Source organism: Musca autumnalis, unplaced genomic scaffold, assembly GCF_047663935.1.
Source record: "Musca autumnalis isolate F117 unplaced genomic scaffold, ASM4766393v1 scaffold_2, whole genome shotgun sequence".
NCBI lineage: Eukaryota > Metazoa > Arthropoda > Insecta > Diptera > Muscidae > Musca > Musca autumnalis.
In genome coordinates this window covers 246357210-246482588 of record NW_027411755.1, presented here as the reverse complement: position 1 = coordinate 246482588, position 125379 = coordinate 246357210, and the positions used below count along the sequence as shown (strand labels likewise).

Genomic DNA, 125379 nt, shown 5'->3' with positions numbered 1-125379 from the left:
TTAAGGACATTGGTATAGGTCTTACATAGCAGTACCACACTCGAGTTCTTTTGAAGCATTAGCTAACGTTTTTCCTGTTTAATAAGTAAAACGAAGGTTAGCGCAGTCTTCATACGTAGGGAATCATGGAGCAGCTTCGCCACTGTTGCGCCTTCGCAAGCGCCGATTTAATTTATGCTACATAAAGGTGGACCGAGGGAACGTTATGAGTTAATCGAAGATCTACAAGTTCTCTTTGATGATCTTTACGCAGCTTCAATAAAATCGGCGCACAACAGTGCCGAAGCTGCCCCATGTTATTATACACAGTTAACACTTATGTAAATGCCTTAAGAAGATTTTTCTCAATAGGGCGGAATTTGCCTTGTGTGCCCTCTTTATGATCTTCATATATGTTCATATAAAAACGCCGCTGTTAAAAGAAATCATCAAAATACAGCAATAATGTACTGTCGTTAAGATTTAACGACTACTTTTTTTTGGTTGTTAACTTAACAATAATTTTCGGTAATTAACGACAAAATTTACCGACAAAAATCGTTAAAACTGGTTACAGAATAGCACTTACCGAAAATTATCGTTAACTACCGACATTCGTCGTTAATTCTGTCGTTAAGGAGTTACAGAATCGCACTACTGTTTCGAGAAACATTTTTTACTTTGAAAATTTTTTTGATTTTTGTGTAAGGTGCAACAACGCTCAACGCGTTCTCGTATTCCAAATAGCAGAACATGTCATCGGTATCGAGCTATCAAGTCGGGCCCAACCCGAATTGAGTAGGATGCACCGTCCTGCGTCGAACGCTACACCTAATAAATATGGTCGGAATTAGGGTACCATTGATCGTATGTTCAGAGGGAGCTTCTGGAGAACAGTGTGGTAGATATAGCGTCAAATATTTGTTGTTGTAACAGTGTTTTTATTTTATGTTTGTTCGTTCATTTCCGTCTAATCTGGCTCTGAGCCTATACCCAGTTATAGGAATTTGGCGGCTTCGATGGGATTAACCACAGATCTACTGGAGTTAGTAGTGTAGCTTGGCAGAGCAGTTGAAAAGGTGCAGTCAGTCGTGCGGGCCAAAACTACTCTGGTTCGTCATGGGTGATGTTCTCACCCACATACCGACCTATCGCGTTATATGTGGCTAACAAGGTTTATTTATCTTCACCCCAAGTGCTGCCGGCAAGGGACTTGAGGACTTTGTTACTGCATCTCAGGTTTTAGCAGATAGCTTTGACATGTGTGGACGAAGTCAACATGCTGTCGAAAGCCACACCTAGAATCTTGGGGTATTTGGTGGTCGGAATGGCAAATTTTTGTATATTCCTCAGATGAAAGACCAAAGCAATATCTTGGTGCCGTTAAAAATCTCTATTAAATCCAAGTTTCTTAAAGGTGGGTGTTATGTTCTTACGGAGGTGGTCGATTGAATGAAAGACGATGTTTAAACATAACAATCAATTCATTTATTGAATAAAACTTTAAGTTGTTTTATGAGTTGAAATAAGGTATTAATTATGAAGAACAATGAAATATGACGAAATATGTACAGATGAGATGTCTATTAATTGGTGGTTGCAAAGTAACTAACTGACTGTGTACTGACAATGAGTAGAGAGAGATAATAACTTAAAACTACTGATGCATGCAACACTGCTATGATGCTGCCAGATTGTTGCATTTTATGTGGTAGTACTAGGGTTACCCTAATATCTCCCCTTTTATGTTTGAACCTGGGTTCTGGATATTACTTCAACTGGTTGTCTTCTGCGGATGATTCAGGTTGATATGCTGTAGAATCTGTATACGGCAATTTAATGTTGAATTCTCGAAGTAATATGTCCAAAGGTGATAATTTGTTTGATGAAGCAGAAGTATCGCCTATTTTTGTTTGAAGTTGATCTGCATGTACCTTGATGCGACTTCCGTGTTTGGTATTATACTGACTTTCCTTTTTCTGATTTCTGTCCATGACTGATGAACATAGACTTTTATGAACGTTGAATACGTTGTGAGTTTTTCTTCTTAAAGATGCTTTTGCGGATGCTCCTTCCTCTTCCTTTTTTTTTGAGTACTGATTTGACTTGTCTATTTGGGCTGGGATGAAAGTGAGCATTGAGTACTTGATAAACATTGTTCAATGACTTAGTCCCTGTGAACTTGATCTGATGACACCATTTTGCTATTGGAATATCCCATAGATTAAATTTCTCAATCCAATCTATGCCTAGGACATTTAATGATTCCAAATTTGAAATGTAACAATCCACAATTTTTGATTTTCCTGCAACTGACACTTCTATTGGAAAAAGTTTTGCAAAAAATGTGAGTTTATTGCCACCTGCATCTTCGGCGGTGTCTGTGGTTTCAAATGCATCCGGCTTTCCGATTCTTTTCCACGTTGATTTAGAAATTATGGTAATGTCTGATGCCGTGTCCAACTGTAGTTTCACTTGCTTTGAATTAATACTCACTGTAGCATATTTTCTTGCCTGCTTGATTTTGACTGGATCTGTTGTAGATACTGTTTTTGTGCTAAATTTTGTTTTGTTGTTGTTAAAATTCTGATGACTCACATTGTTCTGTTCTGAGTTTTGATCATGATTGGTTTTGCTTTGTTGATGTTTGTCGTTGTTGTGTTTTGATTTGCTCTGCATGTGCATGCTGTTGCAAAATCCTTCTTTGTGACCAATCTGTTGACACTTGGTACACTTGTGCTTGGAGTAGGGGCAATGTTTTGCATAATGCATATCTCCACAATACCAACATGCTGTTTTTGGTATCTTTTGTTTTTGTTGAGGTTTACCAATTTTGTTGCACTGTTTTTGGCTTCCCTCAATTAGTGCTGTGTCACTTTTCAAATCCAAAATGCTTTGTGTTTCATCAACTAGCTTTTCTAGGTTGACTACTTCCTTACTTTCATTGAGATGCCTTAATAAACGGATTCTGATGTCACTGTCTTGTGATGATTTAAGACCAAGTATGAAAATTAAACACTTGAACTGGTCTGTAGTTAAGTCATCCAGTTTAAAAAGTTCACACTGAAGATTGACACGACTGGCGTATTCTTTAAAATCTTCATTTTCCATCTTTGTGATTTGGAGACACTTATAACGTAGACTTACTTGTGTTTCTGTTCGGCCAAATAGCTTTGTAAGATGTTTGATTGTGTCTGCCAATGAAAGTTCTTGGGGTTGTTTTGGTAGAACAAAATTCTTGAAACGCTCATGAATGTGGTTGGACATTTTTCTCCACAAAAGTCCTACTTTGTCTGCATCGTCCAGTGCACTTGCTTCCCTTTCGAAGATGTGTTTGAAACGATTGTACCACGATTCAAATAATAAACCACTGTCAGGCTCATAGTGAAAATCCGTCATGGAATTAGCTAAAGATTCCATGAGGTGGGCTTTTGCCACTGATGATTCACCTGGAATTGATGATGAAACTGTGTTTGCACCTTGTTGTCCAGCAATGATTTGTGTGAGTTTATTTAGTAATTCCTGTTGTTGCGCAAATTGTTCCTGTTGCTTAGCTATTTGCTCTTGCTGCTGTGCAAGTAATTTTACAATATTCGCTTGTTCCGACATGTCTAGATTTTTCTAGTGTCTGTGTTTTCAGCCGTTACAATTTTGTTAGAGACGCTGCCGTCGTATGTCTGTATGTGTGCGCTGCAAAAATGATGAAATTTCCCACGTTGCTATGGTGTGTGTGTTGAGCTGAAAGAAAATTGTTGTATATGTGAGACTGCAAACTGTTGTGAGTGTGAGTGTTGATCGCTGAAGATTTCTTGAAAATTCTTGTTAGAATGTTCCTGATGAACTTGCGCCTGTGCGTTTTGATGTTTTCCTTGAAAATCTTCCTGCCACAACTTTTATTGTGTGCGATGTCTTGATGTTATTACGCAGCCTTGTTGAAAGTTCTGATGAAATTGTGAAATTCCTTTTGTTACTGAGTGCTGTTTTCAATTCACAATCCTCGTCGCCAAATTGTTAGCGAGAATGATACATCTTTGTTCCAAAATCCTCGTCGCCAAATTGTTATGTTCTTACGGAGGTGGTCGATTGAATGAAAGACGATGTTTAAACATAACAATCAATTCATTTATTGAATAAAACTTTAAGTTGTTTTATGAGTTGAAATAAGGTATTAATTATGAAGAACAATGAAATATGACGAAATATGTACAGATGAGATGTCTATTAATTGGTGGTTGCAAAGTAACTAACTGACTGTGTACTGACAATGAGTAGAGAGAGATAATAACTTAAAACTACTGATGCATGCAACACTGCTATGATGCTGCCAGATTGTTGCATTTTATGTGGTAGTACTAGGGTTACCCTAATAGTGGGCCAGAAATATGTCCACAAATGTGCCTGAAATACCCTTTATCTTGTTAATATTCGATTATCTTGGGGCCAATGACTGAAAGCTTTAAATTCGTTTCGGGACAAAATTGTGATATATAAACACTAGTGTTATGACTTTTTGAACTTTTTTTCTCAAAAATGAGTTCCTGTAGCAAGAATGAATAAACTTTTGCATATTAATGACTAAAATAAGGTTTATTCTGTCTAAGTATTAAAATAAAAATAAAATAAAGAAATATTAAGAAAAAAATTCTCAAACAATTTCCTGTTGCACGAATGAATGTAAAAAAGTCATAACCCTAATAAACACACAATGATGTAATAACGCCTATTCTCAGTAAAATATATTCTCCCAGTCGTCAAAACTGCATCTGCCAACATTTTCACTTCGTTATAAGTTATGTGTATATTATTTATTTAATTCGAATTGCACAATTTGAAAAAAATAGATGTACATTATTGTATAATTTAAACTAAAAAATTAAATAAAAAACATCTTAATGGAATAATGGAATGTTTTGCAAATGACAAGACCACAAGATGCACAAAAAATGTAAAACAAAAACTTCCAACTTTATATTAGACATTCTATGGTAATCTTTTCTTTAGAAGATTTTCCAATTTCCGTATACGACTACGATCGCCACCAGCTTGTGCAGAACCATCAGAGGGCTTCTCAGTACTACTGCCACCAGTAAAACTGCCCACACTGAAAATAAAAGCCCTTTTGGGTGTGGAAGTAGAACCCATGGCAGATGTTGATGAAGTTGGGTTGGTGGTGCTGGCGGATAAATTATTTTCTGTGGATGTGGCATCAGCTATTAAATTATCTGTTGTTGCTTCCTCACTTCCCGCATTTGTGACAACTGGCGGCATATCTGTGTTATTATTACCCTCCAACTCCGAGTTTTCATTGAGTCCTGCAAATGCCGCCGCTGATGCTGTACGTTTGAAGAGATCAATAAGTTGCAATTGATCTACCCGCTTCACAGCTTTCATATCTAAGATTTTTTGATATTCAGCAATTGTTATATCGGGTAATAACTTCAATACTTGTTGGGTAAAATGAGCTGGTGGTTGTACCGGTGTCATTACGACTTTTATAATCATTTCTGCACGAGTCATATCCTTGACCACAACTTTGGTATAGGATGTTGGTGCTTTGCGATTCACACTCGATCCAATGGATGGCAAATCCAATAGAGCCGTTTTTAAACTGTGTGTATCCAAGAGTAGCTGTTCACAACCCAAAACATTATTCGAGCCATCCGACAGAGTTAATTTACATTTGTACAGGACATTTATGAATTTTGGTATGAAAACATTGACAAACTTATGACAGAATTGGGTGAAATATTTACGCGATGTTGCCAAATTGTCACGTAGAATGGGAACAGTTTGTTTAAAGTTTGCACAGATGCTGGTTATAAAAGCACTTTGATCACCAACATTGTTTATGCTCTGCCACTGGACTTTGGCCATGGCCTGCAGCGAGGGTTCACAACCCGCTTCGAGATCTTGTACCAGCAATTGTATGCAATTGGATATTATGCTAGCGTTGAGAAATAAAATGGGATATTACAAGCAATGTTGATATATTTGTCTTATTCCATACATACCGATGAAAGACATCCCTTTCCTCAGACATATCCACCTTTCCGGAATATGCAGCTGCCACTTTTTCCTTAAGTTTTTCTTCTAGCTGCTGCACCGTTTCTAAACAATACTCAGCTGTGGTCAATACGCAGCAGATGCGTATTAAATCGTCACGTGAAAAACGTTGAGCATCACCTTCTTTTAGGAAATTATGTATCACTTGGCCAGCAGCAGTGGAGAGATTTTGCATATCTCTTGTAAGCAGAGACATACTTTTGCCTGTGTAATTTGTTGAGTTATTATTGGATTGATAGATTATTTGTTTTTAAATTAAGTGCATGCCAAACTTGTTAGAGATGGTTTGAATGGATAATATAAAAATGAACACAACACCAAAACAATGTTAAACAAAATTTAAAAGGGTACCAAAAACCAAAAAGCTTTTTTTTACAAAACGTTTATGTGTGAAGTAGCAAAGAAATATAAAACAGATGTTACGTTGGATAGTGCATAGAAATTTATTGAAGTCCCAAAAATAATTTTCTAATTGAAATACATTCCGTCTAAAACCATCATTGGCCTCATATAAATTAATAGGGAAATAAAGACATATGGCACATGTATTTTTTATCCGTCCACAATAATATTTCGTATTTAGGGTTTTTTGTATCAAATGGGAAAAATTGGAGAGTTTTAAATAATACGTGAATTGGCGGCAGAAGTGCGCCGTTTCTACAGAAGCAGCACCCTTTCTTTCAGAGAGGGTCTATAGAAGCACCCTTTCTTTCAGAGAGGGCCTATAGAAGTATCCTATCTTTCATAAAGGGTCTATAGAAGTACCACTTCTTTCATAAAGGGTCTATAGATGCACCCTTTCTTTAAGAAAGGGTCTATAGATGCACCCTTTCTTTCAGAGAGGGTCTATAGAAGCACCCTTTCTTTCATAAATGGTCTTTAGAAGCAAACCTTCCTTAAGAACGGGTCTTTAGAAGCAACCTTTCTTAAAGAAAGGATCTATAGAAGCAACCCTTCCTTAAGAAAGGGTCTTTAGAAGCAACCTTTCTTAAAGAAAGGATCTATAGAAGCACCCTTTCTTTCAGAGAGTGTCTATAGAAGTACCCTTTCTTTCATAAAGTGTCTATAGAAGCAACCTTTCTTTCAGAGAGGGTCTATAGAAGCACCGTTCCTTCCAGAAAGGGTCTATAGAAGAACCCTTTCTTTCAGAGAGGGTCTATAGAAACACCCTTTCTTTCATAAATGTCTATAGAAGCAAACTTTCTTTAAGAAAGGGTCTATAGAAGCACCCTTTCTTTCAGATAGGGTCTATAGAAGCGCCCTTCCTTTCAGAAAGGGTCTATAGAAGCAAGCTTTCTTTCAGAGAGGGGCTATAAAAGCTCCCTTTATTTCATAAAGCGCCTATAGAAGCAAGCTTTCATTAAGAAAGGGTCTATAGAAGTACCCTTTCTTTCACAAAGGGTCTATAGAAGCACCCTTTCCTTAAGAAAGGGTCTATAGAAACACCCTTTCTTTCAGAGAGGGTCTATAGAAACACCCTTTCTTTCAGAGAGGGTCTATAGAAGCACCCTTTCTTTCATAAAGGGTCTATAGAAGCGCCCTTTCTTTAAGAAAGGGTCTATAGAAGCGCCCTTTCTTTAAGAAAGGGTCTATAGAAGCGCCCTTTCTTTAAGAAAGGGTCTATAGAAGCGCCCTTTCTTTAAGAAAGGGTCTATAGAAGCGCCCTTTCTTTAAGAAAGGGTCTATAGAAGCGCCCTTTCTTTAAGAAAGGGTCTATAGAAGCGCCCTTTCTTTAAGAAAGAGTCTATAGAAGCGCCCTTTCTTTAAGAAAGAGTCTATAGCAGCACCCATTCTTTCAGAAAGGGTCTATAGAAGTACCCTTTCTTTAAGAAAGGGTCTATAGAAGTACCCTTTCTTTCTTAAAGAATCTATAGAAGCACCCTTTCTTTCAGAAAAGGACTATAGAAGCACCCTTTCTTTCAGAAAAGATCTATAGAAGCACCCCTTCTTTCAGAAAAGGTCTATAGAAGCACCCTTTCTTTCAGAAAAGGTCTATAGAAGCACCCTTTCTTTCAGAAAAGGTCTATAAAAGCACCCTTTCTTTCAGAAAAGGTCTATAGAAGCATCCTTTCTTTCAGAAAAGGTCTATAGAAGCATCCTTTCTTTCAGAAAAGGTCTATAGAAGCACCCTTTCTCTCAGAAAACGTCTATAGAAGCACCCTTTCTCTCAGAAAACGTCTATAGAAGCACCCTTTCTCTCAGAAAACGTCTATAGAAGCACCCTTTCTTTCAGAAAGGGTCTATAGAAGCACCCTTTCTTTAAGAAAGGGGCTATAGCAGCACCCTTTCTTTAAGAAAGGGTCTATAGAAGCACCCTTTCTTTCATAAAGGGTATATTGAAGCACCCTTTCTTTCAGAGAGGGTCTATAGAAGCACCCTTTCTTTCAGAAAGGTCTATAGAAACACTCTTTCTTTCAGAAAGGGTCTATAAAAGCACCCTTTCTTTCAAAAAGAGTCTATAGAAGCACCCCTTCTTTCAGAAAGGCTCTATAGAAGCATCCTTTCTTTCAGAAAAGGTCTATAGAAGCACCCCTTCTTTCAGAAAGGCTCTATAGAAGCATCCTTTCTTTCAGAAAAGGTCTATAGAAGCACCCTTTCTCTCAGAAAACGTCTATAGAAGCACCCTTTCTTTCAGAAAAGGTCTATAGTAGCACCCTTTATTTCAGAAAAGGTATATAGAAGCACCCTTTCTTTAAGAAAAGGTCTATAGAAGCACCCTTTCTTCTATAGACCTTTTCTGAAAGGGTCTATAGAAGCACCCTTTCTTTCATAAAGGGACTATAGAAGCACCCTTTCTTTCATAAAGGGACTATAGAAGCACCCTTTCTTTCATAAAGGGACTATAGAAGCACCCTTTCTTTCATAAAGGGACTATAGAAGCACCCTTTCTTTCATAAAGGGACTATGGAAGCACCCTTTCATTCTGAAATGGTCTATATGAGCACCCTTTCTTTCAGAAAGGTAATTTTATCTACACACCAAGTGCTGCCGGCTAGGGACTTGAGGACCTTGTGCCTACATATCCAGCTCATCGCACATAGCTTTGGTATGCTCGGACGACCTGAACATCCTGTCGAATGTAATCCTAGAATCTTGTTGTAGTTGGTGGTCGGAATTCAGCCCATCTACCATGACATTCAACTCAGTACTCCCCCCTGCCCTCCATGTGGTGAACAGAGTGGCCGTATATTTAGTGTAGGATATTTACATATTCTTTGTCTTTGTTTGCACCCCTTGAGTATAATTTCCCTGAATTCTTTTTGTCACATGAGGACGGTGGCAAGTTCCGTAAGGAGTCGTGAAGCAATCTGTGTTGGCTTTAATATAATTCTAGAATATGCCCTGGTCAGGGTCAACCAAATCATTTGGTTTTTCTACCATGACCAGGATTGGAATGTGGTTAGAATTTAATGCGATGGTATTTGCCAAGATTTGAATAGAAGCAGCGAGAGACAGACGATGGAAATGTCCGGAGAACTCGAAAATCTGGTTGTGACACTGGTGAAGGTAGCGTGGTCTAGGTTCTCATGATGGAAGCGAGGTCGCATTCATCTATATGGATCACAAAAAGAACACAGAAGACAGTATTACCTCTTCCCTTGCCCTATCGACTAATTGCAGACAATTTGGTTGGATAACATGGGCAAGACATTCAAAGTGCTCCAATATTCGCAAGCATCTTGTCTACACTTTTCAAGTTCAAATTCAAAATCCAGAAATAGCTCTTGTAAGGAGGTACCATGGATCCACTGTTAACACGTCCTTCTTGCACATAGACTGCATGAAGTAGAATTGCTAAAATTAAAAGTTTTAAATTCTACAATTTTTTGCTATTCGAAGTTTGGGAAATCATACTATTTTTTATTTTTAGCCTATGTAAGAATCAAAATTAACGTATATAAAATTAACACAATGATCCCCGATAAATGTCGACAAATTATATACAATTTAAAAATATATTTTTTTAAAATAGTAAATTAAAATTAAACATAGATTTTAATATAGTAAATTCAAATGCAAAGCAAAAACATAAACGTGCAAAAATAAGTGTAAAAACAATAACAAAAAATACGTAAAATATAAAGCCAAACAATAGTCATGAATGTAGATGCAATGCAAGCCGAAACACCCGAGAGAATAAACTTTATGTACTTACCAATAGACGTTGATGAGCTTAGCAATTTAGGTATGCTAAATTCCAATACTTTGCTGGCATATTCTCGTAAATATTTCTTAAATACCATGGCGAGATCATACATGGGTTGTTCATTGCTCAATTGATTACACTGGACCATGCACTTTTTATAGAACACAAAGAGATCTGCGGAGCTAAAAGAACAAAAAATAAAAATGAATACCTATGACTTAAAAGAAAAAAATGAACAAAATCCTACCTTGGATACACTGTAGTTTTCGCTTCGGCAATTTTCAATGGTTCCTTTACTTGTTCAACAAATTTCTCAATTAGCTCCGACAAATTTCTATCGATACTACGTATATAAATATCCAAATGAGCCTTGAAGCAACTACCAATTTGATCATGAAAAACAACCAAGTTGGGATTTATAACAACATCTCCAGAAGATGTTTCAGAATTTACCGCTGTTGCCAATTTCTCAGGATTGGCATTTGGACTTACACCTAAAGTGACACCAGTAAATCTTTTCGATAGCAGCTGCTCAAAAGCCTGAGTTTTATTTATGGCAAATAACAACAGTCTCACATCAATTTCATTTGTCCTCTTGGCCATAATTTGCGACAGCTGATCGCGAGTTAGGCGACAAAATTCCACTGTAATTCTTTCCGACACCTCCCAGTCTAGCGGAAATACTGCACCAAATTTATCTTCAAAATCCAAAAGATGTCTCTTCAGCCAAGCATAACGCTTGTCGATTTTATCCAACCAAGCAATGTCTTGATTTTCATGGAACAAGTGTAAATATTCCTCCAATTGTTGGGCGATAAACCATTTAAGTAACTCCTTCTTGACTTTGGGGTCCAATACAGAAACAACTTTACAGGCGTCGGCCAATTGATTTAAACTTAGCCTCGGTTGATTCCCACCTGATTTTGAGGTGGCAGAAAATGCCTCCTTGAAATCTTCTGTAATTTGTTGGGCCAATCTGACCTGTATGCGATCCACACTTTGTGAGAGATTCTTGATTTCCTCAATATCCGAATACTGTTGGAAATGTTGATTCACCTCTGTAATGGCCTGTAGAGGATTCAATATTTCTCCATATAAACGTTTTTCTATGAGCTTTTCCAAACTTTCAATGCCACCCACTAACATATGCAGGTGATTAAGGGTTGTTATGGCCGAGGTCAAATTACGTTTGGCACAATCCAATTGTTTGATATCACGCGTAATTTCCTTTACCATCTCCTCAGTCTTTTCAGCTCTTGTTTTGACATCAATAATGTGGTCATAAAGAGTAGAGATTACTTTTTGAGCTTCATACAAAGCCATCTGTCCATCTTGCCCAGTGTTTGTCTGACCCCTAACCACTGAACGAATATTATCGTCAATCAAGGAGACTTCGTATTGCATTCGCTGTATAGTATCATCAATGGTAGACAGTGACTGCTCATTCGGAAATAGTTGATTAATGTAATCGACACAATTGAAATCTGGTGCATCCATAATGTCATCAGATTTTAGAACTTTATCAATGACTTGTTTAACTTCTTTGGAAAAGTGTATTTTATTATCATTTTCCAATGAATCTTTGGAAACGGCATCTAAAGGTGCCTCGGTTGCACTCATTTTTCACGATTTCCCTGCAATATTTTGCGTAGAAAAGAAAATTTTACTAAGGATAAAATATCGACTTCTCGACTTCTGGTTGGAAAACTACAATTACAAACGTCACCTTGTTTTTGTTTTGCTTTGTTTGACATAAAGCGGAGAGCGTACGACGTAAATTGATAGTCGATGTCATGGCACAATTAACAGGTAGATGCATCAGCAAACAACTACAACAAAACAGAGTTCAGTACTGTGAAATGTCAAAAATGTTTTACAAAAATAAAGCGATTCACACATTTTTTTCAACAAAATTTTGTTAGGCAGTTATTAATAAACACATTATAACAAAAATCCGTCAAAAATTCACAGTTTTTCTTTTAAATTTTTGTTTTTTTAATTTTGTGTTTTCAATTACAACAACTTTTTTGACAGCTCACAGTACATCAGCTGGGCTGATGCGGGTACCTGTATGATTGTGCCATGGTCGATGTCGACAAAAAGGCTAAAACATTGTTTACACGAAATTCATTTGTCGATGGTCAGACTAGCAAGGTTTCATGAAACCAATTTCGCTAAAGTTTCTTTTCAAATTTCGTTAATGTCCACACACGTTAACGTGAAATTTAAGATCTTTGCGTGTCCTCTTTATTTTACCATTCGCGTTTGTTGTGTTTATCATACCAATAAAACAAAAAAAGACATAAATAAACCAAAAAACAACACAAAATAATTAACATTAATAATTAAATTAATATTAATAGTTACATTTTCACTATTTCATTAATTAAATGTTTTTATTAAATATATTTATGTTTGTTTTGTTGTTAACGTTTGCTTGAGAAAATAAAAATTAAAGAAAATTGAAGAAAAAATCTTGGAACGAAGAACAAGAAGAGGCAACACAACAAACACAGAAAACCATGTACATGGGTTTCACTACTTCATACCCCTCGTCAATAAACTTGACGTCGCCATATTGAAATCGTGCTAGTCTGACCATCGACTTTGACAGATTTTTAACGGAATTAAGATTTTAAATTGGTCAGCTCCTTTGCTTTTGAAAATAGTAAAACACGCAAAAGTAGTAAAAGTTGTAAAGTGCTCCCATATGAATTGTATGGTATCTGAAGTAAAGGAACGCTTTTCGAGTAAAAAGTGGTAAAACTTGAAGATTCTTCCACGTAAAGGAACGGAGCTTATATGGTCTAATAGTGCATTTAGGAAATCGAGTGGATTTTAACTGTCGGTTCCATTGCTTAAACGCCAAATAAAATCCAAAGCAAAGGAATTGAAAATTGAAATCCACTCGCTTTCGTAAATGTAAAGGTAGTATAAGTCTTTCCTAACTAGGCGTTTACACCAGACAGTTTGTATTCAAATACAACTCTGATTTACTAACACATGCATACATTTGTCGTTTGTCTCACAGCTGTCCATCAGTTTTTCACAGACAGCCGGGTTGACAAATTTTTGACATTTTTGTAAAAAAGAAGTGAGATGATAATTCAAATGTGCTGAAAACAAAAGAATATGTACAAAATATGTAATATGTGTATGAAAACAAAAATAAATCGGCGATTTTCATTCATAATTTTACAACTGTTTTTGCAGTTGTCTGGACGCCTACGTCACACAGGCAAGTTGTGGGATTTTGACAATCAATACATGAACTCAACTGTCCTGTCATTTGTAAACGCAGGGTAATAACCCGTTTGCACTTATACCCCGGTTACACTTAACCGGCTTAACCCAGTGGGATTGGGTTTCACATTTCAATCCATAGCGCAAACGTCAAATAAAGTGGTTTAACCCGGCAAAAAACTCTAATGTAACCGTACTTTTAACCGGATTTAATAAAACCAAACGTCAAATATTTGTGTGTCTTTAATTTTTCTGAGCCCATTCTACATTCCTTTATTGTACCGTGGAAATTAAATTCAGTGTTTTACTAAAATATCTTCGCTCCATGGTAGAACAATAAAAGGTAACAACAATACACAGCTGACTGAACTGACTTGTAACGTTAGTGTCAAATTCCATACGACATTTTATATATTTATATCTATTTCGATGTACATTAGGCAAATATATTTTTTAAGAAAAAATGTATTCATAAGAAAAAAACTATTTCCCATAAAGACTTCTTCATATCAATTAAATGTTACCTCCAAGTCCGGACGACGTTTCGCCACAAAAACGGTTACACTATTGAAGGTTAAACCCACTGGGTTTAATAGATCCAGTGGGTTAATCTTTGCTGGTTCAACTTAGCTTTTCGAGGATATAAACTGTCAGCTGATGTTTGTTTACGTATACATACAAAATAACTAACATGGTACAATAATTCTTAGGTAGGCCACAGCTAACAGCTGATTACAATTTTTTTTTGTTATGGCTTAATCTGTCAAAACCGTGTTGACATGCAGAGTTGATATTTATTATTGATCAACAATTTCAACTCTGTTTTGTTTTCATTTCAACATTTCGTTCTTCTTCTTCTTTGTATACTCATCCGTTATCATTCATCAAAACAATTTTGACGTTTTAAGCCATAGCGACAAGGTTGTATTTTTTTGGCGATTCTCATACCTGGCCTACCTATGAATTATTGTACCATGATAACTAATAAAGTCGTGTGTTACACTTTTACAATTTCTCGTATGATATATCGTCCCCTCTTTGATCATATTGGTATATTTTACACACAGGGATACATTTTTGTATCATGGTATCAATCCATGGTACAGGAATAAAGGTAGTTTCATGCTAACAACTGATTTAAATTTTTTTTCAGTTTTTTAATTTGAAGTACGTTCATTGCCAAATCGATTTTGATAGAATGCCTTAGTATATGTGTTTACATGTATACATATATACGTATTGTTACGGAATTAGGTTTAACTAATCTCCGTGTAGACGTTGTTTTATTCCCCGATACGATTTGCACCAAATAAAACAGGGTTCGTTTTAGATTACGTTTCTACAATGCTTTATTTACTTTATTACACTTATTCAGAACCGACTTTAATTACAAAGCACACAGCCAGTCTCTAGTTAGCACGCAGCTCTTCTTTAACCGATCTGTTCAGTTCAACGCTTAAAACACAACTACTCCCCCATTGCCATTTCCCCGGTAATTTATATCCCAAAGTCTCCCTGTTCGAGAAATATCTAGAGCATATGGCAACACCTCGAATCTGTGCAGCGCACACACAGACACACATTCGCACTAAGCGAACAACCATACTCACATGCATACATGGGGAAATACAATTGGACGACAAGCACAGTAATGACGTAACAACAACAAACAAGTGCAAAGAAATAAAGAGGTGACAAACTAAACAATAATTACATGACTATGGCAAAGCAAACAAAAGAACAATAACAAAAGGTAATGTAACGACTAGAATGATGAAGAGAGTTCTACATGGTAGTTGTTGTTGCTTAAATAAAGTAACTGCGTAATAAAAACTTTACGTTACAATTCAAATTTTTAAATTAACGGAAATTAAACTAAACTAACTTATACCCCGGTTACACTATTGAAGGTTAACCCACTGGGTTTAATAGATCCAGTGGGTTAATCTTTGCTGGTTACACTTAGCTTTTCGAGGATATAAACTGTCAGCTGATGTTTGTTTACGTATACATACAAAATAACTAATAAAGTCGTGTTTTACACTTTTACAATTTCTCGTATGAGATATCGTCCCCCTTTGCTAATATTGGTATATTTTACACACAGGGATACATTTTTGTATCATGATATCAAGCGTACTTTTTCTTAAAAAGTGTCTAATGTAAAAAAAAAAATAATTTTATGATTTTCAAATAACTTTAGATTTATTAACTCCATAAAATCTCATGCGACCAATCGTAAACGTGTAAAACACGACTAACTCTGTTGCAAAAACAGTTGCAACTTTTGGTACTTTTTGAGTAGAGTTGAATTTTTTTGCACAAATACCGAATACAACACTGTATTTTTGGTGGATTTGTGCCGGATTTAAAATAAACCCAGTCGTGAGAGGATTTAATTTTTGTATGGCAAATCTGGTCAGATTTGACCAGATTAAGCAATAAATCCTCATGAAGTGGGTTAACCCGGCAAAAAGCTGTAGTGTAATACGGCGTTTATATTATAGTTTTTTGCAGGGTTAACCTTCTTTATGAGGATTTGTTTGAAGTATATACAATGGAAATGACATTTGAAACCCAGACCCACTGGGTTAACCTTGTTATATATAAACGGCCTATAACCGTGCTATTAAACCTATCAGTTACATTCGTAACAGTATGTATGAATATGTCAGCTACATTTCATTTGAATTTCTTTTAAAATAAACGAACAATTATTAATTCCTTTTTCCAGTCGTCAAATACATATGTATATAAAAACGGTTGTGGTCTGTTCCCGCGACTGGTGGCGGTGTGGAGATTAATGCAGCTTTCAAAGAATTATAGAAGATATTCCTCATTGCTGATGCGCATGGTAAATTTTAGAATGATTCGTGCAAACGTTAAACATCTTTGAGTATCTTAGCAGAGTCATTTGGCGAACGGGACCACAAGAACTTTGTTGTGAACATCAAATCCCTATGACCTGTTTCAATTCTCACAAGAACTTCGGAGAACAAAGAAAGAGGACCAAGTGCAGAAGTGAACAAGGACTTTGAAGAAAAATTCAAGCTACGAATGTCAGAAAGAAGCATCACAGACAAAAGAACTAAATCCATAATAGATTACAAAGTGAAACAAAGTACAAATGAATTTTGTGTATTGTGAAGTTTTTATTAATGAAAAGAAATAAAAAACTGGAAAAAACAGATATTTAACAAAGTTGTAATGACAATTACATGTATCCCTTTTTCCAAAACGCATCAATTTGGTTTTTGGTCCATATGACAGCACTAATCAATGCAAAATGTTATGAAGATATTTAAAGTGTTGAATAGGAAAACGATTATTTGTTTCAATAGATCACCTGTTGAAGTTGCCAGTTATTAACGAACTTGTGACAGCCACCTCATACTGGCCTGGCTGTGTTTCTTTTTTTGGCCATAAACAATTCATCTTCTTATTGGTAACACACCCAGCTCATGCAGCATAATTCTATGACGGCCTGAGTACTGCATTTTCGACAAGAATCCAAATTACTTCTTTTTATTTTTTTGATATTTCACACAAATTGTTTTTTGTTTTCCTTGGCTGGCAGATAATAAAAATGTAAATAAACATCTAATTTGACATCTGTTCGATCACAGGATTGCCAACAAGAATTTTTTTGTTACCTGTGGTGAATATACGAACATGGAGGCAGATTACCAAATCGGACGATTTATTTGACGCACAACTATCGTACGGGAAAAGATGTAATATTTCAAAGATTATTCTTTTGCAAATTTATGATTAATTACATAAATTGTAAGCACAATAAATTAATATTAGTTATTATTTTTTATCTTCTTTAAAAATATACATACAATATTGATTGTCGATATCATTTTGTTCATAACGACAACTCTCGCGCCCCCTACACCTCATCGTTATGAACTACAGCACCAAATTTAAGTTCCACCAGGGCTGCAAGGAAAATGAAATTTCAACTCTGAAACTTCAACTCCATGAGGATTATAACCTTGGAAAATGTCACCTTGAAGTTTCGCCAATGAATTTATCCGATTCATTGTCAAAAAAGTTTCAAAGAGTTAAGGTGTCAAAAATACAATGTCACAAAAATTCAAATTAAACGTGTAACGAAAAAGTTAATCCTCTTTGTATGTGTGATAATAAATTTTGGTACTTAATGTGATTTTAATGTTAAATTCATATTTTTTTGTTAAATATCATTAGGAACCATACACACACACACATACGTACATACGTCGATTTTCGTATTAATTTTTTTTAAACACATCTTGTGTAAATTTTCTGCTCGGGTAAGCATAATTATTAAACCATTGGTTAAAGATATTGGCATATTGCTAAATATAACAATATCTTTTGTCATTAATACAGGATATTGTGTTAAAATACCCTTTTAAAACCACCAAAGGATTGCCTTGTTAACGCGCCAAATATATGAGTTCGCGACATCTACACAATATTCCGAGCAATTTTGGGGTTAGATAACCTCACCTCTCACATAAAAGCAACCCCACAAAAATTACACCACATGGTTTGGAAAAGTGATGGATTACAAATTATAGAAGTGAGTACACAAACCTATGAAGATAAGGTATGAAAAAATCAACAAATACGTGTAAATAAGCTGAATCCATAACAAAAAAGTAAAAAAAAGAGTAAAATATTTTAAATTAGAAACATAAATTACATTGAGACCCCCAAATATTCAAAGGTTCATGTCTTTTTTTTGTCTTTAAACGTTTACTTTACACGTGGTGTAAATCCACTATAACCCATAACCTTAAAAATGCTAAAGCATAACTTTAGGCTCTACAATTTATCTAGTCCTAAATGAATATTAGGGTTGAGCGACAAAAAAGATTTAAATTGAAAATTTGCACAAAAAATTAGAAAAATTGAATATAAATTATAACAAAATGCATATTTTCATACAGATGTCAAAATACACATGTATGAACATGACATAACCCTAAAAAGAAAAAAATTTGTCAAAAAAAGAAACAAACTAAATAATGAAAAATACCTAAAGAAAGAAAATTAGTTGTAAATGTAAATAAACTATTAAGATAAATTAAATGTAAAAAAAAAAAACTTATAAGCTAAACAGAAGTAAAAATTTAAAAGAAATTTAAAATTAAAAAAACACTTAAAATCGAATAAATATTTTATATCTAATATGCATGCATACAAATAGTAAAGAAATTATATATTTAACATTATTTTGTAAATTCACAAGAAAATTGATTATTGAAAATTTATTTATTTAGCTTAAAAAAAAAAAAAAAACATTATTTTATACGATTAATTGAAAAGTTAAATTGTTAAAAATGCTAAAATTTATAAATATAGAAAAATTGTCATGAATGATATATTTGAAAGTAAAAATGTGTTAATTTATTAAAACAATGGGCTGAAAAGTTATCAGATAGTTTTGCATGCTTTTATGGGGTATTTCCAAATATATAATGTTTGGCAAGGAAATACCAAAGGATGACTGTAATACGTCATAAGGGGTGGGTAGCCAATGAGGTGAAGATCTAACCTCACATGAGATAGAAATCTATCGAACATTGATTTGGAATTGGATGACCACAAGGTAATGTATTAGGGTACATCCGCCTGCAATTTAGTTTTTTTTTTTTTTGTCTTTTATTTCTGAAGTCTAAATTTCCGATAGAATATGAGAGTATATGGTACACTATTTTTAAATGGACAGTTCAGCGGAAAAAGAACCTCCCCATTCCGGCGAGCTAAGCCGCAGCTTAACCACCTCCGTACCATTTCCGCCCCACTGACTGTCACATTTATGGCGCCCAACATTCGAGCCTTTTTTAATTTGATTTGTTTTGCAATAGCCCACACTCTATTATCGTTTATGTACGACGAATCGGTATCCCGAAAGGAACTTCAAGTATCCATGTCGCGTTGTACAGGTACGCGGACATATTCCATCTTAGAGTTACCTTTTGAGCAAAATGCTTACTACGATTGGAAAGGAAGCATATTTTAATGGCTATATAGCTGAATAGATATTTGTTCCTAACCGATAGTAATATTCATTGAACTCAAAATGGTACAATACAGTAAAGATTTTTCCCCTAAAATGTACCCCTAAACATACCTACAAGGCCCACAATTAAAAATAACAACAACATTCAATTCCAATTAATGATATATTTTTATGTTTATTTAAATAATAAACAAATCTAAATATAAAAAAACAGTTTACTTTCTTTTGCTATTTAGTTTTCTAATAAAAAAATTAGAGCCTTAAAAATAATAAAAAGAATACAAAAAAATTGTTTATAGATTTCTACACATCATAAATAAAAAAGCAACTATCTGGTTAACACAATTCAGTCCAAATTACATATGAAAAGAAATATATACAAAAAAAAAAACATTAAAAAAAATAAATATACAAAAATAGAAAATATAACAAATTAAAACATATTATTTTTAATATTACAAAAATATATATTTATACTCAAAAAAAAAATATATAATAAATTATACTATAAAAGAAAATCAAATATACAAGAAAAATATATAAAATATTTAAATATTGTTATTAAAAATATATTATTAAAAATCATCTGAAAAACAGAATAGTCAATACATATATAAAAAAATATCCATAAAACTTATTAATATCAAAATAAAAAAATAACAATATTAAATATATTATATACTTTTTTTATCAATTAAAAATAATAATAATAAAAATAGTATTTATATATTTAATTAATTATTTAAGAAATTATAATATAAGAAAAAAATCATCTATAAATAATATATATAAAATATTTAAATATTGTTTTAAAAAAATATACATCAGTAAAAACTATTCGTCCATCTGAAAAGAAACAAAAAAGAAAGAAATTATTATTAATATATATGAGAATATACCAAAAACTTATGGATATGAAAAATAACAATATTAAATATATTATATATCAATTAATATAATTTATATTCAATATGAAACTTTAAAACTATATTCTCAATATAACCAATTTTAAAATCCTAAAACTCAAAATCTCATACCAATATAAAATTAAACAATTCGCTTTTTTCGTATAATTTGTCAAACCTACTTTTCCAATCGCACATAAAAATGTCTAGTAAGAATTCTAACACTGCGACTAGGTCTTCAAGCAGAATTGCAGGTAAAAATAACGCACCTGCAAGTGCCTCATATATTCCTCTTCCTAGCACTTCAAACGCTGCCCTAGCGAGCAATAACAATGCCTCAAGTAGCCTTTCGTTAGAAAACAATACCATACAAAATCAACCCATTAATCCAGTAGTAAATACATCTGCACAGAGTGCAAATAGAACTCTTATTCAATCTGGTATTCCTCCATTAATGTCACTGCCAACTGGCTTACATACAACTTCATCACCAGAATCAATTTCTTCCTTACCGAGACCTGAATACAATAGCATAACAGCAGAACAAGTTAGAAGGGAATTTGAAAGAATGAACCAACAAGATTCACTACTTCCAACAGGCTCAAATCAACCGGCTTCCGTCTTGCCAGTTCCTAACTCAGAACTCAATTTAAATGCTCCTATTAACAGTTCAAATGGACCGAGTTTAAGAGACTTTATTTCAGCATCAGTAAGGGTGGCACAATCTGACGCCATGAAAAATTTGGAAGACAGACTTGTCGCTATGATTCCACAAGCCGTTAGGGAAACTATTGATTCGATTAGAAACGATTCTTTAGATCATACTCAAGATCAGACACATGATTACCAAGAGCCAAGATCTAACGTACCAAATTCTAATCCTAATTACCAACAGCAACAACAACGAAACCAACAAAACATTCCATATCGGGGTCAACAACAATACTCCCAAAATATTAATCAAAATTTTGCAATGGGTTTCAAACCCATTACACCACTGCAGCTGCAGAAATGGGGACTAAGATATGACGGTTCATCAAAGTCGATAAGTGTAGAAGAGTTCGTCTTCAGAGCCGAATCTCTCCGACTTGATTATGGTTGTCCATGGGACATTTTTATAAAAGGTTTCCATCACATGTTGACAGGCAGAGCATATGATTGGATCTGGCAATTCCGCCAGAAGAATCCTCTCTGCGAATGGGCTGTTTTGAAGTACCATTTCATTAAAAAGTTCCGGAATTTCGAGAGTGATTTCGAAATTCAACGGAAAATTATAGATCGTCGACAATTACCCTCAGAATCTGCTGATATGTACATCTCAGAAATTGTCAAGCTTCAAAATCAGATGAGAACTCCCATCCCTGATTTCGAAATTGTGTCAATAATCAAGGACAATTTGAAGGATGGATTAGTCCAACTAATCTATGCAAAAAATATTGACTCCATTGATGATTTAATAGAGGAATGTAAGCGAGCTGAGGTAACGCTATCCAAAAGACAAGCATACCGACAACAGCACCAAAACAACTTCAGAAGAGTTCATGAAATTGATTTTGATCATGATGAAACCTTCAATGAAACACCTGAAGTCGAGGCCCTACATAACCCAAAAGGTTTTACAAAACCAATAACATGTTGGAACTGTAAAACAGTGGGCCATACATATATTGAATGTGATTTGGAACAGCGGAATATCTTCTGTTTCAAATGTGGGTTCGATGGCGTGACGTCACCGAAATGTCCCAAATGCGTGGGAAACCCACAAAAGAGCATGAGGCCGACTGGGACCTCATGTTCACAAAAAGACATATCCCAGAATACCAAATAAACACAGATGTACAAAACAACCAAACAACAACCGTTTTACATACAGTAAAACAACATTCACCGGCTATGACAAACAAATTAAAAACCATTATCCCATATGAAGAGAGATTAGTGGCTTATAATAAAAAGAGAGAGGAGATTTTTAGAGATTTTCAGCCTGTAATGACCAAAAAGATAATCAAGGCAAGAAAAGGTTATAGGAATAGGAAAGCCGAGAGGAAAGAAATTGCTTCAGCTTGTCTTGAGGTTGACAATGACATTAGACCGTATATGAAAGTGAAACTAAATGGTTTCGACTTCACCGGTCTAATGGACAGCGGCGCTTCTATCAGCTGTCTTGGTAACAATTGCCTGGAAAATGCTGAAAGAATAAATGCCCAAATCATGAATTTTAAATCCAACATAAAGACAGCTGATGGCAAACAGCAACAAATTATTGGCAAAATAAAGGTTAATGTACAATGTGGAACAAAACTTAAGGAAATGACCTTTTATCTTGTTCCATCTCTAAAACAAACCCTAATCTTGGGATACGACTTTTGGAAGTCCATAAATTTAAAAATTTCTTTTGAACCAGATATTGGTGAACTGACTAGTGAGGTAGTTAATGATGAAAGCGATAAAAAGACCCATGTATTATCTCATGAGCAAAGCGTTCTTTTGGAGAACGTAAAACTTGCCTTTCGTTGCTATACGAAATATGGATTAGGTAAGACACATTTAGAACAGCACAGCATTGACATCGGGAATTCAGCACCCAAAAAGATGAGGTATTATCCTGTCAGTCCTGCTGTACAGAAGTTAATGAATGAGGAACTGGACCGTATGATAGAACTAGATGTGATTGAAGTCGCGAAAAATTCTGATTGGAACAATAGGGTTACCTTAGTGGTAAAACCCAACAAAAACCGACTATGTTTAGATGCAAGGGAACTAAATAAAGTTACACGCAAAGATGCGTACCCTTTACCTAACATAGATGGACTTCTAGCTCGACTTGGTGACACATACTATATTTCAGCCATAGATCTAAAGGACGCATTTTGGCAAATTCCGCTGGAGGAATCAAGTCGCCCCTTGACGGCATTCACAGTCCAAGGTAGACCTCACTACCAATTTAAGGTTATGCCTTTTGGACTGTGCAATGCTGCTCAAAGGATGTGCAGACTAATGGACAAAGTGATTCCTCCAGTGTTGAAAGACCGTGTATTTGTGTACCTGGACGATCTCTTGGTTGTGTCACAGAACTTTGAAGTCCATATGGAGATGTTGAAGATCGTAGGTGACAAATTAACCGAAGCTGGCCTCACAATTAACATGGAAAAATCTAAATTCTGCTATAAAGAATTGAGATATTTAGGTTATATTGTAGGCGCAGGTAAATTGAAGCCCGATCCAAGCAAAATTGAGGCAATCATGAATATAAAACCGCCCAAATCACAAAAAGATGTGAGAAAGTTTCTGGGTACTGTTGGCTGGTATCGCCGCTTTATTCATGATTTCTCAACATTAACTGCCGCACTAACAGATACACTAAAGAAAACGCCCAAATTCAGTATGACACCACAAGCTATAGAGGCATTTGAAAAACTAAAGCATAGTCTTGTATCAAGTCCTGTACTTTCGAGTCCAGACTTCTCTAGACCTTTTTTCGTCCAATGCGATGCGTCGAACGTCGGAGTTGGCGCTGTTCTGTTTCAAAAAGATGACGATGACGGTGAACACCCAATCGAATATTTCTCAAAGAAACTGAACAGCGCTCAACGGAATTACTCGACGACAGAAAAAGAGTGTCTAGCCGTTTTGCTTGCCATTGAACGATTTAGACAATATATTGAAATGATGGATTTCACCGTGATTACGGATCATTCTAGTCTTCAATGGTTGATGAAGCAAAAGGATTTGAACGGCAGATTAGCACGGTGGAGCCTGAAGCTTCAAGGCTACAAATTTAATATAGAGCATCGAAAAGGAACTAAAAATATTGTCCCGGACATGTTGTCTCGTTTGGACATGGAAGAAGTTTCCATTGATAATGCCTCTTTTATAAATTTATATTCGGACGAATTCAAAGATCCAAAATACTTAACTCTAATTGAAACCGTCGAACAAAATCAAAATCGTTTGCCAGACTTGAAGGTTAAAGAAGGGATAGTTTATAAAAAAGTGAAGTTTAATCGTTCAGATGTAGAAAATGATGAAGAGTGTTGGAAAATCTGGCTTCCAGATACACTCACAAACGACATAATAAACAAAGTACACAACAATACCTGTCATAGTGGAATAATAAAAACTTTAAACAACATTAGACAATATTTTTATTGGCCATCAATGGTCAATGAAATCAAGTCATTTATAAACAACTGCAATATGTGCAAAGAGATAAAGCACCCAAAGCAGATTTTACGTCCACCTATGGGCAGCGAAGTTATAACCCAACGGCCATTTCAGAAGATCTACATAGACTTCCTTGGGCCATATCCCCGATCGAAGTCTGGTAAAACTCATATTTTTATTGTTTTGGACCATAAAACTAAATTCGTCATTTTGAAATCAATGACTAAGGCGACTGTTGCACAAGTCAATAAATTCCTTGTGAATGAAATATTTTATAAATTTGGTGTACCTGAGTGCATACACTCAGATAATGGCAAACAATTTACATCAGGATCTTTCAAAGAGTTGTTGTCATTATTTGGGATAAAACATATGCGTACTGCCATACATTCACCGCAGGCAAACGCGAGTGAACGCGTAAACCAAACGATTTTGAGTGGTATTCGCAGCTACCTGCAACAAGATCATTCCAAATGGGATGAAAATTTGCCAAAAATTGAGTGTGCCTTGAGGTCAACAATACATTCCTCAACAGGTACAACTCCTTATTTTGCTCTCACTGGTTATCACATGATAACACATGCTGACGTCTATAAAATCCTCCGTAAATTAAATGCCCTTGAAGATGGAGATTTAAATGTCCTACCTAAGTCTGACCAAATGCAAATTTTGCACAAAAAGATCGACAAAAGAATACATGAGGCTTATGAGAGAAATAAATCGACATACAACAAAAGGTGTAGAATTGTATCCTTCAAGCCTGGACAAGAAGTGTACAGAAAAAATTTTGTTCAGAGCGACTTCTCAAAAGGAATTAATGCTAAACTATGTAAACCTTGGCTGAAATGCCGTATTAGAAGAGCACTGGGAAATTGCCAATATGAAATCGAAAATTTAAAAGGAAATCTAATTGGCATCATTCATGCCCAACACCTCAAACAATGACACAAATTAATACTAAAAAACAATATACAATTTCTCACCATGTATAAAATATGCAGCTTTGTTGATGTCGATGATGAAATTGAATTTTGTCCTTTCTTAATTTGTACAAATCCACATTTATCTGCTTTCGTTGTTTATCAACAGTGTCACGTAACCTGAAACAGTAACAAAAAATGATCATTAATAAAATTATCAAAGACCAAAATTTACCTGTAAAGAAACAAAAAACAGATTAGTATCATAATGGCACAAAATTTACTCACAACTTACCTCTTTTATTACTGCAGATTTCATTTTTACAAATGTGTACTGAAATGTCATACTTGTATTCCACACATATTCGAAAGTGCAGGTAATTAAACAGCCAAAATACATCACGGCCATCTCACAATCATACGAAACAACAACAACATTTATGGCCAACAGCTCCTGGGTATTACATCCTCATATTTGCGTCCTAACGAAATGGTAATTACGGCCCAGATATGCCTGAAAAGAAAAACAATATTTTTATTAGAATACGTTCTTTAAAATGTTGTAGAAATGGAAATATACTTTCCTGTTTACAAGCAATAGCAATAACACAGTATATTCTGATCGTTTTATAGTCCAAATGTGTATGTGTTTTGTATCCATTATGCTAAAACACCACTATGTTACATATTCACATAGGATATTTCCATACACACATTGTCTTGAAATGTAGTAATCTTAATAGAACCATCGGTGTTCTTTTCCAATATTTGCATTCAATGATGTATATACATACATTTCAATTCAGCTAATTTATATGTTGGAGTTATGGACGATGTACAATTATTCCTTTAACACATTTGCTCTAACAGCACACAACAAAAAAATTAACACCCACATTCAGCAATTAACCTGTAAAAGAAATAAAAATGGTTAGAATTTGCCATAAAAAAAATAAGTAGATTGGAAGAATACTTTCCGATTAGGAATTCCAAGTACAATGTTGCAATTCCTCTATTGTAAACAAACGCTGATTGTTGGCGGAGATAATGATCACATTATAAATTGTTCCCTTGTTTGTTTACATTGCCTGTATGTGTTCAACCTCTTCTGCAAATCTTCTTGTATACACACTAAAGCAACAGGTAACAATGTGCAACAGATTGGAAAACACTTTTGCTGCAAATTCACATTATCCACATTGTCATATTTAACACCCATTTGTGGCTGTAGTAAGGAAACCATGACCAGCAAATAACTTGGTACCTACAAACAAATAGAAGACAAATATTAGTATAATAACAGAAGGGAATAATGTTAATACTTACACACAAATAATAATCTGATTCCCAAATCTTTTTGTTCCTCAGGATACACAAAAAGAATTGGCTTTGTGACAGCCACCTCATACTGGCCTGGCTGTGTTTCTTTTTTTGGCCATAAACAATTCATCTTCTTATTGGTAACACACCCAGCTCATGCAGCATAATTCTATGACGGCCTGAGTACTGCATTTTCGACAAGAATCCAAATTACTTCTTTTTATTTTTTTGATATTTCACACAAATTGTTTTTTGTTTTGTTTTCCTTGGCTGGCAGATAATAAAAATGTAAATAAACATCTAATTTGACATCTGTTCGATCACAGGATTGCCAACAAGAATTTTTTTGTTACCTGTGGTGAATATACGAACATGGAGGCAGATTACCAAATCGGACGATTTATTTGACGCACAACTATCGTACGGGAAAAGATGTAATATTTCAAAGATTATTCTTTTGCAAATTTATGATTAATTACATAAATTGTAAGCACAATAAATTAATATTAGTTATTATTTTTTATCTTCTTTAAAAATATACATACAATATTGATTGTCGATATCATTTTGTTCATAACGACAACTCTCGCGCCCCCTACACCTCATCGTTATGAACTACAGCACCAAATTTAAGTTCCACCAGGGCTGCAAGGAAAATGAAATTTCAACTCTGAAACTTCAACTCCATGAGGATTATAACCTTGGAAAATGTCACCTTGAAGTTTCGCCAATGAATTTATCCGATTCATTGTCAAAAAAGTTTCAAAGAGTTAAGGTGTCAAAAATACAATGTCACAAAAATTCAAATTAAACGTGTAACGAAAAAGTTAATCCTCTTTGTATGTGTGATAATAAATTTTGGTACTTAATGTGATTTTAATGTTAAATTCATATTTTTTTGTTAAATATCATTAGGAACCATACACACACACATACGTACATACGTCGATTTTCGTATTAATTTTTTTTAAACACATCTTGTGTAAATTTTCTGCTCGGGTAAGCATAATTATTAAACCATTGGTTAAAGATATTGGCATATTGCTAAATATAACAATATCTTTTGTCATTAATACAGGATATTGTGTTAAAATACCCTTTTAAAACCACCAAAGGATTGCCTTGTTAACGCGCCAAATATATGAGTTCGCGACATCTACACAATATTCCGAGCAATTTTGGGGTTAGATAACCTCACCTCTCACATAAAAGCAACCCCACAAAAATTACACCACATGGTTTGGAAAAGTGATGGATTACAAATTATAGAAGTGAGTACACAAACCTATGAAGATAAGGTATGAAAAAATCAACAAATACGTGTAAATAAGCTGAATCCATAACAAAAAAGTAAAAAAAAGAGTAAAATATTTTAAATTAGAAACATAAATTACATTGAGACCCCCAAATATTCAAAGGTTCATGTCTTTTTTTTGTCTTTAAACGTTTACTTTACACGTGGTGTAAATCCACTATAACCCATAACCTTAAAAATGCTAAAGCATAACTTTAGGCTCTACAATTTATCTAGTCCTAAATGAATATTAGGGTTGAGCGACAAAAAAGATTTAAATTGAAAATTTGCACAAAAAAATTAGAAAAATTGAATATAAATTATAACAAAATGCATATTTTCATACAGATGTCAAAATACACATGTATGAACATGACATAACCCTAAAAAGAAAAAAATTTGTCAAAAAAAGAAACAAACTAAATAATGAAAAATACCTAAAGAAAGAAAATTAGTTGTAAATGTAAATAAACTATTAAGATAAATTAAATGTAAAAAAAAAAACTTATAAGCTAAACAGAAGTAAAAATTTAAAAGAAATTTAAAATTAAAAAAACACTTAAAATCGAATAAATATTTTATATCTAATATGCATGCATACAAATAGTAAAGAAATTATATATTTAACATTATTTTGTAAATTCACAAGAAAATTGATTATTGAAAATTTATTTATTTAGCTTAAAAAAAAAAAAACATTATTTTATACGATTAATTGAAAAGTTAAATTGTTAAAAATGCTAAAATTTATAAATATAGAAAAATTGTCATGAATGATATATTTGAAAGTAAAAATGTGTTAATTTATTAAAACAATGGGCTGAAAAGTTATCAGATAGTTTTGCATGCTTTTATGGGGTATTTCCAAATATATAATGTTTGGCAAGGAAATACCAAAGGATGACTGTAATACGTCATAAGGGGTGGGTAGCCAATGAGGTGAAGATCTAACCTCACATGAGATAGAAATCTATCGAACATTGATTTGGAATTGGATGACCACAAGGTAATGTATTAGGGTACATCCGCCTGCAATTTAGTTTTTTTTTTTTGTCTTTTATTTCTGAAGTCTAAATTTCCGATAGAATATGAGAGTATATGGTACACTATTTTTAAATGGACAGTTCAGCGGAAAAAGAACCTCCCCATTCCGGCGAGCTAAGCCGCAGCTTAACCACCTCCGTACCATTTCCGCCCCACTGACTGTCACAAACTGAAGATTATAACTCTTCCTCGGGACGTATAATAAACTTCCACTCGACACAACCACAAAATATGAAGATTAATACTGCAAAAAGTCTCCTCAATAAAATTCTGTTTTTAAGCGAAGAAGAATTTAAGCATAAAAATATAACCAAATTCAAACAGATTTTGACCAAAAATTGTTATCCCCCAACTCTAATACACCAAATAGTAAACTCCACAGTAACCAAAAATAATGTCATGAAAAATAATGAAAAGAAAAACGACTTCTTTCTGAGCGTACAATATTTACCAAAATTGACAGACGCCAAATATATGAAGAAGATCATAAACGACACAACAACACTAGCATTCAAATCAAATGTAACTCTGCAAACACTGTTTAAACGAGAAAGATCGAAGGTAGATAAATTACAACAAAACAACGTGGTATACGAGATAACATGTAAAGGCAATGACGAAGAACAATGTGGGAAAGTGTATGTGGGGACAACAAAACGAAAGCTAAGTGTTAGGATAAATGAACATCAGTCAGACATAACAAAAGGAATGGAAAAAACAGCACTCTCTCAGCATGCAAAAGAAAAACGACACACACCTGATCTGATCAATGTAAAAATATTAGACCGAGAGACGTTACACACTGGAGAGCTTACGGATTCAACAAAGAATTGACAAATCAATAAATACAAAGGAGGACAAAGACAACACGAAACTCCAGTATTCCATTGCAATTCAATAGCAACAGTTCTGTGATATTAGCCTTAGTTTTGACTTTAATTATTTATTTATTTTATTTATTATTATATTAATTTATGTGTGTGCAGTCCCGTTTTTAATATACAAAATAAATATAAATGATATGATTTAAATAATGTAAGTGAAAACTAGTGCAATATTTACAGAATTTAAAAAATATGTTAAATGAATGTTTACTTTTCTAATTTTGTTACTAGAATTCCTTCAATAAAAACCACACTCTTGAAAAAGTTGGAAAAAAGCCAACGAAACGTCGGGTGGAAAATGAAATAAAATCCTAGTTTTTATTTTCATTTAATCAAAACTGACCAAAAAAGCCCATCAACAAAAACCAAACATAAACAAAAAGAAATTGGTCAACAAAATAAAAATTATAACTCTCGTTGTTTCTTTGTTGAAATGGTTGTTGCAGTAGTTACATTTATGGAGTCCGTGGTCAAAGAATTGTTTGCGTCAGACATACCAAAACATTCTGTGCATTTGAGGAACTTTGGACCGGTGAAGCTTAGACTTTTTACGGCTGCGAAATACCAACATCGAAGATATTGCTCCTACTGCCGATATTTCTTATTCCAAATCAAAAATTAAATTTATCTCTGATCCAACCAGGTTTTGAAATACGGGCCGTGTTGCTGGGTCGTTTGAAGCTTCTCTTATTGTGGTTGATCACTGCTCCACAACATAAATAGAATATTCGAATATTTCATATTTTTTCACAAACACAAATTAATAACAAACTTATTTTGTTTTTATTATTAAGTGTCATGACGTATTATTGTTGTTCTGTATTTGACACGCTCCCGTACAGACATACAGGGTTGTATTTACCTAAATTTGACAGATGCGACTACCTTTTATTATTCTACCATGGTATCAATCGTACTTTTTGTTAAAAAAGTGTCTAATGAAAAAAAATAAATAATTTTATGATTTCCAAATAACTTTAGATTTATTAACTCCATAAAACCTCATGCGACCAATCGTAAACGTGTAAAACACGACAAACTCTGTTGCAAAAACATTTGCAACTTTTGGTACTTTTTGTGTAGAGTTGGATTTTTTTTGCACGAATACCGAATACAACATTGTATTTTTGGTGGATTTGTATGGCAAATCTGGTCAGATTTGAGCAGATTAAACAAATAAATCCTCATGAAGTGGGTTAACCCGGCAAAAAGCTGTAGTGTAACCATGCTATTATAGAGCTGTAGTGTAACCATGCTATTTAAAAAACATAAAGTCCTAATAAATACGTTTCTTTGATTTCAATAACAAAAGTTGGGGACAGTTTCTCCTTTTTCAATAAATTTCCAGTGACCCCAAACATTTTTGCAAGAATTCTACTTTCTGCGAGAAATTATGCATTTTGAAGAATGATATGGAAGCATTCATGTTGAAAATGTGACGAATTTTCATTCATGTTTTCCCAAATATTCAATGAAATATGAAAAATATTTTTTTATAAATTCCAATAATTTATAGACTTTTCTTTTTTTACATCTACCGGTGACAGTAACGTTACAAACAAAAACAAATTGCTTTGTCCCAATTTACATTAGGCGAGTTTACTTGCGGCAATTGTCAGTTTGATGGAGAGAGAGGTGAGGCATATGGTAACCCTTTGCCGCTCAGCCCCCTCTCTCACCTACAAACTGACAATTGCCGCAAGTAAACTCGCCTAATGTAAATTGGGACTTTGTGATTGTTGTTGAGTTGTATTTGTTGTAGTATTTACTTTACCTTATATTTTTTCTACCATGTCTTCGCTCTTTTTTCATTCATTCTGGTGGGAACATTGTGTTAGTGTTCTCATATGACGTTCGTTGTACGTTACACGCGTCGTACGGACAGGTGATACGTCAAGTCAACCGATTGACAGTTGTTTGCAAATTTTGGCGCCCACTGTTTGTTTACTTTTTTTATACTGCAGATCAGTTTGATTGGAGTCATTGTTTCAAGATGGATCCTTGTGTTATAGAGTTTATTGGTGAAAAATCTATAATTGGTGTTATACCGAATTTCTCTTTTGACCCACTGCATCTTATATCCGGCAGTGTGGGACCATTTCGCGCTGGTATGCCAGTTCATGTTCCTCTGTGGTTGGGAATACATTTAAGGAAACAACAAAAATGTCGTATAGTACCACCAGAATGGATGGATATGGACCTGTTAGAGGAGATTAAAGAAGAGGAAAAGAGATCCAAGTAAGGTTAATGGCAATTACATTGATTTTCCGTGTTAAATATGTCAACGTTTTGTCGTTCCTAGATTCTTTACCAAAATGCCCAGTGAACATTATATGATAGAGGCCCAATTGATAATGAGCACAGCTCCCGATGATGTACCCAGATGTGAGGAGATACGTACGATAATTAAAGATATTTTCGACATACGTGAATCCAAATTGCGTACATCCATTGATGCTTTCATTCGTGGTGAGGGTACCTATGCTAAATTGGATAATCTAACATTGCTAGAAATGCATAGTGTACGTCCAATCTTACCTCATTCTTTGGACCACATTGCCCGTTATCAACGTACGGCAGTGGCTACACAAAGAGATACTTCAATGCTGGGCCTCAATTCGAGTACAATGAACTCCAGCTCATTTTTAACCCAATAGGCATTAATTGGAAATGTTATTTTAGTGAGTATTGTAAGATTATGATTTTAATTAATGTAATTTAATCTAGCAGAGTTTTTTTGAAAAAGGTTACTCTTGTTAAGCTATTATATGGAAATGTAACTTATAAGTGATCGAATAATAAGGCAATTAATATTACCGTAAATATAAGGTTTTATGAGTTGTGAACGTTTACATTTTTAATGTTGAAGCTAGAAATATGCTCTAGTACTCCTTTTATTTTATCATTAATGTACTTAGGCAGAAAATTAATTCAAGATAGTTATAGTCTTGTGTTTAGGCACCCCATAGGTTAGTAGAACTTATGACCTGATGGTTGTGGAAATTTACCAACAATCTGCCTTATTTACACATGGGGGGCTATTCTGAATGGAAACTCCCCGTGTTTTGCCTCTCTGCTGTTTCAACATAAAGGAAAGACTGAGAAATCTCACGGGGAGTTTTTGTTCATAATAACCCATATGAAGAAAGTTCTAGGATACATGACGCATCGTTCGTGAGACTTCTTGGTATACATAAAGATCCAAAAACAACTTTAAACATTTTCTTGTACATATTACAATATTTATGTACGGGCATTTATTTTTACAAACAATAATACAAAAATAAGTGTAAATTGTTAGATATCCATACCATGGTGTATGTATGTGTGTCATGGTGAAAACAGCAGCTAAACATGTTACAAACATCATCTAAATGCTAAATACTAATTGGCTAAAGTATGTGTATAAATTAATGTTAGTTGTATAAATCTTGTTTTTCCCAAAATTGCAAATATTCACGTAAATTGCACTTAATTTCCATTACTGTTATACTTAAATTACTACTATGAGAGACTGCATATATTTATAAATACATATTAAATAGTTTCTGAACGAGGATCTAATTTATGAATAGCCTGCATTAGTGTTGGATTGTTGTTAATACTAATACCCTTGCGGGACATGTCATTTAAACGATCTGTGATGGGCTTTTGGTCACGACCTTTTTGCCACCTAAAAATACATTTCTTAATAGATTATTTGAAAATTATAAGGAAAACGTTACTCAAACTTACCACAAATGTGCACATGTATGTAACAGTGGTATATACAAGGGCAATAGATCTATATCACAAAGGGTCTCATAACGATTTAAGGCCAATGCTGCCCATTTCTCTGCCGATGGATGTGGTACTGGGGAACTAGTACAAGCTGCCACTAAACGACACAATACCAAAAGTACTGGCTTAGAGCGGTCCATAAATATCTTACTCAGCAACATAAAGGTATTTTCCAAAAGTGATATACATGCATCATTACGTTCATCTAATAATTGACATGCTTTTGTTAATTCGATATTTTGTAAAAAATTCAAAAATGTAGAACTTGAACGTAGTGTAGTATTTTGGGCAATATGCGTTAAAAGGTCTTCGAAAGCTTGACCCCTTTCGGCGATTAAGGAGGCAGAAAAATTCCCCATTAACACTTTATTTGGAAAATCGATGTTTGCCATTTCTTGTGGAAACTCGCGTTTCAAATTTTGATACATATCACGAAAGTCGGTATAACGTCTATCAATTGTGGCCGGATGTGGATCCATGGCTGCCCTTGTATCTTGCCTCACTGTTAGTTGGTAGATAACATAACGCTTCACTTTCAAATCTTCACCATCCGGTGGCATAATTCGTGCAGAGAGAATTTCAAATTGTAATGATGTAGTATTCGGAGGAATTGTGTATTGAATAAAATGTGGTTGTCGCTCCCAGAGGTCTAAAAGAAAAAAAAAAACATTGTTTTATTTAGAAATCATGTATCAGAAAATTTTCTTGTTTACCTTTTTGTGGCGTTTTTGCTTCGGCATCTTGTATTGTCAGTGTACCAACTTCTATACTGTCGGGGCTTTCCAAGTCCTCTGGATTATCGGGTACATCTATAGATGAAACCATGGTTCTGCGGGCCATTGCTGCTCGCACTGCAAATGGAAAATTTGTGGTGAAGGGAAAGTATAAAAAAAATAGTATCAAATAAAAACTCAAAAATCCTAAACCATGCTCCCGAGGAATTCACTTTAATTCGTGTGGATGCTAGGCTTTTTACAGCACTTCCTTTGCTTTTATGTCCATAGCCCTTTGTCTTGTCCCTTCGGGGATGTTGTGGGAACATAAGTGTGTAGCCTTTTGGGCTAACAAACGGCTATACAAACTTTGATATGAAAATGTGCTTCATCGAAATAAAGGTTTTGGATCCCAAGTATTTTTAAAAACTTTGGATTCGATGTAACCCTGTCCGTTTGTCTATCAGGCTGCCTAGTGCCCACGATATCTCAATAATCAAACAACCGATTTGCTCTCTCGTAATACTTTGTCCAATCTTGGATTAAGTTCAAAGATGTGTCATTTGGGTTCAATCCTTCGGGCACCTTCCCAACATAAATTTAAAATTTTCCTATAAAATTATAAATTATGTCTATTTTTTTTCTTCCAGGCTATATCAGGTTCCTATATAGACTATATCGACCCACTTCCTTAGGTATGTTCCACACAAAATCAAGTTCAAAGAGGGACTATATCGGACAACGCCTTAAGTGTATGTATTTTGAGGGCTGTTCAGAGATAGTTTTGAAATTTTTTAAATGGTCATTGTGGTCCTAAAAGCTCTAAAAATTCTATGTTGACCATCTAAAATGGCAATGGAAACGATAATTATCGACGGCATGGGTGAATGACTGTGGAAGTTGCAAAAATTTGTCTGCGTTCCAAAAAGGTCCTAACATATTGGACAAGACCTTCAGGTACCTGCCCACAAAAGTTCAAAGCTTTAGCGTAGTTTAAGTCCTCTTTGAGCTTTGTTTAAAGATGTTTATCGAAGTTAATCGACCTTGTAATTCTAATTACAATGATATAATAATTTGTTTCGTGGCCAAGTCTATGTTTTCTAACACAATGCTCCAGAAGGTTTTAAAAGAATCTTACTGCGTCCAACTAAAAATGTTGGAGGGGATGATAACAACCAAATGAGAATTCACAAAAATGCCTCCATTTCCATTCTTTCAGGCACCTCCTCTTCAAAAGTTCAAGATTTTTACGTTTTATTCCAATTTAAGATCACTTTTCGGAAAGACAATACTTCCTGAGTTAGAGTCCCAGAAATTTTTTTGGCCACTCATTCATAGATTCTGTAATTTTATTCTCCACACTTTTCTTTATAATGAAATGTCAAGACCCATATCTCGGGAAATATGGACTTCCCCCGGGAAAGATATAGTTGTGGTCAGGGTCCCAAGGACTACCTATGGTGGAAATTTCAGACGATCCGAGAGGTGCCCCTAAACGAGACTTAAGCCCAAAGGCTCAAGTAAATGAAAGTCCTTGGGACATAAATAGAATACTCTACCAGCTGGCGGAAAAATCTGAAATGTTTACCACAGGAAGATCTTTACGTCCTGATTACAAAAATGTAAAGTTTGTTGGGGGGAAGTCCATACTTCCCGAGATATGGGCCCCTGAAATTCCGAAAATTCCCTTGTTAAAGTAAGAAAAAAATTTAAATTAAAAAAAATGTTGTTTTCGTGCCCTAAATTGGCTCTTTTCCATATGAGAAAGTCTTAAATCCCCGGCCGAAGGCCGGCTACTTAGAAAAAACTACTTAGAAAAAAATTTCAGATTTTTCCGTCAGCTGGTAGAGTATTCAATTTGTTCCGTCCTTGGACCAAACCCAGTGAACGAATCGGAAATCTGTTGTTATTGTTTGCATTTTAACGGCACCAGATTAATAATTTGTATATACATTAAGGACCACATTATTAATCAATATGTAATATGATGTCATCTACAAAAGATGAAATCCATTTTTAGCAATGACACATTTGTAGCAGTGCTTGAAAATCCAATTTGTTTGGAGGAATTTCACTTAGATTTCTCTTAACTTTTCTAAATTAATACTTATTCAATACATTTTTTTAGGCTTTGTATCCCTTTCTTGTGGAGTCATACAATTTTGAAGTCTGCAAACCATATTGTAACAATACACCTTTCTCCATTTAAAAAACCACCTTAAATTACCTTTAATTAACAACAAATTCCAATAAACAAAGAAATTAACACAGAACACCAACAAATCCCACACCCACTACGCACTTTAATTGGAATACATTGGATTAGTGACTAATATCAAAACACAACAATAAAGATGCAATGTAAGGCAATCGTAGTATGTAATTTACACTTAATTTCAATAACAACCTTCTTTTTGTTTTGAATTTGCTTTGTTTAAATAAAAGTAACTTTTTTTGTAAAGTGGGTCATACGAATAAAAAAGTATCTACGACTTACTAATGGTGTAGATGAGCGATCAACTTAATAAATACAACAATTCTTACTAATACTTTAATGCAAGCAATTCAATTGCACAAATCTAAATCGAGAGAGATTAGCCCCAAGTCAGCTGTTTTTACATTAAACAAATACCTATACACACACCACCCCATCAGCTGACACAGGCGTATGGCGTTAAAATATACGACGGCAAATGTATTACGTTTAGGGTTCCTGACAGGTTGCTTTAGACTGCACGATATGTTCTCTTTATACTGGTACGATCTGAAAGGAAACTTCTTTTGATGGTAATCAATTTAAACAGCAAAATTTGCCATTTAATAAATTATGCATATACCTAAAGTTAATAGCTCTGTTCCTTAACGTTCAAGAATCTTCAAGTTTTACCACTTTTTACTCGAAAAGCGTTCCTTTACTTCAGACGCAATACAATTCATATGGGAGCAGTTTTCTACTTTTACTACTTTTGCCGGTTTTGCCATTTTCAAAAGTAAAGGAACAGACCAAATGTATATATTTGCTTTCTCGACAAAATGTTAGACTATGTTTACATTTACGAAATCCACTCGATTTCATCTGTCAATTCCTTTGTGTATACGTCAAATGAAAACTCGTCCGAAATCGATTGGATTTCATTTGACGTTTGAGCAATGGAATTGACAGTTGAAATCGAGTGGATTTCGTAAATGTAAACATAGTATTACAGAGAATATATCATTTGAAACGTACACAGACACGGCTACTGTGTATGGCCTTGTACACACGCTGCGACTTTTGATGCATGCATCACCATTTTTTTAGCGGTGTTGCAAAAAATAGTAGTGATGGAGGGAATGAAAATGTACGAAATGTATGAAATGTAAAATTTCATGACTAATCATTTAATTTATTAATACCATTTAGAATGTTAAAATTATTTAATGTACATCATGGATTTAAAAGAATGTAATAAAAATTAATGGACTAAACTTCCTCCTTTATTTGATAAGTATGTTGTTAGTTTTTATTGACTTCATAGTTGGAACTGAATTGCTTGTGTTCGAAATGTGTTTTTAAAACATCAAAATGCGAATTGCAGATAAGAGAATTTAATTGTTTGAATCGATTGGATTAATACTGACGCCGTTCGTTGCTCAATTTGTAGCCCAACATTTCGTAAAAATATTTCAATAATTATAGTTGTGTGAACGCCCATATTGTCGGAGTTTTATTACCTGTGTGTCGTAGAAAATTGAAAATACATTTTTACCTAACAATGTTTTTTTCCAAAAATTTTGTTATTTACATTTGTCGAGAAATATTAACAAATATTTTTACCTGTTTCAATAATTTTGGTTTAACAATTTATACCTATATGCATTCAACAATCATAACATGTATGTAAAATCGTACATGTTTGTTACAAAAATTACACTTCTTACAATATTACGAAAAAATGCAACCCTACAAGTACGAAAATGGTGATGCATGCATCAAAAGTCGCAGCGTGTGTACAAGGCCTATTTTGGAGCTTACGCTTTGTTCGTAAAAATTAACTACGTTATGCGTCATACGCCAAATATAATTAGATTTAACAGCTGTTCGAACAACTTGTTTACATTTTTGCAATGCTAAAGATAATAAAAACATTGCAATTTGATGAAAATTAAGTGACTGGAAGATTTTTTTATTCAAAATATACCCACAATAGCAATATAAATACATACAAAATATGGATGCTGCGGAATTGTTAACCCAAAATGTTGATAAAACACAGGCAAGTATTTCGAACAACACACATTAACCACATTATTCAATAATGAATGTTAATCCAATCCCTTACAATAGCTACCACCTTTACATCAGAAACGTATATTAGCGTTTGTCAATCATTTTTTGATTAGTTCCTGTAGCTTTCTCAATGAATTCTCTTTGCAATGTGAAACCCGATTCATTGAACTTGAAAGAAAATTACAAAAAGTTGAGGCAGCATTGACCATTCTGGAGGCAAAGGTATGAATAAAATAGGCTTAAGTTAGCTTTAAGGCCTGATCGCGGGTCACCTTAAAATATGTGTTGGAAAGTATGGACTTCCGCAACACAAAATGTATATCGTTGTAGATATATCAGCCCATAAACCTAAATTGTTCTCCGACCACTATATTCTAAAAAGCTTATTTTTCATCTTACAGTTAGCCTCAATTCCCGATGTAGAGAATAAAGAAAATCCAACAGTTACATCCAATGAGAAGACTGCAACAACAAATGAACAAAACAACGATGATAGTAAGAAGACTGAATCTATAAAGGATATAGCAGAAGAATTACCACAACAGCAGCAACCAACTGAAACAACAATTCCTCAAGGCATTCCAGCAACGGAACATAGCCTGTATAAAAAATACTTTAAAATGATACAGGTCGGTGTACCGTTGCCAGCTGTACAATTAAAAATGCAATCGGAAGGTCTGGATCCAAATATTCTTAGGTAATGTGAGCTACATATCTATTTTGTTATTTTGAATAACATTAAATTCATTTTGGAATTTGTTTTTAGTAATCCCCAAACACTACTACCCTTGGAAGCTACAAATGAAAGTTGATATTGTAAGGAGAGAACGCATAAAAATTATCCAAATACTTTTACTGTGATTATAAAAAGAACGTTTATATGAAAGAACGAAGCATGATCAATTTAAAGCCATGATGGTATGGTATTTTTTCTTTTTTGTAATTAAGAAATGATTTTAAAAAATATTTGTTTGTTTTATGAAAATAAGAAAACAAAGCTCTATATAAAATATTTTGCAAAAGCTCGGATTTTAATAACTGAATTTTTTACTATCTACACTAGCAGATAGACCCAATCAACAATATATAATTCCTCCTATATTGCAAGAATACTACTTGGGGAAGGTTTTTTTTTTTTTTTTTTTTTTTTTTTTTTTGAGGACTCGGCCGTTATCAAGAGAAATTAAAGTATAAAATTATAGTTTTAAAAAAGACTGCTAGTGTTGTATGAACAACTTAGAAAATATATTGGAAAATTTCAGAATCTGCAGCATAAAAACAACAGTAGGCCTATTCTGTAACTTCTCTATCGATTGAAAAGTTGTTAAAATTTCTTTTGTTTTTGTAACAACTACAAAACAAACAAATGAAATTGTTGTAAAATAAACAATGAGTAAAGTTGTTAAAAAGTTACTGAATAGAAGGACAGGTACTTATTCTGTAACTTTTTAACAACTTCCTCCCATTTCTTGCTGTTCCCATGTCGTTGAGAATCTGGAAAGCGTGGGAATGGGAATGTTCAGAATAGGGCTGTATATCGCTGTAAACAGGTCCTTCGGAAAAAAATCAAACTATCCTCGAACATCTCTTCAAATGTCCTTAAGCTAAAATTTGTGTTGTCCAATATAGACTTTCATGGAACTCGATGTACGTTTGGAAGAAATTATTCAATTCGCAAGTTATCGTGTTCATAGTTGTTGTAAAATATGTTCGATTGTGTATTACTTCAGTTCACTGTTTCTGGATCCTCTGTATCCAGACTCAAAAATCCTGCAACTTGGACTTACGCCCATTAAGAATCAGGTGAGTGGTGTTAGCTGGACATGTGTTGGGTATCGTAACATCAATTCGGGTCCAATATGAATTAAAACGACTACATCATCGTCCGGATGTGAGATTGGCTAACACCACTCCTGTTTGCCTTGGTAGCTGGCGTTCTTCTGCTGCTATGGATGGGGGGTGGTCTCCAAGTATGACATTCCGTACTGCGCGACTGCATCATTGTGAATGCTATATAAACCTGCCTAGTCTGGAGGTTTTCATTTGTACCTTTGGACTCTCTCCTTACTTGTCTGGTTCCGTGAAATCGTGTTCAGGACAATAACTCCAACCTGTGGTACAAAATTTCAAAGAAATCGTAAGTAAGGTCGCACATAACCCCTATTTAACATCTAAATTTTCTTATAAATTACAACAATTTCAGAATTAGAAGTTCCCACTTATGCCAAAGATTTGAATTTTTTATGGGAGGTACCGAAGTGGTCTTAGGTTGGACGAATTATTATATATCCGTTAGTAAGCATCGTAGCCTATGTTGGACATCAAAAATCTTTACAATGGTATCTATAATGCCTTGGGCATTATCCTTATCTCGAGAAGGAAGAGCTTCTAAAGGTATATATGACAAAAAGATCTGTTTGATCTGGATTAATACGGGTCCAGAATTTTCAAAGACATTCAGGGTATCTTCCCATTGTAAAGGATTTGTTGGAGATGGTAGTATCGATGTGCTTACCGTAAGGCGAATATCTGTTCGATTGGTTTCCGGTCAATCCGGTAAGAAAGAACCCGCTGCCGTGGGATTTTAGATTTGTCGTATGCGATAAGTTGGAGACTCATCCCTTTGCATTTCGCTTATTACTACATTGATCCAAATCATGAGAAGTTGTATGCATTTCGCACCATCTTTTGTAGTATCTTCGAAATCCACAGTCGATGGGCATTCAGCGTTATCTTCTCGGATGTTATAATATCCTCGAAAATACTTGGTCGAATAGAATCTATTTTTTAATAACTTCGGAACATTCCTAGTTTGACTATAATCGTCCGATCGATTTGAAATTTTCAACATATATAGATCTCGATGCCCTAATTATTTAAATATAAAATTTTGCCGGTAGTCATAACCGGTTATCCGATTATTTGAACGGATATTACGGGTAAGAAACCGGATATATAACCGGGTATTCTGGGCCGTTATGGGTATAAAAAGAAAGCTTAGGAAAACACCTATCCAGAAATGTAATAATTCCAGCTGTATATAAACCGGTTACAATTCTGGAGCAAATTTTGGGAACGCGTGCAAAAGTTTCTTTAAAAATGGAAGCATTCTTAAGAAGCCGGCCTTCGTCCGGGAATTTAAAACTTTCTCCTATGGACAGGTGCAAATTTCGGCTACGCGGACGAAAGTTTCTTTAAAATTGTAAGTTTTCTTAAGTAGCAGGCCTTCGGCCGTGGATTTGAAGACTAAGTTAATTTTTTTCTCAAAGTTTGTTCTGCTTTCCAATTCTATAACTTCTTCTTTCACATAAATCCATAACAACATTATTTGAAGATCTCTCTAAGGTTGTCGACCCACTTCAAGGTGCACACATTACTTGCTCGATCGATTCACTCTTGCAATGAAACACACACAACTTTTGATATTTTGTTTTCTTCTCCAAAAACACTTCTTTTTCATTGAAGTGTTTTCAAATACAGATATTTTTTATTTTGTTTTTAAAACAAAAATTACAAAAAATGTAATTTTGTACAACTTAAAAAATGTACACCACACGAAGTAAAAAAACAACGTCGTCTGCAGGCATTACGAAGGACTTCGAAAACGGCTGGGGGCGAATAATTTAGAACTGAATCATTTGACCCTTGCGTTTCTTGTCACCACCCAATTCGAAATGTTTGCAACGTTTCAATGGGGATTGTTTGCGGTATTTGCATTCAGTGCATTCCATACGCAAGACAATCTTTTTGGTAGTTTTAGCCTGAAAAGGAGAGAAAGAAAGGAATCAATTACTAAAAAATCCACTTCATCAAGTCACAATGCTATCAAAAATAGTTTAAAGTAAACAAATGTCCATATCTTCAGGTTAAAGAGATACTGTTCTGTATCCCCTCTTGAAATCCTTACAAATATGATAAACCAAAAATGGTTTATTAATATGGCATATATTTATCCCACCAAAATGCCTAGTTACTAACAACAACAGCAAACTGGTTCTACGAATATGCCGCTTTGTCTTTTCATTACATGAAAGGACACAAAGTGGTTGCAACTTACCTTCTTCCTGAAGATGGGCTTAGTTTGACCACCAAAACCTTGTTGTTTTCTGTCGTAACGACGTCTACCTTGGGCACCCTTACGCTCCTTGGACTTCTTGTATTGGGTGACTTTGTGCAATTTGTGGCACTTGCACTTCTTGCAGAAGGTGCGACGTTGTTTTGGTACGTTTACCTACGGAAAAGGAAAAGGGAACACACACAGAAAACTGTCTTTAATATTCATTTTAAAGTTACAAATATATCACAAAGTTCATGTTCATATTGAAATTTAATTTAAAAAATCAAAATATTTTCATGCGAACACTGTCCGTCGTAACAATTTAATTCTTCACCGTTTTTATTTACTTGTAGTCATTTTTCACATTAAATATTTTCTTAATTCTTTTCATGGTAATGTCTTTAAATCACTTCATTGGCATTTTATTGTATGTTGTAGGGTTTTGTTTCGATGTTTTTTGATTTTTTACATTAAATTTCATTAAAAAACTTTTCGGCACATACCATCTTGACGAATTTCAGTTGTCAAAGAAAGAAACGAAAAGAAAGAGAAGGGAAATAACGGATGCGCCATATGTGTCAACAACTGTCAAATAGTGTGTTATGTCAACGCAACACAGCTATAATGCATAGGGTTGTATTTATTTTGAAGTTATAGTACGTTTACATATAACTCGATAAATGTAAGAAAAATTTGTTCGTCGATTTTCGTTTGGTTTACATTCGGCATGGTTTCGTTTTTCGCATGCTTTTCGTGATTTCGAGTGAAATCAAGCAAAATTTACCATGATTTTGCATACACAAATTAAAGCATCTCATTTCGTGATTTCAGCGAAATCAACATGGAAATCACAGTACTCAAAAGTACCAAAAAATAAAAAAATAATGATTTTATCGTTGAGACATCTAATAATAAATTCTGATAGATAAAAGTTGTGCTCAGAACCTGCAAAATATTAGTACTTGCAGTAATTTTCCCGTTTAGTGCTAAAAATGCGTTCCCGTACACCGAAATCTAGAAAGACTTGCAATTCTCTTTAAACAAAAATAGCAACGAATAACACCCTCTTCTCCTGTTTGCTGCCATACAATTTTGGTCTAGTAGAAACCAGCAGCAAGCATGTTCTTATGTTCATTGGCAAGGCGAATTTAACAAGGTGATCCAATAGTTGACGTTAGGTTGTAGTCTTCATTTGCTGTCAATTTTTTTTTGCGCGAAATATCCACAAAATTTAGAAGAAAACGTTAAAATATTATTCGCGAAGGTTAAACAAAGATGTTGTACACAGATATTTTTGATAGAAGCAAAATATTTGGTATTTATTTTTGATTTAAAATATGTTTTGACAGCAAATGAAGACATCAGTTTTTATTATTGTATCACCTTCTTTCTTACACCATGGTTCATTGGTATCTAATATTATAACTGATACGTTGATTTTGACATTTCTGCTGGAGTTTTTGCAATTTCCATCATTTTTCCGTTCCCGTATTTTTTAGGATATTTGTATGGGGAAGCAATTTTTGACAATTCGCTCTAATTTCTAAAATTGCCATTAACGCAATGAAATATAGCATTGTAACAAAGTAATTTAATATTTTTTCACATTGTTTACAAATTTTGATACTAACATTTTTTGTTGCAGCAATTCGCACATCTACCTTGGTTATTGTCATACGTGAAATGTGTTGCAACTTTTGGTACTTTTTTTAGTACTGAGATGATTTCATTTTTGTATGCGAAATCACGATAAATTTTGCTTGATTCCGCACGAAATCACGAAACGCCTTCGAAATCACGAAACGAGGCCGAATGTAAACCAAGCATCATTGCTTAAACGTCAAATGAAATCCAATAGATTTCAAATGAGATTTCATTTGACGTATACACAAAGGAATTGACAGTTGAAATCGAGTGGATTTCGTAAATGTAAACAAATGCTAAGTTTACATTTACGAAATCCACTCGATTTCAACTGTTCAAAACCAAGCATTAGTATAAGTGTAAACAACGGAGTGGATTTCGGTGCATAAGTAGCTTTGTTCCTTTTTTTTAATGGTAAGAGTGGTAAAAGAGAAAAGTGTCAAAATTGCTCTCTCATGAACATTTTTACCAGTAAAGTAAAGGAACGGAAAAATGGTAGATGTGGCAGCAATGTCAAAAAGAAACATAAAAAATCAATTTTCGTCTTTTATTTCATTTAGTTTTGTCAGCGTTCGACTTTTTCTTCTGTTCTTCATTGTGAAATAATCGTCAATCGTCATTTCTGCCATTTTTTACCTGCAGAAATTTTGCTGGTAGCCTGTGGTAGCACGGTTGCCACAGTTGGTAGAATATTACCAAATTTGGTAACATTTTATAGGGTTGGTAATTTGGTAATTTCTTTTTTGGTTTGGTAACTTTTTTAAGGTTTGTTTGAACAAACTATAAATGCTCTGTTCCAGAACCTGCAAGAAGATACTATTTTTTACTACGATAATTTTTTTTCCTTTATGTTATCGAAAAAAAATAGTAAAAATGAGTACTGGAACGGACCAAATATTGGTCTGTTCCAGAACTGCAATAATCTACTAATGTTTACTATTTTTTTCGATAACATAAAGAGAAAAATGTGAGTAGCTTCTTGCAGGTTCTGGAACAGACCATATATTTGCGTTTATTTTATTATTTTCCGCATTTAAATGTACGTCAAATTGGTCAACGGCGAGATATGCAAATTCATAGTAAGGGTCTTTTTTCACATCGGTTATGCACCTATTCTATCTGTTTTTTTTTTCAAGATATTTCCTACCATCCGGCTAAAACTTTAAAAATAGCTAAAATAGTGAAATTATACAATTCCCTGTAGGAATATTTTATACCCCTAACGAAGAGAAACTACCAAAATGTAAGCCATGTCGGTTCGATAATTGGTAAAATCCTTAAAAATAAGTACCGAAAGTCGGTAATATCAAAGGGTGCAATATCAAACGATTCTCGAAAGAAATGTTTTATACATAGTAACTACCAAATTTGAGCAACTTCAGTTGGATAATGTGGCTAAAACCTCGCTTTATCTCGTCGTGATATGAATTTTGGTATACTACAGCGGGTCTACGACGAATATTTCCCGGAGATACATGCATTTTCTGAAATTCTGGATCTAAAAATGTTTTGTTTGTATACCTAACAGAGACCAAATACTAAATTTCGGCCAATTCGTATAGATACTGTGGCTATTACCTTAAAATGTCGGTTCTATGGAGGTTACAGTCAAAAATATTCGATTTACAATTTTTTGTTGCCGTGGCATTTAAAAAAATGTATATAATGGATCCATACAACCCTATACGCGAGAATAATAAATATCTATTTGGATTTCAAATTTATATAAGGTAGTAGTGACAACTAGCTGCATTTTTACTTTTTTTTTGTAAATTTGGTTTTCAAAATGTAATAGGGTCTCCTCATGAAATTTGCTACCATAAAATACTTATTTTCATCGTAAACGGGTAATAACAATGACCTACGACAGTTCTGTATGCTTTATATTTGCATTTTGATTCAAATTTGTTCTATTTTAGAGGATTTTTAAAATGTATTTATGTTTTTCCTTAGAAAATATTTAGAACGACCCCATTATTCAATATTTTTTTTTTTGACATTAATGGGCCGATTCCGTACAGCGAGGCGAGTCATGTCGCGTCGTCTATCGTCTCTGTGACAACATTTAAAAAATGCACTACGTACAGCGATAGAAAATAATCGTCGATAAGAAGTTATTTTTATTTTTTTTATTTTATTTTTATTCGTTAGTAAAAATGTACGGCGACAGCTAATTTGTTGTCGCCGGAAAATGAACATTTCGGCGACAAAATTTGACGACGTCAGGCGATATTGCCATACGGAATCGAAAAATTGCATTTGGCGACGCGACACGACTCGCCTCGCTGTACGGAATCGGCCATAAATTTTCAATAACAACAATGTTGTTTTTGTAAATTTGTTAGTTGTTGTAATTCATGCATTTACCTTATATAAATATGCCTTGATCTAGAATATATGCATTTTACAGCGTTCTCGATGCATATTTCGATGTGTATCAAGCGAAATGGCAAATTAAATTTGTTGGTAACTTTTTGGTAACATTTTCGGAAAATTTTGGTAGACAATTTTTTTACCCAGTGGCAACCGTGTGTGGTAGAAGAGAAAGCCATTTTCGCTCTCTCTCCCCTCTCACTCTCTTAAAAATTGCTTCCAATTTTGCCACTTTTCGGGGTTAAGGAACGCTTTGCAGGTTAAAAATGATAACAAATGGTAAAAATGGTAAGTCGATGGTCAGACTAGCACGATTTCAACATGGCGACGTCAAGTTTATAAGCGAGGGGTATGAAGTAGTGAAACCCATGTACATGGTTTTCTGTGTTTGTTGTGTTGCCTCTTCTTGTTGTTCGTTGCAAGATTTTTTCTTCCATTTTCTTTCATTTTTATTTTCTCAAGCAAACGTTAACAACAAAGCAAGCATAAAAAGATTTAATAAAAACATTAAATTAATGAAATAGTGAAAATTTAATTATGTTTTAATATTAATTTAATTATAAATGTTAATTATTTTGTGCTGTTTTTAGTTTATTTATTGGTCTGTTCCTTTACTTTTGAAAGTGGTAAAACCGGCAAAAGTAGCAAAAGTTGTAAACTGCCCCCATATGAATTGTATGCTGTCTGAAGTAAAGGAACGCTTTGCGAGTAAAAAGTGGTAAAACTTGAAGATTCTTGCACGTAAAGGAACAGAGCTTATGTTTGTTTTGTTTTTATTGGTATGAGAAACACAACAAACGCGAATGGTAAAATAAAGAGGACACGAAAAAATCTTAAATTTCACGTTAACGTGTGTGGACACTAACGAAACTTAAAAAGAAATTTTAACGAAATTGGTTTCAAGAAACCTTGCTAGTCTGACCATCGACTAACCTCAGGTAAGTAAAGGAACACAGCTAGTATAAACCAGCTATAATAATTGATAGCCGATAGCCTTTGCTACTATTTTCAGCAACAAGTTTGCATCCGTGGATGCTGTTTAATACCCAGCAAAAAAAAAATTGGAAGTAATGCAATTGGAGTTATGATTTCACAACATCTTTTGATGTAGTCCAACCGAGTTATGAAAAATGCACTCAGTTCGATATATTTTATAAGCAGTTGCTTTAGAGATCTCTAAAAAAACATTTGGTTGATCCCTATTCAGCGTTAGCATTTTTTTTCTAAAGACAACAAAAAAGTCTGTTTAAATTTCTAAGAATTTGTTACAAAATAAAGAAATAGTAAACACGAACATTTTTGCGGTAATTCACGAGACGGACATTCTTAATGGAGTGGAGTTGGAGTGGTGATGGGAAGGCAACATAAAAAACCTTTTGGATGATGAAGCAAATTCAGTTGGGGTTGTATAAAATGCAGAGTATTGGGTACTTTTTTGTATATGAGTTGTCACTTCTCCCATACAAAATGTATATGCAAAGTGACAACTTATATGTAAAAACATATCGTGTAAAGTACCCATAAGAGGAAGTTGATTCAGTTGTGATTAAATTTAATGACGATTTTTTTTTAATTTGTGATAATGTAATAAAGTTCTTAATATTATTGTTTTAAACAAATAAAAATTAATTTTATTTTTTTAGATTGATTAAAACACAATCCGAAGAATGTCTTTAAATTTAATCCAAAACACTCAAAAGCTGTGATTTGGATCGAAAACGGAGTGCATCCTAGCTGTGTGCTGTGGAACCAAAATGGAGTGCATCCACGGATGCAAAGTTTTTGCTGGGTTTGTATTTCTTTATTTTTTAAACAAATTCTTAGAATTGTAACTATGAACGTTTTGGCGATCCAGAGGAAACTGTACCCATGCCACCCTCAGCGCCCATTTATGTTCCCGAAGAACCCAGCGAATGAATTCTATTTCCCCGAAAACTATGGTCCCTTGGTAACACACATAGAACTTTTGATAACGCCTTCGTCAGCCATATGTTTTATGTAAACAATCACATACATGTTCGGCGCTCAACATTTAAGAAATGTAAAAAGCTTTGTTCCTTTACATTAAAGTTTCTTCAAGTTTTACGATTTTTAACTCGGAAAGCGTTCCATAACCCCAAAAAGTAGTAAAACTGGAAGCAATTTCCAAAATGGCTTTCTCTTTTACTATTTTCTGCTCGACAAATTTCGTTGTGTAATATATGGAAAATCTGCCAAACTGCTGACTTAACATTTATTTCACTATTAGGGCAAAAGGGAAAAAGAAAACTAAGCGCTTTGTCAAAGCAAAATAAAAAGAGATAAAATAAAAATTTAAACCTGTGAAATAAAAAATAAAAAACAGTGAAATTTATTTTATTTGTTATATTTTTTTTAGACAGCCATATTTGTTTTTTGACAGTGCTGCCAGATCTATTTTCCGCCTCTTTACTAGTGTGCAAAACTTGTTACGTGAGCGCAATTTTCACAGTTTTCTGAGAGAAGAGAGGACTTCTCTCTTTTGCTACTTTTACTATTAAAAATTGAAGGAACAAAGCTATAATGTAATGCCTCCCCAAACATTCATGGTAATAGTACGTTTATATATAACCGGATTTAACAAACCCACTGGGTTTTAAATGTCAATTCCATTACCAATACGTCAAACAAATCCTGATAATGAAGGTTAACCTCCCAAAAAGCTCTAATATAAACAGCATATAAAATGAGAAGGTAATCTCATTTGAAAAGCCCGTCCTTGAGATGTCAAATGCAACCATGCATTGAAACCATAGATAGATAATTGTTTTTGTAATTGTATGTAAATGACAACTAGACTGTTTGTTTGACTGTTTGTTTATTAGTCAAGTGATGTCGCAAAATATTTGGTCGTAATTCGGGAGAATTTGTGTTTTCATGTTCAATGGAGGACGTTTCTGCTGCTGCAAAATAAAATATTTTCATAGGTTTGGAAGAAATTGACAAGAAAACTGGTAAGCAGCATGCCCAAAAGAAGCAGAATTGGCGGAAATTATCTAAATGTAAAAGCAGATCTACATTTCGTTTTTCAGTTTTGGGCAAGGCACATTGAATAAGGTAGCCGATTCACGCCAGCTGATTGAACATAGTGTCAAAAAGTTGTTGTAAACAACGTACAACAACAATTCTTCATGCAAAATCATAACAAATTTTGACGTTTAAATTGTACAACAACAGTTTTTTGTTGTCGCCATTTGACGAGTAGTTTACCTGATTTATCTGCCTTGGTTTTGGGTCCTCATGACACGAAAGTAAAATGTGGAAATAAAAAGCAAAACAAGGAAAACAACAGCTTTGTTCCTTTACGTGCAAGAATCATCAAGTTTTACCATTTTTTACTCGAAAAGCGTTCCTTTACTTAAGATTTCATACTATTCATATGGGAACAGTTTACAACGTTCACTACTTTTGCCGATATTACCATTTTCAAAAGTAAGGGAACAGAGCAAACATTTGATAATGTTTTGCTTTGCCAGCAGTGTTCAAGTAACCCATTCGCCCCGATGTCTACAATATCTACCAATTGATGCGCTGTAATGGGTACTTTACACGATATGTTTTTTGCATATGAGTTGTCACTTCTCCCATACAAAATGTATATGCAAAGTGACAACTCATATATAAAAAACATATCGTGTAAAGTACCCATAACAAGCGTCAACCTTATGCTGTCAGCGAACAAGCCTGTAAGTAATTGGGCAAGAGCGATGATGAATGTGTTTATCGTCACCATAAATGCCGGAAGACGTAACCGACATGGAAACCGAAATTTGTTTTTTGATGCAATCTGATATATTAAGCTAAAATACATGCTCTGGTAAAATTTAAAGCCTCTACGTTTAAAAATAACGATCCTATTCAAGAAATGCCAATAGACGTAACAGCATACTGTAATTTTCATAGAACAGAAAAGGCGTAACCCACATTATTTCAAAACTAAACAGCAGTACAAACAATGTATTCTTTGATTTTTGCAGCAATTATAATGCCAGAGGGAGGACTTATTGAGTTAATGTATAATTTCCACCTAGGCGGATTCGGTTAACCGGTTATTTGACCCGAAAATCCAGGTTCACAACCGGGTTATACCCAGTTCTACTGAACCGATTACTACAAAATGGGTAGCGTATGAAAGCTTATGGAAATACCTATCATATGGTGTAGTTACTTTAACAGTTTTGTCTCTTACTCGGCTTATTTCTCCTTATGCGTAATTTGACTCTTTGGTGACGATATCTCAAGAATGGTAGCTTTTTTTTCAAAAATCACAAAGACCATTCTTTTAGTTAATTTTTTAAGCAATAACATTCACTTTAGACGGTTTTTACTGGTCTTACAGAAAAAATCCATAATTGAAATAATTGAAGATGATGACAGAAGACCTATGCCCTGATTTAAATAAACATCTAAAACGCACATATGGAAAACAATATGTTAACCGTACAAAAGGAAGTGGTTATTCGGAAGGCAATGCTCGTCTTGATATTGTTAATTTTTCCAAGAGAAAGAACGAACGGAAATATTCAAAATTTGAGGCGTTGATACGAAAACGTGTATATGCTCAAACTTCACGTAGTTCTAGTACAAAGATGTATTCTTTGAAGACGGATACGATTAGACTGTAAGTTTGCAAAATATGGTCTTGTCAACCAACCTATGATTTAATAGAGATCAACTGATTGTAGTAATCAAATAAGTCCAGAGAAAAACGCAAATTTTCTGTATTAGTTTACTTATACAAAAAGATTGGAGATCCTACAGTCACTGCGAGCATTGGCTTTTGATCCTAGCAGTATAATCTTTTTTAAAACTGATATCAAGGACGACTTCCAGATTCTACCATAGAGATCTTCCGGAATTTTTGAGGCAGTGGATCATCCTCAGATGTAAACACAAAGGCTAAAAGTTTCAAAAAAGAAATTTCAACGCCTGCAAGACTTAATATGTTTAATTCCAAGTGATTGTCATTACTTTTATGACAACATTCCTTATGACAATTAGAAGTTACATTTAAACTCTTACAAATTACCTTATATGAACTATATTTTGTCCATTAATTGATTTTAATACAACAATAAATATAATATTCCAGATTTAATATCGTCTAATACAATTAATAGTGATTAATTATAGTGATGGTTGGAATAAACAGTTCACCTAATTGTGGTCCATTGAAATATCAACGTCAAGACTGGAAATTGAACCCAACACCGTCAGATTGCTAGTTTAAAGTTCGCTTAACCGCGTAGGCCAATAAACCAGTTCTAATTTGTTTATAATTTTTCATTTATACTAGTTTCTTCAAATGTATTCTCAATAAATTGTGGGTTACGTCTTTTAGTATTTCAGAAAAATACAATACCAAAAGACGTAACCCACACAGCTTCTAACATTCTGGAAAAAAAAAATATTTTTTTTCCAAAAATATATTTCTTCTCTGTCTTAAAACACGATACTAAAAATTTTTATAACACCGTTTTCATTTTATAATGTTTTTTGTTTCTCCTGTAAAGTTTTATTTTTGTGGGTTACGTCTTCCGGCATTTATGGTGACGTTATATTTATATATTGAATGTGTGCTGCTTATTACAGGTCACCAAACCCTGCTGAATAATGGTGTACTAGTCGTGTTGTTGTTCGTATTCCTCGTTTCCGTGGTGTTGGTGCTCACCGCTCTGCTCAGGGTGCTTTCGGTAACATGTTTCGCGGTGGTCGAATGTTCGCCCCTATTAAGGTTTTCCAACCAATGTCAAGCAACGCCGCCACGCTTAAATCTCTGTCATCGCTGCTTCCGGTGTCCCAGCCTTTGTCCAATCTAAGGATCACATCATTAAGTCCCACTAGAGTAATTTCAATGAAATTTTAACATGAAACTTAGCATTTTTTGGAAAAAAAAAAAACATAAGCTGTGTTCCTTTACCATTTTACCATGAGGTTACCATTTTTACCATTTTTAACCTGCAAAGCGTTCCTTAACCCCGAAAAGTGGCAAAACTGGAAGCAATTTTTAAGAGAGTGAGAGAGGAGAGAGAGCGAGAATGGCTTTCTCTTCTACCACAGGCTACCAGACAAATTTCTGCAGGCAAAAAATTACAGAATTGATATTTCGACTTTTGTTTGACGATTATTTCACAATGAAAAAGAAAATGGACGAAAAACAGAAGAAAAAGTTCGACGCTGACAAAACTTAATTAAAAAATGTGAAATAAAAGACGAAAATTGATTTTTTTATGTTTCTTTTTGACATTGCTGCCAGATCTACCACTTTTCCGTTCCTTTACTTTTCTGGTAAAAATGTTCATGGGAGAGCACTTTTGAGCAATTTTGACACTTTTCTCTTTTACCACACTTACCATTAAAAAAGTAAAGGAACAATGCTATAATTTCAAGAAACTAGTGTATACGGTTTCATGTGTTCTGCAATTTTGTTTTGTTGCTATATTCGTATGAAACAAACAGACTGTTTTTTTTACATTTTCTTTTACTTTCATGTGAGAATTTCAGTGAAATTACTCTTATGCCAAGTTTACACTTGCGCTCCAAAATCCAATGGATTTCACGAAATCCTGAAATACACCCCGCTGTTTACACTTATTTTTTTGTTGATTTCAAACATATCACAATGATCAAGGTAGACGCATATGCGCAGTTGATCGAACATGAATTTTCAAATCAAGTTTTTGCAAATTGAATTAATCATCAAAAATATACGACAATGTGGAATTTTACAACTTTCTTTGGAAAATTATAGTAAAATTATGTATATATCGTATTATTTGTGTATAGTACTAACAAATGAAAAAATAAAAAAATGATTTTATAGTTGAGACAACGTTATAATAAATTTTGATAGATAAAAGTTGTGCTCAGATCCTGCACAATATTAGTACTTGCAGTGGTTTTCCCGTTTAGTGATAAAAATGCGTTCCCGTGATCCGAAATCTACTAATACTTGCAGTTCTCTTCAAACAAAAATCGCGCCGAATAACACCCTCTTCTCCTGTTTTCTGTCATACACTTTTGGCCTAGTAGAAACTAGCAGCAAGCATGTTCATTGGTATCTAATATGATAGCTGATACGTTGATTTTGACATTTATGCTGGAGTTTTTGCAATTTCCGTATTTTTTAAGAAATTTGTATGGGGAAGCAATTTTTGACAACTCGCTCTTTTTTCTAACATTACCATTAAAAAAGTACGGGAGCACAATGAAAAATAGCATTGTAACAAAGTAATTTAATATTTTTTCACATTGTTTACAAATTTTGACACTAAAATTTTTTGTTGCAGCAATTGCCATCTACCTTGTTTATTGTGATACGTGAAAAGTGTTGCAACTTTTGGTACTTTTTTAGGCAAAAGCAGGGTTGTATATCATGTGTACTGTGATTTCGATGTTGATTTCGCTGAAATCACGAAATGAAATGATTTCATTTTTGTATGCGAAATCATGAAAAATTTTGCTTGATTCCGCGCGAAATCACGAAACGCCTTCGAAATCACGAAACGACGCCAAATGTAAACTAAGCATTAGTGTTGCCCGGGACTTATGACGTCTTTGAATTCACATTGGTCGTTTCTGATAAAGTACAAACGTTGCAAAAGACCAAGCTAGGTGTTGTCTTCCTCAGACGTATGAACATCTGAGTTCATACTCAGACCGTCGTCCAATTGCCCGTCATGGACCCTTAATCGTATACTACAAGGACGAATGTTTGCGTCGTGCACTCCGTATGTAGTTAGTCAGACTAGCAAGGTTTCTTTCAGACTTAAAGTTTCTTTTCAAGTTTCGTTAGTGTCCACACACGTTAACGTGAAATTTCAGATTTTTGCATGTCATCTTTATTTCTCCATTCGTGTTTGTTGTGTTTCTCATAAAAAAAATCCCCAATAAGTACACAACAAACCAAAATATACTAAAAAACAACACAAAATAAACAAAAAAGTGCAAACACTTTTTCATTAATCAAATTTGTTATTAAATTTAAGTTATTTTATACTTTTTCATCCTTTCATGCTTGTATTGTTGTTAATCGTTTGCTTGAGAAAATAAAATGAAAGAAACCGGAATAAAACAACCAGCAACGAATAACAAGGAGGGGCAACACAACAAACACATAAAACCATGTACATGGGTTTCACTTCTTCATACCCCTCGCCAATCAACTTGACGTCGCCATGTTGAAATCGTGCTAGTCTGACCATCGACTAATTGTGTCACGTCTTAACCTTATTATATTTTAACAGACACTGAAAGTTATTTATGGACCAATAAAAAATCAGGTCAATAAATTGAACCGTAATCTGTTATTATTTAGAGAAAAATAACCAAATAATAAAATTATCTACAAAAATCGAGACCCTACTGTATTTACTAAATTCTTTGCTCTCCTTGCACTCTTTTCTCTATTATATGTTAGGAAAATGCATTTACAAAATACAAACACACTGACATTTGGTTTATAAATGACGCTCTGAAAATTTGATGCGGCGTCGGTAACAGTCGTATATTTTTCGACAGACAAACGAATGACATGACCATAGAGTGCAGCACTGTACAATACTGCCGATGATGTTTGTTATATTAAAAGCAGAGGACGATAACAGATTGTGTTCAGTTTAATTCATACAAACAATCATTGAGGGTGAACAACGACGACAGCGACAACCAAAGGAAAATAACAAAAACGAAAAACGAACAATGTGAATACGACAACGACGATGTGATGATGCACAGAGACGGAAACGTGATGCCTTGTTTTAAAAACAGTGTTATTGAAAATTTGAGAAACTAATATACGTGAGACAGAGATGGAAAGTCTGATGCCCATTATTACAGTTTTCCCTAAAAAAAAAAACTTAGTTTAACGGTGAGAAGTTAACTAATGATGAGATTAAAATTGTTGGAACTGAGTCATCGCGATGGTTCGCGTGACGTGTTGATGGAAAAATAACAACCATAAAGCTACTAGGAATGTTATTCTGTTTTGCAATGAAAGAAAATGAATTCAATTTTAAACTTAAACCTGAAAACACATCCAACGTTTGAGGTAAGTTTTGTGTCATTTCTGGTAGAAGAAAAAAGATAAATTGAAACTTGGCAGCACTTTATTGATCTACCAGAAATGACACAAAACTTTACTTAAACGTTGGATGTGTTTTCAGCTTAACGCATTCACTATTTTTCAGCAACCTAGTTCGAAATTGGTTCGGCCTCCTTTATTCTTTTGTTTTTATTGTGTCAGAATTAAAGCCAGACAAGAAAGCCAGGCGACGAGGTTGCTTAAGTACCCAGGCCTTTAAGGTGAGAACACAATGAGACATTCATGCTCATCCAAGCCTCAATTTGTGTAAAAGAATTAAGGAATGAGGGATCGCATTTCATTGTGTTTCTACCTTTAGGCTATACCCATATATAATGATAAAATGCACACGATTTATTTGTATGATGACATCTGTCAAACAAATTGAAATGAACTCATTAGCTTTGGCTCATGGTTTAATTAGAAAAGTTGGCTAATGCTAGGTTTACATTTACGAAATTCACTCGATTTCAACTGTCATTATGGAATGACATTTGAAACCGAAACCCACTGGGTTAATCCGGTTAGGTGTAACCGGGGTATAAGGTCTTTTGCATTGTAAAGAAGAGTAACTAGGCGTTTACACAAGACAGTTTGTCGTTCGACAGGCGAACAACGTAATTGAAACGCTCATGTGAACATGACATTAGTAATTCAGGAAAAACCAGGGTTCTATAAATTGTTTTCATTTAGATCTACCTCTTTACTTATACCATGGTTTAGCTTATTTTCGAAACGTCAGTTGATTTGTTTGTATGAAACAAAGTCCATATTTACATTAGGCAATTTTCCTTGCGGCAATTGCCAGTTTGTTGGTGAGAGAGGGTGCTGAGAGGCAAATTCATAAATTCGCATTAGACCTGTTCGATAACTTCGCAAGTAAAAAGTATTTGCAAGTTCTTGCAACTACTTGCAAGTGCTTCTCATTTCTCTTTTACTGAACAAGTTTGTTATCGAACAGCATTTTGTAAAAGCTTGTACAAATTTGTACAAAATTTTGAGTTATCGTACAGACCTATTGGCTGCTTCCAAATATGTACAGTGGCACAGAAAAGTATACATACCCCTTACAAAAATGCAGTTTAGGCTAAATCGTTGGGGTTCTTATAGCAACAACCGCACTTTGTGACCCCTTGATGACAAAATAACAATAATTACACAAAATTATTTCAATATAATCCGTTAGATTTCTAAACCAAAGAACGCAAAAAAACTTTTAAATTGTATTTTAGTTATATAAAATTATAACCTTTTCAGTGTATGATTTCAGATACTGAAATATTCAGCTTTATACGGCGTTTATATTATAGTTTTTTGCAGGGTTAACCTTCTTTATGAGGATTTATTTGAAGTATACACAATGGAAATGACATTTGAAACCCAGACCCACTGGGTTAACCCGGTTATATGTAAACGGCCTATTATTTTCTGGGCAATATACATTTTAAACACATTTCAGGTCCATATTAATTGAAGGTAACACTAGAGTGGTTTCGTGAAAAAAATGCGTTAAATCAGGTGATCTTAACGCCGCAAAGTTCTGTCTGCGCAACATTTGGCTTTGTCTTGTGTTCATAAATGCAGTATGGCTGACTTTATAAACGCAATATTTACATCTTAAATTTTTAGCAGATTAACATGAAGACAAAGTAAACATGTATGACAACATTGACATAGTCGAAAAAAATACAGGTAATTTTACTGCATTTATGAACGCACACAATATATTACTCTTGTTTACTTTTTGTAAAATTCAAGTTTTTTTTCTTTTTGATAAGTCCCAATTTACATTAGGCGAGTTTACTTGCGGCAATTGTCAGTTTGATGGAGAGAGAGGTGAGGCATATGGTAACCCTTTGCCTCTCAGCCCCCTCTCTCACCAACAAACTGACAATTGCCGCAAGTAAACTCGCCTAATGTAAATTGGGACTAATCAAGTTATTATATTAGCTTTGTTCCTTTACGTTCAAGAATCTTCAAGTTTTACCACTTTTTACTCGAAAAGCGTTCCTTTACTTCAGACACCATTAAATTCATATGGGATCAGTTTACAACTTTTGCTACTTTTGCCGGTTTTACCATTTTCAGAAGTAAAGGAACAGACCAATTAAATAAAAATATACCACATGCCATTTCTAAAGGCCGGAACTTAAGGGGTGAATACATAAGCTGCCTTGCCTGCTTACCTTGCTTGCTTCTAATAAAAGAATAAAAAAGAAAAGGGCAACCCAGTTCGAAATTTGCTCGGCCTTCTTTATTCTTTTATTTTTATTATGTCAGAAATGAAGCAGGAAAGCAAGGCAATCAGGCAAGGCAGCTTATGTACGCAGGCCTGCAATCAGCTCATTGCTTGCTTTCCAAATGTCAAAATTAGTTCTTCTCAAACATCGTATAATTGTTGTTATTATATATCGGAAAATGTAATTTAAAATGAAAAAAAATCAAGTAACCGACAATTGCGTTGTAAAAATTTATTGTGTTGTGTCTAATGAAATGTCAAATATCAAGCCGAATCAGAATTCCAAAGTTAAAAAAGATTTGTAACTTCGGCGCCCGAAATCTTGCTTTGTTGAGGGCCAAGAAAGCGGGGGAAGCAACAAAAATCCATTGATTTTCTACCTTTAAAGTATGTTCCAATTTACATTAGGCAAGTTTACTTGCGGCAAGTCCCTGTTTGTAGGAGAGACACGTAAGGAGGATGGAAATGGAAAAACATTGCTCGTACCGGCAATTTTCAGGCAATTCCTTTTATATTTTTCGTATTTGACATTATTTTCATTGTTTTGAAAACAAAACTTGTCGGAACAGAATTGCCTTTTATAAACGCAAGAGGCAAGTTTAAAAAGGAACGAGAAAAATTGCCGCAAGTAAACTCGCCTAATGTAAATCGGGACTATTAATGTGAATTTTTCTTTCTTCGCAAATGTCACTTGCCACGTCAATCGCAGCGCAACACAAATTGGAACACTGCACAAATTTGACAAATAATGCGCATCATGTCGCACCGTGTGGCTGTTATGAACTCGATGAGTTATCTACAAAAAGACATACTGCATTTATGAAGCCAGCATTGGCTTTTTATAGATATATTATTGTGTTCATAAATCCACTACTGCGTGCAGATAATAAATTTATTTTCAAAAAAACGTATGTTACAAAAAGTAATGCATTGTTAACGTTCATAAATGCAGTTAAGTGACTTGTAATTTTTCGATGAGGTCAGTGTTGCGTGTTTATTTTGGCTGACTTCACATGTGAAATATTTGCGTTGCAAGTCATGACAATCTGATGTGAAGACAAAGTCAATATGTGTGGCAACACTGACATTGTCAAAAATGATACATGTGGTTTATTTGTTGTAAAAATCGGTTTTTATTGAAAATAAATTTATTATATTAAATACATATCTCAAATCCGCTATTTCTAATTATTTTTTATGTATTTTTCTTGTTTTCTTCGCAAATGTCTGTACTAAAGAAATGACAAGTAGTGAATTTGGCAATTACTGCGCAAAAAAAGTAATACTACATTTATTAAGTCAAGACGACGTCATGAGGCGAATCATCGCCGAAATGAAAAATTTGCATACGATTGTTTAACATTCTTCTTCAAAAATGTCATATTTGTTCATGATTTGTTTGGATTTTGTTTTCAAAATACAAAACCCACACATACATATAAAAAAGCATATTATACGTTCTGTAAGAGTTGATTTTTTTAAGACGATATTGCTTATAGAAATTAAATTAAAGTTCATTAAAAATTGAATAAATACATATCATCCGCTCCGTCGGAAAAGGTCGTAAGTCCCTCTCAATAAATTATTCAGGAGGAAGTAAAAACATTCCAGCGCTTTCTGTATTAAAGATTTTATTATGGTGGTAAAAGCAGTATTCTTCGTTCATTTATTCCGCTTCAATACCTGTACTTTGTTCGATAAAATTCCGTCGCGTTTGGGAGATAATTGGATGTCTTTGGACTTACGACCTTTTCCTTGTATAGTTTTGTATTTTGTAGGGACTTCAACATTTTCCTACAATTTACGGACGTTTCTAAAATAAAATATTTATACTTTACAAAACAATGTGGAAAGGGTATTATAAGTTTGTTTTGTCCAATATTCGTGTAACATCGCGAAGTATTCGTCGTAGACCCCCTCCCCTTGCTATTTTGTCATATCTTGACGAGATAAAGCGATTTCTCTATGTGTGTCCGTCCATACATTAACAATTTTAATAAAAATCCAGGCCTCAATTCTGTACCTATCGTCACGAAATTTTGTGGAGAGGTCGGGTTCCGACCAGAAGTGACCCCATTAGATGTTGGTTATGATCGAAAGGTGTGAAATGGACCAAAACCACAATTTTTTCCCGACTTTGTAGCTGTCCTGTAGATCGCAATAATATTCCGATCGTCGCGAAATTTTAAGAATGAATTAAATTTAAGACAAAGAAGAAGCTTGCAATTTAACATGGTGATGTACCCTTAATCCGGGGTACATATTTTAGCAATAAGACCCGACCACTCCCACTTTCTTAAATATGCTACAAATCAATGGAAATACCAGGGGCCTAATTCTCGAATCCGTTAACGAGCGAGTTTCTGTTCGAAGACAAATTACGAACGATCGAAATTTTTGGATTCCCTTGTACGATCGAAATTATTTAAAAAAGTTATCGATACATACGGTTATCGAACGGTGAATCATATGGTAAACAGAAAATATTACACACAAACAAGTTGTTGTGCGGCAAGTTTCTCGTAAAATGAAATGAAAACATGAAAATTTTATAAAATAATAGAAAATTGTGAAATATTAAAATTAATTGTGACCTGAAATAAATTCCACTATGTAAAAATATAAAGATCGCATTCTGGCATTGGAAAATATATTTTTAATTTTTAAGAAACATCGCGTTATTGTCTATTTTGTTACTCATTTTATTGGAAAAAGTATTTAGTATGTGATTTTGATTAGTTTTATGGAAAATGTTTCATTAAAGTTCGTTTTGTGCCACAAAAATAATCATTTCGACAGCAGATGTGTGGCGGGCAAAAACTCGCAAGATTCCACTCGAAAGTGTATTCGACAACGGATGCCGTAATCCAAATACTGAAAATATCGATCGAAATAACTCGATCACGTATGCGAGAATTAGGCCCCAGATGTTTTGCATAACGAAGCTTTGGTCTTATTGGAAAGCAAATGCTAAGATTAGAAGCCAACATATCGATAGCTATAGTTTCATCAGGTATATAAGATACATTTATAAAGGTAGACACAGTCGGCATTAGTCAAGTCATCAGTTATTTGGCGGTATGTTAAAATTGCATATCGACACCAACATTTCTGAAGATTTTTATACACTCCACCATAATATGGAGGGTATAATTAAATTTGTCATTCAGTTTGTAATATATCGAAAAATTCAGCGGAGACCCTATAAATTATGTATATTCTTGATCAGAGTAAAATTCTCAGTATAACCATGACCGTGTGTCCGTCTTTTGAAATTAAGATACAGATCACAATTTTTAATATAGATCTTCGTGATTTGGTATAGAGTTTCTATTACTTCTAGGATGTTTGGTATTGAAAATGGTGTATATCGGTCCACGTTTTGATATAGGATTTAGCTTCATTATTCCATCAAAATGGCTGAAATTTGGTATTTAGTCTTCGTTGGGTATACATCTTTCCTCTAGAATGTTGTCTGTATAGGTCCACGTCATGGTAGAATAAGAAAAGGTAGCAGCAATACACAGCTGACTGAACTGGGTTGTAACGTTAGTGCCAAATTTCATATGACATTTTATACATTTATGTCTATTTCGATGTACATTAGGGACATATATTTTTTGAGAAAAAAATATATCATTCGGAAAAAACCATTTCCCAGAAAGACTTCTTCATATCAATGATATGTAACCTCCTCCAAATTCAAACGATAAGCCGCGCAGTAAATCCCCGCTTGTAGAGGCGATACAACGTTTGTTAATATGTGAGGTATTTTATTAAAATTTAAAAAAAATAAAGCCCTAATAAACATGTGCTTCTTTGATTTCTAAAACAAAACATTGAAACAGCTTCTCCTTTTTCTATGAATTTTCAGCGACCCCAAACTTTTCTGCAAGAATTCTACTTTCTGCGAGAATTTATGCATTTAGTGGAATGATGTGGAAACATACAAATTGAAAATGTAACGAATTTTCATTCATGTTTTCCAAAATATTCAACCAAATGTGAAAAATTATTAGTTTTTTAAATTCCAATAATTTATAGACATTTCCTTGTTTTGTTTACAAATACAACTGGCAGTAACGTTACAAACAAAAACAAATTCCTTTGTGGTTGTTGTTCGAGTTGTATTTGTTGTAGTATTAACTTTACCTTGTATTTGTTCTACCATGGGTCCACGCCTTCATATAGCCTCCATAGAACGGAACCTTCCGATTTCCGGTATTTTGAAGGTGTGGCCTATATATTCCTCCGAAATGGCTGAAATTTGGTGTTTATTCTTCGTTTGGGGTATAAAATTTCCTCCCATAAATTTGTCTATATAGGTCCATGCCTTCATATAGCACCATAGAACGGTGCCTCCCAAATTTCGGTATTTTGAAGGTTAGCCACATTGTTTTACCGAAATCACTGAAATTTGGTATTTAATCTACTTCATAAACGAAAGGAAACTAATTTAAGTAAAATTTAAAACAATTCATGATGGATGGTATAACAAGTTCGGCCTGTCCGATTTTAACGACGTTCTTACAACTAATTTGTTATGCAAAAAATTTAAATGACATAAGAAAAGGTAACATAAACTGTTTCAAGGGCCAGCAACGTGGACCGGTTCGGCTAATATTTAGTGTGTTTAGTGCACGTGGTTTCTTAACTACATTGTAATCCCAAATAGTGTCCTTTTTTGTCTTCCCAAGTATTTCTGCCCCAACTCCCTGCATATTTAGTTTTTTTTTTTGTTTAAACCAAGTAGAATCTTCAGCATGTAATGTCTTCCGGCGTTAAGGAAGTTTATCATCAGAGCTTTCAGAATCACTGTGAAAACCATAGGGAACTAGACCCATGACACCATCGTCTAATTCCATTCCAAATTCATACTGCTCTTTGTTAGCAAAAATCATGATGTCTTCTTAGTTTAATAACATTTCAATCAATTATTTTTTTAGAATCATTTAATAATATAAACATTGCTCTTACCCGTCCGTTAGAAGGTATTACTTTATTAAATTCAGAATACAAACTAATCTCGTTATGTGAATAAATGTCCCTAGAGAAACAACAAATTACCAGTTGATAAAGTTAAGTTAGATATACGACAGTAAAAACAGTAAAAATTTTGATTTTTTTTACAAATTTGTCAATATATGAGGTATTTGAACACATACAGCATCCAAATTGTATCAATGAAAAGGCCAGAAGTCCATCTTTCATAATCAGTTCGCTTATAGAGGAAAATAGATTTAAAATGTAAATTTTCGTTGCAATATAGAAATTATCACATTTTTGTTCAAAAGTTTGGTCCACGGGCTCCGCCAAATATCACCCGATTATCATCCAAAGGTGTAGGCTAGTTCTTTACATTATATCTGAACTACATTAGCTGTAGTATTCTTTTAAAGTATACATTTTCCTGTGGACTTACGACATTTTCGTACTCAAATTTGTAAGTTTTGTGGACTAACTACCTTTTCCGACAGGGGCAAAACATATAGAAAAACGCGACATACTACCATTATCTTTGAATCATACGACGTGTTTTGACTTGTACTATCATCCTGTAACAAAAACGCGATTTCCACAAAAAGTGGACTTACAACCTTTTCCGACGGAGCAGACGATATGTATATGGGGATTTCTGAGTGAAACCGGACACTTTTTCAAGATGAGGTTTTTGATTTCCTTTATTTTTTGCTGTGGCGATGCTGCTGATTAACAAAACATTTTTGTATATTTTCAGATTTTTTTTACTAACGTTTCCAGAGATATCGCGCCTTGATAAAGTCAAATTCTGTTAAAACTACATGCAAAGAAATACTCATAACTTCTTTAATATTGGTCCAATTTGAAAAAATCTTTTTTTGTATGTTTTGTTGTTTTATCAGCTATTAAATAAAAAATAGCATAAAAAATTGCACAGTGGGCTTGGATGCTATTTTCGCGATTCAATATTTAAAATCATTTTTTTAAGATGTTCGACACCTTCGATTTTCCTTAAATTTTTTTGTATTAAACTACGTTCAATTACAAAAATTTTAAGTCCTATGTGGTAATGGGATTCGGACGATTACTATTTTTTCTGAATTTTTTAAAATTCGTCAATTCAATTTTTCCTTTATACCTTTACGAAACAGACGTAAACAAAGAAACGAACTTCTACATGTTGAATTTGGTACTTTAAGAAAAAATACATTTTCAAATCATATTTCGTTAATACCCCGTTTATATATAACCGGATTTAACAAACCGACTGGGTTTTAAATGTCAATTCCATTGATTATATTTCAAATAAATCTTCATGAAGAAGGTTAACCCTGCAAAAAGCTCTAATATAAACAGCATATAAGAAAATAAAATATTTTTTTTAAATGCTCATTGAAAACACATTAAATTTTAGTCCTATGCAGTTTTTTGTAGAAATTTTCAATTAGTTTCTTTAAAAAATAACGATACACTCAGCTCTCGCCATCAAAATTACAGTGTGAGGAATACACCCCAACTAGGTGTAAGGTGTGTTGCAGAACAGCTTTAGGTGTGTTCGATGCACGTGAGGTGCAGAGGTGAATTACAGAACATGCCCGCCCGATAACTATTATTTCAAATTTCAACCATGACACGACACTGACATATTAAAATCATGGTTTAATAAGAAAGGTTAGCCAAAGCTTTATGGCAATTTAAATTTTTTCATTCGAGTATGCCCAAAACTTCAAAACAATATAAACAAACTGTGTATGTGTGTGTGGTGTTTGAATAATATGCCAAACAAGTTTAAAAACAATCGAATTCAATGATTTTTAAAATTGTTTTTAGACCATTTGTATGGAAGAAATTGGTGAGATTTGCATTGAAACAATCAGTTTATCATATTCACAGCTCGATTATGTGGAGAAAACTTAACTCTTCTTTCTTTTTTCGCGTTTTTTATAAAATGCTCAAAAAATGTATTGTAAACAAACCCACTTGTTGCTTTTATTTTGAAGTTTTAGGAATTCAAGAAAAACAAGGGTTCTATAGATTTTTTTCATTTAAATCTACCTCTTTACTTATACCATGATTAAAATTATATAGTGAATATAACTGTTAAATCCGTCATACTCTACTGTTTCCATGTAGAGCTGGCCATGGTATAAGTAAAGAGGTAGATTTAAATGAAAAAAATCTATAGAACCCTTGTTTTTCTTGAATTCCTAAAACTTCAAAATAAAAGCAACAAGTGGGTTTGTTTACAATGAATTTTTTGAGCATTTTATAAAAAACGCGATAAATGAATGAAGGGTTAAGTTTTCTCCATATAATCGAGTTGTGAATATGATAAATTGATTGTTTCAATGCAAATTTCACCAATTGCTTCCATACAAATGGTCTAAAAACAATTTTAAAAATCATTGAATTCGATTGTTTTTAAAATTGTTTGGCATATTATTCAAACACTACACACACATACACAGTTTGTTTATATTGTTTTGAAGTTTTAGGCATACTCGAATGAAAAAATTTAAATTGACATAAAGCTTTGGCTAACCTTTCTTATTAAACCATGGAGCTGGCAAAAAATCGTTGGCACTATCGATAATATTTCTTAAAAATTCAATATTGACAGATAGTTTTTGTCTACCGATTATATCGGATTAAAAACCTCTAACCTAAAATTCATTGAAATAAATAGGAATTTCTCGGCTTTTTGGATGTGAGAAAGTAAGCCCGTATTCACACGTACATATGTATGTATTTTTCAGAATTTATTCAATAATAGCAATTATTTTTGCTCTGTTCCAGTACCTGCAAGAAGCTACTATTTTTTAATACGATAACATTTTTTTCCTTTATGTTATCGGAAAAAATAGTAGATTCTTGCAGTAATGGAACAGACCATTTGTCTTCTTTATATTTGTGTGAACTATTAGTGCAAAATGTCAACAAAAGCATAGACATTTCCGCCATGAACATTTTCATGAAAATGATTTGAGTTTATGGGTAAGAAGGGAGAAAGGGGGCTCCTTCACCTTTTTTTTTTTTTTGAGTATGTTCATTTATTCATAAATATTTGTGTACATATGTTATATATTGTCCCAGCGCCTTCTAGGCTTTATTGGGACAAATCGTTTAGAAATTAACAATATGACTTGAACGTGTTTTAATACATGTATAATTTATATAAATATTTTTTTTTTTTAAGAAATTTACATCAGAAGCATTTCTGTATTACGCAATAAAAATGATTTTAAATTAAAAAGTAGATATTCTCAATAAATTCTTTAAAAAGTTAGGAATGTTATTGAACTCTAAACAACCTTCATGTTCAATCCTTTGTTTGGTAATTTCCAATCGACATCTTTTCACCTTTAAATTCGAACTATTTCTTGTGTCAATCGCAGTTTGATTAACGGAAAATTGTATCGAACGGGATCCCATATTCCTCGTAACCTTAAACATGTATGTAAGCAATTGATATTTATATATTCCATATATTGGCAGGATATTCTTTGCTACATTAGTATATAAGTCATCGGTTGGATGCAACTTTGGTAAGTTATAGACAGCCTTCAACGCCTTGTTTTGGAGCCTCTGCAACGATTTCAAATGTGTGCTATTTTTATACGCAAATATCATAGCCATATAGCTTAAGTGACTTTGAACTAGTGAGTTGTACAGCATTGAGTTCTACAAACTGTTTCCGATTTGTGAGGTAGCTCTCCAATAATAATTGCTCTTTTTCATGAATACCATAGTACGAAAGTTTAGAAATCAATATTTGATGATCAACTAGATCAAAAGCTTTGGAAAAGTCATATAAGACTGCACCCACTCCACCAAAATTCCTTCCTCCTGAAAGTTAAAAAATGTCCATGTTATATTTTCAATGTATGGCACAAGAGTAAATCGGGGTACACACGATCAGTTTTGACTGTCGATTTTTCGGAAATATCGATAAATGTCAAACTGTCTAGCAACCACAAAATATTTTGTGGTTGCCTGATGACTGACAAAAATGAGCAAAGCTGTCAGTCAAAATGACATGATGATGACAAATTAACGATAATATCGATAGCAATCGAATTTTTAAAATGAAATATCGAAAATATCTAATGTTTTAAATATCGATAGTTTGCCAGCTCTATTTCTACACCACCCACAAAGCGTAGGTGTTTAAAGATGATAATTGGGTGAATTCTTTGGGAATTCAAAATTTCTTAAAAACGCCGCCAAAAATGCTTTACAAGAAATTAGTCATGATTTTTGCATGTATGCATAAACCGACTTCGTACGGTGTACGACAATATGATTTCATCTTCGGCAACAAAACATTCGCTTGTGCTTGATTTTGGCCACGCTATGATGTATGTATGAATGTGCGTATTTTACAAATCTCTCATAGAAATATTTTACTTGTGATTAGTCAGTTGTTTTGTGAATGAAATCATTGCTTTTTCATCACTACGATGTGCAACATTTATTGCACGCACAGATTTACACACATTGGGTATGTGTAGAGAGTTATGTGTATGTTATATTCACACACAAATATATTTTTGTAAGAATTATTCTCATTTTTCTTTAGGTATGTACATACATATGTACATGTACAGTACACAGATGTCATCAACCCACATTTCCAAGCCAAGGCATAAACATTAGGTTGCAATGAAAATTGCGATTTTTCGAATCTTTTATGACCTTCAAACTAAGGAAGAATTTTCACATTTAAAATGGCATTGGGAGGCATCATAAATAATAATCATAAATAATAAAATAATGTTGTAATAAAACTAATTTTTGTTGTCTAAAACGCGTGTTAGACTACTCACGTATAACATGTTTAAAATCATTATATCGATTTATTTGACATATAGTACGGTTACATTAGAGTTTTTTGCCGGGTTAACCCACTTCATGAGGATTTATTAGACGTTTGCGCTATGGAATTGACATTTGAAACCCAAACCTACTGGGTTAATCCGGTTAAGTGTAACCGGGGTATTATATTGTGTAAAAATTACAACTTAAATCGACTGGTTTTGCTAAATACACAATGGTCTAAAAGTACTATAGTAATTAATAGCGGTATGCTGTGAATCGCTTTCTTGGTAATCAAGGTACACTGTAGTTTTAATGCAACTCTAAGTAGTGTTACTTCCCAGCAAAATGTTCGATGACAGATCATGAGTTGAATCATAGGTGCAAGTGACTTGTCATAGGTGCAAATTTAGGTGAATCACCGATGAAATTTACAAGGGAGTGACACCTGATTTCACCTGTTCATTGTCATGGCATTTTGCACCAGTTCATTGTCATGACATTTTGCACCAGTTCATTGTCACGGCATTTTGCACCAGTTCATTGTCACGGCATTTTGCACCAGTTCATTGTCATGACATTTTGCACCAGTTCATTGTCATGGCATTTTGCACCAGTTCATTGTCACGGCATCTTGCACCAGTTCATTGTCATAGCATCTTGCACCGGTTCATTGTCATGGCTTCTTGCACCAGTTCATTGTCATGGCTTCTTGCACCAGTTCATCGTCATGGCTTCTTGCACCAATGCTTTGGATCCGGATTTTTGCCAATCAGAAATAAAATTCGCAATACAATTATGTAATTTGTTGAATTAATAAGAATACAATGTGCAGATGATTTGTATCGCCAGATGTTATTTTTCTTTATTTTGTATGTAATTTTCAAAATTATATATTATATTAATCTGCAATATCATATTTATCTCTTCCGATGGCTGCAAGATACTTCTTTCAACATGGGGGTTCCGTTTTTACAATATTCGATAAATTATGTGTCAATCTCTGAACCAAGCTCATCGTTTGGGAAATCTAGTATAAATTTGAATTCTGTTATTTTATTTCAAAAGAAAAAGCTTATCCTGTAATAGTTACCACGTTATGGTCTCTTTTATACTTATTTTACCGATCTCCTACTTTGCTTCTCTCACTTTGCATGCCATGCTTGTGATATCGTGATCTTTCCATTGGAGTTTTGTTCCCTCGGGTCGCATAACGTCAAATGGCTTGTATTCATATGCCGGTGGCATCTTTATCCATCCTGTTAACATGGCCCAACCAACCCAATAATTGCAGCTCGATATGTTTTACTATATCGGTGTTGGTCGGCTGGGGAAGCTCGTGGTTTATAGACCGGGTCTTTTTCATACTTCTTTTTAATATCCACAAAACGAAACAGGTTTCCAAACACAAAATATATTTTTCTTTTGTTTTATATCAATTTAAATTGTATTTTTAATTAAAATATATAAATTTTGCCACTATCGACCACTTTCATCTGACTTTTATTTTCATTTTAACAATTACTTTTGCAAGTACACAATTATTCGGGTATATGAGTATTTGATAATTTATTGTGCGGTTACTTATCAATTTATTTGAACTCATGATAATATTGTGACAAAGATCGGATCTTTCACGACTTCAATTGCACTCATGAAAATTCGATGAAAAAGATCGGATCTTTCATGACTTCGATTGCACTCATGAAAATTCGATGAAAAAGATCGGACCTTTCACGACTTCAATTGCACTCATGAAAATTCGATGAAAAAGATGGGATCTTTCACGACTCCTTTCGCACTCATGCAAAAGAACCAGTGAAATCATGATTTCACATGGAATCACTTCCATTTAATTTTGCTGGGTTTTAGCGATAATACACAATTTCAAAATAACAAATTTGCTGAAGTGGAATTTTTCTGAAATGAATTTCCCATACGGTACGTAGACATATGCTCTGTTCCAGTTCCTGCAAGAAGCTACTATTTTTTACTACGATAACACTTTTTCTTTTATGTTATCGGAAAGATAGTAAAAATTAGTAGATTCTTACAGTACTGGAACAGACCAAATGAGGTAGAACCAATCCTGACCTAACGTAAAACATAACCTTGCCGTTTTTGATCTTACACAATTTCCAAATATTAAAATACTAACATACACATACTATTATCCTATGCATATTTTGAGATATACACACAAACAATTTTGTACAAACATTTAAACCTTTAAGAAAAGATTACTTGTTTCAAAGACGCTAGTTAGTAGCCATTGCTTCAACACGTCTTCTTCTATCGCCCTTCTGATAAGGATTATGCAGTCTGTCATTGCAGGTGTGTAGGAAAAAAACAAAAACAATTGACGATGGACTCACTTTACAATTGTCACATAAACATGCTTACATATTAATAACCAGTACCTGATGTTGTAGGTGCATATGTACGCCGCCTAGCCATCATCCATCCATCCTATCACATTGAACAAGCACAACAAAACTACCACACTAAACTAAATTTCCCCGCACACATTTTAATTACCATTTGCTTAACATTTTGTGTTACTATACAAAGAAAATACAGAAGAAATACAAGTGAGAATCAGTCAAGCGACTGCCGACCCACTATTATCATGGAAACTGTACATCGTCGTACAATAAGCGCGCACACAAACACCTTGTTTTGTATACCTGTCTAAGTACAGTAGTGGATAAAATTTTAGCAATGATCAACAACTAAAACACACAAACAAAAATGTGATAGATACAGTTAGCACAACAAGATTTTGTTGTAATCCATGTTAAATGCCCGTTCAAGTGTAGGTAATAGCTGTTATTATAGAAGAGAATTGAGGCATTCGAGAAAATCATATTGCCAGGTAATGTTCGAACGGTCAACTTCTCATAATAATATTGACTTTAGTACAGCCTATTCTCCCAGAGAAACCATAAAGTTTCTATACAGCAAAAAACTCCCTTATTCTATACAAATTGTGTGTACTGAATCGAAAGGTTGTTTCTTCCAAATGAACAAAATGGGATCACGCGATTGATATGAGCCACCTTGTTTACCGTACCAAATAACCTGAAATAAAACCAAAATTAATTTTGTGATCAATACGAATATCTTTAAGAATCTCACCTTGACAGCGTAGTTTCGATGATGTCGTACAATTTTATCTATTTGATGACAAATATTGTAATGATCAGATTCTTCAACTCCCACTGGATAAACACAAAAAAGAATTTTCTATGCAATAGATTTAACTGATCTCACATTGACTGGGTACTCCCAAAATGTTTACTTAAAAAAGGGCTGTACTATAACCCAAAAATGTTTACAAATTCGTACAAATTTTTACTGAATGCTGTTCGATAACAAAATTGTTCAGTAAAAGAGAGCGAGTTGAGAGATTTTTTGACAGCTCTGTGACTGATAAGTTCTTACAAAATGTTATTCGATAATGGCTATATCAAATCATATGTTTTTTCACATGTATGACATCAGCTGGTCTGTATATTAGTATACCCAAACTGACAACATACATGTGAAAAAGGATATGGTGTGATATAGCCATAACTTTCTTCAATTTTTTCTTGCTTGAGAGAGTAAAATGCGCAGAAGTTGCTGTAACTTGCTGAGTAAATATTGCTGGGAAAGTTATCGTACATACATAATGTGGGCACTGCGTAATAGTTTATCCAACCCAGCAAACCAAATGTCTGAACAATTTCGGAAGCAAAGTCGTTAAGATTTCGTTCCGATTTCTAAACGATTTTTCGGAGAGGAAATAGTTCAGATTTTGTACCGATTTCGTTCCGATTTCGGAACGAATGTCGGAAAGAAATTTCCGTTCCGAATTTCCCAAGGATTTTCTTCAGATTTCGTTACGAAATCGGACCGAAATCGATCCGATGTCGCTCCGACATTTCGTTCCGAAATTATGTCAACCACTTCATACAACTTTCGTTAAGATATCGTTACGATTTCGGATCAGTAGTGGGATTCTGTAACTCATTTTTGCTGTTACCGACAAAAATCGGTAAAATTAAACAGCAAAATTATGACTAAAAACATAAAGAAAAGTTGGCATCACTGTTTGTGTCGGTAGAGGCTAGCGACTACTTTTTATTCATCGTTAACTAACCGAAAAATTTCGTTAATTATCGAAATTATAAGCATTTTAATTTTACCGACAATTATCGATAACACCAAAAATGAGTTACAGAATCCCACTACAGATATCGTACGTATCGTCCGAATTTTGTTCCGATTTCGTTACGATGTCGGTACGATTGGTTTGCTGGGAAGTTTTGTGTGCAATCAATTTTCAATTAGCTTAGCATTAATTTACACCCCCGATTTCTTTTTTATCTTTAGTATTTAATTCACTTGTTATACATAATTCCATTTGTGCTCTGCGATCTTGTGAAAAATGTGTCTATTTGTCTGTTCCTTTACTGTAACAGTGGCAAAAAATGGTAAAAGTGGTGAAGTGGTCTCATATAAATTGTATGCTTTTTAAAGTAAAGGAACAATTTGCAAGTAAAAAATGGTAAGAAATGGTAACCTCAGGCACGTAAAGGAACAGAGCTTATATAAAACGTTTGCTTGAAAAACTTTTACCATTTGGTCTGCTATATGTAGTATTTTCTGAAATATTTGTATTATTATCTTTTTCATTATCAGCAATTTCTTCTGGTTATACTCATCCAACATTGTATATTTAACAGGTCACGGCAAGAGTACAACAAGAATTCTTGAAGCTGTCAGCATGTTTGTTTACATATTCATACAATTAATTCACAAAAATATCGAACATGACCGATTGGAATTAATCAGCTGCCCATTTTAAGCCACCATATTAGTTCATCATGACTCCTAATTACCCAAGTTTTCCCAGTATTCATTTTTCATATCTTCAGACATTTTTATCCGGACATTTCTTGTTTGATGTTTTTTCTTTAATGTATTTTTGGAAATTGCATAAACTGCAGATTATAAAATGGTCGCATGTTGTCCTATTGATTGAAGTTCTGTTGGTACTGCCTATTATTATTTTAACCTCTTTGTGAAAAAATCATGTTTTATATGACCGAATTCAAAGTGTTGTTGTATAAAAAAAGATGAATACCGTTTTCAATGATAAATCTTATAACTATTTACAAAAATTATTACCTATATATAAAGGAACGACAATTAAGGTATATTCCTTCACTTTTATCCGCTTCTCAATTTTAGTACACTTTAAATTTCTTATTAACCAACATTTTTGGTTTTCTAAAGCTCTCCCAATTATTATTTCATCATTAACAGTAAGTCCATTATATATTTTGCCTCTATAAGGAATGGACAATTAAAATATTGAAAATTATGAGAAGCGAGTTTAGAAAAAAAATGTAATGGAGGTTATCATGAATGAAATTTCCCCGTGAGTTTCGTCTTTCCGCCGTCGCAACTAAAGGGAGAAAGTGAAAAAATTCACGGGGAATTGCCGTTCATGATAACCCTCAATATTTTTGCGAGAATATGACTGCTGGTATGTTAAAACCCATTTTCTCTCAGGACCACCACAACCCAAAAAAATACCTCAAAAAAGTACTTTGCTTTTTTTATTTTTGGAAACAATAAATCTAATGGTTCGCGTTAGGAACTGATTCCACAAACGTGCCACATGTTTCCACCGGTATTTTCTCCCATTCTTCTTTCAAAACGTCCTTCAACATTGTTCTTGATGATATTTTAAGATTTCTCACCTTAGTTTCAAGATACGCCCAAAGATTTTCAATGGGTTTCAAGTGAGGGGTTGGTTGGTTGTGGGGTATCGTCATCGATACTAAGAGCTTTATGAAATGCTCGTTCCAGATCCTAACGCTATCTGTATTACTTACCAGATTCTTTCATCATCTTTGCAGGAGAATGTGGCTGCACCATACCCTTTAGTCTAGTGTTTTACACTCTGGTCAAATTTTCAGACTTCATTCTCACTCCTGAACATCCCGTTTTTTCATGCACACATTTTTCTTGCTCTTTCTTCTAAAAATGCGCTTCTCCTCTTCTCCCGATATTTTTTTTTTGGCGCTAGGTGTTGCTACCGAAGGTAGGAGGGTTGCTCTGTATGCCGCGTTCTTCTCTTCAGTCGCCTTACGACACTCCTGTCGTACCATAGGTTTTTTGGTGATGGTTTTTGGTACTCGATCGACTATCACATCATGACCAATCTGGTATTCCCATCTGGAGATATTCACGTGTATATCAAGGTGTTGGAACCTGTAGTGGGATTCTCTAACGCAATTTTTGGTTATCGACAAAAATCGTTAAAACTAAAATGCTTATAATTTCTGTAGTTAACGATATTATTCGGTAAGTTAGCGAACAATAAAAAGTATTCGCAAAGTTCTACCGATTTTTGTCGGTAACCAAAAAATGCCCAAGAGAATTCCACTACAGATCAATTTGTTGACCGCTAGTGTGTACATTTTGTTTAAAGATTGATACATAAACATGACGATACATGACCCCATCTATGAACACTAGATTGTCCAGTCCCAGAGCCGACATGCATCACCAAACCATCACCGAACCTCCTAGCTTTTGTATTTTTTATATTCAAAGCTTTATTGGACGTTCTCCACACCATATAACGTCTATCTATGTTGAATTTTCTCTCATCGCTAAACACCACGATTTTCCTAAAGTCAAAATTTTGATTTTTGTGGATCTGTGTAAGTATAGTCGATTTGCAACACTTTCATCACACACACATGTAGGAATCCATGTTCATATTTTAAGTTGTCATTATTTTTGGATCCGATAGGTGTGGATTTTCACCCTTTTTTCTACGAATCTTTCTCTCAGCTCTTCTGATTATGTTCATTGCTACATTATTCTTTTATTTAAATTTTAAATAGTTTGGCGACAGCGACCAAAGATTTTACATATGTATTGTAATTATTTTTCTTCATTGTGGAGGTAGTATAATTTTTCTCTCAGAAACATTTAATTCTTTATTCTTTAGCATTTCGAGATATTAAAATGAACAATAAACAATTTATGAATAAATTACTATCATTTTCAATAAAAGCAAATGTTATTTTCGTAAAAGGAAGTAAACTCAGACTAGAAAAATATTTTTTGAGTTGTTAATGTGTCTCAACTCGTTTCGAAGTTATCACCGTTTAATTTTTCTAGTTCAGATTGCATCATTTTTAGTCACCCACCTTATACTACATATTACACCATACTTTACGGCACATAAACCACTCTTCGTCTTATTCACTTCTACAACTGTCATCAATTTCGGAAATGAGATTTGCAAACGCCACACTGTTGCAATGTTTATACCAAAATCATGTCAAAAAAAAGCTTTAGTCAGACCGTAGATTATACCAGTTACAAAATTAAAGCCATATTCTAACTGTTTGCATATATAGTTTTGTACATCATAACTTAGTAGTTCCATAATAGCCGTGCGGCATTAACATGACAAATCTCACCTTTACTGAATAGACCCAAAATAGTCGTCTGGAATTAAGGCTCTGTTTCACTAAGACGATTCGTTCGAACTACTACCAAACTTGTCTTTTGAATAAAATTTGATTAATTTTTTTTTTAATTTTTGACGAAGAAACAAGCCATAACATTGTAATAAATTTGACACGCTCAATGAACACACGAGCAAGATCTTCAAATCACACCATAATCTCAAAAATTTATAATATAAAATACAAACCATTTCTTGTTCATTATCTCTGTAGCATACCATGGGGACTCGATGAACACTTGAGCAACATCTTTTACATATTCCATAAAATGCCGATGAAGATAGTCCTGAAAGAAATATAAAAAAATATGTCAATTTTAGTACTTGAAAACCTTACATAGTTTACCTTTCTACAATTCTTGAAATGCACATCCATATTTCATATCGTTTTCATCAAAGTAGTCTTTCTGTTACATTGGGAATATTTGATGGTCTCCAGTAACGCATCATACCATGGGTACTCGATGAATACTTGACAAAGATCTTTTACACATTCCTCAAAATATTTCAGTCTATTCCGATGACGATATGTTCTGAAAGAAATAGGAAACACTATATTATGTCAATTCATTTTTCTTGTGTACAGCTTACCGCTCTACAATTCTAGCAATGCACACCCATAGTTCATCAATACCAATATGTTTTCAACAAAATAGTCAAATATTGGGCGATGGATAACTCTTTCTATTAATAACCTGATCACATGACGGGGAAATTTGATAGTCTTCAGACAACACATAGATTCTTCGTAGCGCATCAAAAGTTGGTAGTTCCATAATTGTCGCCTGACATTAAGTTTGTTATATATTTGATATGCTCAATGAACACACGAAATCTTAAAATCTCACCATAGTTTTAAAAAAGCGGTCAAATACTAGCCATTTCTTGTCCGTCATATCTGTAATATACCATGGGGGCTCGATGAACACTTGCACTTGTAGCTGATGTTGTCAGTGTCAGCTTTCATGATTATCGTTCTGTCAAGGTTTTTTAATATGTAAGCTTCCTATTATCAAACTTTTCTTTTCAATTATCTATTTGTCAATTATTTTTACATTGTCAAAATCTGGAGAGTGACCTATATTGGGAAAATCTTGTGCTAGCGCTGCTTAGTCATATCACAGAGGACTTCTTTTGTTCCTGCAGACGATTCCAAAATCAAACCAAAAACTAATCACGGATTTTCACATTAAAATGTAATACTATGTTTACATTTACGAAATCCACTCGATTTCAACTGTCAATTCCTTTGCCTTTGACGTATACAAATGAAAACTCAACTGAAATCGATCCGATTTCATTTGACGTTTGAGCAATGGAATTGACAGTTGAAATCGAATGGATTTCGTAAATGTAAACATTGTATAAGATTCCATATTAGAAAATATATATTTCCCAAACATCTTAAATAATTGCTTATGTGTGCAATCCAATACAAATTATCTTTTTATGTGTATTTTTTTGAACACAACTGTATCAAATGCTAAAACAATCGGCATTTTTTCAAAACTTAATGACACTGACAGACCACTATATATGAGAGTATTTATTTAATCTGTTGTTATTGTTCATTATTGAGTTAAGGTTACCTGAGAAAATTTTGGAAACGTAAAGCAAAGCTTATCGAAAGCTTATTTTGATTTTATTAAATAGAACAATAATAATTCTGATAATGAATGACAAATAGCAGCAGCAGTACAGGCATGACACACATCGTATGGTCAGTGTGTGTTGGACTGATACTGACCGACTTCTATAGTTGCTGTAATACAGCAAAATGAATTTTACTGATAAATGATGATGTTAAATGTGAGGAAATCTAATAAATAGGAGCATATCGTCACCATAAATGCCGGAAGACGTAACCGACATGGAAATGGAAATGCGTTTTTTGATGGAATCTGATATATTAAGCTAAAATACATGCTCTGGCAAAATTTCAAGCTTCTACGTTTAAAAATAACGATCCTATTCAAGAAATGCCAATAGACGTAACAGCATACTGTAATTTTCATAGAACACAAAAGGCGTAACCCACATTATTTCAAAACTAAACAGCAGTACAAAAAATGTATTCTTTGATATTTGCAGCAATTATAAGGCCAGAGGGAGGGCTTATTGAGTTAATGTATAATTTCCACGGGGGCGGATTCGGTTAACCGGTTATTTGACCCGAAAGTCCAGGTTCAAAACCGGGTTAGACCCAGTTCTACTGAACCGATTACTACAAAATGGGTAAGGTATGAAAGCTTATGGAAATACCTATCACATGGTGTAGTTACTTTAACAGTTTTGTCTTTTACTCGGCTTATTTCTCCATATGTGTAATTTGACTCTTAGGTTATCATATCTCAAGAATGGTAGCTTTTTTCAAGAATCACAAAGACCATTCTTTTAGTTAATTTTTAAAGCAATAACTTTAACTTTAGACGGTTTTTACTGGTCTTACAGAAAAAATCCATAATTGAAATAATTGAAGATGATGACAGAAGACCTATGCCCTGATTTAAATAAACATCTAAAACGCACATATGGAAAACAAAAGGAAGTGGTTATTCGGAAGGCAATGCTCGTCCCGATATTGTTCATTTTTCCAAGAGAAAGAACGAACGGAAATTTTCAAAATTTGAGACGTTGATACGAAAACGTGTATGTGGTCAAAATTCACGTCGTTCTAGTACAAAGATGTATTTTTTAAAGACGGATACGATTAGGCTGTAAATTTGCAAAAGATGGTCTGGTCAACCAACCCATGGTTTAATAGAGATCAACTGATTGTAATAATCGAATAGGTTCAGACAAAAACGCAAATTTTCTGTATTGGTTTGGATTATACAAAAAGACAGGAAATCCTACAGTCACTGCGAGCATTGGCTTTTGATCATAGCAGTATAATCTTTTTTAAACTTGATATCAAAGACGAGTAGCAGATTCTACCATAGAGAAGTCCCACAAATTTTGAGGCAGTGAATCCTCCTCAGATGTACACACAAAGGCTAAAAGTTTCAAGAAAGAAATTTCAACACCTGCAAGACTTAAAACGCTTAATTCCAAGTGATTGTCATTACTTTTATGACAACATTCCTTATGACAATTAAAAGTTAAATTTAAACTGTTACAGATCACTTAATTTATATGAACTATATTTTGTCCATAAATTGACTTAAATACAACATTAAATATAATATTCCAGATTTAATATCGTCTAATACAATTGAAATTATAAGTAATTATAGTGATGGTTGGAATAAACAGTTCAAATAATTGTGGTCCATTGAAATATCAACGTCAAGACTGGGAATTGAACCCAACACCGTCAGATGGCTAGTTTAAAGTTCGCTTAACCGCGTAGGCCAATAAACCAGTCCTAATTTGTTTATAATTTTTCATTTATACTAGTTTCTTCAAATGTATACTCAATAAATTGTAGGTTACGTCTTTTAGTATTTCAGAAAAATACAATACCAAAAGACGTAACCCACACAGCTTCTAACATTCTGGAAAAAAATTTAATTTTTTTCAAAAAATATATTTCTTCTCTGTCTTAAAACACGATACTAAAATTTTTCGATATTTTATAACACCGTTTTCATTTTATAACGTTTTTTGCTTCTCCTGTAAAGTTTTATTTTTGTGGGTTACGTCTTCCGGCATTTATGGTGACGATATGTATGTTTAGGTATATGGTTAGCAATGGATGTTGACAGTAGGTAAACCAACTTTCGAGACTTTGTTCAACAAGGTAAAAAATATATATTGGCGCAAAAGTCATGAGGGGTTTACAACAATATTTAAAAACAAAATCTGACATTTATTAGAGTAATAAACACTTTATAAATCAGCCATAGTTACTTTGCCAAGGGTCCAAAGAATTCATTTTATATTGAATATCTGCTCATAATTTTGTATAGATAGCATGCAATCTTTCTACACCCATATCGTTATGCTTTTCCAGATACAAAAATAATATTGTTATGGGGTTTGCCACAAGGTCACAACACATATCCCATGAAATGTATTTGGTGTGTTCCTTTATTTTTAAAAGTGACAAGAATTGTGAACTGCTCTCTTATGAATTGTATGGTATCTGAAGTAAGGGGACGCTTTTCGAATAAAAAGTGGTAAAACTTAAAGATTCTTGCACGTAAAGGAACATAGCTAATACAAAAGCAGGCCAATTTGAAGTTTAGAAGCTTGAACGAATTTTAAGGTATAATAAATATGCTCAAAATTCTCCGTTATTAATATTAAGATATAGTTTATATCTATAATTAGATTCAATTAGTAAATACTACAGAAATATTATCATCGATCATCATATCGTTAATTATGTTATCTTTTAACTAACCATTTAATCTAAACAACACCTTCTGTTCAAGTTAGCGCTAAGAAATTACACCTTTTAGTATGCTAGAGATTTCAAACGAAAGAATGAATCTCTGCAAAAAGCATGTACGACTTGTACAAACCATAGGAACGTACAATCGTTTTTTCATTCATCAAACTTACCCCACCGCAACCTTACAACATACAAAAACATACTATCTCACCACCTAACAACGCCCATTGTCGTCAAATAATACCATACTGCCGGCCGGTCGGTCGGTTGCATTAATGTAAACCCTACATTTTTAAGCACTATTAACCAGAATGGACACATTATTGAAACCAAAGAGATGAAAGATGTCGTCCACCAAAATGACAAACATCCACATCCATCTATCCATCCATCCAAACAACCAACCAACCACCTTCTTCTACTAATGCTAGACGTACAGTGACTGACTGTGCATTTAACGTCAATACAAATTTTCAAATTTACCGCCAAACATCATTTTCGAAATCTCTGAGCCAACTGTACTCATGAAACCCTAGCAAATTTTGTATGAATTTACTCAAGAAACCCATTTGCTTGGACATTTTTCAAGTCAATTTTGATCAGATTTCCATGAGAAACGATTCAAAATAAAGCTTGATTTTTCCTCTTTCCAATGACATTATCCCAGATGGGATCGGAATAAAGCTAAGGTCCCAAATTGGGACTAGATTCCCACAACCTCAAAGACTTTGAAATTCTAGCAATTCGTTATACGGTCACATTAACTTTGCAATGGAAAAGACGCCTTCAGTCGATTACGGACATTCAACGGGTACACATCTCTTGGTGGTTGAAAACGAAGCAAACTAATACGCGTCGTTGTTTATTGTTTTCTACCAAAAAGACCTCAAGCAAGCGAACAAGCAGCATTTTTCTCTGAAGCGAAAACAACGATTGTTTTTGCATGAACACATAGCCACATTATAAAAACAGAAACAGATTGCAAACATTTCAAGAGTACAACATTTAGCCGCCGTAGCCAGCCGCCATTCATTCATTCACTCACTCATCGAATCAACTACCTACCTAACAGATTGTTTTGTGTGTGCACACCACTAACAACTAACTTAATACTAGCTGCCGCCTGCCGCACATAGAGCAGCTAAACGTTAGAGCGATAGAGAGGCAAATACAAAGGTGGCCTGCTGCTGTGCGCTCATACCCCTGTTCTATACACTGAGTAGAAAAAGTCTTTCAATACTTAAATACACACCGCTAACGTAAAAGTTAAACAGTGTGTCTGTGTTGCTCGTTGGGTACGGTTCTCGGTGCGAGGAAGAAATTTGCTAAATACAAAAAAATATAACACAAAATATTTCAAAGTGAAATATTAACAAATTAAAAAAAGAAAATTGTTAATTTTTGTAATAAAATTACAAAAAGTGCAAATATAACAGAAAATTATATAATTTAAAAATTATAATTTTTAAATAAACTATAAAACAAAAAAACACACATCATGTCTGCCGCCACAGAACAACAAAATAACGGTGATGTAGCTGTTGAGAAAGTTGCCGCCGATGCAGTTAAAGACGATTTAAAATCAAAGAAACCTGCAGACAGCAAACCCGCGGCGGCTGATAATGGAACAGCGTCAAAGGATGAAGCACATGATGAAGAAGATGCCGCACCCGCTAAAGAACCAGTTAAAGGAACAAAACGGCCTGCCGAAGTAAGTACTCCAACATACCACATATCCTTCGATATCCTGTAATTAGAAGTCATTTTCCTTTAGCAAACATATTAGATTGATTAAAAACCAATCGTGGCATATTAATTAGTTGCTCCGTTAAACATTCTAGAATTGGGGTGGTATTGGTTGGTCGCTGATAGTATAGCAAGCAATGGGTATATAGACAAACAAGCCTGTGCCCCCTGCCCGCTTTTCAGCTAGCAAGCAATCAAGCCAGAAAAGTTGGTCTTAATGCAAGATATCATTCTGTATGGGAGAAAAAAAAGAGGAAGAACAAGAGTGTATAAAACTTTAGGATATTTGTCGTAAGCGCGCGCATTTGTCTCCATTACTATATATTTTTTCGTCTTTACTCGACTATTAACATCTTCATATACAAATATCATCACAAATGTTGGAGATGATGCTAACCGTTGAGATTTGTTGTATGTATTACATACATAAGGATATGTACGAGTATGTACCTATGTACGCACATAGCACACCACCTACATATCTCTGAAAAAGGATACTTGATCTGGTTTTTTCTAGATGTTTTGCTCGTCTTCTATGGAATTTCGGTTAAAAAAATTCCTAGAAGAACAAATTTTATTATAGGCATTTTGAAAATGTTTTAGTTTTGACAGGATTTGAAATTATTTACACATTTTATAGGCACTTTTTCATGGAACACATCTATTTTAGACATTTATCGACGTTTTGCAATAAGTCGAACATCTTTATACATTACTGAAGATTGCCCTTCTTTTTTTACAGTAGTTTAGTTTTTATTTCCAAAGGATGTTGCTGACATTTAGGTAGTAAACATGTTAGTATTTTGCATATTAAGTTGAAATTATGCAGCCTGATTCACTAGAAATTCATTGCAAATGATAGCCATCACATTATCCGGCCCACTTATAAATTACACACAAACAACAAACCGATTTAATAGTGAACGGCAGCGAACATTAAATACAAATACATACATACACTTGCATTCTGAATACAAAACATGTATCACTAACAGCAGCAATTAAACTTGTCAAATGTTACTAACTTGACTGACGTTTATCTTTAAAGAAACCGGCCGGCTCAAGTATCTTATACCATTTTTTGTATACATATTCGGGGAAATTCCTATTACGAATACTTTGTCTTTGATTCATTGTCCTATTTTTATAGAAATAACATTATTTTCATATCAGAATTTATTAATTTTCACGACAATCATAAAAAAAAAAATGTTTTATATTTAGGCGCTCTTTGATCATTGACCACACACACGAACACGTTATTTATTTTTTTGTAAATACTAAAGCAAGCATGGCCCATTTGTACAGTCTCTGAGTAGTAGCGGCAAGTAGTAGCAGAGGGACGCCAATAACAATGATGCCGATGCTCTCTTGTTGTATCTTTTCATTCTTGTGTTTTTGCCATATTTGTTATTCACTTGTTTTTCTTGTATATCACTCACATACTCATCGATTCAAAACAAAAACTTGAAAATGTGAATTAATTTTCTACTTTTGTGCAATTTTATTTCATGTTATAATTTATTGTTGTGTGTTTTGTTTTAAGCTGCCAGTTCTTTGGTGAATGCACTCACTCATTTGTGGTGTGACAAGCAGGAGAGAGAGCACTTTTGTGCAAATATATGGCAAAAAATAGTGAGACAACAATGAAAAACATAAACAAATCATTGATGCAGCTCTCACCAAAACAATAAAGAACTCTCTGTCTCTCTCTCTCACCTTTAGCATTCATTGCAATGACAGGGCGCGCAGCACACAGTGTAAACAAAAATAAGATACAACACTGCTGCCGGCGTCGCTGCCGTTTATATACAATGCTTGTGTATGTACAAATGCGAGGAATGCATGCATGTATAGTTGTACATAACCGGTGTCTGCTGCTGCTGTAACATCGCCCTATTTATTTGTTATGCTTTTATTTCTGTTGCGAGCTATTTCCTTTTGATTGTGCCATTTTCTTTCCGTTGCTTTTCTGTTTTTATTTGTCTGCTATCATATTTTATGTTCTTTTTGCATGCATACAAGTGCATATGTATGTTTGTGTGTGGGTCCCAACAGCAAGTAGGCGGGGGTGAGATATAGTAATAACGAGGTTTGAATAAAACAACAGAAAATACGAGAAAACGTAAGTTTAACCGAGTTCGTTATTAAATCACCCTTAAAACCACACACTTATATATAAATTACAGAGGAAGTTAAGGAAACTTGCTGCTTCTAGAGTTTATATTCTGTTACAGAAAATTTCCATGGCTGTTAACAAGTAAGAATATGCAATCTGTCTGTATTGAGTGTTATTATAGTTCAAGCAGGGTGGAGAGTTGTGTATAGATTTCCAAGTACAGTTTGGTTAGCAGTGTAGCAATATCACCTTAATAGGCATTCTAGATAATGATTGGTGAATAATTTACATGATCTGTGACTGTACAGAGAATTTAGTTTCAAAACATAACAAACCAACAAAATTTTCTTCAGAACAATTCAAATGGCCATAATATTTTATAAATATAAAAATGGTGTAAAAAATGTATAGTAATTCATAAAATGAGAACGGCTAGGCCGATTTCTGTAAATTTTTTTGTCAGTTATTCGTATTTTCGAGGAGAAGGTCTTTACGGAAGAAAATTTTGGAAAATCTCTCTGGAAAAGTCGGAAAATGGAAAAATCGAAAATTGGGTTTTTGTATGAAATTTTATTTCTTAATAGCGAGACGAAATTCGCCGGGTCCGCTAGTATTTTATAAATACCAACTTAAAATTTAGCACCCACTATTTGATTTGTAATTTTGTAATATTTTAACATTACTAAATTCCCATTTTCTTTTCTAGGCTAAAAATTCAGAATCAAAGAAAGCCAAGAAAGACAAACCAGTTGATGGCGATTCTGATGATGAAGAAGTAATAGATGAAGAGGGCAATGAAGGTGACAGTGATATCGAAAGTGACGAATACGATATCCCCTACGATGGTGAAGAAGATGATATAGAATGCGAAGGTAAATATCAACACAAATACAAAATTCGTTAAGCAAATTTACAATTTAAATTAAACTCAATGACCCCAAATCTTATCCTTTACTAATTTGTATTAATTTTCCCCAATTTTTATTTTTCCAGATGAGGATGATGAGAATGACGATGGTTCGGGTTCTGATGATCAAGCGTAATAATAATATAGTAGTCAAAACCCCTTAAATTAATAATTATTGCAAACAAAAAAGGAAAAAATCAACAAAAATCGCAAAACACACTAAAAGTTTAAACAAAGAAACAACAATTTTAAAATATATATATACATTTACATATATATTTTTTATGTTAAGAAATATTTTTTTATTTCTTATAATTTAGTTTGTATTGTGTATTTGAATGTGTATTTCATTCTGTTTTTTTACAAACAAAAAAACCTTTTTTAATTTGGACAAGAAAAAAAGAACAGAGAACCACAAAATTTGATTTTTCTTTTTTTCGCTCTATAATATGTATGTTTAAGTCATCTTTTTTATATATTATTTAAAATTTAAAATTATATATATAATTTAAACATAAACAACTTAAAAATGAAAAAAATACAAAAAGTAAACACAAAACCATTAATTAAGCATTAGACGTTATATCTGTAGCTATAAAAAAGAGAAGAAAGAAAACAACAAAAAACAAAACAAAATACAAACAAAAAGTATTTAAATAAAACAAAATTATAAAAAACCAAAAACTTTTTTTGCATTTGAAAATTATTTATTTTCGAGGAAAGAAAGGAAATCGATTATTTTTTGCAGCTTTTATCACTTTCAGAACATGTATATTGTGGGGTACAGTGAGCCGTGTGAAAACGAAATATTGTGTACGACGGAATTTCTGAATGAATATTTTCCCATACACACAACATTTACAAAGTACGTAACAACTTGGTAAATTCGTTTTTCTTTAAATAAATACATACTCACACTCTCGTTTTTTAATCCTAAATATATTATACAGTTACTCAGAATTGTAAATTTGCATTGAATTTCATTCTGTTGCGTTTAAAAAGTGACTCTGTATTTATATTTGAAAGGAATGTGAAGAATATCAGCAACCGTGTGGATTTAAACTTTTCAAACCATTAAATTTAAACTTATTACTGGGAACCCCTTAGATACGAAAACTCCTAGAAACTTGTAGAATTCCGACATGTTTTACAATAGAGTACCTAAACCGGTTTCAGTGGTGGGATTCTCTAATGCATTTTTTGGCTACCGACAAAAATCGGTAAATTTAAAACGCAAAATTATGAATGAAAAGTACCAATAAAAGTTGACAGTACCTAGCGACCACTTTATTTTGGTGGCTAACTTACCGACAAATTTCTTTAATTATCGCAATTAAAAGCATATGATTTTAATCGATTTTTGTCGAGAACCAAAATATGCGTTAGAGATTCCCAACTACAGACATTAGTATTTCTATTGAACAGAAATAGAACGTTAAAATATTGGAACTAAAGAGCTACAACACTTAGTCAACGGCTCCATCTACCTTATTATTTTCAGCTGATTTGTTTGGCATCATACTGACTGGCTGGAACACATTCACCCTTATTACGGTTGGCGTTGTCGTATCCAAAATTGCAAGCTGACGTGTCGTAACGTCTAATTGGTATTATGTATGTTTTTGTACAAAAAAGCTAAAATTTCAACTTTTAAATAATTCTTTTGGCAACAAACATTATTAGAATTATTAGTAGATCATTTTTAAACTTTTAATTCAGAAGAAAAACTAACCCTACAGTTTTTACAATCAAAATAAGTGTTTGGCGTAGACGTTTTTGTGGTCGTTGGCGTAGTCGTTGTCGTAGGGATATTTTTTGGTACCACGTAACATTTACGACAACGACAATTTTTTCTCATACTAAATTTAAAAAATATATTTTTTTTAATTGTAAAACAATTCGTTTGAAATCATCTTTTGAGCAAGAACTAAGAAAATTACATTGCATCAATCGTTATATGAGGACTCTAACAGATTTTCAATAGAAAGTTTGTCATCTGATAAAGACACGAAATTTATCTCATGCAAATGAATCATAGTAGTAAAATTTGTATTTATTATAGTTATTTTCCAATATATTTTAATAATCATTGCCAAAAAAATCTGTTAAAATTAATTTGTTTTTACTTTTATATACTGTCGTTTACAAAATCGGTCACGACTCTTTCCTCGTATTTCAACGCCATACGTAATACCAATTTGTCGTATTACGCCATACGTAATACCGATTTGTCGTATCAAAAAAAAATAAATGTTGTATTTAAACCAAGAAATGCGTTCTGGGAATTGCAAATGTATTTCTTTCGATTTTTTAAGGATATAAAATGCTGTAAAAGACAGAAAATTTCGTTGTATATAATTTTTCATCATTTAAAAATGTATCTTACGACTACGCCTACGACAACGTCTACGCCACTTGAACGTCTACGACTACGCCAACCGTAATAAGGGTGATTATATACAATCCCTCTGGGATCATTGTCAGCACCATTCACAAAATGCACAAGAAATAAATGGAAAGATTTAAAATGTAATATAAATTGACTTCAAATTTACTCTATGTATAATGTCATACATTCTACCCTTCATATATTTATTATGCGGCACTGTATAGGACAGACTAGAAATCGATTAAATGTTCGAATACTCTGGGTAGTAGATCCTAAAAAATTCTGACAATTTAGTTTATAAAAAAAGTAAAAACCCAACAGATTGTCACTTACACCTTGTATTATTACATAATGGGATTGACTAAAATTGGTTTTTTTATTTTATTAAATTCATTTTTATTTATCTACATTACTTAAATATTGCCCCAGCGCCATTGAGGCATTATTGAGGCTTATTTTATATTAATATTTCATTTTGTTTTTAAAGAACGGTTGGCATTACTTTAATTACATCAAAAGGTATTGAAAACAAAAATGGTATTATTTATATGATTTCAGATGACATACGTAAGAAGCATTCCTACATTTGTTGACAAGAAAGACTTTAGTTCTGTTTTAAAGTTAGATGTTTGTGAATGATTCTTAATGCGATAGGGCAAATGGTTAAATTCTAAGCATCCACTATGTTCAATATGTTGTTTTGTCATTCTCAAACGACATCTTTTAACTCCTAAATTTGTACAGTTCCTCGTGTTTACCAAAGTTTGATTGGAGTTGAGTTGAATCCAATATTCCTTAAAGATTTATACATATATGTCAAGATCTGTAATTTATAGCATCCATACAATGGAAATACATCTCTACAAACATTATTATAAAGATCGTACGTTGGGTATAATTGAGGCAAGATAAAAACAATCTTTAGAGCCTTATTCTGCGTCCTTTGAAGTGACTTCTAGTGAGTAGTTTTCTTATGTGCATATATAATTGCCATATAATTCAGATGGCTTTGCACTAGTGAATTATATAGTAAGCATTTGGTTTTAATATTAAACTTATTTCTGAACTTTCGAAGAATTCCAATAGTAGGAGCAATTTTCATACGTAATAAATCCATGTGTACATCCCACGTCAGATTGTTTTGCATATGTATGCCTAAGTATTTAACAGACTGACTTTAAGATATGATTTTTCCTCCTAAAGTTGGAGTCAATTTGTGGACATCGAGGTCTAAACTTTATTATCTTCGTCTTATTGGGATTGATTTCTAGTTTCTGCAATATTCCATTAGAACTTCTGCATCGTGTTCCATTTGGGCCTTTAGAACCAGCTCATGATTATATGGATATAAGAGGGTTATATCATCCGCATACATAAATTATCTCCCATATAGATTTAAATTCGATATGTCGTTGAGAAATATAGTAAACAACAAGGGGCCCAGAACAATACGTTGTGGAACTCCGTGTTCTACTACACCAATGTCTCCTTTTATTCCGTCTATTTCAACAAACTGTTTCCTTTTTTGGAGGTAGTTTTTCACAAGTTTGAACTCTTTGCCTAGAATACCATAGTAAGCAATTTTGTAAGCAGGATCTCGTGGTCAATTAGATCAAAATCTTTGGAGAAATCATACAAGACCGCACCAACTCCACCAAAGTTTGCATCCAGATTTTCACAAATTAGGTTCACAACATTGACAACAGCTTCCTGGTTCCCGCTGCATTTTTTAAAACCAAATTGCATTGAATACATTTGTCCAGTTTGCTCCAGAAAATCTGATACCTGCTTATGAATTATCTTCTCGTATAGTTTGTCTTTTAATGGTAATAAAGCTATGGATCTAAACTCGCAAATTTTATAAGCATTTTTTGATTTGGGAATTGGGACTATTTTAGCAATTTTTAGGACATCAGGGTAAATAGATTTTATTTGATTTGATTATTTCATTAAAAATGACAGCTAGATGTTCGCTGATATGAGTTTTTGATCCAATTAATACTCTACCACCAATACCATCATAACCGGGACATTTACTGGTATCAATATTTCCAATCAGTTCTTCCATTTCTGTTTCATCTACAGCTTTCAATGAAAATATTTCTTGACATTGGCTAAGGCTGTCTAGATCATTGCAGTGATTATATGTAAAATTATTATTACATTCAGTGAGAGTCTGTCAAGCAATAAGTCCAGCGGACTTATTTAATGCATTTATATGTAAACGTACTAATAACTAACGAAATATAACGTATATTGCATTTACACCTTCGTTTATTGTAGTGATAATGACACTAATTGCTTATAGCTCTGATCTTTTACTTTTTTAAAGGTAAAGTGTGAAAAGAGAGAACCATAAAAATTGCTCTCTCATGACCAGTTTTACCAAAAAAGTAAAGGAACAGAAAAATGGTAGATCTGGTAACAATGTCACAAAGAAACAAAGTAATTAAATATTCTCTATTTTATTTTACTGTTTTTAATTTTGTTTTGTTAGCGTTCGCTTTTTTTCTTTTATTATAATCGTCAAACCAATGTCGAAAAATCAGTTCTACCATTTTTTACCAGAAGAAATTTGTCTGGTAGCCTGTGGTAGAAGAGAACGGAATTTTTGTTCCCCCCTCTCTCTTAAAAATTGCTACCAGTTTTACCACTTTTTGGGGTTAAGGAACGTTTTGCAGGTTAAAAACGGAGGGAAGTGGTAAAAATGGTGACCTCAGGCAAATAAAGGAAAACAACTAATGCAATTTATAATATGAAACCTAATTTACACTGGCACTTAAAATGCGCCCTATTACTAACTTCTTATAAGCGACTAATGCTTGATTTACATTACGAAATCCACTCGATTTCAACTGTTAATTCCTTTGCGTATACGTCAAATGAAAACTCATCTGAAATCCATTGGATTTCGTTTGACGTTTAATCAATGGAATTGACAGTTGAAATCGAGTGGATTTCTTAAATGTAAACCAAGCATAAGATATTTTGCATTGTACTGTAGAATAACTATTTTGCAAACTGTTGATTAAACGAACACATCTAATGATACTGCGGTGACAGGGAATGATAAAGAAGATGGTATATAGGAAATCTGTATACAGGACTTATAAACGCCTTCTTTACATAGAAGACATTCTGCTGACCTTATAGCTGGTTCATATACGATTTTTTGCCCGGTTAATTTCCTTTATGCAGATTTATTTGACGTTAACCCACCGGATTTACTGAATCCAACACAATATGAATGTACTGTTTTTTTCTTATATGATCTCCTATAATTTATATACATATGTATTTAAATGTGAATGCAGCTGAATTAGTAACAATACGCTACCTTATTCTCAGGTTACAGTCATCAATTCCAAAGCGAAATCTAGTATGTAATACCATCATGAAGATTGTTTGGTCCGCTGAAAGCTTAAATTGTATAATGGTTTGAGTGGGAAATACCATCTGCACTTCTTCGATGTATTTCATGTGGTATATTCCATATATTGAACTCCTCTTTACAACCTTATAGAAGGCTTTTAAAAGGAAATCGAGGTATAGAACACCTTCCAACGGTCCATTTTGTATATAGGTAAATATCTACTATACCTTCTACGATTGTCTCCTAATCATAGAATATGTTTTCTTTAGTACTTACTACCTTTTCTACCTTTATCAATGAAAAATAATTGCTTCAAAAATGTCGATTTATTGGTTAACTATTTTCCATGTATACATACACATGTATGTATGTATGGCGTATATTGATACAATAAGCAATCAATATTTACGGCTACGATAAGGCATATTAAATACACACACCCGTCAATAATATAACACACAAACATACTAAGGACATGACATTAAGCACTTAATACCCAAATCACCATTATCATTTTCTACCCCCTGACCAGATTTGCCCCTTCATAACGTAACACGAAAAAGGGATGGAAAATGTGGTGGTTAAATTAAACGTGGTGAAGAAAAGCTTCGACTGCATATGTTACAGTCGTGGTGATGTTATACTCAAGTAAGTGTACAGTCCGCACTTTGATAATTGCCAACATTGCTCCCAAACACTGTGATTAATTTGTATAGAAACAGATTTATTTGATGGAGTATCCTAGATTTTGTAGGCAAAGCGAGCATTACATAAAATATTGTCAAATAAATGGCGTATTTGCCCCTAGTGTAAATTAGATTTTAATCTTTCAGATTCAATTTCAGATTTATACAAATTAATTTAAATGAAATTGATGTATGTATTTGTTGTTCCATAAAATGTAGCTGTACCACAAACAACAGAATACAACAAACGCATGTGTGTTTATATGTATGTCACCATTTGTTGATAAAAAAAACATGTCTACTGTTAGCGTCAATGATACTTTTGTCCAATCTCTGCTAAATTTTTGCACACATCATACAAATACAACACAACATAACGACAAATGTCAGTGACAGCTGCTGCAGTTGTTGTAGCGACAACCTACATTTTGGGCAAAAATAAAGGGATATTTTAGAAACATACCTACATTGGTTATACGACGAACAACGAGAAAGTACAGTTTTAGTGGGGAAATTCCAAAGCGGGCATAACATGGATATTTTATTTCTTTAATACAGCTGTCGTCATTGTTGTGTGAGTACATTTGTGTGTGCATGTGTATCAAGTTTATGCTTTTCAGAAACACACAATCTAAATGTAAATATAGGGTGACTAGAGTAGCATACTAGTTCAAAGCATAAAGGTCAGGTAAAAGGCGTTTGGTATAAGGTGATTAGGTGGCGGAATACGACGTTGTACCCTCTCCTCTCTCTATGAAGGTCATAACTATTTGTTTGGCATAGAAAGCAAAGAAACTGTAAAACATTTATAGAAGAACAGTGTACAGTAGGCGCGTGAGTGCGTGTGTTCTGTGTGAACTCTTCTTTATGGTATAACAAAAAAGGACACTCGAACGCCTACAAAATACACACAGCAATACTAATATTGAGCACACAACATACATACAAATGTATGCATGTATGTACATTTACTTTTCGTGATGTTTTATGTTGTATGTGTATTGGAATTGTGGTCATAAAACTAATCCATGGCTATTCGAACTGTACTAATATCAATTAACAAATGTGTTTTTTTTATCTAAATACATAATAGGAAATAAACGTTTTGAGAATTGTCACTAAAAGCGTTGTAAATTAAAGTCCGTTTTTGTTGCATTGCCTGTTTGCATAATGTGTTGCCGTTATTTTGAAAATGTTTCACAGTTAAAGTATTTCCCCGATAAAATTTTTCTTTTGAAGGTCAAATGTTTGTCAATGTTTGTGTCTGTTTTTATTTTACACGGTCTAACCTACTTTATGAGGATTTATTTGACGTATGCGCAATGCATTTGACAATTGAAACCTACTGGATTAACTAAATCCAGTTATATGTGGACGTACTGTAAAACGCCGTTTAGACCGTACAATCATACGATGATTAATACCCTGGACCAACAATCGGCACACAACAACAAGAATTTGAGTAAACACTGTTGTCATTGCATGGATTTTCAATTAGTTAAATTGCGTGAGGGGAGAGCGAAGCTCTCTTTGCTTGCTCGCGAGTAAAGGGTTGCCGAAGACTGCCCTAGACAGACGGCAGAGTTATATGCTGTTTATATTAGAGCTTTTTGGGAGGTTAACCTTCATTATCAGGATTTGTTTGACGTATATGCAATGGAATTGACATTTAAAACCCAGTGGGTTTGTTAAATCCGGTTATATATTAACGCACTATTAATTTACATTAAAAATTCCTTAATTTGAATTAATTTTTCACCCTGACAGACGATAGTTTCTGCATTTATGAAACAGCTGGTTGTGTTGTTTGTTTGTACCCAGCAGACCATTTAATAAAGTTTTACAAAAGTTCGCCAAAATATGCGAAACCAATATACTTTCTACCATTGACTTTTTCACCACCATCAAGCAAAAATAAATTTAAATTATTCGCCATATTTTTGAGTATTTTTATTATTATAAAAATGTCGCAGAACTGTAAAGAAATATTTGAGGAAGATACTACTATTTTCGATAGAATGAAATATTTGTGAATATAAACATTTTAAAAAAATACATTTGATAAAAGGGCGAAAAACGATTAGCTGCTATGCTATTCGTGAAAGACCACTACTTATTTGAAAGAAACGCGAAAATTGCTGATGTGTTTTCCTTTTTATTTTGATAAACATGGACATTTGACAAAAGACAATTGATTTTCAACAGCATTGTCATATTGATATCGCTAAATTCAATATAAATTCAGTTTGATTTTGTGCATTAAAAATGGGGATAATGTTCAAATTAATTTGAATTAAGGCTAGGCTATTAAGGCCTGGGTACATAAGCTGCCTCGCCTGCTTGCTTTTGATAAAATAATAAAAAAGAAAAGGGCAACACAGTTCGAAATTTGCTCGGCCTTCTTTATTCTTTTATTATGTCAGAAATGAAGCAGGAAAGCAAGCAGGCGAGACAGCATATGTACCCAGGCCTTAAGTGACAATCATACGGCTTTGAACTTTTTTATAAACTGAATTGTCAGAATATATTAGGATCTACCCCGAATATTCCAAAATTTAATAAATAGATTTCCAATATGTTCTATTCAGTGCCGCATAATAAATATATGAATTGTAGAATGTATAACAGTATGTATAGAGTAATTTCGATGCCAATTAAAATTAAATTTAAAACCATTTCATTTATTTCCTGTAAATTTTTCTGAACTATTTTGGAAGGACCCTAGTATTCAAAGTAATTTATTTCCGTAATGTGATTTGTTTGATTTCTTGTTGTTGTGGTATGTGGGAAAAATATTATTCGTTTTGTACGTTTCCACTGTTTTATATTTCACTGTTTGTGGTTGTCTTTTTCAATAAACTTGTTCACCGCTTTCTAATTGTGCTTGTTTCCACTGTTTGATGTTGTTATATTTCGTTTCTACCACTATCACACGTTTACACTGTCAGCCTACTCGTTGTTATTTTATTGTCTGGTCTGTTCCAGAACTGCAAGAATCTACTAATTTGTACTATTTTTTCCGATAACATAAAGGAAAAATATGTTATCGTAGTAAAAAATAGTAGCTTCTTGCAGGTTCTGTCCCATAAAACCATGTTGTTATTGTAAAATTGTTAGTTGTTGTAATTCATGCAAACACCTTACTTCTTACACTGTTTATTCGTCGCTAGCTTACAGAACAACATCGTTAATTACTTAAATTATAAGCATTTTATTTTTATCGGTATTTGTCGGTAACTCAAAAAATGAGTTGCAGAGTCGCACTACAGAAGTGGTCTGTAAGTTTTGTTGCCATTACTTGTCGATAAAGGCTACATTGAGAAAATAATCGGAAAATTATGAATGACAAGTTGAAGTCGCAAACACTTTTTTAGCAATAAAGGCGGGAATTGTTGCAATAATATGTGTGTTCGTTTACTCAAAATTTGTACAAATTGTTACTGGATGTTGTTCGTTTACTCTACTGTACAATGCAAAAAACCTTAGTCGATTACAAGAAGTTACTGGACTTGTACAAATTTGAACAAATTATTGAGTAAACGAACACACCTAATGTGTTGTAAATCATTTTTCTTTTTTTAAGACAGATGTAACAAATAAATAAAAAATAAACATAATGGATAAAGAAAAATCAAAACTAGAGGTACATTTCTTTACGTTTTAATGGTAAAAGTGGCAAAAGAGGGAACTGTCAAAATTATTCTCCCATGACTAGTTTTACAGAAAAGTAACTAGGCGTTTACACAAGACAGTTTGTCTTCAAATACAACTCTGATTTACTAACACATACATACATTTGTCGTTTGTCTCTCAGCTGTCCATCATTTTTCCATAGACAGTAGAGGTAAAAATTTTTTGACGTAAAAAGAAGTGAAATAGTAATTGAAATGTGTTGAAAACAAAAGAAAATGAGCCATAACAAAACATGTGAACGGAAAACATAAAGAAATCGATGATTTTCATTGATAATTTTACAAATGTTTTTGCAGTTGTCGGGACGCCTACGTCACACAGGCAAGTTTTGGGTTTTTGACAATCAATATATGAACTCAACTGTCCTGTCATGTGTAAGCTGTAAACATACCCAAGGTTCGGGAAAAATTTTGCGTTTGGTGTTGACGCCCACAAATTTCTCTTGTTCTATTTCTCTTTGTGTTGCACGCTCAGTTTTGGACTTCAAAGCTAAAAATTTGATGAATTTGGCGTCTTGCCGCCGGCGTTGTTTTTGACATTTCTTTGTTTACACGTCAAACAAACACATTTTTGTGGTTATTCTTGTAATTTTGGTTTATTTGTTTCTCATTTTATAATAACAATTATAAAATAAATATGTTTGAGGAGGAATTGTGTTTTTAAATGTATATTTCTTAAATGTTGAGCACTAAACATATCTTATTATTTATCTCAAACATATGGATGACGACGGCGTTAACAAACATTTTATGTGTGTTACCAATGCCCAAAAAGCGAAGCAACAAACAGAGAGAAATGGAGATATTTCCTTAAGGGCTCTGCACATATGGTCCGTTGAGTACCGCGTTACAATAACCGCATATAAACTTCAAGAACAAACTTGGCATCGCTTACACGTTTACCATGTGGTTGTTGTTTTTAACGCCTGACGCGACTCACAACGGACCGTATGTATTTGGCCCCTTAGTCCATATCTACATTAGGAAATTTTCCTTGCGGCAATTGTCAGTTTGATGGAGAGAAAGGTGAAGCATACGGTAACTCTTTGCCTCTCAACACCCTCTCTCACCGACAAACTGACAATTGCCGCAAGGAAAATTGCCTAATGTAGGTATGGACTTAGTTCTGTTTAGTCGAAGGTCACACTAGCGCTGTTTCAACATGGCGACTACGATTTTATAGGCGAGGGGTATGAGGTAGTGAAACCGCTGTACATGTTTTTCTGTGTTTGCGATATTGCCTCTTTCTATTATTCGTTTCATGAAACTCGCTAGTGTGACCAAGGACTTATGGAACAAATGTTATGTAATGGGCCAGCTAATAGCTATATTACATTACGTGTATTTCATGTGTATGTTTTGAATTTGTTTGTCCTTGTGTAATTCTTTGTGTGTGTGAAAAATGACATTTTACATATGATTTATAATTTTTGCTATTACACCAGTATATGTTTTTTTGTGTGACATAATGCCTTCTTCAGACTGATGGTGTTTCGCTCTCTATTCGTTGTTCGACCCCAAATTACGATGTAATTACTTAATTTCCCATACAAAATATTGAGAACGAACAACGATTTGTGTACATTGTCCAATTTAAATCACTCTCAGAACGACGATAAAATATGTCCCATCTCTAACAAATAAGAGAATTTATCGAAATAAATTAATTATGACAGGAAAACTACAAAATTTAAAAATTTATTAAAAACCCAAACATTTTTAGAAAAACTGCAAAATATGAATGAAAAGTAAACGGTTTAACGACTAGTATACATTCAAATCATAGCAAATTTTGTCTTTCTTGTCCATCGTTTCAAATTCGCGTACAAATTTAGAAACAAAAATCAAATGCCTGCCGAAAAGTCTGTATACCAAAAAGTTATTTCGGCTGGTCTCTCTCTCGTTAATTTTTAAAATAGAAAAATTTGAAAATATACTGAAAACACCAAAATTGTGAGAAAAAATAGAAAACATGAATGAAACTAATATAATTTAATATTAAATAGATATATGTATGAAAGAAGGACAAATATTTTTTCAGTTCATATCAATTAACTTTACTCGTCTTTTGGCTGAAATTTTCTTTAAACAAAAAACTATGAAAATATGAATCATGTTGCTGTGAATGATGTACCACGTCGTATGAACGGGTTAATTCGTGTACTTAATTATGAGAACGAACGACGTTATTCAAATGCTGGTATGAACATGGCATTACCTATAAATGTAAACAAATCCTTTATCAAATAGATTTATTTAAGTTTCTTTAAGAAATTTTTTCTTTCAGCAAATTTTGCAAATTTCTGCTTTCATCAAAACCAAGGCGAATTTAACAAGGTGATCCAATAGTTGACGTTAGGTTGTAGTCTTCATTTGCTGTAAATTTTTTTTTTGCGCGAAATATCCACAAAAGTTAGAAGAAAACGTTAAAATATTATTCGCGAAGCTTAAACAAAGATGTTGTACACAGATATTTTTTATAGAAGCGAAATATTTGTTATTTATTTTTGATTAAAAATATGTTTTGACAGCAAATGAAGACATAGGTTGCTATTATTGTATCACCTTCTTTCTTACACCATGCATCAAAACAAAAAAAAAAATCAGCTGTTTTCTATTTTTTGTACATACAAAAATAGGAAGGGCTCTAAAACGAAAGAGTTACACATAGGTTCACACATCATTTTGATAGATGAAATTTTTTATATGGATCACACTATGTGTACAACATGTAGATGTAAAAAAATGCAAAACATACACATGAAATATACGTAATGTAATATAGCTATAAGTAAGTACCAATGCCCAACGTAAGGGCCGCGACAAATACGGTCCGTTAAAGAACAAACTTGGCATCGCCTACACATTTTTCATATGGTTGTTGTTTTCAACGACCAACGCGTCACACAACGGACCGTATTATTTGGCCGTGGCACACACAATCCGTTGTGTGACGCGTTGCGTGATGAAAACATCCACCACATTAAAATGTGTAAGTGATGTCAAGTTTGTTCTTGAAGTTTTCATGTGTTTGTTGTAACGCGATGCACAACGCGCCGTGTGTGCAGAGGCCTTAAGGTCTCTGACTTTTGACTTAAAGTCCTTTATTTTTTGTTGATTTCAAACATATCACAATAATCAAGGTAGATGCATATGTGCAGCTTATCGAACATGAACTTTCAAAACAAGTTTTTGCAAATTTGACTTGCGTTAAAAATATACGACAATATAGAAATTTACTGCTTCATTTCGAAATTCATCGTAAAATTGTGTATATGTAAATGTCATAATACCTGTGTATAATACTTAACAAACTTACAAAAAATATGTTATCCTAATAGCACCAATAGGAAGTTATTTTTTGACATTTCGCTCATGAAAACACAATGAAAAATCAACATTGTAACAAAGTAATGTATTTATTTATTTTTTGTTTACAAATTTTGATATTACAATTTGTGTTGAATCAATTCGCCATCTACCTTGTTTATTACGATACGTGAAAAGTGTTGCAACTTTTGGTACTTTTTTTTAGGCAAAAACAGGGTTTTATATCATGAGGACTGTGATTTCGATGTTGATTTTGCTGAAATCACGAAATGAGATGATTTAATTTTTGTATGATTTCGCGCGAAATTATAAGCATTTTAATTTTAACGATTTTTGTCGATAGCCAAAAATGCGTTAGAGAATCCCACTATCCCACGGCAGCGGGTTCTTTCGTACCGGCCAGCGGCTGCCAACCCAGCATCAACCCTATGCTTCTACGTAGGTTTCATGCTGCTACAACAACAACTACTGTAAAAGAGATCTGGGGCCTAATTACGACATTCGATTCGATCGAGTATTTGCTCGTGAATGAAAAAATCGAACTATGTAAACCTATGTGTTCATTAAGAAAGTAGATGGTAAAAATGTGCTTATTTTAAAGCAAAAACAAAATTGTTAATGAAAGAATGTAAATATTTGATGAAATCGTTTAATAATACTTTGGGTAATAATTTTGGAAAGAAGTTGTGTTAGAAAAATGTATGAAATGATTTATTTTTGTAAACCTTTTTGATCTTATGTGTGTTCGTTTACTCAAAATTTGTACGAATTGTTACTGGATGTTGTTCGTTTACTCTACAGTACAATGCAAAAGACCTTAGCCGATTACAAGAAGTTACTGAACTTCTACAAATTTTTGAGTAAACGAACACATCTGCTGTTGTAACAAATTGCTAATCATGGTACAATAATACAGGTAGCATTATCAAGCCAGCTGATGGTAACACAATGTGTCAATTGCATTGAATTGATGTCAAATTTTGACATCTTATGTTACCAACAATTGTTCTTATGCCAGACTATGAAAATTTTCATGTACGTGAAAATGAGTTTATAGGCAAAAGGTGTGAAGGGGGTGAAACTCTGTACACAAGGTTCTGTAATCTGAAATTATTCTTTGTGTTTAAATTCGTAACTCTCAAACCAATACAAAGCAACGAAAATATCAAAATGTTCATATGATTTCATATATGTGTGTAGACGTCAATGAAAATTTGGAAGAAAATGGCAAAACGTTTTCAATGAAAATTTTCATAGTCTGGCATAAGACTTGCCGATGCGGCTACCTGTGTATTTGTACCATGTTGCTAATGCTGCATCCATGGTAGAATAATTATAAGGTAGGCCAGAGCTAACAGCTGATTACATTTTTTTCTTATTATGGCCTATTCTGTCAAAAGAAGGGTTGAAATTTGTTATTGTTGTTGACATTATGCAATAATAAAGGAAGATGCATCGGTGAATTGTTCCAACAAAAAAAGTCTGCTGCAACACTATATCTTAAAATTAAAAACAAGGGCATACGATTTTTGTTTGCATGGCAAAATTAAATTGTTAATTTTTAATAGTAATACATACTTCCGATAGAACAAATACTGATATTAATTGAAATTTGTTCCAATAGTACGGGAATGGAAGAATTACAAATATTGTAAAAATTCTAGCTGAAATGTATCTGCAAATCGGATGCCATCAATCACGATGTCAGATCAGCAAAACTTGTCAAGTAAGAAAATATGAGAATTGCATTTTTTACTGTCATAAGTTTGGGTACAACTTTTGTTATTTTTGGAACACTTTTCTAGCAACAATATTCTGGAGTCTAGCTAAAGTAATTATTATTATTTTTACTCTATTTGGTAATTTTAACACATAAACTGAGAAGTTCTATATACCATATGTTTTTGTAAAACGGACTAACTATGCAGATACCTTTATAGTGCAACATGCTGTTTGACGTTTTAAGACATGGCTGCAGGGTTGTATTTTTCAGCGATTTTCATACCTGTCCTACCTCTGCTTTATTGTACCATGGCTGCATCCACCTTGGTAAATGTACGGCTGGTGGCGCGAATAATTTTCATTTTTTTCATTTCATTCGATCGAATGGAATATCGTAATTAGGCCCCTGAGAAGTACATGCAAGTTGTTACAAGAACTTGCAAATACTTTTTACTTGCAAAGTTATCGAACAGGCCTATTGTTTAGAAAATAATGCATCTTTTAACTGATTTAAAACACATTTGGCCTATTCTAGGACTGCTAGAACTACTAATTTTTACTATTTTTTCGATATCATAAAGGAAAAATTGTTATCGTAGTAAATATTTGTAGATTCTTGCAGGTTCTGGAACAGACATATTTTAAAGTAACATATACATCATATTTATCATCCACTGCTCCAATTTCACCATTGTACAAATATAACGTGATTTTCACAATGAATGCTAATGTAAACCTAGCTTTAGTAGTGTCTATTGCAAACATATGTGAAATACAAAGTGAACACACCCAAAACATTCAGCTGTGTTCAACTTGCTTTCTCTTGTCATTATTTGTCAATGTTCCCCAATTCTTTATTTTCTTATTAGAATTTCCATTTTCTCCCATTCTCTTGTATTTTTACTGAGGCAACAACAAGCAATGTATTTTTCATATTGCTAAGACGAACAGCTTCAAATCATTCCACCGTACAGTAAAAAACAATGGACAAAGATTCCGATAGCACGGTCACATCGCTGGACGAGAATACTGAAAATTTCTGCACTAATCAAACAAGGGATATTCTTGCTGAAGGAATTCTGAACTTATTTAAACCTGTTGTGGAGAGATTGGACGAACGTATACAGGCTACAAGGCAAGCTCAACAGGAACTAAAATCACAATTGGATAGTTTGTCAGTCCAGTTAAGAGATATTGAAAAGGCTCAACATAATATCCCAGAATTTTCCGATAAAGTGAAGGAGTTGATAAACGTTAAACACAAAGTTACCGTGATTGCCAACATACTTATCAGCAGTCAAGAGCGATTGGCAGGTCTACATAAATTAATTGAAAAGGAGCAGAGGCGGAGGCAAGCTTTATTAGATTCAGCCATAAGTACAAATATTTCATAAAAAAGAAAACATACAAACACCATTAAACCAAAGCAATATTCAACGGAAACGACAAAAAGAATGGACACCCCACATATCGATCATTTAACTTCTCAGGATTATGAGCATGTTTATGAACCGGCTGAAGACTCTTTTTTACTACTAGATGCTCTCGAATCTGATTTGGAATTTATAGAAAACGAACTAAAACCTTCAGTGTGTTTGGAAATTGGACCTGGAAGTGGTATTATTATTACAGCAATTGCCAAACGTTTACAGAGTACCCTATGCCTGGCCTGTGATATAAATCCATATGCTTGTCGTGTAACAAAACTTACTTGCGCAAGGAATTCAACTCATGTTGAATGCGTGCAAGGAAATTTGATAGATGCCTTTAAATGCAACTCTATTGATCTGCTAGTTTTTAATCCACCATATGTAGTGACTTCAGATACGGAAATTGAATCATCGGATGATTTTGGAGAATGTACGATGGGTAATCTTGTACATTCATGGGCTGGTGGTCAACATGGCAGACGAATTATCGATATCTTATTACCCAAATTAAGTGACATCCTATCACCGAAAGGAGTTTTCTATCTGTTGCTGCTTCGTGAAAATAAACCTGACGAAATAATGGAACAATTGACACAACTTGGTTTTCAAAGTCGAAAATTTATGGAGCGCCGAATACCAGGAGAATATCTTTATATTATAAAAGTACAACGTTTGCAAACATAAGTGTATAATGCTATTTGAATTTGAATATACATAAATACATACCAAATATTCAAAATGTGGTTTAAATTTATCTTATCAAAGTCGTCTAGGTTTTTATGGGGTTTTGAAGACAAACAATCTGGGATGTTACAAAGAATATAAAGAGGCTCCAGCTATGGCAACTCAGTAGGTCTTCCATCTATATATATACATAAATGTTCCACAAACATCCCAGGCGGGACAAGGAAGACTTCTCTCATATCAATGAGTGCACCTTCATATTAGCTCAATGATATAGGAACTACAGTTTATCGCCGAGTCCGAACGGCGTGTCTTAAGACACCATTTGTAGAGAAGATTTCCATGGCTGAAATACTCAGGAAATGTCGCCAACATTACCACCGTTGGAAATTTGATGTTGCCTAGCCGGGAAATCGAACCCACGATCTTTTGCGTGCACTGCGGGTGTGCATACCATTGCACCACGGTGACACCCTTCCATCTACATATATAGACTATAAAAGGATATGTTTTGAAAAAAGACCAGTATAAAGCTTTCTGAATACAGACACAGTAGGCCTAAAAAAGTGTATTTAGGAAATCTTAAAAATGTTTCCGAATAAAAGCTGAGTTTCTCCATCACTTTATTCAGAGGACACTTACGGATATTAGCCGTCACATAACTTTTCTACTCTCTCTAGGTCCTAGAGTCTAGGACTATAATTGGTAGGTATGTGATTCGTAAACAGACTCTGACACTTAAACGTTTGCATGCAGGTTAGATCTACGATATTAGAACTATTCGACCAAGAACTGTCACTTTTTTCTATTCTCCAACAAGAATGGGAATCTTACAACAATACTAGAATGTGTAATGAGAATGACTTCTGACTTCTTTAACTTCTTCCACGAATTGAACGATTTTTATTATAAAAATTTGACTTGAGTTTATTCAATCAGCGGATTGTCTTCCTTCACTTACCTTGGAATATCTAATGAGATGATTCAGCAATAACGAGTGTAAATACAATTTGAAATAAAAATATATCACAAGGAAATTTTTCACAGAAAAAGAAATACAATTTCTGCCAAAAAATTCAATTCAGAGAAATTAGTGCAACAGTTTTGTAGATATTAAGCCGGCAACACGTAAACGTAAAGCTCACGGGCAACACATCAAATTATTCCTTACTGTCAGTCACACCTATACAACATTTACACGACCCACTTGATGTGTGGCCAAGTCGCTTTATTTTAACACAATCGATTGCTGATTATTTTCGATTAATCGAAAATATATTTTTATCCCAAGAAGAACAAGAATTTGACATCTACAGACAGCTACACAATAAACGACAAGTTCCAGAACGAGAGAATTTTAATTTCTTCTTTTGCAATTTTTTATTGTAAAATATATGTAGACAAGTATAAAAGTAACATAAACATTTGCAAAATATTACCGGAAACAATAAATTATGATGGAGACAGCGCCAACCGCTGATTTAGTATATCAGGGAATATGTACACTCTTCCACAACAGCAATCCGAAAGAAAAGGAAAAGGCAAACAAATGGCTGGAAGAATTTCAAAAATCGGTAAGTTTTATGGAGTACAATAAACAGCAGCATGGAACAGACTAGTGCTACATGAAATATTTATAGATTTACTCCTGGACAATAGCTGATGAACTGCTACAACAAAAGAGAGATTTGCATTCGTGCTACTTTGCGGCCCAGACAATGCGCAACAAAATACAAAATTCATTTAATGAATTGCCATTGAATTCGCATGAATCACTAAGGGATTCGTTGATAGCACATGTGGGACAAATTACCAATGAAACGGATACGATAATAGTTACTCAGCTTTGTTTGGCAGTTGCAGATTTAGCTCTACTGATGGCCTCATGGAAACAACCCATAATAGATTTGCTAGAAATGCTTTCACCACAACCTCAATCGGTATGGCCCCTATTGGAGATTTTAACATTGATACCGGAAGAAATCGATTCGAGATATTTACGTTTGGGTGCAAATCGTCGTGAGGAGATTCACAAGCAGTTAGATGCAGCTGCACCTAAAGTCATGGATTTTCTTTGTATGTGTATGCAACAACAGGCCGGTGATAGTGTGGTTCAGGAAAAGATTGTAAATTCAACGTTAAGATGTTATTGTGCATGGGTGGCTATACAGGCTATTCCACTGCAACAGGCTGCCCAAAACCCATTAACACAACAAGTTTTTCAATTACTTAGCATTGAGAATACCTCACGAAAGTTGCATGATTCCTCCACAGAATGTCTGTGTGCTTTACTCAGCTGTATGGAGGCGAATAGTGGGCGTGATATGCTTGATCCTCAGTTAAAAATGCAAATCTTCAATGCTGTCTTTATGCTGGAGACGCCATACCACACATCTGTGGGTATGGAAGATATTGATAAAATTATGAACTATTGCCGCATATTTACCGTGCTGTGTGAGGCATTTTTCTACGAAATGTTTGCCAACGAAGATATACCTCATTATTCTATTAAGGGATTGGATTTGGTGCTGATCTGTGTGGGTCATTATGATTATGAAGTGGCGGAGATTACCTTTAATCTATGGTATCGTTTGAGTGAAGAGCTATTTCAACGTAATAACGATAAGTTGACGGCGCATTTTAAGCCGCACATAGAACGTTTGCTGGGAGCTTTGTATCGTCTTACACAAATGGAACCTGATCAAGAGGGATTGATAGATGAAAATGATAGTTTTAATGTGAGTTTAAACAGCAAATTTGTGCTTCTTAAAAGAATTTAATAACTCAAATTTTTTTCATTTTAGGATTTCCGACGAAAGGTTTCAGATTTAATAAAGGACGTTGCATTTATTGTTGGCTCTGGCAATTGTTTCAAACAGATGTTTTACAAACTTCAGGAGCCCGGTTGTACATGGGAATCAACAGAATCTGCATTGTTTATTATGCAAAATGTTGCCAAAAATATAATACCGTAAGTAAGCGACTGAAACCTCTAGTGGTTCCAAAAAATTTGAAAGAATGATAGCCCATTGTCCTTTTTCGCAGCACCTAAAAATCTTTAAAAATGTGGGACCTTTGACCTTTGAAAAAATATTGCTGCTGTTCCTTTCTGGACCTAATTTTAGGTAGCCCAAAAAAATATTCGAAGAGCCACACAACACAAATTGTCCAACATTAAAAAAAAAAGTCATTTTTGATAGCTCCACAGTCTTGGCCCATTTACATTTTGTTTGCTGTGAAATGATTTTAATTATTTTTTTTGGTAGCTCCGAAAATTTTGGGCCTATTGACTTTTTGTAGCTCCGAAAAAAGTTTCAAAATAATAACCCTTTTGGCAAATCTTTTGGTTGCTCCAAAATAACTTTTTTTAAGAAAATTACGCATGTTGTTCGTTTTGATAGCTCCAAAAAATCTTTAAAATATCTATGCCTACTGTCCTTTTTGATAGCTCCAAAAAAATTTTAAAAAATCTACGCCTACTGTCCTTTTTGATAGCTCCAAAATATCTTTAAAAAATCTACGCCTATTGTCCTTTTTGATAGCCCCAAAAATTTTTTTAAAAAATCTACGCCTATAGACCTTTTTATAGGTCCAAAAAATCTTTAAAAAATCTACGCCTATTGTCCTTTTTGAGAGCTCCAAAAAATCATTAACAAATCTACGTCAACTGTCTCTTTTGATAGGTCCAAAAAATCTTAAAACAATCTGCGCCTATTTTCCTTTTTGATGGCTTCAAAAATATGTAAAAAAATCGATACTTATTGTCCTTTTTGATAGCTCCAAAAAATCGTTAAAAAAATCTACTCCTATTGTACTTTTTGATAGTTCTGAAAAAATCCAAAAAATCTAAGCCTATTGTCCTTTTTGATAGCTCCAAAAATCGTTAAAAAATCTACGCCACTATCCTTTTTGACATCTCCAAAAAATCATTAAAAAGTCTGCACCTATTGAATTTTTTGGCAGCTCCAAAAATCTTCGACTAATGTCCGTTTTGATAGATCCAAAAAAATCAACTATTGTGAGTTTTAAAAATCTAATTTATCCCCAAACAAATCTTTAAAAATTCACCCTATTTGCCCAGTTTGGTGGTCTCAAAAGTCTTTAAAAAATCCAAGCAATATGTCCTCTATTGTGGCCCCAAAAAATCTTTGAAAAATCCTCTCCTATTGTCCTTTTTGTTGCTCCCAAAACTCGAAAAATCCCCGCCTGCTGTCCTTTTGTAGCTCCCATAAATTTTCAAAAATTCAAGTTTATTGTCTTTTTTGGAAGTTCAAAAAATTTCTAGTTTTGTCCTTTTTTATTCTTATATCCCCTTTCCTATCTTTTTCAGTGACGAAAATGAAGTTATACCCAAGGTTGTGGAGGCCATATTAAATCTTCCCGAAAACACGCACATAGCAGTACGTTACACCTCCATCATGCTGCTCGGCGAGCTATGTGATTGGATAGAAAATCATGCGGAGAGTTTACAGGCTGTCTTAAATTTCCTTCTGTACTCCTTGCAACAGAAGAATGGTTTAGCCGCTGCCGCCGCTATTGCTTTGACATCAATTTGTGCATCGTGTCGCCAAAAAATGGTCTATCACATTAGCGGTCTGGTAGAAATTGCACGAAGTTTAGATAGTTTTGAAATTAGTAACGATTTGGCCATTGGTCTATTAAAAGGCATATCACTGATACTCTCCCGTCTACCCAAACAACAACTGGAAACAGCAATGAGAGAAATCATATCATTCCAGTTGCAGCCATTGGCCATAATGGTGGAGACAACAGCAACGGCGCCCATTTGCAAGGGAGAGCGGACCGATCCAGCCTATTGGGTTGATAGGGCATGTGCCGTAATACGTCACACAAATCCAGATATCAGTGACAATGAAATCCATCCCACATTGAATATATTGACTGAAGCCTGGCCGCTGATATCACGCGTAATAGATAAATACCAAACCGATGTACGTGTTATGGAACGTACATGTCGCCTTATACGTTATAGTGTGCGTATGGTGCGTAAACAAGCCTCAATGTTGGTGGAACCTCTGATACATCAAATGGTTACACTGTATGCTTTGCATCACCACAGTTGCTTCCTGTATTTGGGTTCCGTGCTGGTGGATGAATTTGCCAAAGTGGATGATTGTATAAATGTCTTGCTGGTTATGTTGAAGTCATTTATTGAACCCACCTTTAAGATGCTACAAGTGGAGAATGGTTTGAAAAACAATCCCGATACTGTGGATGACTTTTTCCGTTTGTGTTCGCGTTTCATAGATTGTTGCCCTCTGCCTTTCCTGCAAAGTTCATTGGTAACGCCAATATTCCAGTGTGCCCTTTTGGCCTGTACTCTGGATCATCGTGAGGCCAATTCATCGGTTATGAAATTCTTTAGTAATTTACTAAAATGGGGACGTAGTAACAATTACAAGCTATTGGAATGTAAACCATTGGTGCGAGAGATTGCCGAACAGAATGGTGAAGCTTTGGTTATTAATTTAATACAAGCTTCAGTATTTTGTTTGCATTCCTATATGTTACCCGATGTTGCTGAGGTGCTGACAGAGCTAAAGGATGTTATTTCACCCGAACAAATGGAGGCTTTTCTAAAAGTTGCATTACAAAGTTTGCCAAAGAAGAATAGTGGTGGTTATGTTACAGCCACTGAGGCGCAATTATTGGATTTTCAAGATGCTGTTATGAAGTAAGTTAAAATATATAACTCAATTGACTTTTCTAATTAAATTCCAATTTTTTTTTTAACGACAGGTCAACAACAACCAAATCTGTAACATTGGCTTTGAAAACCTTTACAAGGTTGTATCGTTGAACATCCCCCTTGGGAGAAAGTACGTGTAAAGAAGGGTTTCATAGCCCAGATCAAATGCAATGGGAACTTCTACATTTTGAAATCTGAACAAGAAAAAATCACCATCAATAATGCTACTCAACAACAACTACTACTCATCCATTTCTCCATAGTAATTTATATATTTTTTTGTAAATGTTTAGTTTTAAAAAACTCACTCTTCTAACTATTTTAACAAAAAATTGTAATTTGTTAATGAACAAAAATTGTAATTTTTTAAGTATCCAAAAAAACCGTCAAAGTAAAATACGTTTATAATTTCTTAAGTTATGTCTAATTGAAAGTGTTTTTTAAAAACAAAATGCGAAACTATTTTTAATAGTATGTGGGCGCAAATTCTCAATAACAGCTGGAAGAGACCTTTTAAAACAGGAACAAGAAGGCGAGAAGGAAGAACGAAAAAGCAATTATAAATAACAGACCTATTAAATATTTAGTTTTTAAAATTAAAATAGTTAAATTACGAAATGGAAACTGATAAATTAAATGTGTTAATAAATTGGCATAGATTTGAAAAACAAAATCCCAACAACCAAGTCAAATGTTAAGAAATGCACATTACCCAATTGATTTCAAAATTCCAAAACAAAACCTACTTAAATGTGGAAGCAAAATGTAATAAAAAAAAGGAAACAAACATCACTTATTTAAGACTGTGCGGTATTGGAATTTTTATTGCCAAACAATTTTCATCATCAATGTACTTAAAGCAGTTGAGTATTAGAAATATTAGAGAATGTGTGTGTGTGTGCGAAGAAAGGTGTTTAACGTTGTTGTTGACCCGAAATCCCTGCTGCTGCCGCTGCTTGTGCTGCTGACATGGGTGGTTTTATACCCATTAAATCACACAACTGATTACGTATGGGTCTAACCTCCACAAGTGGCATACCCCAATCAGTTTCGGAAAGTAAGTTTAGTATTTCATCCATATTCTCTTCACTTATTTCACAAATATCACCATGCAGCGCTAGGGCCTCATATAGCTTTGTTGCTGTGGTTTTACGTATATGAACATGGGTTAGGCCAAGAAATACGGACATTTTGGAGAGTATCTTCTTGCATAGGCGTGGCACTTGCACCAACTGGGCATAGACATTAATACTGGATACCAATTTGTAGAGTTTCTTGTGGCCCTTTATTTCTAAATTAAGTAAGCGGTAAATATCCTCGGCAAATGTTGATGAGTCATCCAATAGGACTGAGTTGATGGCACCTAGAAGAACAAGTAAAAAAGTATCAGCCAGCTTTGCAGACAGAGATATAACCTCAGTCCGTGATTGCACAAAAAACAACAATAAGAGATACCTAATTTGAAAAGGAGATTGTATTTTCGTAGGCGACTAAAGGTTTGAATAGTGAATAATCTAAGAGTAGCTTCAACAAATCTTTAAAAATTCTGGACTATTGTCTTGAAAAAATATAGCTTATTTTCCTCCACAGTAGTTCCAAACAAATCTTGAAAAAAATATCGCCTGTTGTCTTTTTGAAGCTCTAAAAAATCCTGAAAAGTAGTTCCAATAGATGTATATTGCCTTTTTGATAGCTTCAAAAAATCTACGACTATTGTCCTTTTTGATAGCTTCAAAAAATCTACGACTATTGTCCTTTTTGATAGCTTCAAAAAATCTACGACTATTGTCCTTTTTGATAGCTTCAAAAAATCTTTAAAAAATCTACGCCTATTGTCCTTTTTGATAGCTTCAAAAAATCTTTAAAAAATCTACGCCTATTGTCCTTTTTGATAGCTTCAAAAAATCTTTAAAAAATCTACGCCTATTGTCCTTTTTGATAGCTTCAAAAAATCTTTAAAAAATCTACGCCTATTGTCCTTTTTGATAGCTTCAAAAAATCTTTAAAAAATCTACGCCTATTGTCCTTTTTGATAGCTTCAAAAAATCTTTAAAAAATCTACGCCTATTGTCTTTTTGATAGCTTCAAAAAATCTTTAAAAAAATCTACGCCTATTGTCCTTTTTGATAGCTTCAAAAAATCTTTAAAAAATCTACGCCCATTGTCTTTTTGATAGCTTCAAAAAATCTTTAAAAAATCTACGCCTATTGTCCTTTTTGATAGCCCCAAAAAATCTTTAAAAAATCTACGCATATTGTCCTTTTTGATAGCCCCAAAAAATCTTTAAAAAATCTACGCCTATTGTCCTTTTTGATAGCCCCAAAAAATCTTTAAAAAATCTACGCCTATTGTCCTTTTTGATAGCCCCAAAAAATCTTTAAAAAATCTACGCCTATTGTCCTTTTTGATAGCCCCAAAAAATCTTTAAAAAATCTACGCCTATTGTCCTTTTTGATAGCTTCAAAAAATCTTTAAAAAATCTACGCCTATTGTCCTTTTTGATAGCCCCAAAAAATCTTTAAAAAATCTACGCCTATTGTCCTTTTTGATAGCTTCAAAAAATCTTTAAAAAATCTACGCCTATTGTCCTTTTTGATAGCCCCAAAAAATCTTTAAAAAATCTACGCCTATTGTCCTTTTTGATAGCCCCAAAAAATCTTTAAAAAATCTACGCCTATTGTCCTTTTTGATAGCCCCAAAAAATCTTTAAAAAATCTACGCCTATTGTCCTTTTTGATAGCCCCAAAAAATCTTTAAAAAATCTACGCCTATTGTCCTTTTTGATAGCCCCAAAAAATCTTTAAAAAATCTACGCCTATTGTCCTTTTTGATAGCCCCAAAAAATCTTTAAAAAATCTACGCCTATTGTCCTTTTTGATAGCCCCAAAAAATCTTTAAAAAATCTACGCCTATTGTCCTTTTTGATAGCTTCAAAAAATCTTTAAAAAATCTACGCCTATTGTCCTTTTTGATAGCCCCAAAAAATCTTTAAAAAATCTACGCCTATTGTCCTTTTTGATAGCTTCAAAAAATCTTTAAAAAATCTACGCCTATTGTCCTTTTTGATAGCCCCAAAAAATCTTTAAAAAATCTACGCCTATTGTCCTTTTTGATAGCCCCAAAAAATCTTTAAAAAATCTACGCCTATTGTCCTTTTTGATAGCCCCAAAAAATCTTTAAAAAATCTACGCCTATTGTCCTTTTTGATAGCCCCAAAAAATCTTTAAAAAATCTACGCCTATTGTCCTTTTTGATAGCTTCAACAAATCTTTAAAAAATCTACGCCTATTGTCCTTTTTGATAGCTTCAACAAATCTTTAAAAAATCTGCGCATATTGTCCTTTTTGATAGCTTCAAAAAATCTTTAAAAAATCTACGCCTATTGTCCTTTTTGATAGCCCCAAAAAATCTTTAAAAAATCTACGCCTATTGTCCTTTTTGATAGCCCAAAAAAATCTTTAAAAAATCTACGCCTATTGTCCTTTTTGATAGCTTCAAAAAATCTTTAAAAAATGTACGCCTATTGTCCTTTTTGATAGCTTCAAAAAACCTTTAAAAATCTACCCCTATTGTCCTCTTTGATAGCTTCAAAAAATCTTTAAAAAATCTACGCCTATTGTCCTTTTTGATAGCTTCAACAAATCTTAAAAAAATTTACGCCTATTGTCCTTTTTGATAGCTTCAACAAATCTTTAAAAAATCTACGCCTATTGTCCTTTTTGATAGCTTCAACAAATCTTTAAAAAATCTGCGCATATTGTCCTTTTTGATAGCTTCAACAAATCTTTAAAAAATCTACGCATATTGTCCTTTTTGATAGCTTCAACAAATCTTTAAAAAATCTACGCCTATTGTCATTTTTGATAGCTTCAACAAATCTTTAAAAAATCTACGCCTATTGTCCTTTTTGATAGCTCCAAAAAACCTTTAAAAATCTACGCCTATTGTCCTTTTTGATAGCTTCAAAAAATCTTTAAAAAATCTACGCCTATTGTCCTTTTTGATAGCTTCAACAAATCTTTAAAAAATCTACGCCTATTGTCCTTTTTGATAGCTTCAACAAATCTTTAAAAAATCTACGCATATTGTCCTTTTTGATAGCTTCAACAAATCTTTAAAAAATCTACGCCTATTGTCCTTTTTGATAGCTTCAACAAATCTTTAAAAAATCTACGCCTATTGTCCTTTTTGATAGCTTCAACAAATCTTTAAAAAATCTACGCCTATTGTCCTTTTTGATAGCTTCAACAAATCTTTAAAAAATCTACGCCTATTGTCCTTTTTGATAGCTCCAAAAAACCTTTAAAAATCTACGCCTATTGTCCTTTTTGATAGCCCCAAAAAATCTTTAAAAAAATCTACGCCTATTGTCCTTTTTGATAGCTCCAAAAAACCTTTAAAAATCTACCCCTATTGTCCTTTTTGATAGCTTCAAAAAATCTTTAAAAAATCTACGTCCATTGTCCTTTTTGACAGCTTCAAAAAATATTTAAAAAATCTACGCCCATTGTCCTTTTTGATAGCTTCAACAAATCTTTAAAAAATCTACGCTTATTGTCCTTTTTGATAGCTTCAAAAAATCTTTAAAAAATCTACGCCTATTGTCCTTTTTGATAGCTTCAAAAAATCTACGCCTATTGTCCTTTTTGATAGCTTCAAAAAATCTTTAAAAAATATACGCCCATTGTCCTTTTTGATAGCTTCAAAAAATCTTTAAAAAATCTACGCTTATTGTCCTTTTTGATAGCTTCAAAAAATCTTTAAAAAATCTACGCCTATTGTCCTTTTTGATAGCTTCAAAAAATCTTTAAAAAATCTACGCCTATTGTCCTTTTTGATAGCTTCAAAAAATCTTTAAAAAATCTACGCCTATTGCCCTTTTTGATAGCTTCAAAAAATCTTTAAAAAAACTGGATCTAATTTGGAAGTCATTCCTTTCAATATTTATCGTAGCCTGGAGCAGAAAGCATGAACTTTTCCCACGAAAAAAATCGATATCGTAATCAGGATCGCAAGGAGTACCTTCGGTAGAAATATCAAAATTATTCTCGAACAGCTTTAAAACTGCACTTTACCGAAAATTTTTAACTTTGTGCGGGAGGTACCATAAGGCATTGTCCGAAATAGAACTTGGAAATTGATGTAATAGTAGTAGTAGAATAGTAAACAAATTATGAAGCTCTATAAAATTGAATCTCATCGGAGCTTCATTTCAAACGTCTATATATTCACACTTCGTACTTACCTGATGCAATGACAATATCTAAGAAATTCAACATTGGATATGTAACACGTTCATTCAGAAGATTCTCTTCAAAATTCATAACAATTTCCTTGCACAGTCTTTCAATGTGTCCCGTGTGAGATCTCAAAAATTGGAATAATGCTCCCGATGCATATTTTATCAGAGATTCTGTTAATTGGCCAATACTTGCACTAAGACCCAGCAATATTCTTTGAGAATATTCCGGGAATTCCAAAAGAGAACAAAACATTGGGAATGTGTGATCGGCAAACAGCCATAATATAGAATTAACATCTTCTGGGAAGATTTCTTTTAATTTATCATGATGGTGGATGAAAGGCACGGCTGGATCTAAGTAGATCATTTGACATAGCAGACGACCAGCTAAGCCACGGGTACGATCAATTTTTTCCACAGCCTGCTGCATGAAACCCACCACAACTTGATGAATTTGTTGAGCTTGTAAGATGTCTTTGGGACAGAGTTTTATTAATTCGAAAATTGCTAAAAGATAAGTGAATTTGATGAAATATTTTGCCAATTAAAATCTGTACTAATATTTACCACTCATAGCTGCTTCTCGAACCCATGCCCCAATATCCCCACGATTATCCAAGGTATATTCATCCATGGCCTTTAGATAGCAATCAATAACCCTGGTAAGGTATTTCAAATTTGCAAACGACACTAGGGAGAGACGAAGAGAGTTCTATAATACAAAATTTCTGGAAATCATATTTTATACCCACCCCTTGTATCCTTTTCGAAGCCCACATTTCTAACCAAATTACTCAAAGCCTTGACACTGTCACGGCGGGCCTCACTCCAATCTTGGGTACTTTGGGCTTCTTGCTCCTTGACGGTTTCGCCCGCACAGATGGCCTGATATGGTGTCAATGAATGTTTAATGAGATTTTCCAAAATATCATCGAACAGTGGTGTAACCATGAACAGCGGCAATACACCCAAAGCACTCAAATAGCCCATGCGTACATTTTCGTCTTGATCATTGTCTGCACCTTTCAAATAAAATTTGACTATTTCATTGTTGGCCGCATTGCGCTCGGGGGTGTTGTAATAGGCTTCGGATAGCTTTGAAAAGGCAGTGGTTGCACATTCTCTAATAGGAGCATTCTTGCTCAATAGGCATTTATCAATGATTTCCTGCCAAGATTCTAAGGTTAAAAACGGAAAATAAGCCTTCATATTGGAAATTATTACAACATTTACTACTCACCCAAACACTGTGGTGTTGCCGCCACCTTTGCCATACTACAATTGCGTATAAAATCGGTACAACACTGCTTCATCAGTTCGCCACTCATGCCACGGAAAAGATCACGTTTTAAAAATTTACCAATAACTTCATTAATATTACTAAGAGTTTGATTGGAAAGCAAAGTCTGCTTCTGCTCCGATTCATCTTCCAGCTGTCGTAGTGCCAACACAATTTCTCCTATGGCCAAAGTACATCCATGTCTAGTGTTGATGTCAATCGAATCTGTTTTTGCAAACAACTTATCCAATACAACATCAGCCATATATTCGGGAGCCCTGCGTGTCAATTTATGTAAGGCTTTGGCTGTCAGCTCTCTTATGGCCGTATCCCAATGGTTGACTTTACGATCCACTAAGTGGTCTATTAGCGGTTTACGATATTCTTCAAATTGGGCTATGTAGCAGCTTATATTCAAATAGGAGTTTTGCCTTAGACCAACTGTATAAAAATCTGTTGTGGTTGATATTTCAATGCCGTATGGAAAGTTTCCAAGACGTCCCACACTTTCTTGAAAGGCTGCCGAGGCTGCTCTACGACAATTGATTTCACGATCAAAACAAGCCACAATTAATAGGCCAGATGAAACCCTTTGGGCAAAAGGTTTAAAATCATCTGGATTATATGATCGGGCAAAAGCCCAACACATATAGCATGCAGAGTCACGTATGTGTTGTCCCACTGACATGTAACCCTTCATTTCATCGTAAAACAATGCCTGTAACAGCAATGGTACTATCTCTTTAAGGCGATAAGGCAATAAAAGACCTCTCTTGGCTAATTCAGCCAAAGCCAGACAACCACCATGCCAAGCTTCATGGGGCTCCAAGGGATTAAGTATGTCAATCACAGAACCAATTACCTCATCTGCCAATTCTTTGGACAGACGATTAGTGACTCGGCCAATGCCTTTGGCGGCAGACCAACGTATATCATTACCACCGCTGCGTAAAGCTTGGAGCAACTCATCAATAACTTCTTCAATGGCATCCGGTACTGCAATTTCATCTTCAGAACATTCTTCTTCCCCCGTTTGTTGGTTATCCTCATTGCCACTACTTTGGCCAGATGTGGTATTTGCTGCCTGCGACAAGTTTGAGGCCAACGAACGTGTTCCTCGCTTATAACGCCAGGCTGCAATGCGTGGTTTCAAATACACCAATCCGATTCGCTGAATAATTTTAATATAGGACTTATATTTTAGAAAGTCCGAACCATCCTTATACTGGCAACTGATTATCCATTGCAGTAATTTATCGGCATAGGGTAGCAGATCCTCGCGTTTGCCATGTTTCAGTATCGCTGCAATGGCCGCCAATTGCCCGAATTTAATATCCACAGTATCTGCTTTATGTTGGGACATGACCCATTCCAAAAACTTATCCAAATACAAATCCTTAATATCGGCCCTTACAAAATACTTGGCTGCCAAGTAGGCAGACATGTTGCTGCATGTGTCATTGGTTGAGGTGTACAGTTTACACAAATCAAAGATGCGTTCCATTTTGGTTTTATTTGGACTGTTGGTAATCACCTCGTTACCAGTATCATCAACATTAACTGTGTAGGCATCCAGTCGGGACATATGAAATGGATTCATAACCAATATGGACATCCACAGCAGCAACATATAACGTGTCTCCCAATGTTTGAATTCTTTGGGATCCTGTTTTTCTAACAGATCCAAGGCAAATTCCAAGTCGGTCAATTCATGAGGCAGGAATTTCACCAACACCTTGTATGTGCGAACTTTACAAATTATGTACAAATACTTGAAGGCGGCATGCATTAAAGGTTGGGGCAAATTGCGATCACGAATTTTCTCCAATAACTTTTGTAGTAACAGCTCCAAGTGGGGATCCAATAAATGAGGTTGTTCTTGATATCTATTTTTGATCATACCAAAGAAAACATTTATGTATTAGTAACATGATGTCCCTTATGGGATCTTTGTGGAATAATTAAAACATGATGAATGTATTGATTTTTTTCATTCTCGTTCAATAACATTTTGAGTCCTTTAATGGTGAAAACTTAAATATAAAGAGAGATGGATTGAATATGTGACCCCCTACCTTGATAGAACTTCCGTATACTTTTCATAGTCCTTTTCAAAACCAGCTGCATCTGTTCCTTGTATTGCCTCAATCATGTGCAATACTTGTTCCAGTTCTGTAAAATGTTCCAAGGTGTTGCATGGACCTTCCTCATCTTTGATTTCATCGCATTGCATCATGATGTCTGATCTATGGAAGATATTTGACAGAACGGAATTTAATTTTTACCGAAAAATTTTATTTTTCCGCACAGCCGGTTTGTAATGGGTGTAGGTTGAATTAAAACGAAAAGTAAGTTGTTTGAGACACAGTTTTGGATGAGTAATGGCACGTCTGTTTGGGCGAGAGAGTTGCCAAATACAAACTTTACAAAAAATGCAATTCATAAAAGAGGATTTTATAATTGTTCACAAACATCCCAGACGAACAAGGGAGACTTCTCTCGGAACAAATTTCCTTTAAGGACAGTTCGCAAATTTTTTTTAAATCGTAAATTTCTTTGAATATCCGGCCTTTTGCCGGGGATTTCAGACATTCTTCTATGGACAGGAGCCAATCTCGGGAACGGGAACAACAATTTCTCTTAAATTAAAACTTTTCTCTAAGTAGCAGTCTTTTCAACAAGGGAATTTTCGGAACTTTAGAGTCCCAAAACTTGGGAAGTATACATTTCCCAACAATCAGCCTTGGAATCAGCATAAAAAGCACTATCTGTGGTAATAATTTCATACGTTTTCGAATACTGTCGGTAAAGGAAAGATATGCCCTTCTCTCATATCAATTAGTGCACCTCGATTCATATTAGCTCAATGATATGGAACCACAATTGCGGGCTTTTCTTTCCAAAAATTATTTACCTTAATTTTCACGAAATCTTGGCAACCCTAAGTTGCAGTAACACAAAACAGCTGTTCTTTTGTTGACTAATTTCTGATAGATTGCGGTCTGTCGTCCATCGTCGTTCAAAGTCACAGTGAAAATAAAAGGAAGCACCACAACCTCCAAAATCATGACGTTACCGGAATTCTTTGGCTGTTCTATGATTGCTTTTGGGCCTCCATTTGCATTGTTTGTCTTCACAATAGCTAGAAAACCAATACGGGTTATCATGGTGATAATGGCAGCGTTCTTTTGGTTGTTATCACTATTGGCCTCATCGTTGCTGTGGTACGCAGTTGTACCTTTGCGAAGCGTGTTGGCATTTGGAGCAGTGTTTTCCGTACTCTTCCAAGAGTATTTCCGTTATTTACTCTATTTATTGCTTAGGAAATTTGAAGAAGGTCTTGAGGCAGTGGCTGATGATAGAACACTTGTGGACAACAAACATGTATTGGCGTATGTTTCCGGTTTTGGATTTGGTATTATATCGGCAATGTTCTCGCTGGTTAATGTATTGGCAGATTTGGTAAGGTTTTGTCATTATTGTATTATTTCCTCTTTTTTATGTGTATATTTTTCCTTTCATAGACTGGACCAGGAACATTGGGTTTAAATGGTGGCTCTGAAAGCTTCTTTATGGTTTCTGCTGCCCAGGCCTTGTCCATATGTCTGCTGCACATTTTTTGGAGTGTAATCTTCTTCAATGCATTTGACACAACCAATTATATTCACGTTTCCTATGTGGTGGGTTCTCATTTATTTGTCAGCCTGATTACTCTGCTGAACGTTCAACAGTTATATGCTGCCTCACTATCCATAAATTTCATTGTAACTGTGGCTACAGGTATTTTGGCATTTAGTGTTGCCGGTGGTACCACTAGATCATTTAAACGTTTCATTTCCTGCCAATAATCCACAACAAAGACTTAATCATCCTATACCCATATAAAAAATTATATACTCCCGATTCTAGTATTAAGTTGACAGCAACAAAAAAGACATCATATATGTACAATTGATAATTATATTTTTTATTTAATTCCTAGAATATATTCTCTAAATCTCACGTACAAAAATAAAGTTTGACAAAAACAACGTTACATTTAAGGAAAATATTGAGCTTTGCGTACAGTTATGCCATAATCGGCCAGTGCTGGTGCTAAATCTTCCATAGTCATTGTATATTTAGTGGGTTTAACGATTTTCGAGCTACCATTTTGATTGTTGGAACGCGTTTTGCAGTGCTGTAGAGCATCGTTCGCCACATCCGAAATGAATTTCTGCGTGGCCACGGATATTAGACGTACAATACGAGGATCATTGGAATCAAAGCCGGCAGAGTTTAGATAAAAGGCTGTAACAGCATCGGGTATTGTGGGCACATAATCCTCTAATTGCAACATAAAATCACTTAGTTGAGTCGTCTGGAAGTGGATATTGTTAAAATTTATCATTAAGAAGTTGTTTTGGAACTCCTTTCCTTTACCGACCCAACGCAGAAAATTATGAAAAAATTACCACAGATAGTGCTTTTTATCCCGATTCCAACGATGTATTGCTTTTGTTGCGGAAATGTATACTTCCCGAGATATGGGCCTCAAAAGATCCACAAAGGCCCTAACCTATTTTTCTCTAAATAGCCGATAGGGATTTAAGACTTTCTCCTATGAACAAGTGCAGATCACGGGAATGGGAACAAAATTTTCTTTTAAATTAGATATTTTTCTCTAAATAGCCGGCCTTCGGCCGGGATTTAAGACTTTCTCCTATGAACAAGTGCAGATCACGGGAATGGGAACACAATTTTCTTTTAAATTTAATATTTTTGGAGGCCTATATCTCGGGAAGTATGCATACCCTTCAACAAAATAATACATCGTTGAAATCTGTATAAACATCACTATTTGTGGTAATTTGTTTAATAATTTTCTGCGGTGGTTCGCCAACATTTTAGACTACGGCCTTCGTGGAACTTTGGAGGCCCATATCTCGGAAAAGTATACATTTCCGCAACAAAAGCAATACATGGTTGGAATCGGGATAAAAAGCACTATCTGTGGTAATTTTTTCATAATTTTCTGAGGTGGGTCGGTAAAGGAAGGATAAGCCGTTGTTTTTATATGTATACCTCTTGTCCTGGTGCTGGAGAGGCTGTTGTGGGATGGTGATTAGGTCCATTACTTGCAGAGGATGCATTTGCTGGACGAAATATTCCAAAATTTGTTCCAATCATTTTCTTCCCCAGTTTGCGTTGTTGATGATTGTTTTTCGTTGTTGTCTTCTTCTTCTTTCATAAATTAGACACTTGGTCTGTTCCAAGGCGAAAAAAGATTTTAAAAGTCAAAATTCATAAACAGGCGAAAAAAAAATTTGGGGCGAATTTGGTTTCTGTCAATTCAGATAGATACCCAGCAAAAAATTTTGGAAGTTGTGCAATTGGAGTTATGATTTCACAACATACGTTTTATAAGCCGTTGCTGTAGAGATCCCTACAAAAAAGTTGGTTGATCCCTACACATTTCTTCAAAAGATAAACAAGAGTGTATATACATTTCGAAGAATTTGTTATAAAATAAAGAAATAAAACGCCGTACACATTACAGCCTTTTTGCTGGGTTAACCTTCTTTGTGAGGATTTATTTGACATATAACCAATGGAATTGACATTTAAAACCCAGTGGGTTTGTTAAACCCGGTTATATATAAACGTACTATAACTTAAGTTGCGAACATTTTTGCGGTAATTCACGAGACGGAAATTTTTAATGGAGTGGAGTTGGAGTCCATGTCGAAAGCTGAACTAGGGATGGGAAGGCAACATAAAACACCTTTAGGATGATGAAAGAAAATCAGATGCGCATGGATTAAATCGAGAACGGAGGAAGTAAGCTGAAATGTGATTGAATTTAATGGAAACTTTTTTATACCCCGTTTAGACTATACCCTTATACGATGATTAAGGGCGTTATGCTTATGGGTACTTTACACGGTATGTTTTTTACATATGAGTTGTCACTTTGCATATACATTTTGTATGGGAGAAGTGACAACTCATATGTAAAAAACATACCGTGTAAAGTACCCATTAGTTTACATTTGGCGTCGTTTCGTGATTTCGCGCGGAATCAAGCAAAATTTATCATGATTTCGCATACAAAAATGAAATCCTCTCATTTCGTGATTTCAGCGAAATCAACATCGAAATCGCAGTACACATGATATACAACCCTGCTTCTGCCTAAAAAAGTACCAAAAGTTGCAACACTTTTCACGTATCACAATAAACAAGGTAGATGGTCAATTGCTGCCACAAAAAATTTTAATATCAAAATTTGTAAACAATGTGAAAAAAATATTAAATTACTTTGTTACAATGATATTTTTTATTGTGTTCCCGTACTTTTTAATGGTAATGTTAGAAAAAAGAGCGAATTGTCAAAACTTGCTTCCCCATACAAATTTCTTAAAAAATAAGGGAACGGAAAAATGACGGAAATTGCAAAAACTCCAGCATAAATATCAAAATCAACGTATCGGCTATCATATTAGATGCCAATGAACATGCCTGCTGCTAGTTTCTACTAGGCCAAAATTGTATGGCAGAAAACAGAAGAAGAGGGTGTTATTCGGCGCTATTTTTGTTTAAAGGGAAGTGCAAGTCTTGCTGGATTTCGGAGTATGGGAACGCATTTTTAGCACTAAACGGGAAAACTACTGCAAGTACTAATTTTGTGCAGGTTCTGAGCACAATTTTTATCTATCAAATGGCCTGTTCCCGTACTTTATAAAGTGGTAAAAGTCGTAAACGATTTTCATATTAATTTTGTGTAAGGGAACGAAAATGTGTAAAAGTGGTAAAAATTGTAAAAACTTTTTAGTTCTTGAACAGATCTAAAATTTATTATAACGAAGTCTCAACGATAAAATCATTTTTTGATATTTTCATTTGTTAGTACTATACACAATTAATACGATATATAGATCATTTTACGATAATTTTCCAAATAAAGTTTTAAAGTTCTATATTGTCGTATATTTTTGATGCTTAATTCAATTTACAACAACTTGTTTTGAAAATTCATGTTCGATCAGCTTCGCATATGCATCCACCTTGATCATTGTGATATGTTTGAAATCAACAAAAAAATAATTGTAAACACCGGGGTGTATTTCAGAATTTCGTGAAATCCAGTGGATTTTGGAGCGCAAGTATAAACTTGGCATTATCTCGATTTAAGTGCTTAATCCACCCAAATCCACCATGATTTACCATACAAAATTAAATCAATTCAAAACTTGGATTTGTTTTAAATCAAATGTTATGTTTGGTTTACATTCGGCGTCTTTTCGTGATTTCGAAGGCGTTTCATGATTTCGCGCGGAATCACGCAAAAATTATCATGATTTCGCATACAAAAATGAAATCATCTCATTTCGTGATTTCAGCGAAATCAACATCGAAATCACAGTACACATGATATACAACCCTGTTTGTGACTGAAAAAGTACCAAAAGTTGCAACACTTTTCACGTATCACAATAAACAAGGTAGATGGTCAATTGATGCAACAAAAATTTTAGTATCAAAATTTGTAAACAATGTGAAAAAATATTAAATTACTTTGTTACAATGCTATTTTTCATGTACGAAGACATTAAACCAATTGACTTTACAATAATATTGTAAGTCATAATAATTTGTGATCCTTTTGGCATTATTCAAATGCAATGGAATGACCCATATGCATAATATGACTTTTTCTTCAAAAAGAATATTCAATGTCATACGCATATGTTCATTGACCTATTTATTTTCTATTTCATTGCTTCACAACTCTCTTCATAATAAGCCAATAACAACAAACATTAAAATTCTCCTAGTTATGATCCACATAACTAACGGACCTTCCAATTGTTGTTATTGGTGTTTCTCTTCGTCGTTCCTTATTTATCTGAATAAACAACAACAACATAAACTACTCTGCTAGTGACAAACGAAATAGCGCACGACAAGCAGTGTTAGTTGTTGTTAATATTCCTCAAATAACTTGGAATGTAATCTTCACTGCAGTGAAGATTTAGTTACCTGACAAACATCGAAACGATCAACACATCATTGACCACAGAAGCAACAAGAACGAAAGCAGTAACAGAAAGAAGAGACCTCATAAACAAGTGAAACATAATTAGAACAAGACTTTAAGAAAACAAGAATTAGAAACAAAACCAACGAAAAATAAATTAAATCAAATGAAATTTAAATAAAACAAATTACACATTGAACTAAAATCGATAACTTGAAGTAAATACAATAAATAAAAAGTTTTTCATACAAAAAAACAAAACTATAAAATCTTTCATTAAATAAAAGGAATAAAAAGGGTAAAAATTGATAACACTAAAACTAACATCGACTAAAACTACACCCCGCCCACAAACATTTGGTCCCCACGAGCCGAATCGTGTTTTTTGATAAGTGCAAGCAAACTGTAAAAGAACCAGAACAGAAAATACAAGTAAATATTTCAAGGTGAAATTTAGACCTAGACCTTTGAGCAAAAACAAAAAAGTTACTAAAATGAAGAAGCCGTGACCTATGCAAAGAATGGCCCTAAGAGGAAATCCCACAAAAAAATTACTTAACGCAAAATCAAACCTGGAACTTAAGGAGAGACATCGACATTGCAACATTTGGACTTCTGCATAACACACATATAAACTGTAAAGCAAGTAAAAATGGAGGACCTGTAAGTACAACATATACATACATACATAGCACAAATCTATCATTTATTTTCTGAAAAAAAAAACAGAAAATCGCAGGGGACGATTCACAGATTCCTTAAAAGATTAAGAGCTACAACAGCATATCTTTTTATATTTTCTGGGGACTTATTTTGACCTTTGAATACATTTTCTCCCAAACGCTATACATTGACATTGTCGTCGTTCACCTTTCACTACGCTGAGCTTTCACCATTTTGTGGATTAACAACCACTTTGATTTTTTATGACGTTTTTCGATTATTTTATATCCCAAAATGGATCTTTTGAGAAAATTTACCAATACTTACAATGATCTAATTGACTTTGAAGAGCATCAAGTCAGAAATACATCTGGAGACACGTTGTACATGTTACAAATACTTCGAGAAATTTTAGATTCTACTTGGTCAAATCTTAGAAATTGTTATGAAAATTGTCGAGATTATGAAGCTCCAAGAGGTGAAAATCCGATTGATATCAAATGGATACGACATGTCTTCAATTCAGCTTTTACACTTTACAAAAATTGTTATGCGTACATCAATACAAAAATTGATATCATTTCTGCTTCTTCAAACGGTGGTACTTTTTTCAAAGGACCCCAAAGAACTGAAAAAGGAACAAAAATACAGTCCACAAATCAAATAAAACCGAAGCAATCATTATCAAAAACGTCTCACCATAGACATCAACGATTATCCGAAGATTTTTTGTTAACAACCACCCCTAGTAAAACTAAGCATTTAAGATGTAACACTTTTCGACATAAACATCAACTAATGTCAAAAGAGACTTTGACATCAATACCTTATAACGTAACAAAAATACCAAAAGAAACTTTGGTATCTGCACATTTGATTAATCAAACAATTCATTCGGCTTTGCAAGCCCTTCACGATGAGGATAGACCTCAAACCAAGTCGGAAGGCGATAAAAATGACACCACGTCAAGTAATTCCAAGAATCTAACTCTTTACGATGAGGATAGACCTCAAACAAAATCGGTAGAGACTTTGTTATTCGATTCTCTGGCGCAAGTTAAGTCCACCAGTCAAATATACGGCATCCGAGCAATTTTCAATTCCGGATCGATCTATATTTCTAATGACCTGGAACAGCGACTTACACTTCCAATGAGAAAACTGAAACCTATCACGGGCCTAAATCCAGCAGTGTTGGAAACATCAACCCAAGCTTGTGCTTTCATACATTGCTCGCGATTGAATCCTGACCTCAAATTAAATGTCTGTGCTCATTTTAGAAATACCATAATGTTTAATTTGCTTTGCCCAAACTTTGACTTCGATCATCATCAAAAAACCAAACAACTCCAGCCTAGTCGACCGTATCTTATAGCAATCAAGTACTTCGGATCAATCTTTAGTTCTGTTGAACTGCAACAGATACCAAATATTCCGACGAGAAACCACCTAACACACAACTCAGGCGTACATACAGCAGTATTCGAAGCATCCAAAAAGGCTTTTGCGTTCACACTTCGCTGGCCATTGAACCCTGACATCAAGTTAAGCACATTTGTTCCTACAAAGTCTTTTCCGTTTAATTTGCCTTGTTCAAACCTTGTTATCGGTATCAGTAATCACCTCAAATACATTCTTTCAGTAGAAGATCTTCATCTTAAAAGCCAAAAGCGGGATACTGAAAACCTCTCAATTCAAAAAAAATTGCAAGTTCCATATGAAGACTCAATATACAATTTGACACTACAATATTCCCCTCGCTACAGACAACTACATAAATCTACACAAGCCATCTTAAATGAAGATAAAATTTCAACAAAGGTCAATGTGAATTTCTCCAAACCCAAAGACTTGAAAGCTCAACATCTCAATCCGAGTATTACTCCACAAAATGTAAAACCAATATCGTTAACACCAATCTATCTGCAAAAACAAGTGCATATATACAGACCTCACAAAACGCATCAACTTAATAAATTTGCTACGAAGGCGAAAAACAAAAATGATACAAAATCATTTTGGAAATCTCGACCTAAATCAGCACTCAAGCGACTTGACAATTTGGTCATGAATAAAAAACTTTGTAATCACAAAATTATCATACGATACTTATACAAATTTAAATGGAAAACTAATTTACTATTTACCCTCTTTACAGATTTGAGAAAGGTAAATTATGACTTTCAGAAGGACCTCGGATTATACAACCTTCTTCGCTCTAGCCATGAAAGTCCTCACCAACAAAACAAAATCCTACGTGGGCATTTTCACAAACAAATAAACATCTGCCACCGAAGAAATGAAATTCAGATGATTCCAAATTACGACCATAACAAAAAGAAAATTACGCCAGCCACAGATAACCTCATCGCCTTTAAAATTAGCAACATTAACAAGGTAACCATCACTAACAATCCAGACAATCTAATTAATTACAACCTGGCTTTGGCAGCTAAAATAACGACGACCACCAAAAATACCTCAGGGCGTTAAAAATAGACCTTTAGGAAAAATTCTAATCACCATTCCATGTAGTTCAAATCTATTCCAAAACG

The 125379-nt window shown here is 33.9% G+C and overlaps 12 protein-coding genes and 1 long non-coding RNA gene across 21 annotated transcripts; 7 read left to right on the top strand and 6 right to left on the bottom strand.

Annotated features, from left to right (window-relative positions):
• Nucleotides 1–4751: 4751 nt before the first annotated feature.
• Vps53 (vacuolar protein sorting 53) lies at nucleotides 4752–11941 on the bottom strand. Its single transcript, XM_073971314.1, has 4 exons — nucleotides 10437–11941; nucleotides 10199–10371; nucleotides 5991–6246; nucleotides 4752–5923 (listed from the first exon to the last, which is right to left on the bottom strand). The coding sequence occupies exons 1-4, from the start codon at nucleotides 11807–11809 to the stop codon at nucleotides 4960–4962; spliced, it is 2766 nt and encodes a 921-aa protein (XP_073827415.1). The 5' UTR covers nucleotides 11810–11941; the 3' UTR covers nucleotides 4752–4959.
• Nucleotides 11942–19606: 7665 nt separating this feature from the next.
• Nucleotides 19607–27046, bottom strand: LOC141393384 (uncharacterized). 3 transcript variants are annotated; one of them, XR_012410081.1, is made up of 5 exons: nucleotides 26767–27046; nucleotides 26235–26704; nucleotides 25736–26175; nucleotides 25504–25620; nucleotides 19607–20297 (listed from the first exon to the last, which is right to left on the bottom strand). It is a non-coding gene; the product is annotated as an uncharacterized lncRNA (long non-coding RNA). The 3 variants fall into 3 exon arrangements; XR_012410080.1 differs by having other exon boundaries at nucleotides 25736–26159; nucleotides 26767–27044; XR_012410079.1 differs by having other exon boundaries at nucleotides 25736–26704; nucleotides 26767–27045.
• A 4876-nt stretch (nucleotides 27047–31922) lies between these two features.
• Nucleotides 31923–33068, top strand: Psf2 (DNA replication complex GINS protein PSF2-like protein). The gene is made up of 2 exons (XM_073971313.1): nucleotides 31923–32220; nucleotides 32285–33068. The coding sequence occupies exons 1-2, from the start codon at nucleotides 31976–31978 to the stop codon at nucleotides 32637–32639; spliced, it is 600 nt and encodes a 199-aa protein (XP_073827414.1). The 5' UTR covers nucleotides 31923–31975; the 3' UTR covers nucleotides 32640–33068.
• A 134-nt stretch (nucleotides 33069–33202) lies between these two features.
• Nucleotides 33203–37097, bottom strand: Snx21 (Sorting nexin 21). 4 transcript variants are annotated; one of them, XM_073971312.1, is made up of 4 exons: nucleotides 37020–37097; nucleotides 34476–34613; nucleotides 33718–34411; nucleotides 33203–33655 (listed from the first exon to the last, which is right to left on the bottom strand). In XM_073971312.1, coding segments are annotated over exons 1-4 (969 nt in total). In that variant the 5' UTR covers nucleotides 37021–37097; the 3' UTR covers nucleotides 33203–33519. The 4 variants fall into 4 exon arrangements, with proteins under 4 accessions (XP_073827413.1, XP_073827410.1, XP_073827411.1 ...); XM_073971309.1 differs by having other exon boundaries at nucleotides 36973–37086; XM_073971310.1 differs by having other exon boundaries at nucleotides 36703–37077.
• Nucleotides 37098–38543: 1446 nt separating this feature from the next.
• On the top strand, nucleotides 38544–39780 carry CCDC53 (Coiled-coil domain containing 53). Its single transcript, XM_073971307.1, has 4 exons — nucleotides 38544–38731; nucleotides 38803–38967; nucleotides 39147–39442; nucleotides 39512–39780. The coding sequence occupies exons 1-4, from the start codon at nucleotides 38687–38689 to the stop codon at nucleotides 39555–39557; spliced, it is 552 nt and encodes a 183-aa protein (XP_073827408.1). The 5' UTR covers nucleotides 38544–38686; the 3' UTR covers nucleotides 39558–39780.
• Nucleotides 39781–42162: 2382 nt separating this feature from the next.
• On the bottom strand, nucleotides 42163–43399 carry RpL36A (ribosomal protein L36A). The gene is made up of 3 exons (XM_073966381.1): nucleotides 43306–43399; nucleotides 42803–42976; nucleotides 42163–42506 (listed from the first exon to the last, which is right to left on the bottom strand). Exons 1-3 carry the CDS (start codon nucleotides 43306–43308, stop codon nucleotides 42369–42371), a joined length of 315 nt encoding a protein of 104 aa, XP_073822482.1. The 5' UTR covers nucleotides 43309–43399; the 3' UTR covers nucleotides 42163–42368.
• Nucleotides 43400–55566: 12167 nt separating this feature from the next.
• Nucleotides 55567–85288, top strand: Bacc (nuclear regulator Bacchus). Of its 3 annotated transcripts, none has more exons than XM_073971303.1 (4): nucleotides 55567–55706; nucleotides 80573–81543; nucleotides 84404–84569; nucleotides 84691–85288. In XM_073971303.1, the coding sequence occupies exons 2-4, from the start codon at nucleotides 81331–81333 to the stop codon at nucleotides 84738–84740; spliced, it is 429 nt and encodes a 142-aa protein (XP_073827404.1). In that variant the 5' UTR covers nucleotides 55567–55706; nucleotides 80573–81330; the 3' UTR covers nucleotides 84741–85288. The 3 variants fall into 3 exon arrangements, with proteins under 3 accessions (XP_073827404.1, XP_073827402.1, XP_073827405.1); XM_073971301.1 differs by lacking the exon at nucleotides 55567–55706 and adding an exon at nucleotides 70254–70287 and having other exon boundaries at nucleotides 81347–81543; XM_073971304.1 differs by lacking the exons at nucleotides 55567–55706; nucleotides 80573–81543 and adding an exon at nucleotides 84066–84257.
• Nucleotides 55575–101965, top strand: Snapin (SNAP associated protein). Of its 2 annotated transcripts, none has more exons than XM_073971305.1 (2): nucleotides 55575–55706; nucleotides 100666–101965. In XM_073971305.1, the coding sequence occupies exon 2, from the start codon at nucleotides 100780–100782 to the stop codon at nucleotides 101188–101190; it is 411 nt and encodes a 136-aa protein (XP_073827406.1). In that variant the 5' UTR covers nucleotides 55575–55706; nucleotides 100666–100779; the 3' UTR covers nucleotides 101191–101965. The 2 variants fall into 2 exon arrangements, with proteins under 2 accessions (XP_073827406.1, XP_073827407.1); XM_073971306.1 differs by lacking the exon at nucleotides 55575–55706 and adding an exon at nucleotides 85407–85469.
• On the top strand, nucleotides 101251–101965 carry HemK2 (HemK methyltransferase 2). Its single transcript, XM_073971300.1, has one exon. It carries the CDS (start codon nucleotides 101251–101253, stop codon nucleotides 101908–101910), a length of 660 nt encoding a protein of 219 aa, XP_073827401.1. The 3' UTR covers nucleotides 101911–101965.
• A 1183-nt stretch (nucleotides 101966–103148) lies between these two features.
• Tnpo-SR (transportin 3) lies at nucleotides 103149–108407 on the top strand. The gene is made up of 5 exons (XM_073971299.1): nucleotides 103149–103484; nucleotides 103551–104648; nucleotides 104715–104881; nucleotides 106241–107605; nucleotides 107671–108407. Exons 1-5 carry the CDS (start codon nucleotides 103365–103367, stop codon nucleotides 107729–107731), a joined length of 2811 nt encoding a protein of 936 aa, XP_073827400.1. The 5' UTR covers nucleotides 103149–103364; the 3' UTR covers nucleotides 107732–108407.
• Nucleotides 108408–108413: 6 nt separating this feature from the next.
• Tbcd (tubulin folding cofactor D) lies at nucleotides 108414–116568 on the bottom strand. Its single transcript, XM_073971298.1, has 6 exons — nucleotides 116217–116568; nucleotides 114103–116027; nucleotides 113615–114040; nucleotides 113430–113552; nucleotides 112866–113369; nucleotides 108414–108983 (listed from the first exon to the last, which is right to left on the bottom strand). The coding sequence occupies exons 1-6, from the start codon at nucleotides 116375–116377 to the stop codon at nucleotides 108535–108537; spliced, it is 3588 nt and encodes a 1195-aa protein (XP_073827399.1). The 5' UTR covers nucleotides 116378–116568; the 3' UTR covers nucleotides 108414–108534.
• A 540-nt stretch (nucleotides 116569–117108) lies between these two features.
• Nucleotides 117109–118190, top strand: aph-1 (gamma-secretase subunit Aph-1). Its single transcript, XM_073971296.1, has 2 exons — nucleotides 117109–117603; nucleotides 117666–118190. Exons 1-2 carry the CDS (start codon nucleotides 117208–117210, stop codon nucleotides 117987–117989), a joined length of 720 nt encoding a protein of 239 aa, XP_073827397.1. The 5' UTR covers nucleotides 117109–117207; the 3' UTR covers nucleotides 117990–118190.
• Nucleotides 118088–119408, bottom strand: LOC141395440 (transcription initiation factor TFIID subunit 10-like). Its single transcript, XM_073971297.1, has 2 exons — nucleotides 119206–119408; nucleotides 118088–118501 (listed from the first exon to the last, which is right to left on the bottom strand). Exons 1-2 carry the CDS (start codon nucleotides 119308–119310, stop codon nucleotides 118181–118183), a joined length of 426 nt encoding a protein of 141 aa, XP_073827398.1. The 5' UTR covers nucleotides 119311–119408; the 3' UTR covers nucleotides 118088–118180.
• Between the last annotated feature and the right edge of the window lie 5971 nt (nucleotides 119409–125379).

What these genes read in the sequence shown, in the direction of transcription:
- Vps53 (XM_073971314.1), bottom strand. Translation starts at nt 11,809, where the DNA reads ATGAGTGCAACCGAGGCACCTTTAGATGCCGTTTCCAAAGATTCATTG. An exon ending in AAAACTACAGTGTATCCAAG is followed by an intron (nt 10,372 to 10,436) that starts GTAGGATTTTGT and finishes TTGTTCTTTTAG; the next exon opens with CTCCGCAGATCTCTTTGTGT. An exon ending in AAGCTCATCAACGTCTATTG is followed by an intron (nt 6,247 to 10,198) that starts GTAAGTACATAA and finishes CAAATTACACAG; the next exon opens with GCAAAAGTATGTCTCTGCTT.
- Psf2 (XM_073971313.1), top strand. Translation starts at nt 31,976, where the DNA reads ATGGATCCTTGTGTTATAGAGTTTATTGGTGAAAAATCTATAATTGGT. An exon ending in GAAGAGGAAAAGAGATCCAA is followed by an intron (nt 32,221 to 32,284) that starts GTAAGGTTAATG and finishes TGTCGTTCCTAG; the next exon opens with ATTCTTTACCAAAATGCCCA.
- Snx21 (XM_073971312.1), bottom strand. An exon ending in AGCAAAAACGCCACAAAAAG is followed by an intron (nt 34,412 to 34,475) that starts GTAAACAAGAAA and finishes TTTTTCTTTTAG; the next exon opens with ACCTCTGGGAGCGACAACCA. An exon ending in CATACATGTGCACATTTGTG is followed by an intron (nt 33,656 to 33,717) that starts GTAAGTTTGAGT and finishes ATGTATTTTTAG; the next exon opens with GTGGCAAAAAGGTCGTGACC.
- CCDC53 (XM_073971307.1), top strand. Translation starts at nt 38,687, where the DNA reads ATGGATGCTGCGGAATTGTTAACCCAAAATGTTGATAAAACACAG. An exon ending in AAAATGTTGATAAAACACAG is followed by an intron (nt 38,732 to 38,802) that starts GCAAGTATTTCG and finishes CCCTTACAATAG; the next exon opens with CTACCACCTTTACATCAGAA. An exon ending in CTGGATCCAAATATTCTTAG is followed by an intron (nt 39,443 to 39,511) that starts GTAATGTGAGCT and finishes ATTTGTTTTTAG; the next exon opens with TAATCCCCAAACACTACTAC.
- RpL36A (XM_073966381.1), bottom strand. An exon ending in AGCCCATCTTCAGGAAGAAG is followed by an intron (nt 42,507 to 42,802) that starts GTAAGTTGCAAC and finishes TCTCCTTTTCAG; the next exon opens with GCTAAAACTACCAAAAAGAT.
- Bacc (XM_073971301.1), top strand. An exon ending in GAACAAAACGGCCTGCCGAA is followed by an intron (nt 81,544 to 84,403) that starts GTAAGTACTCCA and finishes TTTCTTTTCTAG; the next exon opens with GCTAAAAATTCAGAATCAAA. An exon ending in AGATGATATAGAATGCGAAG is followed by an intron (nt 84,570 to 84,690) that starts GTAAATATCAAC and finishes TTATTTTTCCAG; the next exon opens with ATGAGGATGATGAGAATGAC.
- Snapin (XM_073971305.1), top strand. Translation starts at nt 100,780, where the DNA reads ATGGACAAAGATTCCGATAGCACGGTCACATCGCTGGACGAGAATACT.
- HemK2 (XM_073971300.1), top strand. Translation starts at nt 101,251, where the DNA reads ATGGACACCCCACATATCGATCATTTAACTTCTCAGGATTATGAGCAT.
- Tnpo-SR (XM_073971299.1), top strand. Translation starts at nt 103,365, where the DNA reads ATGATGGAGACAGCGCCAACCGCTGATTTAGTATATCAGGGAATATGT. An exon ending in TGGAAGAATTTCAAAAATCG is followed by an intron (nt 103,485 to 103,550) that starts GTAAGTTTTATG and finishes AAATATTTATAG; the next exon opens with ATTTACTCCTGGACAATAGC. An exon ending in GTTGCCAAAAATATAATACC is followed by an intron (nt 104,882 to 106,240) that starts GTAAGTAAGCGA and finishes TATCTTTTTCAG; the next exon opens with TGACGAAAATGAAGTTATAC.
- Tbcd (XM_073971298.1), bottom strand. Translation starts at nt 116,377, where the DNA reads ATGATGCAATGCGATGAAATCAAAGATGAGGAAGGTCCATGCAACACC. An exon ending in TATACGGAAGTTCTATCAAG is followed by an intron (nt 116,028 to 116,216) that starts GTAGGGGGTCAC and finishes GATCAAAAATAG; the next exon opens with ATATCAAGAACAACCTCATT. An exon ending in CTTCGAAAAGGATACAAGGG is followed by an intron (nt 113,553 to 113,614) that starts GTGGGTATAAAA and finishes GTCTCTCCCTAG; the next exon opens with TGTCGTTTGCAAATTTGAAA.
- aph-1 (XM_073971296.1), top strand. Translation starts at nt 117,208, where the DNA reads ATGACGTTACCGGAATTCTTTGGCTGTTCTATGATTGCTTTTGGGCCT. An exon ending in TTAATGTATTGGCAGATTTG is followed by an intron (nt 117,604 to 117,665) that starts GTAAGGTTTTGT and finishes TTCCTTTCATAG; the next exon opens with ACTGGACCAGGAACATTGGG.
- LOC141395440 (XM_073971297.1), bottom strand. Translation starts at nt 119,310, where the DNA reads ATGATTGGAACAAATTTTGGAATATTTCGTCCAGCAAATGCATCCTCT. An exon ending in CTCCAGCACCAGGACAAGAG is followed by an intron (nt 118,502 to 119,205) that starts GTATACATATAA and finishes ATCCACTTCCAG; the next exon opens with ACGACTCAACTAAGTGATTT.